This window comes from Parasteatoda tepidariorum, chromosome 10 (genome assembly GCF_982258835.1).
Source record: "Parasteatoda tepidariorum strain Cologne lab strain chromosome 10, Ptep-v5.0, whole genome shotgun sequence".
Taxonomy (NCBI): domain Eukaryota; kingdom Metazoa; phylum Arthropoda; class Arachnida; order Araneae; family Theridiidae; genus Parasteatoda; species Parasteatoda tepidariorum.
Window position 1 is genome coordinate 11649594 of NC_141764.1, and position 144179 is coordinate 11793772.

General features: G+C 30.8%; 1 protein-coding gene across 2 annotated transcripts; it reads left to right on the top strand.

Annotated features, from left to right (window-relative positions):
* The first annotated feature begins 45336 nt into the window (after positions 1-45336).
* Positions 45337-104715, top strand: LOC122270882 (globin C, coelomic-like). 2 transcript variants are annotated; one of them, XM_043050061.3, is made up of 3 exons: positions 45337-45896; positions 89473-89698; positions 98846-104715. In XM_043050061.3, the coding sequence occupies exons 1-3, from the start codon at positions 45697-45699 to the stop codon at positions 99044-99046; spliced, it is 627 nt and encodes a 208-aa protein (XP_042905995.1). In that variant the 5' UTR covers positions 45337-45696; the 3' UTR covers positions 99047-104715. The 2 variants fall into 2 exon arrangements, with proteins under 2 accessions (XP_042905995.1, XP_071040529.1); XM_071184428.2 differs by having other exon boundaries at positions 45345-45896; positions 89473-89702; positions 98853-104715.
* Positions 104716-144179: the final 39464 nt, after the last annotated feature.

The window sequence follows — 144179 nt, forward strand, 5'->3', positions numbered from 1 at the left end:
TTTTAAGGATATTCAAGCTAAAATAATCTCACGGATATCTGCATAAAGGTAATGAATATACCTGAAATATTCCTCTCATTTCCACAATCATCTACTGGGTCAATGGTCAATAGGATTTGGATAGAAACTATCATTCCTGTCCTAACATGTGAAGTCAGTGGTCAAAATCTGTGGACTATCTTTCCTTTCTCTCTTTTTTACATTAAGTCCCTTTATTTTTACTCAAAATCAGAAATGGTATGGATAGTAATAGATATTAGTAAGAAAGGCAAATGCTAAAAAAAGTAAATATTAGTAATCTAAATAAACTTGACATACAATATACAGAATTCAACTAGTTAAAAGACACACTTCTTAGAAATGATTAGTACTTAAAATTTTAATGTAGGAACGTAGAGAGTATAATTTTTTTTTTCGTTTGATGAATTTGTTTTTTTTTAAAAAATAAAAATTTTGAATTACGTTATTCTTTTTGAACTTAAAAATAATGGGCATTTACCCTAATAAAATACCTGACCTAATAATGTGTAATCCTCTTAGAAGAAATTTGGGAAATAATTATTAGAAAATAGGATCAACTTTGTACTAAATATGCTAAATGAAACTTTTTTTTCTCCTCATCGTTTATTATTTTTGCTTCACATAAGTTTTTCATTCGCATCAAAGTGTTAAGATTAAATTTTGAATGCTTAAAAATCTAAAGAAAGATCTTTAAATAGTAAACGAGAATTGCACTTGAAAATTTCGATTTTAGGGGGTGAGACAAGGGAGTGAGGGACTATTTCTGTTGCGTAAGACGAGTATAAAATTGGGAAAAATGCTGATTTGCAAACAGATTAAAAAAAGAGTAACCGAAAATCGTGCTATTAGGAGGGTTTTTAAGAAAATTCTAGTTAGTCAAAAAGTGAATGTTTTTCTGTGTAGCTAAAGTAGCTATTATAGTAAATGGTTTTCTGATGAGTAGCTAGGAATAAATTGATGAGGAGATAGGAAAACTCACATGAGTGTTTTTATAAGTCTAAATTAAATATAAAATTTCGGAAGGTAGGCGAAAAATCAAAGATGAAAGCGATCCTTAAAAAATTAAGATTTTCAAGAATGTGTAGTGATAATGGTAGTATTAGGGCGAGAATTATTCTCGTGAAAATTATTAATAGATTTTTTCTTTGACGAAAAACACTTAAGTTTTAAGAATCAGAAATTAAATAAAAATTAAAAAATAATATTAGATGAAGTTGCAATGGTAATCGAATTAAATAATTAGGTTTAAATTTCATACCCATGAGAATTGAGAAGTGAACTTGTGAGATCAAAATTGTACAGATACAACAACAACTTCTTAAGCTGTTTCAAATAGAATATCCAGATGAAACGGTCTGTTTATTGTCAAGAAGAATATGCTTGCTCGGGGGGGGGGGGGATCGGCAAAGTTCTCTTTCACATGTTTAAAGGTATAACAAACTAATATATCAGATCCGAATAATATGCTAACAAGATTCTATTTAAATGAGAATCACAAAATGTTTCATTACGTTTTATCCATGTTCGATCTTTTTCAAACTTGTTAACAAATATGCTTGAAACGGGGACTTCACTATTGCTTGCAGGGATTTAGAATGTGTTCTAATGATCAGATAGTGTGTCGCAGAGAACTCGTGAAACTTTTTGACGAAAAATTTTTGAATCTTTCACTATTTCAATAAAGCCCACATGTTTAAAGGCATAGTAGTAAAATTAAAGTTTTAGTTCGGGAAAATTTATACCCCAATTTTTTTCCTCGTGAAAAGGAATGCTTTGTTATTATAAATGATAACTCCATAAAAAGATAATAATATGAAACCTACATTTATTTGAGTTTATTTGAGGTGACTTAAGTGGAAGAAATTATTTGCTGAAAGTTTGCCGGAAATTATAATTTTCGTATTCGGATAGCTCGTAGATAGCAAAGTATAAAGTGTTCATAAGTAATGTCAAATTATTGCCAAGTGTATAGCCTCATTCGATTCGATTCAACAGAGGAATAACATATGAAACAAAGTCTCACCCGCTTAGACAGCACTATCAGATACATAAATTGGAGAAAGTACATGATAAAAATTCCAGATCAAAAACAGTTAAGAGCACCAGCACTCAAGGAGCCGGTACATTTTACATTAAAATGTAAAATCCATTTTTACATGAACATGTTACGGAACAAAAAATCATATACACCGTAATTTTTAAAGTAATATTTACCGTGAAATCACGGACTCACTCTATTTAATAAAAAAATATGGTATGATATTTTACGTTGAAATCCAGTTTACGGTAAAATGTATTTTGTATGATGTACCCTGAGTGCCGGTACTTTATACCTCAATTTGATCCAGATTTTTTTTTACTTTAGTACAGAATTATATTCCTTTATATATCACCATTGTAACTTCTAAACTATTAGTCCGTGTTCTTAGGGATTGGTGTCATTATGGTGCATCAGATCTTTCGTTCTATTAAATTTTACAGTATAATGGTAAAAAAATAGTATAGTAAATTTTAGCATAGTATTTCTTACCATTACAGTAATCAAGGTGTCAGTATATTTCATGGTTAAAAAATTCTGGCAACCTAATTGCCGGTTCTTTTTAACGCAATTCGATTCGTGGTTTTCATAGGGTAGAAGTTGTTATCAGTTTGAAATATTTTGTTTTCATTCATGTTTTGAGGGTCCTCAGACTTCCTTGAAAATGTGATTTTCATGAGAATTCACAGGACTAAAAATAGGAGTTAATTTTTAACGTTTTATTCTATTAAAATAGGTGAAATGAGAATAATGAAAAACAAAACATCTTTTAATAAATCTAATGAGGAGATTTTTGGACAATGAAATCCCAAGAGTATAAGCAACGAGTGGTCGAAACGAAAGCTTTTACCCTTTAATATTAACGAGTTTAGGACATTTCACGTAAAGGACATAGGACATTTAGGAGGACATTTTAGGACATATAAAAAGTCGAGTCATAAACTCGACTTTTTACATTCAAATCAAAAGAATTTTCAAAACTCACTTATTCGAAATTCATGCGAGATAATATTTCACGTTTAAGATAATTATTGATATTTGATTTTCTCATTTAATAATTGTCCAATATTTTTTTCCTCTCTAAGGTTTAATTATGACAAAGGCTAAGTAAGTTGTTAGTGAGTTAGTAAAAAAAGGTTAAATTTTTGAATTGAAAAAATTTTTTAATTTATTTTAATATATTTTATTTTAAATGGCAAAATTTAAAAACTGAGAAAATAGTTCCTGAAGTAACCAGAAATTGTCGAATAGTTCCTGAATAAAACTGCGTAAAACATAATTTTAAAATTTTTAATTTTTATAGCTAATTTTGTTCAAACTTTGATTGCATTACTTAGTTTAAAGAGTGTAAATTCTGTAAATCAAAATATTTTATTTATTATAAAATTAAATAATTTCATAAATATAAATGCAATAATTTTTTTTTACATGAAAATATTTGTGAGTAAGCGAATTTCATAATTGAACAATCATTTCATAATTGAAGAGCGGTTTATAGTTGTTACTGTGAAAGACCGAAATCGGTGGTTGTTGACTTTCACCGGTGAATGTTGACAATCACATAGTCGCTTTGGTGAATGTCCGAAATATATACCAGTTAAGTGCCACTGCCTGGTATACCCGACACTAATGTTTTTAAGGTTCATTGACACTGCCCGACATACATTTGCCCGGTATGCCCTACATTAATGTTTTTTTTAAGGTCTAGTGCCCCTGCCCGGTATACATTTGTCCGGTACTCCGAACACTGATGTTTCTCCTAATCTATCTTCAGCAGATATTAAAATATCGAATAAATATAATATAATCAACGAATAAATGAATATCAAATTGGATATAACAGTTGTATTGGACATTCACCAAAGCGACTATGTGATAGTTAACATTCACCGGTGAAAGTCGACATTTTTTAATTTTAGTCCCTAAAAAACTGGATAATATACGTTTTTTATTTATAAAAGTTTAGTAATCCTCAAAATGCAACAGATGGTGATCCAATCGACATTTTAGTGAAAAATGGACCTAAATCGCTTCTTCCCCCTTGAGTGGTAGATACACTACAGTACTCCCCCACCAGAATTATATCTGAGATAGAATTCGATGAACGGATACCACTAGTTGATTTATAGCTGTTTGTGTGAGAAGTCGGGAGAGCTGTATTAAGATCATCGTACTTTTGAGTGCTGATCGTGAGAGATGTACTAAGTTCACGGTCGTGGTCATCCAGTGTTGCCTTTAGAAGTCAAGTGAATACTTTATGTGTGTGCGTGATCGAGACCGAGTAGCGATAGCGCGAGGAGGTGGATAAAGTCTCAGACACAAGTAGCAGGTCAACTATTCAATGTGGACCATATATCAAAGTAGGCGTGTCCAAATCGAAGTGGGAGCTTCCGTCAAGGTCGGCGTGTTCACATCAGGTCCGGGTCACCAATGTGGGGTACCTTTTCATAGATGAAGGTTGACATGGTCGATAACTACTTTCCCCACAACTTTAATAGAATGCAAAATTTTTCAAATCCGTATAAATAGTTTTAGAAATGCGATCAAAGTCAGAAAAGTTCAAGTATGCCAATTTCAGCCAGTTCTCCTAACTCACCAAATTGAATCATATTTGCCGTTTTTTTTTTCTTCTTCTTTTTTCTTTCAAAAGTGGTAAATAACAGTATAAGATATGCCCCTTATTTCATAACAAATTTTTGATGATTATCTTTACTATGGTAATTTTTAAAGGCACTTTTTTTGTCAAATAAGAGCACGCTAAATTTTAACCTTTTCAGTTTCAGTTGAATGAGAAATTCTTTTAACCCAAATTATTAAAATGAAAAGTTTCAGCTAAAAACCTTTGTTAATATCGAATCTTTTTGATTTTAATTTGGATATTTATTTGGATCTAATTTTAATTCGGATATTCTGAAAAAAGAAAAATTTTTCATAGTTTTTAAAATGTCTATTTTCATTTTAAACTGAACTTTAAATATAACTAAACTAAAAATTAAATTGAAAATATTAAAAAAAAAATAATAATTTCCTTTAAACTTATCAAAATTTAACTTCTTACTCTAATAAATAACTTTTCCTAACATCGAAAGACGAAACTACTGAAAAACATTCTGCATATCAATACATCGATGCATTATGTATCGTATTTGAAATTTAATCGATATACTTGAAATTGATAAATTCAAAAGAAGAATCATATCGATCCAATTATGCTGAGTTTCCACAATAGCCTTGCTGAACCACGTGATTCCATATTCAAAGTTTTTTGGAAATTGATAATTCAAAATCCATTCTTCTTTCTTTGAAATTTTGACAAACAGAATGGTGCAGGAATTTGGTGTTTTCAACTTTATAAATTAAACTATTTCTCCGTAACAATTTTATTTTAGAAATTTCAATAAATAATTGTTGCTATATCCTCTTAAAATCCAATATATGGGACAATATTTAGTAAAATTTTATCACTTAAAAATAATGTTTCAAAAATATTTTTTCTCTTTGTGTGTCTTTGCAAACATAAAAATATAATTGCATGCATTTACACTCGTTTGTAGGATGCAATGAAAAATGAAAGATTCAATTCAAGTAACTTTTTAGAAAGTTATATGACGCATAAATTTCTGAACATTTGAGACTGATGGTATTAGTATTAAAATATGAACAAAACATGGCGGCTCTAAAATTTCAAAAAATTTAAATGCATAATTTTTTGTGTAACAGTTTATAAAGTTATTTAAATATCAGAAATGCGATTTTTTTAAAAATTAATCAGATTTTCCTTTATGTAAACTCTAGTTTCCACAGTAGAAATCGCCTATCATTTAAATCATGGATTTCAGAAAGTTAATAAAGAAAATATTTGAATTTAGCTGAGGGTTTGAATTGCGCATCTATTCTGCCCATTCAGGGAAGTATTTCAAAAGCAGAAAAAAGAAACCAAGATTCTTATCTTTTACTTTAAGAATTTTAATATGTTTAAGGTTTTGTTCTCACTCAAATAAAGAAGTTCCTCGTTAGGAAAAAAAACGAATTTTTTCTCCTCTGTACTTTCTATTCTGTACTACTCTGTTCTTTTAAGGGCCTTTCTTTCAGATAATTCAATATATTTATATTTATTATTTCACATTTAAGTAGCCGCTCATTAGGTGTGTGTTTTCACTACCAAACTCGTGCGGGGTTCGCTCATCTGACCTGCTTCATAGCATTTTGCTTGATCGTGTTTTGTTCGCTTATATTCGACTCTAGTGTAATATATTGGTCAATTTTAGAGCTGGAAAGTAATTTAATGAGTTTAATTTAATTTATTTCTGCACAATGACTAAGTCCCCAACTTTACGTGTTTTTTTCAGAAATTTTTAAATCTTTCAAGTCTTAGTAATTTTACAAGTGGCCTTTGGTACATGATTTCCAGTAGATTTTAGTGACGGTTTTGCTGAAATATTTATTTTAGAACTTATGCGCTGCAATTTAATAGGAAACACGTGTATGCAACATAACCATTGAATTGCGCGTGAAAATTTATTATCAGACATTTCCATTAAGCATTTAATTGCTCTATTTTCCCGTTGAATACTGAATCGCAAATAATTTCTACGAATATTTGCTAAGTATATTCTTTCAATAAATGGAAAAATATCCGTTAAGAATTCCGAAAATGTAAATTAAGTTGAATTAATAACATAAATTAAGTTTTAAAATATGAGTAGAACACTTCGTGCGCGTAAGATAGATTGAATCAAAAATGAATTGTATCTTAAAATCTAAGAGAGATATTCCTTTAAATTTCGTGTGTAAATTGCCTTAAATTAATAATGTTAATTCCATCTTGAAATGGGAAAATAGTGCATCTTAAAAATTATGCTCTTAAATTATGTTGAATTTTGAGCAGAAATTGCAACTTAAATTATGAGAACGGCATTTTTTTCAAATTATGCAAGTAAACTAATGTGAGTTAAATTTATAAATTATAGCTGGAGTTATGAAAAAGACGCATTTTTAATTCATACTAATAAATTAAGCGAAATTAATAATATAAATTATATCTTATAATAAAATGAGAGAAAGATGCTTCTTCATATAATACAGATAAATTGCATTGAATTAAGAACGTAATTATGTTTTAAAGTATAAGGGAGACGCAGTTAAGAAAAATGAAAGCAAATTAAGCTTCATTGATAATATAAATTTAAACAGGGGGAGCTATATTTTCTGAAAAATTCATTTATTTTTATTTAAATGAACAAATGTAAACTCGATTGGAAAATACATGTGGTGTATATGTCAATAAAAATATTAAATACCAATTAACTACACTCATGTCCATAAATTAAGGATAATGAAGTTCAGGCACAGAAAGAGACAGAAGCCAAACAAATTTGACTTATTTGTAAAGTCTATGTATTAAACAAAAGGTAAAGAGCAAAAAAGATGCTATATGTTTGACATAATTACTAAAAATTGCGATTTTTACTCCCTGGAGCAAATTTCAAAAAAGAACCTATTTACAAAAAACAGTATAACATGGTTAGTATGATGGTTAATACGGAGTATGTCTCCTGGACGATGCAATACAGGCCGTACAATGCCTAGGCATGCTGAGTATCAAATTATTAATCTGATCTTGGGGAATATTACACCACTCATCAAGCAATGCCCTCCGAAAGTCCGGTAGACAGGTGGGAGGGGGTTGACGGGCTGCAATTAGTCGGCGAAGCATATCTCACACATGCTCTATTGGATTCAAGTCCGGTGAGTATGCTGGCCAATCCATACGGGTGATATCCTCTGATTGAAGGCATTCGTCTATAATGTTTGCACGGTGAGGACGAGCGTTGTCGTCCATAAACAGAAATTCAGCACCCATGGCTCCCCGAAACAAACGTACATGTTGTTCCAGAATGACATCCCTATAGATGTGGCCTGTCATCGTTACACTCTGAACATGCAGGTCAGTTCTGGAACCAAGAATAATTCCTCCCCAAACGAGCCATCCTGCACCACTGTAATGGTGTTGTCTTGGTGGTAACGGGTACCTGGCGCTCTCCATATGAAAGTCCGGTGAGAATCAGACTGCAAACTAAACCTGGACTCATCGGAAAACATCACACAAGACCACTGTTGCGGTGTCCACAATGCATGCTCTCTACTCCAGGCTAATCGCAGGTGACAGTGAGTTGCGGTAAGTGGAACACATCTGACAGGCCTACGAGCATATAGACCAATGTGCCCTAAGCGTCTGTACACGGTCTGCCTTGAAACTGTCGTACTGGTAGCTGAAGAGAGCTGACGAGACAGGTCTGATGTTGTGCTCCGTCTGTTTCTTTTGGCAGTAACTACCAAATACCGGTCTTCATTCGGCGTTGTAACTCGGGGGCGACCTGTGCTGTAACGTCTACTCACATTACTATCATCTTGGAATCGTTGCCAAAGCCTGGAGATGACACTCTGGGTGATTCCAAGTTCCTCGGATACTTCCAGCTGGGTACGTCCACATTCCAGTCGTCCGATGATTCTGCCACGTAAAAAATCATCCAAATGCTTCCTTTGTGCCATAACTATGCGGTTATTGCACTGAAAGGCTTTTAAAGCGCTTGTGAGCAATTTTACTTCTTTGCCACCATTCCTTATATACCCCTCTCTTACACTCTCGTCATTTTGACGTACTACCAGCTTCATCTAGTGGTTTCCTGTAATTTGCATATTCTTCTTCAGGATGTGTGTGATAATTCTACAGGTGAAATTTTAATTTTAGAGTTTGATTTCCATGTGATTCTGAATTATCCTTAATTTATGGACATGAGTGTAGTATATAAGACGCGTCAACTTGATTCCATCCTTTTCCATTCCTTTTGAAAGATAAAAGTTGACGTAGTGGATAGCTATATGCCTTTAGATAAGATAAAAATGACATTGTTGCATGTTCTAAAAATAAATAATTTGAGAAAGTAAAAAGAATAAAAAAAAAAAAGCTGCGATCGCCTTACTACGATCACTGGTTACCCCTAGGTCAAATGCTTTTTCTTTCTAGATTGACTCCGTTAAACGCCTCAACATTTCATATCATGGGTTGCAAAAACTGTCTCCATTGATGTTTGTCGTCGAATTGGTTTTCAAATCCTGCAGCGGTCGCCATAGCAACGCGTGCATTGACGACGCATGCGCACTGTTTACTATTATTCTTGAATACAGTTGAAAAGTGTGATGACGTCCAAATAATGATAGCGTACGCAACGTACGCCATCAAACACAAAACAATACCCTTTTGACCAATGGATAATAAACAAATATTATTTAAATAGTGCATTCATTTATTTAAAATATTTATTTCCCTAGAATTTCAGATGAAAAAGTTTCCAACAAAAAATATTTTTTTTTAATATAGGTTATAAATCAATTTTTTGTAATTAGGCAGTTGATTCAAGTCCATATAGGTTAAATATGGATTATAAGTCCGATACATATTGTGGTATCAGTTTTAGTCCGAATTCTTAGGCCATAGTGGTTAAAGGGATGTCGTTTCTTTGTAGATGACCGTTTCAGTATTACGGCAGTTTCAGATATATCTCAATTGATGTAAGGAAATTTATCCCAGAAAATGAATGTGATGTAAGAATATTTATCCCAGAAAATGAATAAAATCGCTTAAGAAAAATTAATTTCTCATGTAAAACCTAAATTGAACATGGCCACATTCCAAAATTATAAAAATAAAGAAAAGAAATCCCTCAAAGGGATTAATAAAATTATTCTTTACACATCAAGAATATTTTGTAAAGATATCTATTCAACTTTTGGGACTGAGAGGCCCAAAGGCCCCCCAATCCAATAGCAGTAACAGTTAATGAATAGTTGATCGATCTGTTGATCAAGAGCATCGTTCTAGTTCTATATAATTAAGAAGAAAAAAAAATCCGTGAGTTAGCGCTTGGGCTGAGGTCCTAAGCTCCCAGTCCATACGGCCAGAATTAAAAATAAATGAATTGTTCTCAACGGACAGTTAGGAGCATGGGAAGAGATCTATGGTTGGCGATTAATCGAAAGATAACATAGCCAAAAATAAAGCCAACCCCCCACAATCAATATTAAATTCGAAAATAATTTGACGAAAGCGTATGTAAACTAATTGGCATTCGAGGTGAACCAAGCGATTTGTTCCCAACGGACAGTAAGGAGCATAGGTAGCGATCCATAGTTGGTGATTTATTGAAAGATAACATGGCGGGAAAAAAAGTCAATCTTCTGTAATCAATATTATATTTAAAAATAATTCGGAGAAAGGTAATCGCCAAAATGACTGTGAGAATTAGTATAACCATATAACTGAAACATATTTGTGATAAGAAATAAAGAGTTATAAATAGATTTTTGATTTCGATTTAGTCACGACAATAAATTAATCAGTTTTACATATTTATTGAAATAAGAAATTATATTGATTGTCACGAAAAGAATTAAATATTGTATATTCGTTTTTTATGAAATGTAATAAAGATTAAATAATTAGTTCAATTCAATTAAGAAGGGTTAAAAAAATAAGAAATTTTTAAAAGCTAGGAAACTTGTAATGACAAGTGTGGTAACACAGATATCTACTTTAAGTAAACTATCAAAGAGGCATACTTAGACTTCACGATAATATCTTTATTTTTGTCAAAACCATTTACTGGAAAATTCCACGATTAAAAATTTAAAGGAAATAATTTTTTTTCTCGAATTTCCTCAAAAATATTAGGTTTAATGCATCTCGTGAACTAACAAAATTAACGGGGATGCACGACTTATAATAACAATCGTAAGTGCGAATAAGTTTTTAGTCTTCACCGAGATTTAAAACTAGGCGACCTACTTGATATCCGAGTGCCATCTTGACATTCAGTGCAAAGGCAGATAAAAGAAATGTTTGATAAAAAAAAAATCGGTTTTTATAAAATATTTCGTCCAAATTCCACGTTTTGTCCAAATTCACGTGATTTCATGACTGAACTTCTTTTCACAATGACGAATAATTGAATCATCAAAAGTGATAGTCAAAAGTTATGTATTATTGAATAGTTATGTAAGTTATTTTATTTTATAACCGTCGTTGAACTGTAGATCCGATTTCTAGTTTGCGACTACTAATGTTCAACTCTGTAGCCTTGTAATTTTGAATTCAATCCAGATGACAAGGCAACTACTGGATCAAGTATTGCCTTCGCAGTGGACTTTTTGATGATACTAACCCGCATTTGCGTTACATGGAGAGGAAAACCACGAAAACCTCCCAGTCCCCTTCACGGCTAGGGGACTATCCGGTTCACCTCATTGGAAAACGAACTCTCTATCTCCTGAGTCAGCATGATTACTATGACAGATAGTCAATAGTAATATAACTTTACATAAATTTCTAAAAAGACATTGTCATCAAAAAGCTAATCGAAAGGGAAATATGTTTAGCCAAACTATAATTAAAAATAAATGTCACCGTGTAGGCTTTTTGTCTCCTTTTCCAATTAAATTCATTGATGGGAAAAAAATTACTTCCATCAAATTTTTTCACCGCAATTTTTGTTTGATTCCTTCCATAAAAAGCATTATAAGTGTTTTTATTCTCAAAATGTACATTTGTCTTCAGAGAAAAAAAAAACTCACATGAATTATTTATGTGGAAAGTACATGAATTTGAGTGAGAACAAAAAAAAAACACTTATGCCACTAAGTAAATCGCCAGATAAACAGTTCATTTTATCTTGAGGCTAAATAAACAGTTGCTTAAAACAGCTTTTTTTTCTCCTCCGAAGAGAAACCCAACTCTAAACAAAGATAAGCATTTTATAGAAAAGGTTTCTGCTGAAGTAACAAAACAATTTCTACAAAAAGAAAGCGAAAAATATACGTAAAATAGAATTTTTTTTAAACTGTACTAAAGCATTTTCTTGTGTATATTTTTTACTCAAATGCCATCAGTTTTATGGCTGACATAAAAATAAGGATACACTTGAATGTATATATTTATATTTTTGATCTTTTTATGGTCAATCAAACATGATGACAGTTACATTCTTTCTGTCATTGGAACAGTTTTATAAAACGAAATCTTTCCTGAATAGAAAGCATTTTTAGAAGTTTCGTTGTATTTAATTGTATACACTCGGTTTATTTTGATGCAAAAAGTTGATGTTCGTTAAAGATTTAATTCAGGATTTTTTACAAGCGATAATTAATTAAGGATAGTAAATACGTAGCAACTTTTTTTTTTGCTGCAGAACATATAAAAATGAATTAAGCAAATTTCAAATGGTAACTGCAAAATAAGATTTATCAACATATCATGTTCATGTACCGTTTGAAATCTACATAAAGGAATAGTACCATGAACATGTACATTTTGAAAGTGCCGCAGTGGACTGACTGCAGTGATGGGCATCATTCACGAAAATTTTATTCATGACTAAATTTATTCAGAATAAATTTATTCTGAATGATTATTCATATGAAAATTTAGTCATTATTCATCATTCATTATGCAAATGTATAAAAATTTTTGAATAATGATTGATGAATAAACTCATTAGTCATGACTAATTTTTCTGAATAAAATTTTGAATAACCAGCAAAAAATGCAATCGATATGTCTTTGTCTATAGCGAGATGCATAACATCGTTTGCTCTTAAACGTCTTATTTTAAGAATTAAACTATAAAACTAAGACAAGTATGACTATTTATTTTTATGTTATTTTAACTTACTCCAGCGTAACATACTTAGTTGTGCTAAAAAGTAGGTTTATAACAGTTTAGTTACTTAAGTTCATTTTAAAATTTAGTTCTAAAAACGATTAAACGCAACTTTTTATAGTTTTTGAAAGCAAACGATAATATTATTTTAAATTTTTAAATAAAATTTTAACTTAAAAAATTAAACGCTTTTATGCCATGTATGCATTATGTTAGACAAAAGTAAATTTTCTCAAACATTATATAAATATACTTGAAAAGGATTAACGTTTTATTTGTAGTTGTCATAATCGTAGTCAATTAGAGTATTCCGTGCCCATTTTTGTTGACCAGTGAAATTATTCAGTTATTCTTGACTAATGAATAAAGGATACTGAATAACGAATAATGAATCATTTATTCTTTATTCAAAATATTTCTGACTAATGAAGAAATCTTTATTCGTCATTCATTATTCAGATTTTGAATAATTATTCATCATTCTTTATTCATTATTCTGAATGACAAATGCCCATCTCTGACTGACTGTTAAGCGGTTCACCGAAGTCAAGCATCACTGGCTGCGGTCAATGTACGGGTGGAAGACCACTTGGATCAGTCTGCGTGGGGACCGAGGGTGTGCGGTATTGAGCGTCGTTAAACTGTTCTACCGTAAAGTGCTCGACTTCGCGTGCAGGTCGTCGTCCCTCTGATGAAGATCAAAATTGTGACGACATATCTTCGGATCATCCTCAGGGGTGTCTCCCAAACATTCGCCAATAGCCCATTGTGCAGCTCTAGTGTGGCGTAAATGAACCACAACTACAACAGCTACATTTTAAAAACTTTTTAGTGTATGCTTACACCGAAACTACTTATGCACATTTAGACGCACCTAAACTACTTATGCACATTTACACACACCAAAACTACCTATACACGCCAAAACTCGTTTTGCACATTTTAAAAACTTTTTAGTGTATCATCTTACCAAAACTATTTATGCACATTTACGCACACCAAAGCTACTTATATACACAAAAACTCTTTAAGCACATTTAAAAATTTTTTAGTGTATGCTCCCACCAAAACTACTTATGCACATTTACGCACACCAAAACTACTTGTACACACCAAAACTTCTTAGGCACATTTAAAAACTTTTTAGTGTATGCTCACACCAAAACTACTTATGCACTCCAGTACTCCCTATGCACGTTTTAAAAACTTCTAGGGTAAGATCACACCAAAACTACTTCACATCGAAAGTGTAGGGAAATATCACTGATAACATTTGGTGTTTCACCAACACCAAGAACCGAGGGTTAATTCCTTGTGTAGTTGCATCAAGAATGTTCTTCTACACTAACTGGTGTAAAGTAGCTTGACGACATTTTCACACTCGGTAACACGAACATTTCCAGGAACAAGAACACGCAATACGCAAGAGAGTTCATAAAGACATTTTTAAGATACAATTTCAAAAGAGAGTAGTAAGTTTGGAAAACATACATGCATTAATAATTTAAATTTAATTAATTTGTAAACCAAAGAGAATATTAAGAAAAATTATTAGTGGGAACGGAAAAAAATTAAATAATATACAACTATTTGAGACAATTGATTGATATAAATATATTTATTCTTGCTGCACAATTAAAATTACATTTTGTAACGGGAGACTTTTGTGTCTATACTTTTTGTTTTGTAAAGCATATGTCAAAACAACAACAATTCTCTTTAGGCAAACGAATATTTTGTGCAAATAATTTTCTAGGCGCTTAAGTCTCGCTATAGCGAAATACGCATTAGTTATAATAATAATTGCTAGGGATTAAACCCATAGACTGTTTTCCTGCGTAAATTATAGAGAACACTTTTTTTTTCTAATAGTCCCCCATATTTCAATGGCCAAAAATCGGAATCCGTAAAAACTGCGATGATTATTCAGTGAAGGCTTCCGTGGATAGAGCGTTCGCATTTCTATGATGTGAATCGGGTTCAAATCATAGCTATGGCTGGTCGACATGAATTTCGCATCCTGCTTGCACCGACCACAGTGCTGACGTAAAGTATCCTCAGTGGTAAACAGATCATGGGTTCGAGCCCCCTTGCCGTGAAGTTAACCGTGGGAGGTTTTCGCTGTTTTCCTCCCTATATATCGCAAATGCGGGTTATTTCTGTCCAAGAGGCTCCAAAAAGGCAAATTTCTCCCAATACTTGATACAAGAGTTCCCTTGTCTTCTGGATTGGGTTCAAAATTATAAGGCTATGGAACATCAATAGTCATAAACCGAAAGATTGGGTTAGCTGTACAACGACGGTTATTAAAAAAAAGCAAAATGTTTATTCAGAGAAATTGCATTTTTATATGATTTCATAATTTAACCTATCATATTTTCTAGTTCAATTAGCATATTAAAGATTAGGCCATTAAACTGATTGAGTTTTAGGACATAAAAATCCGACCAAAAATTATTCATGGTTTTTACGTTTTTTGCATGCGCTGTACCTCCTAATCAGTTGATTTCATCATCATGCAGTATTAAGCGTAATGCTTTTGATGAAATGCATATCCTCATACAATTAACGATAGTGATTATCTCGATTTCTCAAATGTTTCCTCGGAATCATTTCCCAGAAAATAATCTTACCAAAAATGCAACAACAGCAACAAAAAATCGTAAATTCTGCTTATTCATTTCCTACAGAGTTTAATCTCTGTAACAAATTTTACAAAGTACTCTGTAATAAATTCTACAGAGTTGTACTCTGTAACGAAAAATACCCTGTAATAAATTGTACTCTGTAATAAATTCTACAGAGTTTAATCTCTGTAATAAATTCAACGATCTGGAATATAAGATTTCACTTAATCCGAGTATATTATATTGTGTTGTTTACAGTGATTACTATAATTAGTTGGATGTAAAAGAATTACTCAAATTGTTATTTTCTAAATCCACAAAAAAAAGGTACAATAGTATCACTCGCAAGCTGATATTTATTTTCGGGTTATTGAATAATGTATGTGTTGCCGTGAATGGCAGAAATCAAAAGAATGACGACTTTCACTTTTGAATGTCAACAATCAAATAGACCCTTTGGTGAATGTCCGAAATATTTGCTATATCCAATTTGATGTTCATTTATTCGTTGATATTATTATATTTATTCGATATTTTAATATCTGCTGAGGATAGATTAAGAGAAACATAAGTGTTCGGAGTACCGGTTAAATGCATACCGGACAGTGGCACTGAATCTTAAAAATTCATCAGTGTGGGGTATACCGGGCAATGGCACTGAATCTTAAAAATTCATCAGTGTGGGGTATACCGGGCAGTGACACTGAATTTTAAAAATTCATCAGTGTGGGGTATACCGGGCAGTGGCACTGTATCTTAAAAATTCATCAGTGTGGGGTATACCGGCAATGGCACTGAATCTTAAAAATTCATCAGTGTGGGGTATACCGGGCAGTGACACTGAATCTTAAAAATTCATCAGTGTGGGGTATACCGGGCAGTGGCACTGTATCTTAAAAATTCATCAGTGTGGGGTATACCGGGCAATGGCACTGAATCTTAAAAATTCATCAGTGTGGGGTATACCGGGCAGTGACACTGAATCTTAAAAATTCATCAGTGTGGGGTATACCGGGCAGTGACACTGAATCTTAAAAATTCATCAGTGTGGTGTATACCGGGCAGTGGCACTGAATCTTAAAAATTCATCAGTGTGGGGTATACCGGGCAGTGACACTGAATCTTTTAAATTCATCAGTGTGTGGTATACCGGGCAGTGGCACTGAATCTTAAAAATTCATCAGTGTGGGGTATACCGGGCAGTGGCACTGAATCTTAAAAATTCATCAGTGTGCGGTATACCGTGTGGGGTTGTAAGTTATTGTAAATGTAAGTTGCGGGAAAATAATTTGTAAATAATTGCTCAATTTTCCTCAACTATGCGGTAAACAATTCAGTTAGAGAAAATCCTACTTAAGTTAATAATGAAAAAAAATATTTCAAAAAATTTTCTGTTTATGGTCTAGTTCAGAATCTATTGCTTTTGAATTTATTCCTATAAATATTTTGTTCCAATTTCATAATTTAATATTTCAAGTTTAATTTTGTAATACGTGAATAATACCCAGTATTAAGGAGAAAAATTTTAAATCGAAATTATTATTTATATCCAACAATGCTCATCATTTTCTGAATGAAATAAACTTTTCGACGTACGCAGGGTAAAAATTTTAGTTTTTGCTTATTTAATTTTTCAAGTTTAACCTTTTGAAAAGCAAATATTAAAGTAAGATTAAGAGAAACAGTATAGTAGTCTATAGTAGTCAAAATACCATTTATTTGCTATATTTTCTAAACCATTTATTGCATAGTTAATCCAAGTAATAAATTCAAAGAAAAAAAAATGCTAAATAGTTTTAAATAATTCATAATCTATTGAATACTTCGGAATACCTAAACTGAATTTTATACACGACTGGAAATTACCCTTTGCCTACCTTCCTTGTTAGTTTTACTCTTTTTTTTCAAATTGCTTTTGTTTAATTAATTTAAGGTCTATATTTTAAACAACTTTATTTGTTTCTTTAACATTTCAATCAGCGATTGCATAGAGAAAAAATCAAGAGAATGGAACTTCAAAGATTTAAAAACCCATATAATTGAAAATTGAATCCATATTATTGTATTCGTTGAAATACGAACAAAATAAAAAGAGATACAACTTATCGTAATGGAAGAAAAAATTAAAAAAAAAAAGTTCTTTCTCTGTATTCGCAAATTATTTCACGTTAAGTGTTTATTAAGGAATAGAAAATATTTAAAGCTAAAAACTAGCTAGTCTTAATTAAATTAGGACTGAAAATGCTTTTAAAATAAAAGGCAGTTGTTGATTGAAATAAAAGAATAATTAATGACTCAAATAAAGGCATAATGAACGGGGAAGCTACATTTTTATTCAGTACTCTTTTCTGATTTGAAATACAAATTCAATTATTGAATTTGTAGCAATTGTTCTGTTGCTTGTTAAAACATTTGTATAATGAAGATCTAATTTTCTTAATGAAGATTGTTCAGAATAAATTTTTACAAAACTGGAATGAAGCTAATCAGTCATAACTCAACTTTCTCGTTAATTAATAAGAGCGACGATTTAAATTTATAAGAATAATGCTAAATAAGAATTCAATTGATTTTAAAGATACTTATTTTTGCTATCATTTTATAACCATGTCTTTTCCATAGTAGGTTTTATTAATTTACGCTAAATACAGTTTGTTCTACTGTGGTTTTTCCTCTCAAAATTATAAAATAAATTGTAAAACAAAAAACAGATATCTATATTTAACGCTTACTTTTAAACAACCGGAAACATGACATCTAAATTTCTCTTTTTCCTTTTGTGGAAACTCATCGTGTGTAAAATATTTCTCCGAAAATTAAAGTTTATAGACTTTTTCTATAGGATACTAATGAATTCACATTCAAGTATTACACACTTCATTCGGAGAAATTAAACGTTTATAGAATTTTGCAATAGGATACTAATGAATTCAAGTTCAAGTATTACACACTTACAATCGGAGAAATTAAACGTTCATTGAATTTTGCAATAGGATACTAATGAATTCACGTTCAAGTATTACACACTTGCATTCGGGGAAATTAAACGTTTATAGAATTTTGCAATAGGATACTAATGAATTCACGTTCAAGTATTACACACTTGCATTCGGGGAAATTAAACGTTTATAGAATTTTGCAATAGGATACTAATGAATTCACGTTCAAGTATTACACACTTGCATTCGGGGAAATTAAACGTTTATAGAATTTTGCAATAGGATACTAATGAATTCACGTTCAAGTATTACACACTTGCATTCGGGGAAATTAAACGTTTATAGAATTTTGCAATAGGATACTAATGAATTCACGTTCAAGTATTACACACTTGCATTCGGGGAAATTAAACGTTTATAGAATTTTGCAATAGGATACTAATGAATTCACGTTTAAATTTCAAACGTGTTTTATTTTACTGATGTCTTCTCTATTGTCATAAAATAAGGCTTTTAGCGAATAATAATGGGAGGGACTATTTTTATACCTTTTGTGAGTTTTAAACAGTTATTTTTATCTGTTTAGTTAAAGTTCAGTTTTCAGGTAGCACCCCTATGCTGAATAAAAAAAAAGGAAAAACTATGGAAAAAAGTCAAATTTTTGCTAAAAGGAAAAGCGTTTGTGCTCTAACATTTTTTATTATTTATAACATTTTTTAATTTTTTAATATTTATAAATTTTTTTAATATACTCAAATGCTATATTATCTGATCTCATTAAAAATTTAAGAACTTTATATATCAATTAAAATTTATCATAGATTTTAAGTAATTTTAATCTAGTGAAAAATCTCAATACTGATTTTAAATGGCCCATTCGAATGGCCCATTCCATTATGTGTCCAATCCACAATTTGAATGAAATCAGAACAAAGATTTCTGAGATACAGAGTTGAAATAGCTAGGATTTAAATGTAAAAAAAAACATCGTAAATATTAAAAAAAATAATGTATCAAACTTTTTTTTCTTCATTTTAGTGAAATTTCTCCATTTAAAGAAAATTTCTTAAAATCATTGAATAATTCTCAATTTTTTTCTTATTTCCTCAGCCCAAATATTGCAGTGCAAGCATTACCTTCAAATATTAAAAGAAAATTGATTTCAAACTCTTTTTATTTTCTCAAAAATCAGCTTTTCAATAGAATAACATTTTGCACCATTTTCATAACTAACATTGAAAAGATGGACAAAATGTAAGAAGATGGACAGAAGGCTGACAGAAGGCGGACAAAGTGTAAGAAGATAGACTGAAGGTGGACAAAACGTAACAAGATGGAGAGAAGGTGGACATAACTTAATATAATATTCATGGACGACTGTAATAGACTCACAAAACAGTAGTCAAAAATGTGTTATTTCTTGTGACGACAAAGTCTTAGAGAAAAACAGTTTTAAATGGTTAATGTATTTGTCCCTAATAGTGTCAAGAATTTTTTTTTCAGCAATATAATGTGTAAGTTGAAATATTGCTTTAATTTTTAGGCATCTAGAGTGTGGTTATTTCTTTTCTTGCAAAAAATCTCCATAAAACACTATTAACTCAGAGAGGTGAGAAAAGCAAAAAAGCTGCTGAAGCTTTCTATAAGACCTTAATATAGTATGATAGAAAGTATGAAAAAAGATAAAATATGTATCAATTTTTAGAAACGCGTATTTAGATTTTCTTTCTTCTTTTTTTTTGACATTCTTTCTGGTAGGTATAAATTTAACAAAAGCAAATAAAAATTTCTCTTCCGTGTTAAGCAAGCAAAAAGAAACACCACACCTTATTTCTGCTCTGAAACTATTTAACCGATTTCGTTCAAATTCTAATTTTGATTGTATAGGAATTAATTTTGATATATAATTTAACATCTTTGATATATAAATATAATTTTGAAGATTGTATAAGGCTAGAATGTTGAAAATATCTGCAAACTTAAAAAATAAAGGGTAAAGTCCTCACTGAATCACTGACTGATCAAGAATTCGTCCTCTTTCTATCAGTTTAGGAAGCTAAAATTTGTGTTTCGGTGTTAGATAAACTTAAAAAAACGAAAAGTTATGCTTTGAAATTTAATACTTAATTGTCGTGGCAATTATTTAAATTTGACAGTAGTTTTAAACAACAAGTTCTTAACGAGAAAAAAGTCTAAAATTTGTAGCATGTGTTTCATATTAAATCTTAAAAAAAAATCCAAAAAATTCATTTCAATATTTTATAATTATCAGGATAATTAAGGGATAATTATACCAGTTGAAAGTTTCACTAAATGAAGGTTTGCTATTGATAGAAGTCACAAATTTCTACCACGTGTAAAATACCAGATTAAGAAAAAATCTGAAAAATTTAAATTTTTTGAATTCTTTGTATCATTTATCAATTTATTTATTGTGAGTGAAAATGATATTCCTCACAGTAATTTTGATACTGTTACAGTCTCCAACCTTAAGTATATTTAAAGAAAAATAAACTTGTCACCTAAGGCAACTATAAGTACTTTGAAAAAAATTCAGTCATATTTAATTGCAAATAAAAAATACTACGTTTGGTTCAAAATTATTTTCAAATAAATGATTTTCTCATGAGTCAAAAAACAAGGTTAACCACTACAATTCTTGATTCGCAAAACGTAAAGTGTGTTTATTCTAAAATACGTTTTCGTGTCTGGTTTTATAACTTAAATATCATTTACAATTGTCCTTTAAAAAATTCAGATTGCTTCTTAGCACCATGAAAATCTGATTACGACATCAAAAGTTATTCAGAATATATAGATTTTCCTTCCTTGCTCTCAGTACGTGCGATAAATAAAAACAAAGATGCATAATGCAGTTGTTAAGAGTTATGATGTTTGAATCAATAAAAATAGCTTTTTTTGCATCAATTACTTTGAAACACATTAATAATCTATCGACCATTGTTTTTTTCCCGCTGTGTACGATCAATAAGCACTTACAACTTGTCATTTTTGATGGATTATTTCTGTTTTTCACTTCAGGCTAAGGCTTTGGAAACAATAATGTCAGAATATAAAATTTGCCAGACGCCGCCGGAAATGATGATAATGGAATGTTGGAAAACTATGAAAATGTATATTGTTTTGTCATATTATGAATAAATTTCAGTTCGAAATGACTTTGCATTGAACTGCAACGCAAGAAAGTCTTTCAAATTTTTAGTTCTTTTCTTAATTTAAATAAATAACATTAATCAACCTTTTGACTATAAATATGTTACTTTTTTGTCAACTTCAATTCTTACCTGTTTTCTTTTTCTGCATTGAACTTTGCGAGATAATAAAAAAAAACATAGTGAATCAATTAACTTACGCTTAATTATTCATGTGTAATTAATTCATACTAAATTACTCATGCTTAATTATTCATGCCTAATTAATAATACTTAATACTTAATAAATAATACTCTTTGATACAATAATACAATGATAACTTTGATAAAATAATACAATAATACTAATAATATTGTTTGAAAATGAAAGGAGATTGATGAAAATGATGAGATGAAAGGTGATGAATAAAAGAAAGGAGATGGAAATGATAGTCGACGATACACTCCAAATCAAAATTTTTGATGGTTTTCCATTGATGGACCAGCGTGATCTTAATGGTAACCATCATTAATTCCATCATGAACCATTATATTTTTGATGGTAACCAATATAAATAACCATCACTCCAGTGTAGAAATTTAATTCTTTGAAATAGTTCTGCAACGCAATACTAATAAATAATACTTAATAAATAATACTTAATTAATAATACTTAATAAATAATACTTAATTAATAATACTTAATAAATAATACTTAATACTTAATTAATAATACTTAATTAATAATACTTAAAAAATAATTCTTAATTACTAATTCGAAATGTAAACTTTTGTATGATAAATGAATTTGAATAGATATTTATTATGGAGCGTTTTGCTCTGGTTTCAAATAAGCAACGAAATCTTTCACAATAAACAAAGTTTTTCTCGATATCATTTTAAAAGTATCACACTATTGTATTAATAACACTATTATATTGTTGCACCATCATAAATCAGTCCCAATTCCTACATCGGGATGATGGTTGTTCATGATCGTTCCAACATTTAATTTCTACAATACTATGATGGAAATTTATGATGGTCCATAAAGGTACAATAATTCATTTCCACGATGGTTTAATAATAATTTTTGATGGTTCAGCAGGAATATAGCATAATTTTTTTTAATGTTTGCTTATCATAAATCAGTCCAAATTCCTACATTGGAGTGATGGTTATTTATGTTGGTTACCATCAAAAATATAATGGCTCATGATGGAATTAATGATGGTTACCATTAAGATCATGCTGGTCCATCAATGGAAAACCATCAAAAATTTTGATTTGGAGTGTGTCATCACGTGATCATTTCCATCTCCTTTCTTTTATTAATCTTCTTTCATCTCATCATTTTCATCCATCTCCTTTCATTTTCATCCATCTTCTTTCTATCTCCTTTCATTTTCAAAGAATTATTTTTCATTTTGAATCTTTGCAATTTGAGATTTTAAGACATATGTTGTAGTTTTTTTAAATTTTCCTTCAGGTTTGGTAATTTAAACATATTTATTACCAGATAAAACTTAAATGATTAAAATTAATTTTAAAGTTTATCGACTTTTGCTTCCAATTTTCGAATAGTGTTTTCATTTTTTTTTGTTTTGTTCTTATTTCTTGTAGCTTCCTTTATTTTTTTTCAGGATGTATTTTATAATTCAAACTTTTTCAATACCTAAAAAAACTAAAAACAATACATAAAGGATAAAGATACAAAAAATTGGAATTTTCATTTCTGATTGTTAAACATTCGCATGTAATTTTAATTTTATTTCGATTTTTTTTTTACATTTGTACGCTATTTAATTTTATGACAGATCAAATAAATGACCAAAACTATCTGAAAAAAAGTTGAAAATAATAATAAGGAATAAATGAATAAAAGATAAATTTATGGAAATATTTAAAAATTCCGACTGTGATCAAGTGTTTGTAAGCAAGAAACTTGTCCTTTAATATAAATAAGAGAACATTATTTTTTGACTTATTTTATGAGAAGGTTGAAATATCTTTTGCGCTACGTAATTTTGTTTCGCTGGAATATAAGCATGTTTATATGATATTTTTTTATATGTAAATTAAATGTAACACGAAAACATACATTACAAAGTGTTGTTTTATATGATAAAAGCAACGTGAACATTACAAAAGTATCTATGCTGAAAGCTAAGATAATTGATTCTTTCTAAATTAAGTAAGATAGAACTCAAAGCGAGGAGAACATTATAGCCAGAATAATTATCTATTATTAAGATAAAGGAGATCTCTTGTAGCACTAACATGGTCTCATTCACTCTAGTATCCCAGTTGTATTTATTCTTTCTGTTTCGTTAGTTAACTGTATCTTTCACCGAGCTCGTTTCTTGGTTTTAAATATTTGAGCGCTAAAGGAAGAAGCTTCGATAAGTTTCTTCATAATTTACGGGGGAAAATCGAAGCTCCAGTTTTCATGATCACACGTTGTCAATATTGTAATAATACAATCATTGATTAAATAAAAGATATTTGATTATATTATGTAAATACATGACTGAGTAATTATAAAACTAAGCTTCTGCGCTTCTCTTAAAAATTTTGATTTCTTGGGAATTTCTATTATGATCGACGTTGAACAGCCTACAAAATTTTGGGGTTTACGACTAGCAATGTTCAACTCCGTAGCCTTGTAATTCTGAACCCTATCCAGAAGGCGAGGGAACTCCTCTAATCAAGTATTGGGAGAAATTTGCTTCGTGGAGGACTTTCTGATGGAGCTAACTCACATTTGCGTTACATGGAGAGAAAGACCACGAGAACCTCCCACATTTACCCTGACTGCAAGAGGACTCTAACCCATGAGGTCTACCGCTGAGGATATTTCACGTCAGCACTGTGGTCGGTGCAAGCCGGATGCAGAATTCGTATCGACCAGTCATCGCCGGAATCGAACCCGGTTCACCTCATTGAAATGCGAACGCTCTATCCCCTTAGCCATCGCGGCTCTAGGGGAGTTCTAGAAAAATGATTAGGTTTTTATTTGTGACTGACATGATGTTAAAATCAGTATTTATCATAAAACAGAGGTCTTGTCTTTCAAAAGCACCGATTTAAAAATCAATAGTCGTATCTTAAAAGGCAACCATAATAAGCTCAAATGGCTCATCTTAAAATAAAGCATTACTGTATTAAAAGCGAAGCGCTACCACTCAGCCACCGGGCGTCCAATGCCAACCTTCACCTATCAAAAAATGCCTGAAGATAGAATCAAGTTAGCATATATCACGGAATACCTTTCCATAAAAACCGCAACTCTAAGCACAGAAGTTGTATTTTCAAATACCATCGTACTATGCACAAAAGTGGAGACTTCAAACACCTGTCGGGATAATATTGATACCTTAAACACCATTGCACTCACCAAAATGTCGAATCTTTAAAAATCCTCACGCTATGCTCAGATATTGTGTCTTCAAACATCCACCTTACTAAGCACAGAAGTCAAATCTTAAGCACTGAAAATTATTGTATTTCTTGGGAAAGACTATTGGAAAATGCCAACCTTCATCCTCAAGATTGAATCAAGTTAGCATTTCTTATATACTATTGAATTGATGTTTAATAATCGTAGTCGTAGTTACGCCACAATACTCCCCCAATCAGAATTTTATCAGGGATAAAATTCGATGAACGGATACTACTAGTCCGGGAGAGATGGATTAAAGACACCGGGTTTTGAGCTTTAGCCTCGAGAGCTGTAATAAGATCATGGTTGTGCGTGTGGTCACTCCTATGTTGCTATTAGCAGTCGAGAGTGTGCAGGATCCCGCTGAGTGTGAATGAGACTGAGCAGCAACAGCGGTAGGAGGACGATGACGCAGTTACAGATTGCAAGTCAACTGTTCAATGAGGACCATCCATCGAAGTAGTCTGGATCATATCACGTCCGCAAGTCACCAATTTGGGGAAAGACTATTAGACAATGCCAACCTTCTAAACTAAACTCAGTGGCGCGACAGCCTATAGAGGGCAAAGGCCTACTGTGCCCATCTCAGTTTTCTTAGCCTTGGGCTCTGGGGTGCAGGGTACAGATGTTCCGGGCAGTTCGTCAGCCACCAGTATCTAGTTTCCAAGCATGCTTGATACTCTTTTATCGACCCACTGAAGGGATGAAAGGCTGAGTCAACCTTGCCCGCCCCGAGGATCGAACCCAGGACCTGTGACACGGAAACGCGAAGCGCTACCACTCAGCCACCGGACGTCCAATGCCAACCTTCACCTATCAAAAAATGCCTCAAGATAGAATCAAGTTAGCATATATTATATACTAGTGAATTGATGCTTAATAATCGCAGTGGTAGTTACGTCGCATATTAAGCTCAAAAGACATGTTAACAAATTACGCAATACCGCATAAAAAAGCAGGAAACTCATCTATAAAGAGCACCACACAGAGAAAGATGCTCAATCTCCAAATACCGTGATACTAAGCACACAAGTTGAATCTTCATACACCAGGTATGAAACGGAATCTTCAGTCATCATTGTATCCAGCACAAAACTCATCTTTTAACATCAACGTAGAAAGCTCTGAAGTATTGGGATGCTAACGAAAACGTCATATCCTCAAACATTGTCAATGCATTGTCAAAAGCGATGGCCGCAGAAGGTTTCAAAACGACAAGATAATAATGTCTCTGATCTTAAGAAAAACTCCTAAATATTTAACAATTTTATTGCAGGTACAACTGTTAAGTATTTCTATATCATGAAGCAAGTAACAGAGAATCTTATATTAACAATAATGGAATTTTTTTTCCTCAATATTTAAAATATTTGAAAACCCATTCCACTCGTCCAGTAGACAAGAAAACTGTCCCCCTTAATACGGGCATTGCCATGTCTTTTACTTTCTCTATCAGTACTTGTTTACATTCGCATATCAATGGGTTAAATTACACAATATACAATATAACTTCGTCGATTGGATAAATTAAACGATATATTATATAAGTATAGAATATTTATAATATCAGGTATTATATTAGTATATTAGAATAATTAGACCAAATTATTTAACTCACAGTAGTGTTTTAATAATTGAGTGTTTTATACGAGTTTATAGGTAATACTTTTATATTTAAACATACATGCAATGGGTTATTATTCAGATTTTCTTATATACTTCCTATTTGAATTTATTTTTAACGTATTGCATTACAATGTTAATCAATTGATACACGGAGGTAAACAAGTGCAAATCGGTTTCAGCAAATTAAAAATAATAAAGCTGCATAGCATTGCCTGATAATTTAGATTTTACATAGAATATTATAGTGCGTCTAATAATTTGGTTAGGGACTGTATATCTTAAGAAACTTACCAACAGTGAAAACAGCAAAAATCCCAACTTAGTTAATAACAGCATTTTTCTTCAAATTTTATTAAGAAGATATCAAGACATTGTTTATAAACATTAGAAGAAACAAAATAAAAACCCACATCAAAATCGGCACAAACTATCGAGATTTTCATTTTTAATTTGCTTATGTAAGTCTTACCAGCATTAAGATAGTGTAGAAAGTCAATTATAAATATCATAAATACAAAGGTTTTTTGGATGTATGAAAATTGAAGAAAAGTTGCACACTGTAAATTCCTTATATCTTGCTATAAATTTATCAGAAAAATATTGCTTTTACACCTGATTATCGACCCACTCTGCATAATCAAGAAAAAAGAACCGAGTACTAATTGCTTATTTTTTGAGGTTTTTGCTCAAGTAAGTAATCAGTTTTTAGGCGAGACAGTGGACCATTAAAAATTCTAAAAAAAACCTTATTTATTACTAATATTTTACTTTCTATCTGAGATGACAGATCGATAGAAGCATAATTTTGCGTGAACTAGGCATATTCAAAGTATTTATAACGCAGAGTTTCGTTTGAGAAATTTTACATGAATTTCGTAAAGATATAAATTAATGCAAATACTTAACTGCATGTCATTAAAAGAGTCCTTTGCATAATAATACTTTTTAGAAATATTTTAATTTTTTAATTTTTTGTCTCAAAAAAGATCTATCAGAAATGTTCCATGAAATGAAACCAACAATTGAAAATTCAAACAGCAAGTTGTTTGAGATTGTTATGTATTTTTATTAAAAAAAATTATTCGATGCTTAAATTTTATTTTTTATATATATATAAACATGTATTTTTGAAATAATTTCAAGTGACATTTGTTTTAAACCTTATTTGTTTAAATAAAGATTTAAAGAGCAAGAGACTTTTTTTTTTAAATTGAATGTAGTTAAAAGCAAATTTTGTTTAAAACAATGGAAATAAGCCAATTTTCCTGGATTTTTAAAGTTTTTACCCATTATTCGCCATTTTAATGTTGTAAAAAAATTATTTCCTATATGTAGCACCCACTAAAATATGAAAAAACACATTGAAAAAATAATATAATGCAAAATAATCGGAAGAAAAAATAGAATTTTTTTTGAAAAGTTAATGAAGCTGGGATTCGAACCTACGCCCCCTCGCCCCAGCCGTCAGTTACTACTCCGGTGTCTTGACCACCAGACCACTCGAACACAAGAAGTCTGTAACAATTTCGCTTCAAAAGCCCTCTGAGGGTCAGCTATGCAATAAACCTTTGAGGGGCCCCCTGCACCCTCTAATTCACCTATAAAAATTTCCTGCAGCAGATATGTTTGAACCATAGACCCCTATTTAGGGTACGAGTTTGAAAATTATAACTTAATATTAAAGGGAGTTAAACGGCTTCGAAATTCGAACTCTCCCCGACATTTTATTTTATTTATTATATTTTTATTATTATTCCATTATGCGTTCTTTAACAAAGAAAGATGCACAATTTTACTCATAGAACACCTTACGCATGAGAAACTGTCGAATATATTGTAAAAATAAATTAAAATATGGAAATAAGCCAATTTTAATAGATTTTTATAGTTTTTACACATTATTCGAAATTTTAACAATTTAAAAAAATTATATCCTATATCTAGGATCCTCTGAAATATAGAAAAACGCATTGAAAAAATAATATAATGCAAAATAGGCGAAAGAATAAATAAAGAATTTTTTTTTGAAAGTTGACAAAGCTGGGAATCGAACCTGCGCCCCCTTGACCCAGCCGTCAGTTACTAATCCGGCGCCTTGACCACCATACCACTCGATCACGAGAAGCCTGCCACAATTTCTCTTCAAAAGTCCTCTCACTGTCAGGTATGCAATAGAACTTTGAGGGCTTCCCTGCACCCCCTTATTCAGCTATAAAATTTTCCTGCAGCAGATATGTTTGGACCATAGGCCCCTATTTAGGGTCCGAGTTTGAAAATTATAACTTAATATTAAAGGGAGTTAGACGGCTTCGAAATTCGAACTCCACCCCGACATTTTATTTTATTTATTATATTTTTATTATTATTCCATTAAGCGTTCCTTAACAAAGAAAGATGCACTATTTTACTCATAGAACACCTTACGCATGAGAAACCATCGAATATATTGTAAAAATAATTTAAAATAGGGAAATAAGCCAATTTTCCTAGATTTTTCCAGTTTTTACACATTATTCGAAATTTTAAAAATTTAAAAAAATTATATCCTATATGTATGATCCTCTAAAATATAGAAAAACGCATTGAAAAAATAATGTAATGCAAAATACGCGAAAGAAAAAAAAAGATTAATTTTTGTAACAATGCTGGGAATCGAACCTGCGCCCCCTAGCCCCAGCTGTCAGTTACTAGTCCGGCGTCTTGACCACCATACCACTAAATCACGAAAAACCTGCCACAACTTCTCTTCAAAAATCCTCTCACTCTCAGCTATGCAATAGAACTTTGAGGGCCCCCCTGCACCCCCTAATTCACCTATAAAAATTTCCAGCAGCAGATATGTTTGGACCATAGACCACTATTTAGGGTCCGAGTTTGAAAATTATAGCTTAATATTAAAGGGAGTTAGACGGCTTCGACATTCGAACCCCACCCCGACATTTTATTTTATTTATTATATTTCTATTAATATTCCATTATGCGTTCTTTAACAAAGAAAGATGCACAATTTAACTCATAGAACACCTTACGCATGAGAAACCGTCGAATATATTGTAAAAATAATTTAAAATAGGGAAATAAGCCAATTTTCCTGGATTTTTCCAGTTTTTACACATTATTCCAAATTTTAACAATTTAAAAAAATTATATCCTATTTGTAGGATCTTCTAAAATATAGAAAAACGCATTGAAAAAATAATGTAATGCAAAATAGGCGAAAGAAAAAAAAAGAATTTTTTTTGTAACAAGGCTGGGAATCGAACCTGCGCCCCCAAGCCCTAGCTGTCACTTACTAGTCCGGCATATTGACCACCATACCACTAAATCACGAAAATCCTGCCACAATTTCTCTTCAAAACTCCTCTCACTCTCAGCTTGCAATAGAAATTTGAGGGCCCCCCTGCACCCCCTAATTCACCTATAAAAATTTCCAGCAGCAGATATGTTTGGACCATAGACCACTAATTAGGGACCGAGTTTGAAAATTATAGCTTAATATTAAAGGGAGTTAGACGGCTTCGACATTCGAACCCCACCCCGACATTTTTTATTTATTATATTTCTATTAATATTCCATTATGCGTTCTTTAACAAAGAAAGATGCACAATTTTACTCATAGAACACCTTACGCATGAGAAACCGTCGAATATATTGTAAAAATAATTTAAAATATTGAAATAAGCCAATTTTCCTGGATTTTTCCAGTTTTTACACATTATTCGAAATTTTAACAATTTAAAAAAATTATATCCTATATGTAGGATCCTCTAAAATATAGAATAACACAATAAAAAAGTAATATAATGCAAAATAGGCGAAAGAAAAAAAAAATTTTTTTTGTAACAATGCTGAGAACCGAACCTGCGCCCCCTCGCCCCAGCCGTCAGTTGCTAGTTCGGCGTCTTGACCACCATACCACTATATCACAGGAAGCCTGCCACAATTTCTCTTCAAAACTCCTCTCACTCTCAGTTATGCAATAGAACTTTGAGGACCCCCCTGCACCCCCTAATTCACTTATAAAAATTTCCAGCAGCAGATATGTTTGGACCATAGACCACTATTAAGGGTCCGAGTTTGAAAATTATAGCTTAATATTAAAGGGAGTTAGACGACTTCGGCATTCGAAACCCACCCCGACATTTTATTTTATTTATTATATTTCTATTAATATTCCATTATGCGTTCCTTAACAAAGAAAGATGCACAATTTTACTCATAGAACACCTTACGCATGAGAAACCGTCGAATATATTGTAAAAATAATTTAAAATATTGAAATAAGCCAATTTTCCTGGATTTTTCCAATTTTTACACATTATTCGAAATTTTAACAATTTAAAAAAATTATATCCTATATGTAGGATCCTCTAAAATATAGAATAACACAATAAAAAAGTAATATAATGCAAAATAGGCGAAAGAAAAAAAAAAAAATTTTTTGTAACAATGCTGGGAATCGAACCTGCGCCCCCTCGCCCCAGCCGTCAGTTGCTAGTTCGGCGTCTTGACCACCATACCACTATATCACAGGAAGCCTGCCACAATTTCTCTTCAAAACTCTTCTCACTCTCAGCTATGCAATAGAACTTTGAGGGCCCCCTTGCACCCCCTAATTCACCTATAAAAAATTCCAGCAGCAGATATGTTTGGACCATAGACCACTATTCAGGGGCCGAGTTTGAAAATTATAGCTTAATATTAAAGGGAGTTAGACGACTTCGGCATTCGAAACCCACCCCGACATTTTATTTTATTTATTATATTTCTATTAATATTCCATTATGCGTTCTTTAACTAAGAAAGATGCACAATTTTACTTATAGAACACCTTACGCATGAGAAACTTTCGAATATATTTTAAAAATAATTTAAAATATGGAAATAAGCCAATTTTCCTGGATTTTTCCAGTTTTTACACATTATTCGAAATTTTAACAATTTAAAAAAATTATATCCTATATGTAGGATCCTTTAAAATATAGAAAGACGCATTGAAAAAATAATGTAATGCAAAATAGGCGAAAGAAAAAAAAAAGAATTTTTTTTTTGGAACAATGCTGGGAATCGAACCTGCGCCCCCTCGCCCCAGCTGTCAATTACTAGTCCGGAGTCTTGACCACCATACCACTAAATCACGAAAAGTCTGCCACAATTTCTCTTCAAAACTCCTCTCACTCTCAGTTATGCAATAGAACTTTGAGGACCCCCCTGCACCCCCTAATTCACTTATAAAAATTTCCAGCAGCAGATATGTTTGGACCATAGACCACTATTTAGGGTCCGAGTTTGAAAATTATAGCTTAATATTAAAGGGAGTTAGACGACTTCGGCATTCGAAACCCACCCCGACATTTTATTTTATTTATTATATTTCTATTAATATTCCATTATGCGTTCCTTAACAAAGAAAGATGCACAATTTTACTCATAGAACACCTTACGCATGAGAAACCGTCGAATATATTGTAAAAATAATTTAAAATATTGAAATAAGCCAATTTTCCTGGATTTTTCCAGTTTTTACACATTATTCGAAATTTTAACAATTTAAAAAAATTATATCCTATATGTAGGATCCTCTAAAATATAGAATAACACAATAAAAAAGTAATATAATGCAAAATAGGCGAAAGAAAAAAAAAAAAATTTTTTTGTAACAATGCTGGGAATCGAACCTGCGCCCCCTCGCCCCAGCCGTCAGTTGCTAGTTCGGCGTCTTGACCACCATACCACTATATCACAGGAAGCCTGCCACAATTTCTCTTCAAAACTCCTCTCACTCTCAGCTATGCAATAGAACTTTGAGGGCCCCCTTGCACCCCCTAATTCACCTATAAAAAATTCCAGCAGCAGATATGTTTGGACCATAGACCACTATTTAGGGTCCGAGTTTGAAAATTATAGCTTAATATTAAAGGGAGTTAGACGACTTCGGCATTCGAAACCCACCCCGACATTTTATTTTATTTATTATATTTCTATTAATATTCCATTATGCGTTCTTTAACAAAGAAAGACGCACAATTTTACACATAGAACACCTTACGCATGAGAAACCGTCGAATATATTGTAAAAATAATTTAAAATAGGGAAACACGCCAATTTTCCTGGATTTTTCCAGTTTTTACACATTATTCGAAATTTTAACAATATAAAAAAATTATATCCTATATGTAGGATCTTCTAAAATATAGAAAAACGCATTGAAAAAATAATGTAATGCAAAATAGGCGAAAGAAAAAAAAAGAATTTTTTTTGTAACAATGCTGGGAATCGAACCTGCGCCCCCTAGCCCCAGCTATCAGTTACTAGTCCGGCGTCTTGACCACCATACCACTAAATCACGAAAAGCCTGCCACAATTTCTCTTCAAAACTCCTCTCACTCTCAGTTATGCAATAGAACTTTGAGGACCCCCCTGCACCCCCTAATTCACTTATAAAAATTTCCAGCAGCAGATATGTTTGGACCATAGACCACTATTAAGGGTCCGAGTTTGAAAATTATAGCTTAATATTAAAGGGAGTTAGACGACTTCGGCATTCGAAACCCACCCCGACATTTTATTTTATTTATTATATTTCTATTAATATTCCATTATGCGTTCCTTAACAAAGAAAGATGCACAATTTTACTCATAGAACACCTTACGCATGAGAAACCGTCGAATATATTGTAAAAATAATTTAAAATATTGAAATAAGCCAATTTTCCTGGATTTTTCCAATTTTTACACATTATTCGAAATTTTAACAATTTAAAAAAATTATATCCTATATGTAGGATCCTCTAAAATATAGAATAACACAATAAAAAAGTAATATAATGCAAAATAGGCGAAAGAAAAAAAAAAAAATTTTTTGTAACAATGCTGGGAATCGAACCTGCGCCCCCTCGCCCCAGCCGTCAGTTGCTAGTTCGGCGTCTTGACCACCATACCACTATATCACAGGAAGCCTGCCACAATTTCTCTTCAAAACTCTTCTCACTCTCAGCTATGCAATAGAACTTTGAGGGCCCCCTTGCACCCCCTAATTCACCTATAAAAAATTCCAGCAGCAGATATGTTTGGACCATAGACCACTATTCAGGGGCCGAGTTTGAAAATTATAGCTTAATATTAAAGGGAGTTAGACGACTTCGGCATTCGAAACCCACCCCGACATTTTATTTTATTTATTATATTTCTATTAATATTCCATTATGCGTTCTTTAACTAAGAAAGATGCACAATTTTACTTATAGAACACCTTACGCATGAGAAACTTTCGAATATATTTTAAAAATAATTTAAAATATGGAAATAAGCCAATTTTCCTGGATTTTTCCAGTTTTTACACATTATTCGAAATTTTAACAATTTAAAAAAATTATATCCTATATGTAGGATCCTTTAAAATATAGAAAGACGCATTGAAAAAATAATGTAATGCAAAATAGGCGAAAGAAAAAAAAAAGAATTTTTTTTTTGGAACAATGCTGGGAATCGAACCTGCGCCCCCTCGCCCCAGCTGTCAATTACTAGTCCGGAGTCTTGACCACCATACCACTAAATCACGAAAAGTCTGCCACAATTTCTCTTCAAAACTCCTCTCACTCTCAGTTATGCAATAGAACTTTGAGGACCCCCCTGCACCCCCTAATTCACTTATAAAAATTTCCAGCAGCAGATATGTTTGGACCATAGACCACTATTTAGGGTCCGAGTTTGAAAATTATAGCTTAATATTAAAGGGAGTTAGACGACTTCGGCATTCGAAACCCACCCCGACATTTTATTTTATTTATTATATTTCTATTAATATTCCATTATGCGTTCCTTAACAAAGAAAGATGCACAATTTTACTCATAGAACACCTTACGCATGAGAAACCGTCGAATATATTGTAAAAATAATTTAAAATATTGAAATAAGCCAATTTTCCTGGATTTTTCCAGTTTTTACACATTATTCGAAATTTTAACAATTTAAAAAAATTATATCCTATATGTAGGATCCTCTAAAATATAGAATAACACAATAAAAAAGTAATATAATGCAAAATAGGCGAAAGAAAAAAAAAAAAATTTTTTTGTAACAATGCTGGGAATCGAACCTGCGCCCCCTCGCCCCAGCCGTCAGTTGCTAGTTCGGCGTCTTGACCACCATACCACTATATCACAGGAAGCCTGCCACAATTTCTCTTCAAAACTCCTCTCACTCTCAGCTATGCAATAGAACTTTGAGGGCCCCCTTGCACCCCCTAATTCACCTATAAAAAATTCCAGCAGCAGATATGTTTGGACCATAGACCACTATTTAGGGTCCGAGTTTGAAAATTATAGCTTAATATTAAAGGGAGTTAGACGACTTCGGCATTCGAAACCCACCCCGACATTTTATTTTATTTATTATATTTCTATTAATATTCCATTATGCGTTCTTTAACAAAGAAAGACGCACAATTTTACACATAGAACACCTTACGCATGAGAAACCGTCGAATATATTGTAAAAATAATTTAAAATAGGGAAACACGCCAATTTTCCTGGATTTTTCCAGTTTTTACACATTATTCGAAATTTTAACAATATAAAAAAATTATATCCTATATGTAGGATCTTCTAAAATATAGAAAAACGCATTGAAAAAATAATGTAATGCAAAATAGGCGAAAGAAAAAAAAAGAATTTTTTTTGTAACAATGCTGGGAATCGAACCTGCGCCCCCTAGCCCCAGCTATCAGTTACTAGTCCGGCGTCTTGACCACCATACCACTAAATCACGAAAAGCCTGCCACAATTTCTCTTCAAAACTCCTCTCACTCTCAGCTATGCAATAGAATTTTGAGGGCCCCCCTGCTCCCCATAATTCACCTATAAAAAATTCCAGCAGCAGATATGTTTGGACCATAAACCACTATTTAGGGTCCGAGTTTGAAAATTATAGCTTAATATTAAAGGGAGTTAGACGGCTTCGACATTCGAACCCCACCCCGACATTTTATTTTATTTATTATATTTCTATTAATATTCCATTATGCGTTCTTTAACAAAGAAAGATGCACAAATTTATTCATAGAACACCTTACGCATGAGAAACCGTCGAATATATTGTAAAAATAATTTAAAATAGGGAAATAAGCCAATTTTCCTGGATTTTTCCAGTTTTTACACATTATTCGAAATTTTAACAATTTAAAAAAATTATATCCTATATGTAGGATCCTCTAAAATATAGAAAAACGCATTGAAAAAATAATGTAATGCAAAATAGGCGAAAGAAAAAAAAAGAATTTTTTTTGTAACAAGGCTGGGAATCGAACCTGCGCCCCCTCGCCCCAGCCGTCAGTTGCTAGTTCGGCGTCTTGACCACCATACCACTATATCACAGGAAGCCTGCCACAATTTCTCTTCAAAACTCCTCTCACTCTCAGTTATGCAATAGAACTTTGAGGACCCCCCTGCACCCCCTAATTCACTTATAAAAATTTCCAGCAGCAGATATGTTTGGACCATAGACCACTATTTAGGGTCCGAGTTTGAAAATTATAGCTTAATATTAAAGGGAGTTAGACGACTTCGGCATTCGAAACCCACCCCGACATTTTATTTTATTTATTATATTTCTATTAATATTCCATTATGCGTTCCTTAACAAAGAAAGATGCACAATTTTACTCATAGAACACCTTACGCATGAGAAACCGTCGAATATATTGTAAAAATAATTTAAAATATTGAAATAAGCCAATTTTCCTGGATTTTTCCAGTTTTTACACATTATTCGAAATTTTAACAATTTAAAAAAATTATATCCTATATGTAGGATCCTCTAAAATATAGAATAACACAATAAAAAAGTAATATAATGCAAAATAGGCGAAAGAAAAAAAAAAAAATTTTTGTAACAATGCTGGGAATCGAACCTGCGCCCCCTCGCCCCAGCCGTCAGTTGCTAGTTCGGCGTCTTGACCACCATACCACTATATCACAGGAAGCCTGCCACAATTTCTCTTCAAAACTCCTCTCACTCTCAGCTATGCAATAGAACTTTGAGGGCCCCCTTGCACCCCCTAATTCACCTATAAAAAATTCCAGCAGCAGATATGTTTGGACCATAGACCACTATTTAGGGTCCGAGTTTGAAAATTATAGCTTAATATTAAAGGGAGTTAGACGACTTCGGCATTCGAAACCCACCCCGACATTTTATTTTATTTATTATATTTCTATTAATATTCCATTATGCGTTCTTTAACTAAGAAAGATGCACAATTTTACTTATAGAACACCTTACGCATGAGAAACTTTCGAATATATTTTAAAAATAATTTAAAATATGGAAATAAGCCAATTTTCCTGGATTTTTCCAGTTTTTACACATTATTCGAAATTTTAACAATTTAAAAAAATTATATCCTATATGTAGGATCCTTTAAAATATAGAAAGACGCATTGAAAAAATAATGTAATGCAAAATAGGCGAAAGAAAAAAAAAAGAATTTTTTTTTTGTAACAATGCTGGGAATCGAACCTGCGCCCCCTCGCCCCAGCCGTCAGTTGCTAGTTCGGCGTCTTGACCACCATACCACTATATCACAGGAAGCCTGCCACAATTTCTCTTCAAAACTCCTCTCACTCTCAGTTATGCAATAGAACTTTGAGGACCCCCCTGCACCCCCTAATTCACTTATAAAAATTTCCAGCAGCAGATATGTTTGGACCATAGACCACTATTTAGGGTCCGAGTTTGAAAATTATAGCTTAATATTAAAGGGAGTTAGACGACTTCGGCATTCGAAACCCACCCCGACATTTTATTTTATTTATTATATTTCTATTAATATTCCATTATGCGTTCCTTAACAAAGAAAGATGCACAATTTTACTCATAGAACACCTTACGCATGAGAAACCGTCGAATATATTGTAAAAATAATTTAAAATATTGAAATAAGCCAATTTTCCTGGATTTTTCCAGTTTTTACACATTATTCGAAATTTTAACAATTTAAAAAAATTATATCCTATATGTAGGATCCTCTAAAATATAGAATAACACAATAAAAAAGTAATATAATGCAAAATAGGCGAAAGAAAAAAAAAAAATTTTTGTAACAATGCTGGGAATCGAACCTGCGCCCCCTCGCCCCAGCCGTCAGTTGCTAGTTCGGCGTCTTGACCACCATACCACTATATCACGAAAGGCCTGCCACAATTTCTCTTCAAAACTCCTCTCACTCTCAGCTATGCAATAGATCTTTGAGGGTCCCCCTTCTCCCCCTAATTCACCTATAAAAATTTCCTGCTACAGAAATGTTTGGACCATAGTCCCCTATTTGGGGTCCGAGTTTGAAAATTATAGCTTAATATTAAAGGGAGTTAGACGGCTTCGACATTCGAACCCCACCCCGACATTTTATTTTATTTATTATATTTTTATTAATATTCCGTTATGCGTTCTTTAACAAAGAAAGATGCACAATTTTACTTACAAAACACCTTACGCATGAGAAACTTTCGAATATATTTTAAAAATAATTTAAAATATGGAAATAAGCCAATTTTCCTGGATTTTTCCAGTTATTACACTTTATTCGAAATTTTAACAATTTATAAAAATTATATCCTATATGTAGGATCCTCTAAAATATAGAAACGCATTGAAAAAATAATATAATGCAGAATAGGCGAAAAAAATTTTTTTTTGTTAATTTGCCTGAGCTGGGAATCAAACCTGCACCCCCTCGCCCCAGCCATCAGTTATTAGTCCGGCGTCTTGACCACCATACCACTAGATCACGAAATGCCTGCCACAATTTCTCTTCAAAAGTCCTCTTACATTCAGCTCTGCAATAGAACTTTGAGGACCCCTCTGCACCCCCTAATTCACCTATAAAAATTTCCAGCAGCAGATATGTTTGGACCATAGACCACTATTTAGGGTCTGAGTTTGAAAATAATAGCTTAATATTAAAGGGAGTTAGACGGCTTCGACATTCGAACCCCACAACGACATTTTATTTTTTTTATTATATTTCTATTAATATTCCATTATGCGTTCTTTAACAAAGAAAGATGCACAATTTTACTCATAGAACACCTTACGCATGAGAAACCGTCGAATATATTGTAAAAATAATTTAAAATAGGGAAATAAGCCAATTTTCATGGATTTGTCCAGTTTTTACACATTATTCGAAATTTTAACAATTTAAAAAAATTATATCCTATATGTAGGATCCTCTAAAATATAGAAAGACGCATTGAAAAAATAATGTAATGCAAAATAGGCGAAAGAAAAAAAGAGAATTCTTTTTGTAACAATGCTGGTAATCGAACCTGCGCCCTCTCGCCCCAGCTGTCAGTTACTAGTCCGGCGTCTTGACCACCATACCACTAAATCACGAAAGGCCTGCCACAATTTCTCTTCAAAACTTCTCTCACTCTCAGCTATGCAATAGATCTTTGAGGGTCCCCCTTCTCCCCCTAATTCACCTATAAAAATTTCCTGCTACAGAAATGTTTGGACCATAGTCCCCTATTTGGGGTCCGAGTTTGAAAATTATAGCTTAATATTAAAGGGAGTTAGACGGCTTCGACATTCGAACCCCACCCCGACATTTTATTTTATTTATTATATTTTTATTAATATTCCGTTATGCGTTCTTTAACAAAGAAAGATGCACAATTTTACTTACAAAACACCTTACGCATGAGAAACTTTCGAATATATTTTAAAAATAATTTAAAATATGGAAATAAGCCAATTTTCCTGGATTTTTCCAGTTATTACACTTTATTCGAAATTTTAACAATTTATAAAAATTATATCCTATATGTAGGATCCTCTAAAATATAGAAACGCATTGAAAAAATAATATAATGCAGAATAGGCGAAAAAAATTTTTTTTTGTTAATTTGCCTGAGCTGGGAATCAAACCTGCACCCCCTCGCCCCAGCCATCAGTTATTAGTCCGGCGTCTTGACCACCATACCACTAGATCACGAGATGCCTGCCACAATTTCTCTTCAAAAGTCCTCTCACATTCAGCTATGCAATAGAACTTTGAGGACCCCCCTGCACCCCCTAATTCACCTATAAAAATTTCCAGCAGCAGATATGTTTGGACCATAGACCACTATTTAGGGTCCGAGTTTGAAAATTATACCTTAATATTAAAGGGAGTTAGACGACTTCGACATTCGAACCCCACAACGACATTTTATTTTTTTTATTATATTTCTATTAATATTCCATTATGCGTTCTTTAACAAAGAAAGATGCACAAATTTATTCATAGAACACCTTACGCATGAGAAACCGTCGAATATATTGTAAAAATAATTTAAAATAGGGAAATAAGCCAATTTTCCTGGATTTTTCCAGTTTTTACGCATTATTCGAAATTTTAACAATTTTAAAAAATTATATCCTATATGTAGGATCCTCTAAAATATAGAAAAACGCATTGAAAAAATAATGTAATGCAAAATAGGCGAAAGAAAAATCAAGAATTTTTTTATAACAATGCTGGGAATCGAACCTGCGCCCCCTAGCCCCAGCTGTCAGTTACTAGTCCGGCGACTTGACCACCATACCGCTAAATCACGAAAAGCCTGCCACAATTTCTCTTCAAAACTCCTCTCACTCTCAGCTATGCAATAGAACTTTGAGGACCCCCCTGCTCCCCCTAATTCACCTATAAAAATTTCCAGCAGCAGATATGTTTGGACCCTAGACCACTATTTAGGGACCGAGTTTGAAAATTATAGCTTAATATTAAAGGGAGTTAGACGGCTTCGACATTCGAAACCCACCCCGACATTTTATTTTATTTATTATATTTCTATTAATATTCCATTATGCGTTCTTTAACTAAGAAAGATGCACAATTTTACTCATAGAACACCTTAGGCATGAGAAACTGTCGAATATATTGTAAAAATAATTTAAAATATGGAAATAAGCCAATTTTCCTGGATTTTTCCAGTTTTTACACATTATTCGAAATTTTATCAATTTAAAAAAACTATATCCTATATGTAGGATCCTCTAAAATATAGAAAGACGCATTGAAAAATTAATGTAATGCAAAATAGGCGAAAGAAAAAGAAAAGAAATTTTTTTGAAAAGTTGATAAAGCTGGGTTTCTAACATGCGCACCCTCGCCCCAGCCGTCAGTTAGTAGTCCGGTGTCTTGACCACCAGACCACTCGAACACTAGAAGCCAGTCACGATTTCGCATCAAAAGCCCTCTTACGGTCAGCTATGCCATTGACCTTTGAGGGGCCCCCTGCACCCCCTAATTAACCTATAAAAATTTTCTCCAGCGAACATGTTTGGACCATTGACCCCTACTTAGGGTCACAGTTTGAAAATTATAACTTAATATTAAAGAGAGTTAGACAGCTTCGAAATTCGAACCACCACTCCACCATTTTATTTTATTTTTTTATTTTTTTATTATTATTTCATTATGCCTTCTTTAATATATTCATCATTTTTCCTTTGATCAGTTAGGTATATCAGTTTTACCAGTAATGTATAATCAGTTATTAGAATTTATGTATATCAGTTAGGCTGTATATACAGATCGAACACACTAGACATGTAGTTCTAAGGATCAAAAAAAAAAAAAATTTCAAAGGTCCAATGTCTTCTTTTTCAGTTGTTGCTGACATTGGCCATTACGGCAAAGGATTGCGATTGCTTTTGTTTTCCAATGGCGCCATCTATGGCCAAGAATTCGACTTCTGCCACACCCATACGTGACACCCGTTTATAGGACGGAAACATTCTTACATCTATTCATTCATCCACAGATAGTAATTTTTACCTTAACCAGATAACAGTCAAGTTCCTATTCAATATCCCCAGAGGTATAATTTGTTATGGGAACATGTAGAACTTTGTGACTCGACAGATTTAACGTCACCTTTAACTAAACGAGGAGTATTCGACCGGCAGGTTTCGAAATTACATTCTGACGAACGTGAGTACAGTGTGCTATCAGGGCCATTTTATTCAGTTAAGACCCTAAATTAAAAAAAAATTATATATTAGATTGTTTCTGTAATGAAAATTATAAAGATTATTATTTTTCAATATACAGCTTTTATGCATATATATTTAAGTTGAAGGCATTCATAAACCAGGAATAATTAAAAAACAAACAAACAACAACAATAAAAATGAATATTAGATTAAGTAATTTTTCAAAATTTTGCAAAGAAATTTCACTCGATTTTTTCACTTTTCACTTGATTTTTTTCATTGTGTATATATATTTTTTTTGTGCAAAAATTTTTTCTGAATAAAAACGTGTGTTATAAGATAAAATTTTCCTGAAAAATGATTCTGAGTCAATCCTAATTGCGAATTTCAAACTAATTTTAATCAAAATAATATGCAGTTTCAAAATCCTGCTATTTAGAAGAAGAAAAATTAGCGCGTTTTAACAAATATAGAGCGTTAACTAATTCTGAAAGATTTAAGAATCCGCAAAGTCTTAAACTGCATAATCGCTTTAAAATCTTCAAAAATTCTGAAGTCATATGCTTATGCTATCAATGGGATTGAAGAGCGTGCCTTCGTATAAAAATTGTCTAAGGAGAAATTTAATTATACTAAGCTTCGTTCCATCAGATCGTTCGGAAATACCTCCAGAGCACATTTAAAGATTAATTAATTAATTAATTTTAAAACTAGTTAATTAGTTTTAAAACTAATTCATTATTACATAAGTGAGCCTATTAAATTTATTTAGAACAATCAATTTAACACTTCTATTCTGCCTTATGTAATAAAAGGCAAGGAGTTTTATATTTGAATGTTAAAGTTAAAACTACTAGAAAAATCAGTACCAAATACCAACATTCTTGCTATGAGTAACAATCATTGTTATCTATATAAAAATTCAACTTAAGCTGTTAAATAAACTTGATATAAATTAATAAGATGCATATTTATTTGAATTAGCAAGATCCCCTAGGATTATCTAACCATCAAAGGAACATATATATATATATATATATAAATTATATAAATATATATACAAATATATATATATATATATATATATATATATATATATATATATATAAATTATATAAATATATATACAAATATATGTATATATATATATATATATATAAATTATATAAATATATATACAAATATATATATATATATATATATATATATATATATATATATATATATATATATATATATATATATATATATAAATTATATAAATATATATACAAATATATGTATATATATATATATATAAATTATATAAATATATATACAAATATATATATATATATATATATATATATATATATATATATAAATTATATAAATATATATACAAATATATATATATATATATATATATATATATAAATTATATAAATATATATACAAATATATATATATATATATATATATATATTGCAACCAATGATGAAGAAGTATGATAACTTTTAAGGTATTTATAGGCTACACGAACATTGTGCTGACTGCTTTTTTTTAATTTGTCGCCAACATGAGAACGAGTTTTATTTGACCTAAAAGATTTGAATTTTAGCATCAATGTTTAAAAAAAAAAGATTTAACAATTGGGACATTTTTTCAATTTTACAATATTGCTTTTACATTAGTATTTTGCAAAAGTTATTTACCACAAATGAAATTCCTTAACTCACATATCATATTTAACATATGAATATCATCATCATATTTTTTATATGAACTTGTGAATCCGAAACGGATGTATGATGCAGCTTGCAATCTCCTTCAAACACCATTGTACCCATCCGAAAATGTTAATATTGACCTCGATTGTTTGTTCAATGTCTATTCAGTCATCAAAAGAATTTACGCAGAATGTGTCTGAGCTGCATTCATATATGTCTGCAAAATTATATATCGAGCAGTTCAAGATTAACAGTCAAAGATGTCCAAGATGAAAACACTATAAAGTTTCTTCTCCAAAAAAATTTGACAATGGGTAACCTGTGATCACCTTGCGGCAATCGCAATTTTCTTCATTTTTTTAAGTTTTCTGTAATAACTTATTTGAATGTGTCTTGGGTTTGTCTAATAGTTTTACAACCAATCCAATACACACCAATTGCCTTCATTTACTGGTAGAAACAGCTGTATTGTTTTGTGGAAATTCTACTTAATAGTTTGCATTCGCGCCAGAATTAAATTGTTGCTTAATTAAATTGTTGGAAATGCTATCTCTTAAAAACTCGTGAAAGCTATTTTAAATCCAAATAAAGCACTTGATTATTTAAGTGCTGAATTTAAATCAATTTTCATTTTTTTTTAAATTGAAAGTTGTTTAATGAAATGAATGTAATGAATTAGTTGGTTTAATGAGAAATTTTACTACGCGGATGAAACACCGGTGCCCCTTATATATTTTTTCTGACTCTTAATTAAAAGTATGAGTGAGATTGCTTGCGTTTTTATTAATTTCGATGCTACAATTAGTTTTCAAAAGCTATTTGCGATTCGCAAATTAACTAATTAATATGCGAGTTAACCTATTCGCTCCAGCATTGTTATCCTGGTGATATATAATAATTTTAACGCTTGATGCTATCATAAAATACAAAACTTCTATCGTTTAGAAGGAAATAAATATTTGGCTTAAAAACTAATTCATTTTGACCTTTGAGGTGACATTCTTCCTTAAAACAAGACTGTCGTTTTTCCCGAATTAGACAAGTGAGGACAACCCATTTCTGCTAGAAACTGAAGTAGGGGGTGACGCCAGTTCACTCTGACGTTAAAAAATAAAGATGTGAAGTGGCGTAGACTTTTGACGTAGGGTTGAATGTTGCCGACATCGGTGCTAAGCCAGGGGAGGAATTTCATTTTTTCCTCACTGATGACAAAGTTCATTTTGAGGACATGTCATTCGGTTGTCATTGGTATTTTTGCTTCAGTTATTTTTTTTTCAAAATTTTTTGCTGTTTAATCAGTCAATATGAAAATATTTTGTCTGCCCCGCAACTCGTGTTATTAAGATTCATATCAAGTTAAAGGAGTTGTGTGGGATAAATGTTTTTCGCCTAAGTCTAATGCCTTTTACAAGATTCATATTCTCATACATGTAATGATGAAAATTTCTTCAATATATTTTCAAATGATAATACGGAGTATTTCCCCCGCTAAAATCGAAAGAAAATGTGATTTTTTGAGTATTTATCTTGTAAAATGTATAAATGTAAAGTTGACAAGTTTATTTTTTTCAGAATTTTTAACAATAATGTTAGTTATGAAGCATTTTTTTACTCTTTTCTTCTCATTTTTAATTTATTTGTGTTAATTTTTTACAAATTTTAGAATTCCCACGTATATTTTTCAAACATCTGATTGAATGTTAAGCGATCTAAATTAATCTGCTTACTAAACGATATAAAACTAATCGGAAATAAATTTGAAATTGAAAGAACTTGAACCAAATATTAGAACAATATAAAATAAGGATTTTTAATCATTTTAGAAGTTTATATCTACCTCTAAGAAAGAAAAAAACGAAACACTGAGAGGCGATTGAAAGAAATCACGATAACATATTTAATAGCTTCAGCGTTACGAAAATGTGAAATCTGAGCACACTCGAATAAATTTAGTCTAACGCTTCTTCCGCTTCATGTACCTTGTACTATGCGATCGAAACTTTCCAACTTTTCCATACAATCACCTTGACTCGCACAGCGCCATCTACCTAAAACTCGTTCCATATCTGGAAAGGCTGTTGCATTCCTATCTACGTAAGAAGCTTAGGTGGTTGGTTCTCAAAACTTATCCCTTCTTTGGAAGTGTCATGTGACTAACACACAGAGAGATCATTTTTAGGTAATAGAGCTGGGCAGAATATTTTCGTTCTTATGGCAGAAGCATAAATTCTCGTGGGCACATTAACTTTGCTAAATAAACAATCTATTTCTGAATATCTTCGAAACTTCAACATTTAAATTATGTTCGAAATAATGCGCGGCTACAAATGGACAATTTCATTAAAATGAGAGGAAAATTTCATCTTTTTTCGAGGGTTTTATATAGTTTGATAAAAAATAAAAATTTTTGAGAAAAGTAATATTTTTTCTGCCTGCCATTATGGGTTGCCAGCATTCCAAAAACGCAAATATTTGCACAGAAATGAATGAGAATGGTGAAAAGGACAATATTGCGGAAGTAATCGTATTGGATGAAAGCGATTCGAAAGAACTCACTGCAAGTCAAAAGCAACTCATTCACGAAACTTGGAAACATTTAGTTGACAACATATCGAATGTTGGGGTGATTACATTTATGAAGTAAGTTCGATTTGAGATTATTATGAAAATTTCTTACAACTTTACAAATTAATAAAATCCTATCAATTGGTTAGATTTGAAAAAAAACTATATAAAGGATAGAAAAACCTATCCTTAAAATTTAAATTTCAAAATTTATTGAACGTTTTAGATAATTTAAATGAAGTGCTTATTTTAAAAATGAGAACTTTGAAAGTCACATCATAAGTATTAAATGTTTTAAATATATATTATAAAATACATATCATAAGATATATATAATAAAATACATATAAGATACATATTATAAAATACATGTTATAAGATATATAGTATAAAAAACACATCAATTATAGGTATTTTTATAATACTTGTATGTTATACGATATATATTATGAAATATTTATAATAAATAAATGCTAAAAAATATAAATATTTTACTTAATAAGTATTTACAATCCTTAATTTATATATTTTACAAAATGCGTGAAATCCAATCTTTCAGTTATATTTTGAAAGGTTTTAATCCAATGTAAAACGTAAAATTATTGATTTCAAAATTGCATATATTTTATAGTATTTCTGTCACAAATAAGCTTCGACACTTCTAGTAGTTCTACTATCGGGTAATATTTGTTTAATTTTGAACACTATAACGCAAAGTACTATATTTTTTCAGTGAAATTTTTTCTATCAACAGAAATCTAAATATCCACAACTAAGTAAATCAATATTACAAAAATTAATTTTAAAACTTAAGAATAAAGAAAAAAATATTAAAAATTTTCATTTCTTCAAAAGCTCGTTTGCTAAAATTAAAAGTAAAAAAGTTTTTAAATAACTAGTAACTAAATAACTAATTTGGATGTTCAGTTTATTAAGGCAAATATTAATGTTTTGTCAGAGTTACTTAAATATTCGATAGAATTCCTTTTATCAACATTTATACAGAATGGTTTGTCAAGGCCGTGTTAAATATGCATTTTTATAATCATTTTCAAAAATGAGATAGGAAAAAAAAACATATGGGGGTCGCTGATTAGTATTTAAGCGAAAAGCAATCAAATCCTGATGAATTGCGGAAATGGAAGCCGATTGTAATGTAAATTTCAAAGTAGGTTTAATTGGAGGTTAAAGATTGAATGTATTTCTATTAATTGTTTTTCAACTCCTAGCTGTTTTTACTCTTACAATCATACATCTCTTGTTGCTCATTACATCCGCATCCTGTATTAGTAGGAGGATTCTAAAAATACATGTTAAAGGCGGTTTTTACGTAACACTCTGTATATTAGATTTTTATTTTAACATAATTTGTAAGGACTTTTTTTAAGATACTTTTAAAAAAGAATTTATTTATATTATAGAGTAATTTTTAATAGTAATGTAATAGAAATAGTAATTGTTTAACATTGTTGAAATAGTAATTGTTACAGGTAAAATCGAAACACAGAATTAAATATTTGGAAGATAAAATAAAATCCTTGAAATAATTCCCTAAAAATAGTATGTTAGAATTAGATATAATTAAAACATGAAAAAGGTTATGCATAGTATTCCGTAAAGACCACTCTTGATAGGTATTTTTTAGAATCTTTATCAGAAATCAAATTTAAAAAGTTTGCACGTTATAAGGTTCGGCAAATAATAGTTAACCGATGGGGACAAAACTCTGGAAATCTGACAAATTAAATTACAGTAAGAGAAATTTAATACACGATAACGGGTGGAAAAACATAGGAGTTACAATTCAATTAATTCTATTCTATAAATAATCTATCTATTCTATAAGGAAATAACTTTCCATTAGTAACACCCTCAAGGGTCAATCCCTAATGAAACTAGTTTTGATATTTATTAATTATGAAAAATGATCGAATTCGTACTGTAATTCTCGGTTAAATGTCAATTTGAGACCGCCTATGAGTATAGTTTTTTTTAAACTTAATTTCTGATAAGGATGCAAAAATGTCTATTAAAAAAAGTCCATGCGGAACTTCCTATATTTTTCGCATGAAATTAGAAAATTCAAAATAAGAGAAAGATAGTGAGAGGGTAAGATTTTATAGATTTTGATGCTTAAATTAATTTCTATCTTTACGTTGTTTTTATTTCATTTCTTGTAATATTTGAGGGGAATTTATTTTGCTGGATCTTATAAACGCGTGCTTTTTAGATATTATTTTGGTGTCATAAAATTGTTAGATCATGATTTTTACCTAAATACGGGAGAATATATGAGCCAAATTATATACAACAAAATAAGAAATTCCTAATTTCATTATGCCTCTGAAAACTTAAATTATGCTGATTTCTAACTAAGGTGATCCAAAAATACGTGTTCGGTTATTCTACTTTTTTGTGCTGGAAAAAAATCTACATATATTTCCTTATTTATTATGGAAAAAAAGACGAAAATATACTTGACTTTATTCTGTTCAATAATTAATTTAAACATATCACAATCAAACTCTTAAAGTGCTTTATTCTGATAAATAATACATGTTAAAAATGCACATTAAAAAGGATAAATCTTTTCTTGTTAATTACGAAATATACATATTCAGGCATACTATTTCGACGTAATATTAAAAATAAAAAGTGACTTTACATCAAGCCTTGGTGTAAAGAAAAGGAGAATTATTTTATATTATTCGTATAATGTGTATGCTCAAAAATTTAAATGTATCTTGAAAGTATTAAAATTCGTAAGTTTTGAAATTGAAAAAGTCCTTGAAAATAAACTCATTAAGAAACTAATAGTAAAAATTTCAATCCTACCTAACATAATAGTAATATAAAAGTAAGAATTTAAATCCTATCTAACCTAATATTAACCTAAGAGTAAAAACTTAAATCCTACCGAACCAAATAGTAACCTAATAGTAAAAATTTAAATCCTACCTAACCTAATAGCAAGAAAGTAATAGTAACAATTTAAATCCTACCTAAACTAATAATAAGAATTTAAATCCTATATAACCTAATAGTATATATTTAAATTCTACCAAACTAAATAGTAACCAAATAGTAAGAACCAAATAGTAAAAATTTTAATCCCACCTAACCTAATAGTAATCAGAAGTCAGTAGTAACCTAATAGTAAGAAAATAATAGTCAAAATTTAAATCCTACCTAACCTAGTAGTAACCTAATAATAAAAATTTAAATCCTACCTAACTTACTAGTAACCTAATAGTAGTAAGAATTTAAATCCTACCTTACCTAATAGTAAAAAAAAAATTAAATACATATGTTTGTGTTTGTAATTTGACATTCACGCTTTAATTCATAACGGCGAATTTTAAAAAATATAACTATTAGTTTATTAATTTAAAAGTAATTTTTATGAAGGTATAATTTGAAACCTAAAATATATTAATATATAAATATATTCGTATATTTTCTTCCATTTGCGTTACTGTTTCATGCTGCCTCTTATCGTTTTATTGCTTGAACTTTTGTTGTCTTCAGTTTCATAAAGGAGATTTCTGAGCAATCTTTTCTTAAGATAACCACTATAAGACATCATATTGCATCATTTCAGTCGATGAACATTTCAGATCACATGATGCAAAAAAATGCTCATGGCTACGCTATATTTCGGAAGAATCGAACAATAACTAATCATAAGTTATCAAATTATATTTCTGCGATACTAAAACAATGCTATCGCTCATAAGTTTGGTGACTACTACACGTAGAAAATATGCTTTTTTGTGTTTAGGGGTGTTTGCTGGATTTTCGAGCAAAAATAAATATTATTTAAATCCTAATAATATTTAATTTATATTTCTTTTGCAAGTTTATAACCGTCGTTGAACAATATTTTGGTTTTGTGACTGCTAATGTTCAACTTCGCAGTCTAGTAATTTTAAACCCAATCCAGAAGACAAAGAAACTCCTGGATCAAGTATTGGGGGAAATATGCCTTCGTGGAGGGCTTTTTTATTGAACTAACCCGCATTTGCGTTACAGTTAGAGAACAACCATAAAAACCTCCCACGGTTAGCTTGGAGGCAAGGGGATTTTAACCCATGAATCGTCTACCATTGGGTATATTTTACGTCATTACTGTGGTCGGAGCAAGCCGGATGCGGAATTCGTATCAACCAGCCATCACCGGGAATCGAACCCGGTTTACTTCACTGGAAAGTTAACGCTCTATCCCCTGAACCATTGCGGCTCAATAATATGTATGTCTAAATTTAACATAATTTGAGGATTCTAGTAACATATTATTTTCGATAATTTTACATTATTTAGGTTTTAACTTCGCGTTAACGCAAACGTGAAACATCCAATTGCTTTCTTACTCATTTTGCATTTACATTGATAAATTCTGGTAATGGTGTCCATATTTTGTTCATCCCACTTATGTACGTTAATATACAAAATTCGTAAAATTTGACGAAAAAAAATTACCTGGTTTTCACAAAGTCCTGTTTGTCTTTAAAGGTCAAAGTCGACTTCTGAGTTCAAGATAAAATTAATGACTTCATCTAACGTCAAACGTAAAACAGAGAAATACCAATAACGTTAAACATTAGTAGAAGAAAAAAAATTTGGAAAAATGATTAAAGATTTGCACTAGAGCATTTAGCACTAATGAAACGTCGTCTCAAGCGTTAAAATTCGTTCTTTTTTTTCTGTTCTAATTATAAATTTTTCCTCGTTACATTTCTGCTGTTAATGACGTACAAGTGAATGATCATTTCTACTGTAAGTTTGGGTTTGAAAATGAAGGTAAACTATTTTTCTCTTTCTTTGAAATATTTTATGTTTTAAACATACTAAGCAAAGGAAATAATTTTTGACATTTCAGTTCGTCGTTATAATTCAAATGTATACAGTACATAGCCAAATTATTAGACGCACTATAAGATTCTGTGTAAAATCTTAATTATCAGGTGATACTATACAGCTTTACTGTTTTTTAAATGACTGAAACCGGTTTGCACTTGTTTATGTTTGTGTATCACTTGGCTAAGTAAGACGGTATACAACATAAATTCGACGTCAGGATAAATTAGACGATATATTTTATAAATATAGAATATTTATTATATTAGGTATTATATTAGTATATTATGATAATTAGACCCAATTATTAGACGCACTGTGGTTTTTTAATAATGACATGTTTTGCACGAGTTTATAGGCAATACTTTTATATTTAAACATACATGTGATGGGTTATTATTCAAGAGAATTTTTATATACTTCCTATTTGTATTTATTTTCAGCGTATTGCATTACAATAATAACCAATTGATACACGAATGTAAGAAAGTGCAAAGAACAACAAAGCTGTAAAGTATCACCCTATAATTAAGATATTACATACAATCTTATAGTGCGTCTAATAGTTTGGCTATGTTCTGTATATGCTTTAGAGGCAAAGTGGGAAATGCCAGCACTATGTACAATGCCTGGCTTTCTCAGGCTAAGTGCTATGAATGATAAATATGATATTAAAACGATAATAGAATTTAAAAATTCTGATAACCACAATTTTCATGTTTTTTATTCATATAATAATCCCCCCCCCCCAAAAAAAAAAACTCTAAAGCCTTCATATAAATTTTGACTTATGATAAAATATATTTATTTACCGTAGAAATTCAAAAGTTGTCGAATACTAAACGACTTAAAAATATTTTCGGGTGTTTTTTAAATAGCACTTTAATATAAGATCAAAAAATTTAAATCAAAACTAGCTGTTGTCAACGGCTTTGGCTGCGAGGAAGTACTTTGATTTCAACTTTAACTATGTTACTGTGAATGACCCCAAATTGCAGGTTGTTGACTTCCACCGGAGAATGTTGACAATCACATAGTCACTTTGGTAAATGTTTGAAACACATACTAGGTTTACTTAAGCGTCACTGGTCGGAATACATTTGCCCGGTATGCCCTACATCAATATTTTTTTAAGTTCCACTGCCATGCATGCATTTAACAGGTACTCCGAACACTGATGTTTCTTCTAAACTAACATCAGCAGATATTAAAATATCGGTTAAATATAATAATATCAACGAATAAATTAACATCAAATCGGAATTCTACCCATTATTTTTTGCAGATTTATGTGTAACATCAAATAACCCTTCGTCAAACAACCCGATGACATATTCTCAAAAATGTTAATGAATATTTACTACAAAAAATAATTTATTATTAAACAATAACCTATAAATAAATTTTATCTGTTACTATATGAATGCATTAAAAAGAACCTAAAGAGAAATATAAAGAAAAAATCTGGAAGTTTTCTTTAAAATTAAATTTTGTATAATAATTTATGCTGCAGACTTTCTGATACGTATTTTCCGCTAACGACATGTCCACCTTAAATTGTGTAATAAATTTGTAATTACAAAATTAATTTCAGAAAGCTATCTCACGCACCCTGCAAAAGTGCTTCTCCTTTCTATTACCCACTATGAGGAAAAGTTAAAATTGTTTGTGTAGCTCGCAACATCATTAACCATGTTTAATATCGAAATCACTGTTTGTAAGTTACACTTATAAATACTAGTTTGACTAAGTTGTCGTTTGCATTCTTAACTTTCAAATAAAAATTTCTATTTGCAGTAAGATCATTTTATACGAAAATGATCTTCCATTTTATCTTTTTTCTGCAGATGCGTAAGAAGTTTCAACGAATGATTATTTATAAAATAATCAAGAGTAGTTTTGCATTTTATTTATTTATTTCAAATATTTAATTTCAAGCTGAAATAGGACAGAAATAGAATAGAATGCTATTTCATTCGAACTAAACTGGAATGTTTGCAAGGGGAATACATATTATTTTATTTTGGAAAACGAATTTTAATTGGAATCTTTAGATAAATGTTTCAAACGTTTCATCTATTGAATCCAATTGAATATTCGAAATGCTTTAGAAAGTTTCTTTACAATTAAAACGCATTTTCAGGACATGATCAAAGAATTTCATAATCGGATTTTTTTTTTCTGTTTTCTAATTGGTAATATTTCTATTTTTCCTTTGGTGAAATTGATATCTATGAGTATATGTCCTTACATCTTCTGTTAAGATTGCTATATATGAGTATAACATGGAATTTAAAAACTACACATGAACACAGCTATTGCAATTAAAACTAACTATTGGATATCATTGGAACCTATCTTTTTCCCTCTGATTTCTAATCTTGGACTGATCCCAAATGTTAGGAATTCTATTTTTTTTTCAGAATTCTATAATATTTACTTTATTTCAAAGCTAAAACATTTGTCGAGTTTTCTAAATAACTACAACTTTAGCCGCATCGCATATATATATATATATATATATATATATATATATATATATATATATATATATATATATATATATATATATATATATATATATATATATATATATATATATATATATATATATATATATATATATATATATATATATATATATATATATATATATATATATATATATATATATATATATATATATATATATATATATATATATATATATATATTATATTTCTTAAGCCCTGTGACTGTTTTTGTATCTCCACGTCTCACTATTTCCCCGTCATTTCCTTAAAAAAGTGTTGGAACTTATCTTTCAACCTTCTGTCACAGCAAAGACGCTTAATGACAAAATAATTTGTCTTAATTCTTGCTGGGACTACAATACTCCTTAGCGTATTACAAATTATTTAACAGTTCCTAAATTATTATATAAATTGCTACAAAACAGTTCCTAAATTATTACATAAATTACTACAAAAAAATTTCGGAATAAAGGAAAAGAATTAATAAATAAAAGAGATAATCTTTTCATCAGCTCACACGATTATATCGGCAAAACGGAGTTGTTTTTGTCCTTTTTAATTATATTTATTAATTTTATATATATATATATATATATATATATATATATATATATATATATATATATATATATATATATACATATTACTGGTACTGTAAAATAAAGTTTCCTTTCAATTAAAACTTCTGTACATAGTTCTGATTTAGTAAACTTTTGAAGGCGCAATTATATACTATGCACATAGAAAAAAAAACATGTATTCTATTTAACTATGCTTCCCTTTCATAAATATTAATTTATTCTAAACATACTTTTCTATCATTTAAAGTTTCCGAAAGGAAACAAAAATTTAAATATATATTGCGTTCCAACTTTTTAACTAAATTACTTTCTATTCACGTGATTAGTTTTTGCTTCACTTTGGAAAAGTGCTGGCTATAGAAAGAAAAAAAAGACAACAACTTTTTTGGTTAGAAAATGTTCCATAATTTTCGCGTATTACTCTTATACATTATGAAACTTCGTTTCAAAATAAAAATGGGAAACTAGCTTTTAAGTTAAATCTGCCGAACAATGTTTTGTTGAAATAAATTTATCGCATACATTTTCTTCATACCACCTATTTATATAGTATGTTATTTTCAATATATAATATAAATTAGTTTGAAATTTAATATTTAAAAATATTCCATTTTGAATTATTAAATTTAGAATCCTGGTGAATTTGATGTGAAAACCTAGAATTTTGATCGCTTTAGATAGAGGAATGGTTTAAGAAAATTAATGGACTATTCATGTTTGTTATAGATTTTATATAAAACTTTTAAAAATACGAAATATTCTTTGATTTTTATGAATGCATAAAAGTGCACTAAATATGCCAGTTTTGATGAGATTTTGATTATTTTTTGTTTATCAGTTCTAAAATTTAGATCAACATAAAACAGATAATTTAAAATTATTATAATGCGTTCTCTTAAAAAGCAGTTCATTTAAAGGAAATTATTTATGTGTTTCTTGATTTTGTTTTCGTTCTTCTATTTTTTTTACTCAATTATAATTAGTTGAAAATGTACAAAATCACTAAATTTTATGATGGAGATTTCATATCTATAACAAACGTTTACAGTATTGCTTACGAAATTTGTATACAGAGGAAATTTTTATTAATATAACTTTTTACATAATTTTTATATGCATCATTTTTATTTTTTTAATAACAATAATTTAAAATTCAGTTCATAAAACATTTTTTCCACATTTGGAGCTTACTTTGTTTATTTTTGCTTATTTCATGAAGATTCAATATATTATAAAAAAAATTGTGCAATAACTATTTCCTGAACACTACGTAATTTTTATAACTGCGCATTAATACCTTTGGGAATTGAAACAATAAAAAAATAAGAATCATGACATGCGAGGCTATAATCTTTTGATACAGAGATTTCCTGATTTTTTTTAAAAAATCTAAGTTAGAAATTGTGCATATAAAATATAGTCTCTTTTAATAAAGAAAGAAATAAAACATTGACTTGTGATGAAAAAAATATTGAAGAACAGAATTATTTTATAAATCTTTCCAAAGATGATGAGTTAAAGGAAAATGACTTCGAGGGAAAAATAACAATCAATATAAAAGTTGTAAACTGATGCGCTTGAAGATGTTCCTTCGTTTTTTTTCCTTCCTTAAGAATAGTTAAAATATTTTAGATATTTTCATTTATAATTTTAAAGGCTTTCAAACACTATATTTCTTTAAATTTAAAGGGATATTACTTATTTTTTTCTTCAAAATGAATTTATTAGAGTCTTGTTGGTTTCAAACTTTAAAAGTATTCTGAATATTGTTTGCTTTTGAAATTTTCCATTAATAATATCCTATTTACAATTGTATTAAAATACAAACTCAATAAACAATAAAAAAATACATTCGCTTGTTGCGTAGGATTCACACTTCGAAACAAAAGTTCTAATTAAAGTTACCCAATTTTAATATTATTTAATTATATGCGTTGCTTTTATAAAAGTCCCGAATGCAACTTATTCCATGCGTAATTCCAATTAATGTCTGAAGATTGAGTTGAGCACCTATATTTTTTTAATTGTTATGAAATTAGTGCCGTTGTTTTTCATTCAAGCTTTTTCCATTCAAATAAATTCTGGTAAAATTTTACGTAGCGATAAAATTGAACCTAATTCTTCAAATTCATTAATTTAACGAGATTTTAACCCTTAGAAAAAAAGTTTGAAAACCAAGGAATAATTTGTTCTGTACATTTTTCTGAGACCAAATAATGCCGCAGCTGGATTTAATTTTTCAAATGTCTTATTCACGGAAGCTTTAAAAAATGAATATTAATCACAAAAAAAAGCATTGTTTTATGTAACGGTTAAATGTTTGAACCGAACCTCTCTTATTGCAACGGACATCAAAAATGCATTAAAATATAAATTATTAATTTAAATTATACAATTTTTGATATATATGGAAATAGTCTATTGTATCTAATTTAAATCTCTCATGCAATTTTCGGTTTGTTATCCAATACTGCCTGACAATTTTATAAATATTATATATTTTACGATTACAGTAATGTATACTTCTTATAAAGATATAGGATAAAAAGCATTACACAATTATGACTACAAAAGTAGAAAAAAGCAAATATTTTGAAATGAAATTAAATACAAAACACAAAATTGTCGTTGTGACAAAACCGTTTTCAAATTATTAGACGCACTTTAAGATTCTATGCAAAATCTTAATTATCAGGTGATACTATACAGCTTTATTGTTTTTACGCGGCTGAAACCGGTTTGCACTTGTTTATGTTCGTGTATTAATAGGTTAACATTGTAATGCAATACGCTAAAAATAAATACAAATAGGAAGTATATAAAAATTCTCATGAATAATAACCCATCACATGTATGTTTAAATATAAAAGTATTGCGTATAAACTCGTGCAAAACATGTCATTATTGAAATACTACAGTGCGTCTAATAATTTGGTCTCATTATCATAATATACTAATATAATATTTTTGCATTTGCAGTTTACATTTGTTTACGTTCGTAAATGAATGGGTTAAATTGGGCGACATATATAATATAAATTTAAATGATTGGATAAATTAGACGATATATTATATACATATAGAATATTTATTATATCAGGTATTATATTAGTACATTATAATAATTAGACCAAATTATTAGAAGAACTGTAGTTTTTTTAATAATGGCATGCTTTGCACGAGTTTATACGCAATACTTTTATATTTAAACAGGCATGTAATGGGTTATTATTCATGAGAATTTTTATATGCTTCCTGTTGGACAAAATTAAGAGATGTAAAGCATTTTCGCACATTTCTATGACGCTATATTCTTCTATGACGCACATTTCTATGACGATATTTCTGGATGGTTATTGATATGGAGGGAACCTGGAACTCGATACCATCCCAGCAACATTATCGAAAGTGACCATTATGCTGGTGGGGGACTCTTGGTTTGGGCAGGGATCATGCAAGATGCCCGCACACCGCTCCATGTGCTTGACAATGGTTCCGTGAATGCCCAGAGGTACAGGCAGGAGGTCCTAGAGCCCTATGTGCGTCTGTTCAGGGGCGGATCAGTTGAAGCGTTGCCTTGGAGTACGAAGGTTGAATCGAATAGACATGACGCCCTGGTGAGTTGTCTTAGTCCCCCCCCCTTATTGTGTTACTAAGTGTAATGGAATCAACTGTAATCTATAAAATTTTAATCATTAAAATCTTAAGTTAACTTTAATATGTGTAATAGATTTCAACTCTAATTAACATGATACATACTAAAATCATATCAATAGTTGTATCACTAACATTAAAAAAGAAATTAAGCATCCTTGTCGTTAATGATAGTACACTGGTGGACAAAATTAAGAGATGGAAAGCATTTTCACACATTCATTCGCACATGCAAGATACCCGCACACCACTCCATGTGTTTGACAATGGTTCCGTGAATGCCCAGAGATGCAGGCAGGAGGTCCTAGAGCCCTATGTGCGTCTTTTCAGGGGCGCTGTCGGCCCTGAGTTCATTTTTATGGACGACAATGCGCGACCACATAGGGCTCACATGGTTGATAAGTATCTGGAAAGCGAGGATATTCAACGAATGGATTGGCCAGCCAAATCCCCTGACCTCAATCCTATTGAACATGCTTGGGATGCTCTTGGGAGAGCTATTGCGATGCGCCAATCTCCCCTCAGAACTATTCTGGAGTTAAAAATTGCTCTGGTGGAAGAATGGGAGGGTCTTCCACAAGTCCTCCTTAACTCCCTTATTAACAGCATGCATACTCGTTGTGCATGCTGTCTGTCAGAGGTGACCATACTCCAAACTAGAGGCAACACACACTGTACAAGCCTCGCTTTTAATGTCATCTTTTATCCATAAGTTCAGACTACATTGGATTTATTGGCAATAGGCCTTGCCAGTGAATGGCATTTTCATTTTTGCTTTGCATGCTTTATTATCATGGAATAAGCTATATCCATACCAAATTTCATTTATTTATATTCCGTATTTTTTGAGATATTTGGGAAAATGTCTTCCATCTCTCAATTTTGTCCACCTGTGTAGTATTTATTTTTAGCGTATTGCCTTATAATGTTAACCCATCGATACACTAACATAAAGAAGTGCAAACAGTCACATAATGAACAATAAAGCTGTATAGTATCACCTGACAATTAAGATTTAACATAGAAACTTACAGTGCGTCTAACAATTTGGCTGTATACTTCACACCAATCTACTCCTATGCATTTTTATCTTCCTTGGACAGCTCACAATCAAAAGAGATTTGATATTTTGTATATTTGCGATTCTCAGCCATGATTTCTCAAAATTGAAGAACATGTTTATTTTTCCTGTTTAAATATTAAATTCTGATCTCCCCCTCCCCCCCTCCGGGTGAATAATTTTTCGTCTTTATTTTAGATACGGATTCTGAAAACATATATTAAGTGTGGGGATGGTAAATAGGTATCGACAATGCCAACCTTCTACTATGAAAAGGCACCTCACCATATAATCGATTTAACATGTCTTAGATACTAGTGAATTGGAATTGTATTTTTGTAGTGGTAGACACACTACACAGTACTCCCCTACCAGAATTATATCGGCGATAGAATTCGATGAACGGATGCCACTAGTTGATTCATTTCAGTTTTGTGAGAAGCCGGGAGGGCTGTATTAAGTTCACAGTCACTCCTGTGATGTGATTAGTAGTCGAGTGTATACAGGGTAACGTTGTGTGTGCGTGTTCGAGACTGAGTAGCAAACAGTGCGTGGATAATATCGCTGTCACAAGTAGCAAGTCAACTTTTTAATGTGGACCATCCATCGAAGTGGGCGTGCTCAAATCAAATTCTGTCAAAGTAGGCATGTTCACATCACGTCCGAGGGTCACCAATTCCGCGGCCGGGATAGCCTGGTCGGTATGGCGCTGGGCCCATATCCAAGAGGTCGTGGGTTCGATCCTCGCCGGCCGAAGACTCCCCGTGTAGTAAATGCTGACTGATGCACGTTAAATCTGTCGAGTCTCAAAGTCCTCCATGTTCCCATAACAAATATATACCTCTGGGGGTACTGATCCAGGAGTTTCCTTGTCTTCTGGATTGGTTCAAAATGACAAGGCTACGGAGTTGAACGTTAGTAGTCGTAAACCCATAAAATTGGGTCGGCTGTTCAACGACGGTTATAAAATGAAATAAAATGCCAACCTCCATCTATCAAAAAGTACCTCTAAATTGAATCAAGTTAACATGTGTAGTATACTAGGGAATTGGAATTGTATTTTTGTAGTGGTAAACACGCTACATTAACGCGTTAATTGCCACGCTAATTTTACATGTCTTGCCCGTCTGGCCAAATGGTAAGTAACTACAAACTAAATTTGCAAATGTTTGACTTATTTTGCTAGTTTTTTAAAAGGTTTAGCATGACATATCTGAAAAAAGTGGTGAATTATATAAACCTACGAATTGTATAGAAATAGTGGTGGATAAAAATCAGCTAATTTGAATTTATTAAACCAAGAATCACAATTATTAAACTACCACTCGAAAATATTGATTCGCTGTCCGGAGCAAGTTGGCATCTCTGTGTGTATAAATAAATCTATTTTTGTGTGTTCTATATTGCATTAATTTCATCAAACCATTTTAGTAACTATAATAATTCCAAAAAAAATTAAAAATTCACTCGAATTACGCGCTTCAAATAGTCTAGGCTTCGCCGGTCACCGGTGACCCCTGTGGGGCTACGAACCAACTCACTGCCGGACACCGTTCCCCATGGCATTCAATGTGTTAATAAAGCTTTTTTTTTTCAAATAGCCAGTATATACAGTAATAGTATGACCTATTGATAAAAAAAATCGTTTATTTTAGTCTTTTTCTGTTTTACAGTGTAATGCGAGGTTTTTAAATTAATACAAAATCGAATTCTAATATACACCACTGATCTTCGCAATTTATAGGCAATAAAGGAAAGCTGAAGCTCGGAAGCTGTAGCATCAGTACTTGATTTTATATTTTGAAAAGCATCAGATTTCGGGCAAGATTCAATATTTGCATTACGAAAATTATATCTGCCTGAGCTGAAAGATTAAAATGTGAAGTTAAAAATCATTCTGCTTCACCTGTTGAGCCATAAGAATTCCTCCTGAGTCAAATTTATTTTCTATTCGAAGGTAAGATGCTATTTTTTTCAACGGGCATTTGATTGATTTTTACTCAGTAGTCTTCTTTTGGATATTTAAAAAAATTTCAAGCCACTATCATAATAGTACTTTAATGTTTTTTAAAATTTTTTTTATATCCGTCGTTGATAAGCCGAACGAATTTCGGGTTTACGACTACTAATGTTCAATTCCGTAGCCTTGTGATTTTGAACCAATTTAGAAAGCACGGAAACTCCTGTGTCAATGCCCCCAGAGGTATTGATTTGTTAGGGGAACATGAAGGACTTTGCGACTCGACAGATTTAACACGCATCAGTCACCATTTACAACACGGGAAGTCTTCGGAAGACGGGGATCGAACCCACGACCTCTTGAACATGGGCCCAGTGCCCTACCAACCAGGCTATCCCGGAATTTAATATTTTATTTATGAATGTTTTTTAAGAAGAAAAAAACAATCATTGTAGTTTCAAGACGAAGCGATATATAATTTATTTATACTCAAAACTTGTGAGCGACGTCGCCACTGTTGTTTTCAGTGTCAAACGTAACGTTAAAATATATTTCGCTTCATTCGCTCAAAAATAAATGAAAGGAAAATAACAGTGGACATGTTTCAAGCGCTTCAAAGCAAGGCGCCCATTTTCAAGACTTGCCAGACGTGAGTACGAAGAAACAAAAGTGATTTGAAATATAAAATGTAACGTTTCCAACAGAAAATGTAAAAATAATGATGAAAAACCAAAGCTAGAAAAAGGACAGTTGCTGAGGAAAAAAAAAATCACGGGTTGGGAGAGGTAAATTAGGGTAAAACGCATTTCCCCGAGCTATGGAGAGGTGGTGAGAAACTAACTCGTATTTTAGATTACGGACATATCGATCGTGTTTCTTAAGTCGAAATTTTAAAGTGCGTCAATAAAGCCGAGTTCGCAATAACGCGGAATGTAAAAAATATCCCAGCGATTATCAAAGCTTATAGGATGAAGCGAAAGGTATAACATTCTACCATTCGCTTAATCCTATTAGCTTTGGTAATCGGTAATCTGTTTAGTGTGGTAATATCTTACCGCTGGTAAGATCTACCAGGTAATATCTTAGCCGGTAATATCCTAATCTGGTAATATGTTACTGCTTCAGTTTTTCTGAGGGTTATTTATTTAAATATGTTTCACTCTTAATAAAAAATAATGCTTAGCAATTTTAAATTACGAAAATAGACAGTAAATGTACCACTGAGCCGCGATGGCTCAGGGGATAGAGCGTTCGCCTTCTCATGAGGTGAACGGGGTTCAAATCCCGGCAATGGCTGGTCTGTGCGAATTCCGCATCCGGCTTGCACCGATCACAATGCTGACGTGATATATCCTCAGTGGTAATAGGTTAGAGTCCCTTTTGCCTTCAAGCTAACCGTGAGACTTTCTCGTGGTCTTCCTCTCTATTTAACTCAAATGCAGGTTAGTTCCATCAAAAAGTCCTCCACGAGGGTAAAATACCTCCAATACTTGATCCAGGAGTTCCCTTGTCTTCTGGATTGGGTTAAAATTACAAGGCTACGGAGTTGAACATTAATAGTCGTAAACCCAAAAATTGGGTTGGATGTTCAACGACGGTTACTAAGTAAATGTGCCGAGTATAATATGAAAAAATAAAAGAATAACATTTCAGGATCAATTCGAGGATAATTAATTGAAAATTTTATTGTAAAAATTGTCTTAAAACTGCAGAGTTGAAAAGTGACGGAGAAAAGTACCATTTCTTATTCAAAATTTAACAGGAGTTTTTTTTTAAAACTTGAATTTTTTAGAAAGTTCTTGCAATGTTGAGAGCTTTTGTCGTGATTTTGATTCGTTGAGTAAAAACTATGAACGCTTAAAAATTTCGGAGAACTGCAGAAAAATGTACAAGGACAGTGGGGGAATATAACAAACAAATACTATCTAGTTCGAAAATTATTTGTTTCACATGTTATAATTTTTGATAACTAACACCTGATAATTATAATTTTACATAGAATCTTATAGTTCCTCTAATAATTTAGTCGAAGACTGCATAATGGTTGTGAAGGGATAAAACTTTAATAACGTCACTAAACATATAATTTTAAGAAGGATTAGTCGTGAAAGGATTGAAATTTTGATTCCGCCTCCACAGCCTTTGAAGTTAAGGAAAGAGCAGTAGAATGAAAAATGAAAATAAATGTGTTTCCAAATTTTATTTCGAATTCTTTTTTTTTAAAAATGTTTTTCAGAATTTGAAATTTTGAAATAAAATTCACTGTTTGATTTTAATAATGTATTTACTCGAAAAATTGTTCGCGTTTCCTTTCAATTTAAATATATTATTAATTTTGTCTTTAAAGGTTAATTGGCTATAGTTTGAAAGTTAAGCAAGTTTGTAAAAGCTAGTTTAACACGATTTTTGTCTAAAGCTCTGCAAAGGATATCTCACTAATTCAGAATAATAAATTACAACTTCGGACTCTTTACGAATTTGAAATGTATTCATAAAAATGAAATTGAATTTGAATTTGTCTGAATGAATATTTTATAGTTTCCAAATGTGCTTTTTTATTATCTCAATAGTTTCTCTAAATGGCGCCATAAGTTTATTTTCCTACAATTTATTTTTCTGGGTAATGGATAGTTTTTCCATAAGAATGACTTAATTAAAGTCCAATCTTTCAGTCTTCAATCCAACGATAAACAGCTGGCGTAACAATATATTTCTATCCAGCATATTAAATATTCTGTCAATCAAACACAGAAAATTATCAAGATTTGCTCTAATAGTATTTTTCAATTTAATAATAAATAGATATTTTTTTTATAAAATCTTTTCTTGTGAGATATTGTTTACTCAAATGTTTTTAATAATAGGTCAGATATGTGATAAAGGAAACCATGAAGGAATAAAAAGGAAAAATTCTCTTTGTAGCTCGATGAGAATCCCTAAAAAGTTTTCTTTTAAATTGAAAATCGTTCAAACTAAAATCTTTCAAAAATATCTTTTTTTGCAATCCTTATATTATGTTCAGAAAAACAGAACGTCTTGTTACTTTCGTCTTTCTATGTGGTAAAAATAACGTTCATGCATGGTAAAAACATTCCTGGAAATAAAAACCCTTATTTAAGTTAATAAAACCAAAATATACGGAATTAAAACCACTCATTTGGTACTTTTTCCATTCATATGGAAAAAAATTTGCTGGAAATTATTTTTTTTTCCTATCATGCTCAAAGGTATTAGGTGAAAATCACCTAATTTTACTACATTCAACAAATTTTATCAGATATTATTATACCATATTTTATTGTTAACCCATTAACGCCCAAATTATTTCTGCTTAATAAATCTTATTTATTATGATCCAATAAGAGTTTAAAACTTTAAATTTAAGCACATTTTGTATTCATTTTAATATTACAGCCCGTTCTCGTTTGAGGACACTGGGCATTTTAGTGAAAAAATGATCTCTCTTGGATTAACCTGCAAATATTGTATTTTAGTTCTTATTTTAAATGTCTATTTAATTTTTTGGTATAGAATAGGTATAAATTGCATCATTCCTCAAAAATAAATATAATTTTAGACTTCTGATAATGTTTGTAAACATTATTATTGGTATAATTTTTTTAGTTTTTGAATTACAAACAAGAATTAATATGAAAATAACCAATACAAGTGAATAAATAATACCACGTAATTTCATTCTATGTATACATATTTAGTAAATTTAGTAAAGCGTATTTGAAATACCTAAGAACATAAAACAATTAAAAATTACTTAAAACTTTCAGTACGTGAAAGCATTTAAAATATGCTCTGAACTATATGGTAAATAGTTGCTCAATTTACTATGAAACTTTGGAAAACAAAGTATGCATAAAGTTACGTTGCATTTCTTATTCCTGGTTTTGATGTCCAATTTTCTTTATTGAAATCTGCTTCTTACTCTCTTTTTTGGGAAGCATTTTATACAAAATGTTAGCATTCACTACTGATCCGCTTATAATTCTTGTAAATAAACACGATTTATCATTCTTATAAATAAACACGTCATTTAACCCCACCACCCATGAATGTGTTGTACTCACATATGATTTTTGATTAAGCCACAGGTACTCTTTCCTTTTGTACTTTGCACCACAGGATTTATTATTTAGAAATTTGTTGCAATTGTAACTGATTCATGGTTATTCCAACCGTATCCTGCTCGTCAACCTCCAGAGGAATTGAAATAACTGCCTCAATTTCTTCTAAAAACAAATATTCCTCCATTGCTTCCTTCATTGTAATGCATTTACGGGGTGCAGTATTGTATTGAATTTTTGACAAAAATTACTAAGATTTGAAAAACACGTACAAGGTGAAATAATTTCTGAAAATAAAGGAAATTATATTGTAAAAACGTCTGCTATTTTTATAATTCACTTACTCTCTCAAAATACAAGCACGTATGCATAATTAAATGAATAAAAACAAATTTTAAGAAATTTGTAAAATTTGCCTGAAACGCCCATTGTCCTCAATTGAGGACAGTAAAATGTAATGTTATATAAATAGAAAAGAAACTGCAGAAACCAAATTTATTTAACGTTATATGTTGAACTATACTCTTAAGGGAAAAACTGTAATAAATAATATAATTTGCCTTAATTTTATTTGACATGACTGTATAAAAAAAGAAGAGGCTTGTGTGAGACTGGAAAAGTCACAAAATGGCGATCCCAATCACAAACCAAATACAGCAGAACATTTACTAAAAAAAATTCGGATATGTTGATAGTGCTGTCAACAATCTTCCCAGAAAAGAAAAATTATTTTTTACATAAAAAGGAAAATTTTACATAGGGTTTTATTGACTGTCCTCAATTGAGGACAGTGGGCGTAATGGATTAATTTTACCTAAATAATTTCTAAAAAGCGCTTCGATAAGAATTGCATAGAGTTTTGATATTTCCATAGATCCAGAATTTCACAACAGTCTGGAAATTTTGACGATGCGTTTTTTTCTCAGTGAATGCAAATACTTTTAGAAATAAATACTATTTGCGATATTTATCGTATTTATCATTAATTAATTAGATTACCTTTCGCAACGTCTTTTTTTGACAAGTATTTATGATGCATTTGAAAATTAAATAATACCATGGCGTAAAGACCGTTATTTTTTTTCCTCATCATTTCAAAATTGTGACATCTACTAACGTGAGCAGTAAATATTTTCATTTCAAATGTAAATGAGATATGTAAATATGACAAGAAATTCGTTCTCTAAAAGTTTCACGAATATTCCGTTTCATTTGCTGCTATATGAAATAAATGCAAAAGTGTCAAATTCCTTCGAGGCGTGTTATAAAACATAGAATGATTTGGAAATTAAAATTTGCAAATCACCAATGCGCAAAACGGAATAAAAGAATGAGGAATAATACATAACGATCATTTCATTTTTAATTACAATATTCAAGCTTCCAAGATATTAAATAACACATCGAATAATTGTCTTTAAAATGTTCTTAGAAATAAACAACACCGGGGGTAACAGGATATCTTTTCTCATTATTCTAATACTGTCAAAATTTGCAACGTCAGTAAATGGATCTACCAAATTAATTTTTGAAATGTTTCAGATTTAACAACGAAAACAATAAAGAAACGAAATAAAAAATATGCAATCAAATCTTGAAGAAAAAACACTGAAGTTATTAGATAACATAACATCACGGTTTAGGTGGGTATTTTTTTAAACATTCTTATGCAATAAACTAAATAAAAATAAAGCATGTATTCGCGACCATCAAAAAGCTGAAAAACTTAGATAATTAATCCTTTCCCTTACCAATATTTTTGAAAAAAAAAAATGCAAAAAATCAACATATTTTTTATTTTATTAATAAATACAAGATTTAAGCGAAACCTAATACATAATTTTTAAGTTGAAATTTTATTTTTTTATGTATAAAAAAAAACATTTAATTTACCATCAGTTTACTATCAAGGGAGAAAGGAAACAATTTAAATATTAGTCTTTGTGTGATAGTTTATAAAACAAAGAGCAACACATAGTAATACTTTCCAAAAACCAGTGAAGTGATACGCCATTATTTTACCCTTTTTTCTACGTAAATTCAGCAGGCATCGTATATAAAATAGCACAAAACACGTGTGCAGTTCCACAATACAACAGCAAACAAAACTTGGCAAACTTCAAAGCACAGCAGATTATTATTATTACTTTTTTTTGCTTCCGGCCGAATAAAAACATGATAAAATAAAACAAATTCTGCTACTCCCGAGGTTAATAAATGTTTGCAATATATACATACCCGAATTAAGTCGGAATAATCAGAGAATCGGTTAACTGTTTTTTACTAGTTATTACAGCAATTTGGAAATAAACCTCCGCTTGCTGTAGAAAATGAAAAAAAATATTGAAAAAATATCAATTTTCTATCAAATTCCTAATTTACATCTGAAAAGTAAATTTGTTTTCCAATTTTCAACATAGTTTGTGTTCCGCAGTGAGCTGATCGTAAGAACTCGGTTCCCAGTAGAACACTGAATTCAAGCATCACTGGCTGCGGTCAGTAAACGGGTGGGTGGCCACTTTGATCAGCCTGCGTAGGGCCGGATGGTGCGCTGTATCGGTCCTCGTTAAACTGTTTTACGGTAAAGTGCTCGACTTCGCATGCAGGTCGGCAGTCTACCAAAGCAGACGAGCCCTCCCCTCTGCAAAGGATCAAAATTGCGATGGCATGTCTTCGTATCCTCTTCCCAAACCGTCGCCAATAGCTCATTATGCAGATATAGTGCGACGTAAATGAAGTACCTACCTAGCTACCTCAACATAGTTTGTACACTCACGCACATTTTACAGTGTTTAGTAACTTATAAACAATCTTTTGAATAAAGCTCCTCCACCAGCGATTTAAATCCTTATCGTCTGTGAACACGTGATCCCATACCCATGACTACATACATAGGGTAATCAGCTGTATGGTGGCTGGGAAAACAAAAACATGGTGTACTTGAACTGGTTCAAAAGATCTTGTCAAGCACTGAGGGGGGGGTGGCTAGCGTAATCACGCAGCAACCAAAATGCAAACGTCATCAGGTGACAACGTTTACTTAGGGTGACACTTTTTAGTTTCGTTTCCAGTATTTATACTCATACCTGTCATTTGGTGGTATTTACAATAATAGATACTGTTTTGCGATGTTATAGTTAGTAAGCTAGGGGCAGCGCGATAATCAAACGAAGTCAACTGAACCACAAATGTCTTGATTTAAGAATTACTGAGCCACCATTACTACAAGTCGAGCCTGCAAGTAGAACCGGGTTCGAATCCCATCGATAGCAGGTCGATACGAATTCTGCATCCGGCTTACACTCCCGAACACAGTGTTGACGTAAAATATCCTCAGTGGTAGATGGATCGTGGATTAAATTCCCCTTCCTGTCATACTGACCGTGGGAGGTTTTCGTAGTTTTCCTCCTCCATGCAATGCAAATGCGGATTCATTCCATGAAAAACTCCTCCTCGAGCTCAAATTTCACCTAATGCTTGATGTTCCCTTGTGTTCTGTATTGTGTTCAAAATGACAAGGCTAAGGAGTTGAACATTAGTAATCCCCTAAAAATAGGGTCTTCAAATAAAAGGGTTACTTATACAAGTCCCATGCTTCAACCTTGGCTGCGTAGAATGCCTTTCAAAGGCATAATGTAGTTACAGCAGCTACTGCTACGCACCTAGTCATTCAAAACTCGATCGTTAATTTTTTTGAAAACAATTTTTTTTTTATGTTATTGAAGTAAAAGAGTTTTACATAAATACCAAAAACTCTCCCTAGACAGAGCATACGACAAAAATATGAGTTTGAGATACCAAACATTTACAATTAATGTACATATACGCATAGTGTTAGTACGCGGGGGAAAAAAATATTCTGATAAAATAACCGTATTGTATGGCAAAGATATTATTGGGAGAAAAATAATTCTGGTAACTAAACCAAAATATACAGTATTTAAACTATTTATATGGTAACGGTTTGGTAACGGTTATTCTGGTATTCAAAGTTCTTACTATCACTTATTTATTAAAAATACAAAGCCTGAAATTAAAATTAACCAAATAAATTATTTTAATATCATGCACTAAGCTATAAAATTACGAAATTTCACCAGATTTACCAAGTTTTGTCTCTTGATTTTGAAAAGTAATGACCAACAAGAGTAAATGTAAATCATACGTTTTTTTCTGTTTTTTTCTTTCGTAAAAATCAAGTTAACTATATTCAAAATATCCGACAGTTTTCTCCCCTATTTACCATTAAAATATAACTTATACACTGTTATAAAAATCTAAAGACTATTTGGTACTTAGAATTTTACAAAGTAATGAACGAAAAGAGAAAATGTAAATCATACGTTTTCAATACGTTGTAAATCATACATCCGGAAGAGGCAAACATCATTTTATCCATTTCAGTTGTATAATAAGCGTAGTTCTACCCGGAAATTGTAGAAAACTAATAGAATAATACCCGGGAAAGAATAATAATGTAGAATAATACCTTGATATTGTAGAATCAAATTTACGTATCAGGTCTACCCAGTAATCGAGGCATCCAGGTAAGCAAACGAAAGGAGCTTTTTTAATCTAAGTTATAATTTTTATTCATAATTCGTTCTTATAAATTATTTTTATTCATTAGAATAAATATCATAACAAACAATGCTTCACGAAAGGAGTTTTTTTTTATCTAAGTCATAATTTTTATTCATAATTCTCTATTATGAATTATTTTTATTCGTTAGAATAAATATCGTAACAAACAATGAAGGAACTTTTTTATCTACGATGTATTTTTATTCTTAATTCTCTATTATGAATTATTTTAATTCGTTAGAATATATATTTCATAACAAAACAATACTTCACGAAAGGAGCTAATTTTAATCTAGGTAATAATTTTTATTCATAATTCTCTGTTATGAATTTATTTTTATTCGTTAGAATAAATATCATAACAAACGATTCTTCACCAAAAGAGCTATTTTATCTAAGCTATAGTTTTTATTCATAATTCTATGTTAGGAATCATTTTTATTCGTTAGAATAAATATCGTAACAAACAATGCTTCACGAAAGGAGCTTTTGTATCTACGATGTAATTTTTATTCTTAATTCTCTATTATGAATTATTTTAATTCGTTAGAATAAATATCGTAACAAACAATGCTTCACGAAAGGAGCTTTTGTATCTACGATATAATTTTTATTCTTAATTCTCTATTATGAATTATTTTAATTCGTTAGAATAAATATCATAACAAACAATGCCTCTCGAAAGGAGCTTTTTTCTTATCTACGATACAATTTTTATTCATAATTCTCTATTAGGAATCATTTTTATTCGTTAGAATAAATATCGTAACAAACAATGCTTCACGAAAGGAGCTTTTGTATCTACGATATAATTTTTATTCTTAATTCTCTATTATGAATTATTTTAATTCGTTAGAATAAATATCATAACAAACAATGCCTCACGAAAGGAGCTTTTTTCTTATCTGCGATACAATTTTTATTCATAATTCTCTATTAGGAATCATTTTTATTCGTCAGAATAAATATCGTAACAAACAATGCTTCACGAAAGGAGCTTTTGTATCTACGATATAATTTTTATTCTTAATTCTCTATTATGAATTATTTTAATTCGTTAGAATAAATATCATAACAAACAATGCCTCACGAAAGGAGCTTTTTTCTTTTCTAAGCTATAGTTTTTATTCATAATTCTATGTTAGGAATCATTTTTATTCGTTAGAATAAATATCATAACAAACAATGCCTCACGAAAAAAGCTTTTTTCTTATCTACGATACAATTTTTATTCATAATTCTCTATTAGGAATCATTTTTATTCGTTAGAATAAATATCTTAACAAACAATGCTTCACGAAAGGAGCGTTTGTATCTACGATATAATTTTTATTCTTAATTCTCTATTATGAATTATTTTCATTCGTTAGAATAAATATCATAACAAACAATGCCTCACGAAAGGAGCTTTTTTCTTATCTACGATACAATTTTAATTCATAATTCTCTATTGGGAATCATTTTAATTCGTTAGAATAAATATCATAATGCATAAAAAGCAATCTCTTCTGGAGTTTGATTGACAGACACATTTAATATGCTGTGTAGAAATATATTGTTACGCCGGCTGGTTGTTGATAGATTGAATAAAGAAACTTAACGTTAGGAATTTAATTAAGAGATTCTCACAGAATAACTCCCTATTGTATCGGAAAGAACTAGTTCCGGAAAAAATTAAAATTGAGAAAACTGTTACGAACATTTCGAAACATTTGATGACTATAAACTATTCATTCCGTCATATCTCATTGAATGCTTTTCTAGTTTTTAAGAATTTTTAAATGGTGAGTGACAGCTGGGGAGAATTTTTCTGTAAGAGTTTTTGACAAAAGATATGTTCAACTACATCGCCGTTACTTATCTTTATAAGAAACCACTCCACTCAAGAAATGAATGAGACATTTGTCTTGATATTTTGACTCCTTAATACTCAGATATGTATACTTAACGAGTTTGCTACATTCAATGGCCAAATCATTCGACACAATATTAGATTCTATGTAAAATCTTAATTATCAGGTGATACTTTACAGCTTTATTGTTTTTACGGGATTGAAACCGGGTTGCACTAGTTTACGTTCGTGTATCAATTGGTTAAATTAGAATGAATTAAACGATATATATACCAGATAAATATATGGTTACCAGATAAATATATGGAATATTTATGATATCAGGTATTATATTAGTATATTATAATAATTACACCAAATTATTAGACGCACTGTAGTTTTTTTAATAATTGCATGTTCTGCACGAGTTTATATGCAATACTATTATATTTAAACATACATGTAATGGGTTTTTATTCAGGAGATTTTTTACATACTTCCTATTTGAATTTATTTTTAGCGTATTGCAATGCAATGTTAACCAATTGATACACGAACGTAAACAAGTGCAAACCGGTTTCAGCTGAGTGAAAACTATAAAGCTGTATAGTATCATTTGATAATTTAAATTTTGTGGAATCTTATAGTGCGTCAAATAATGTTTCCAGGGAGTGTAGATAGTAATTTTCATGTTTTAGGTTAGGTTGGCAATTTTTTAAAACGATATGAACTTTTTACTGTATTATATTTGGGAATAATCAATGATAATAATATGTAAATTTTAGCGTCATTAATTGCAGTGATGATTTTATGCGAATTTTTATATGGAATTAGAGTCTCGTCCTGTGCGTACTTAAACTTTCGATGCGTTCACTATTTACCAGCTCTAAAATTAAAAACAATCTTTTTTATAATGACCGTGCAATTTATATATTTTTAACCATTTTAAATTCTTTCACGATCTTGCATTATTTAACAAGTGGAAATTTAATATTTTAATAAAATTTCCTACTGTTTTATAATCTCCTCTGAAAAAAAGAACTATTTTTATGAAACAAACAAAAAATTACTCTGGTTTAAAATATTTAAATTTTTCAATATTTTGTCTTTTAAATTTTTGAAGCTTTTTTATTTGATTAATCATGTTTCATAATTAAGCTCATTCAGCACATTGTACACTTAAAATAGATGCTTTATCTTCTTTAAAAGCTTCCATTTTCATCAACACTTTTTCATATTAATTAAAAAATATTTATCTTCTAATATAACAGAAAATAATAATCTACAGTAACTTTTTTTTAAAAGGCACATCAACACTTTTTTTCTCTTTCGCTAAAAATAATCTTTTGAAACCTCTTGCGATTATTGATTGATACTGTCGCTAGAATTCGTAGATCATCCCAATTAAGTTCCCTACAGCAAACGAAACTAAATCCAAACATAAATAAATCCAAACATAAGAGTTGAAGCAGAAGAAAGTATCGCAATTGTCAAATCTCTCCTCGGCTTCTTTTAAGAGACATTGGAAACCATTTATTTAAGCTTTTGTCAAATTGTTATTTTCGATTGAAAGACGAGGAATTGAAAGAGTTTATTATAACATAAATGTTAAATGATTCTCTTTTTATGAAAGGTTCCACCCCTGTCATTGATTTCTTGCTTCATGAGTTAAAGTACACCATCTGAATAAACTATATTGCATACCAGAGAATAAAAATATTAAAGGTGCCTTTGAGCGATAATTGTTACAAATAAAAGTTTATCAAAGCTATTAAAAACTTAAAAAATGAATATAAAAAAAAAGTTGTGGTCACCTTAATACGTTCACTGGTTCATTGCTCATATGTTTTTTCTTTCTGGAATGACTCCATTAAATGCCACAACATTTCAAATCATGAGTTGCATAAACTGTCTCAATGGATGTTTGTTGTCGGATTTATATTCAAATCCTGTCTACTTACGTGTTTAAAGACGTCTTAAAATACTTTTTCATCTTCAGCATTCATATTTAGATTAAAATCACCGTCAAGCCAGTCATTATACGTTAATATTGAAAAAAAATATAAAAATAATTTAAATCGTTATTATGTTAATGCATTAAGAATGCCTGCTTGTGAAAATAGAACCAGCAGTGGTTGCCATAGCAACGCATGTTCACTGTTTACTATTACTCTTGAACACTGTTGAAAAGTAAGTGGACGCCATCAAATTCAAACCAAGACCCATTTTTCCGCAGTGTAAAATGTTGAAAATTTTTAGTTTACTTGGCAGATTATCTTTACTTGACAGAGAGTATTTAAATTAAGATTGAACATTCAAAACAAACTCTTATGGACAAACTTCATTGGAAGTATAATAATATTTTTACTCAAATAATAAATTGCAATGTGTAATTAATTTTAGTAACAAAATAAAGCTACCAGACTAAAACTATTGTGGAAATCAATTGCAGTGGCACCTCTCTATAAGAAAAACAATGAGATCTTCTTGGAAAATTTAGTCATATGAAGATTAGAGATTTTTCGAGTTACACTCTGAGAATTTTCTGTAACATTAATAGAATTGATCATTAATTGGTGAGCTTATGACATAAAGTTTTCTAACTCAATTCTGTGAACTCTTCCAGATGGTGATTGCAGCAAAAAAGCTTTTGAGATCATAATGTTAAATTACAGGCAGAGGGCTGCATTTTTACTAAGAAAACAGTTACGGACAAACCTTTTATTTGTATGGACATATTAACTTTATGGACTATTTTCGCAGTCAGTGAATTGGAAAACTTTTTACAGATCGCTGACTGTAATCTAGCTACAATATTTTTAGAGTGTATTTTAAATATTATGAAATTTTTAGTGGGTGTAATAAGTTCAAATGTATGCTTTTTATTTCTTAAAAAAAGTAAAGCTAATACATATATTAAGTTAATTTTATTTCAGCATTTAAAATGCTAGAAAATGGAGACAATTTATTAATTTCGTGAAATATAAGCACTACTTAGTACTAACGTTTGTTTTACATGAAATTTTTGTAGATTCCCTACCAATGCCTTCCAGCAAATTTTCGTGTGGAAAATTCATTTTACGTAAATGCTTTTTAAAGATCAAAATATTTCAACAGATGGCGCAGCAAGCAATAAAAGCAACTTAAGATCACGAAGCAAAAAAAAAAAGCAACTGAAAATCTCTTAAGAATATTTCCAAATTGCTCAGTGAATGAAAAATTATATTGCACGTCTTAAAAATGTTCACCGACAGTCGCGAATGGTAATCAGAGAACAAAATTTTTATGCATCAAAACGTGACGAAGAAAGCAATACAAGAGACTTACAGTGCTTCTTATGAAACAATTCTTGAGCTAAAGGCCAGAAATTCAGCAAAAAAGAGAAAAAAAATACTATGTGAACTGTAATTTTTCAACAACTGTTTTTTCAAGCTATAGCTGTTTTTTTTTTCAATATAAATTTTCAGAAAACTGTCTGTCTAATTTGAAACACTATATTAACCATGAACTTCTAACGGCTCAAAGAACTTTTTCAACTGTAACTGTTTTCCTGTAATACTCTTGTTAACTAGGAATACTCTATTTATAATTGGTGAACAATACGTATCACCCTGTATAGATAGTGAAATTGAATAGTACTATACGAAAAAAAGAAAACTATCCAAAAGTTTTAGCAATAGAAAGAAACAGTGACGATCAGCAGTAGAATTAACTTAATATAATCCAGGACAACTCATTGCGAAAAACTGTTAAGGGAGAACGAATTGCCCTTATTCATCGCGTTTATTTAAAGCAATGTTTGACTAAAAGTGTTGCTAAAGTGCAACAAAAGAAGTCATTCATAATTATAGCACAAATCTAATCAATAGGACAGTTCGGTGACATGGTGCCGCCATTAATCGATACAGATTGTTTACTCCCAAAGCTCTTGAAGCCAAAAGATAATTATAGATCGATGGAACTGAAGCTCTCATTTATTTACAAGTCTGATAGAGATGGATAGATTAATTATGCAAAGTATCTAAGAGCAACGACTTTGCAAAAAAGTGAAACTTCCAATAATGACAGAGATATTTTTAAAAAATAAATGTATCCTTATAAAGAAATATTAAATAATAATAAATGTACTTATGTATAATTTTATTAAAAACAGTTTGTGATAATAAGGATAAAATTTCTTAACAAAAAAAACACAATTATACAAATTTGTTTATTAAATTATTATTAGTTTATATTTCTTCTTCTCCTTATTATATATAAATATATATATATATATATATATATATATATATATATATATATATATATATATATATATATATATATATATATATATATATATATATATATATATATATATATATATATATATATATATATATATATATATATATATATATATATATATATATATATATATATATATATATATATATATATATATATATTTATATATATATATATATATATATATATATATATATATATATATATATATATAAAACAAGTCAAGAATACTACAGCCACCGTGCTACATACGAATCTCGAGCCAATCTATAAATAATTCCTTATAAAAATTTATGAGTACTCAATTTACTGTATTTTCCGATGACAACTATTGTGTTGATGAATTATTGAATGTCCAAATCTTTATTTGGCCGATACTTTCTTCGCATTTAAGGTCCGCTACTCAGCGATGTTTGTTCAAGTAGTTGAGCAGATCGAATTTTATGGGATCATGCATGTAAAAAACTGAAAAACACCTTTTTTCATTATTTATAAAAGAAAGAAAATAATACAATATTTTGATTGTTCCAACTGTTTTTAATGTTTTTTTTTTGGATGAAGCCTTGATTAAATTAGTCTGAAGGCAGTAGGTTATTTTGAATTTCTTTTGTCTACGAAATAAATAAAGGTTCTGATCATAATTTAAATATATGAAATTCAATCTTTTATATAACATATCTTAAATTACAGTATGTAAATTATTATATCTATGTAAATTTGATTAGGACAGCAGTGGCCCATTGAATTGAACGCTCTCCTCCAAACGAGGTGATGCAGGTTCGAATCCCAGCATTGGCTGGTCGATACGACTTCTGCTTATGGCTCGCTGTTGTAGTTGTTGCTGTTGAAGCTAATTTACGTCGCACTAGAACTGCCCAATGGGCTATTGGTGACGATCTGGGAAACATCCCTGAGGATGATCCGAAGACACGCCATCACAATTTTGATCCTCTGCAGAGGGGATGGCACCCCCGCTTCTGTAGCCCAACGACCTGCAAGCGAAGTCGAGCACTTTACGGTAGAACAGCTTAACGAGGACCAATACCGCATACCCTCGGTCCCTACGCAGAATAATCCAAGTGGTCACCCACCCGCACACTAACCGCAGCCAGTGATGCTTGACTTCGGTGATCTGCTGGGAACCGTGTCTTAACGATCAGTCCACTGCGGGACGCTTATATCGCTGACATGAAATTTCCTTATGGGTTAGAAACCCGTGGGACTAACTGTGGAAATATTTGCGTTGGTTAATATGATATACCATGTTAAATGATTCATGAGAACGAGAGTTCAAATGTAGCCTGTCTATGGTTTCCCGTGTAGTAAATGACGAATGACGCACGTTAAATCCGTCAAGTCACAAAGTCCTCTTTATTCCCATAGTAAATTATACCCCTGAGGGTACTGAATTGGAGATTGATCGTTCTCTGAATTCAAATCAAAATTACGATCTATGGATGAACGAATGGATGTATGAGTGGATCCGCCCTACAAACGGGTGTGACGTATAGGTGTTTCAAAAATCAATTTTTGGTCATAGATGGTGCCACTGGAAAACATGCTACTATTTAGTCTCAGTTAATTAGGAAATGCGAGATAAAAAATTTCTAAAAGATGCATATGTCAACTACTAAATTCTACATAGGGGAGAGGGGGGCACATGTGAACAAATTTTTTTATTTCTTCACTTTTCGAAAAATATCATCAATTTTTCATAGTAAAAAAGTTCATATGTTTAAATAGTATTTTCTTTGTCTTGTGGAATTTTTTGAGATTTTTCAATAAAATATTTCTTTACTTTATAATATTTTAGAAAAATGACTTCAATTGTTCACATGTGCCCCTATTGGGGGCACATGTCAACAGGCCTGAGGCACATATGAACAAGATTAAAAACACAAAGCAATCATCATATTTCAAAGAAAAAAAATCTTTAATATAACAGATATAGATACGCATTATACTGAGGGGGTTGCAGCTTACTATGTGAATTTAAATTGTACAACAGTACTGTTAATAAGAAAATAATTTTTCAGCTGTACAATAATTTATCCGTAATTGGGTTTTTCGCAACTTCATGTTCCACGGGTGTTGTAATGGGCCTTTTTCTTTCTTCTCTAATACTCTTTCATGCTTTTTTTTCATTTTTTCTATCTTTTCATTTGTAGCTTTAACAATTCTATTTTCTCAGGTGTATCAGTTAATATGCGTGATGCGCGATCAACCATTTAATAAAAAAAAATTTTTTTTAAAGGAAAAATTAATAAATTAATTATGGAAAATTAAATAATGATAATTTTAAATGCATACATATTTTTTAAACTTATAATATCATGAGGATAATAATCTTAATACTATGTAGGGGCACTTGTGAACTGTTCACATCTGCCCCAGATGTTTTGTTCACAAGTGCCCCCATCATCCTTCTTAAACCTAACTTGAAAAATAATGAGCTTTTAATTGAGTAAAAAAAAAGAATAATTGTCATAAACTTACCTGAATGTTCATATAATGATCTGCAATAGTTAATTTTAGTTTATTAGTTGATTTATATTATGCTTTCACTTGGAGAAGCGAGTGATTATAATATATGCAACACCAGCTGATACAAAGAAATTGTCAGAATAGACCAACAAAATGTCTCATTGCTCCGAAAGTTTTTCAGAGAGGTAGGACTAGTACTGCCATCAATTGAAAATTTTTCGAGATTTTTTATTTCAAATCATATTTGTAAAACATACCATGTTCACATGTGCCCCCTGTTCACATGTGCCCCCCTCTCCCCTACCTAGTATTTGTAAAATTAAATAATTATGTAACGCAAATACGATTTTAATCTGTATTCAGTTTATTAGCAAACTCTAGAAAAAAATCCAAATAGAAGCATATCACAACCACCAAAACCAATCTTACTAGTTTTTGTGAAACTGCAGTTTCATGCTACCTAAAAAATTTCAATTTATTTTTCAGATTTTTTTTTCTGAATGTGGGATAAAAACCTTGGTGGAAGAATATCATAACTGGCAAAAACGTTTAGAACCATTTCTTGTAAAAGAACAGCTACATGTTATCCAAGAGATTTCCATTTAGTTTTAGATTATCTTAGCGAAGAATAAATATTAATCAAATGCATGGCGAACAATAACTCCTGTATAATTTTTGTGAAACTACTACTTCAGGCAACCAAACGAGCCCTAGTCATTATTCGTAGAGACTAAGTGAGCGAAATAATGTTTATAAAGACAAAAGGTTGTGTAAATATTTACTGAGGTCCATCACCGTTAGATTTATTCAGAGCAATAACGGATGTCTAAATAATGTATTAAAGAAAAGTGCAACTTAGGACGAGAGAAAGTTTGGATACAATGAATTCAGCAGGGGGAAAAAATTCCAGTAAAATTACCTTACTCTATAGTAATGCTATTTCTAGCAACAACAAAAAAAGAAGAAAGCTTTTTTCTGTTTTATAAAACCAAAATATATGTTCAGTCTTTCTAGTGTTAAATCATATTTAATGCTTGAGAGATTGAAACTTAGTATGTAGTACCTATATTGCCCAAAAGCAGTCAAAATGATTGGATTGTGAAAGAATAACTAATGTGTGAAGAAATTTGGTTAAAATTACTTTTTATTATTTTTCACATTATTTACAGTTTTGTAACAAGTTATTAGTAAATATTAACAATAGAAAAAAGTATATGTTGTACAAAAAGTCACAAAATTCTAAGAAATTGTGTCATTATATATACTTCATTGTTTATCCAATTGAAATTAAAGAGTAGTCAAAATAACCTCCTTGGGCAATCTAGTGTTAAACCTTTCGTTAGGTAATTTTCTCGTTCATATGGTAACAGTTCACTGGATGTTCTGGTTTTTCAAAAATATCACCAACAACTCATTTCGCAAAAATACAAAACTGAAAAATAATTTTACCCGAATAAAATGCTTTTATTCTATGCTCTAAGGTAAAATGATAAATTTGCTAAATTTTACCACATTTAACAAATTTTATCACATATCATAAATATATTTTATTGTCACTTTTTCCAAAATCATTACCAAAGGGTTTAGGTAAAAATTTTCCAGCTTCTTGGTGGTCCCATAAAGCCAGGAACACGGTAAATCTTACCACATTCTGGCAGTTCTAACCATACTTTTTTTCACAGTGAGATTCCTCCTCCCTTAAAGATATTCCTATATGTCACCCCATCCATTTAAAATTTATCCATTTCGAATTTAAAGCAGTGCTGTACGGTTCCTTTGTGCTCCCTATAATAAGATTTTAACGGCATTCCAAATAATATAGTTAGAAACCCTTGAATAGGTATTGAATAAGTTCAATACTTGCTCCTATTGGTTCTTTTATTCAATTGCTAAATCTTCTAAACACGGATTTGAATAAATTGCTTAAGATTTACAAGTAATGATTTTAACGATCAAACATGCATATTTGATATGGAGAAAAGCAAATGAATTGGAGATTTGAATAACACTGGAGACAAAATTTAAATATTTTTATTCAAATTTCTTTTTCCTGATATCAATAGTATAAAAATATAGCTGCAATTATTTTTGATGAAATGTGAAGAACAGATTTCTGAATACTCTTATGATCAAATGCAAATAAGAAAAATAAATAAAGCTGGTTAAAGCAGTAAGTTCAGTCTGGAGGAATATAAGGTTTTCTATGAACTTAACACATTTTAGTTGATCCTACTTTGGCGCATCTTTCTTGGCTTTTTGCAGACCAGTGACAGGCATTTCATTGAATAAATGACTAAGACTATAGAATAAACGGTTTTGTTCGGCATTAACATTCCAAAATAATAAAACATTTTATAAAACAGAAATTTCACAGAACTACGGTCATAAATAGAAGATTTTCCTCATTACCATCCTTTTAAAAATTGTTGATAAAAAGTCAATTTTATAAAACGAAGTCAAAAATATATAAGATATTTATGTATAAAAATATAAATAAAAATATATTACGATTAAATTGACGAATTCTGATGAATTGATACAAATACAAACTCCTTTAAAAGTGGAATTAAAAGCCTTTATAACTACTTTTCTTTAATGTAATTGTAAGAAACTAATAGTCAACTAAATTCTGTTCTAACAATAACCTCCAAATCACGTATGAAGATCAAAATCAATTAACAAAATATGAAGGATCAGTATCGTGATCAGCAAATCTAAAGGGAACATAACATCTGTAATTGTTTATTAGATGACGAAACATAGATGAAATAATAATTACTCTTCATCAGTTTGTATTTTTATTTTACATATTAGTGTAACATGAAAAAAAAAAAGAAAAAGGTTAATACTTAACGAAACAACAAGTGTGAACAAAATATGATGCACCGTTATCGAAGACAGTGACATTAAAAGTAGGTTTAAATGCATGAAAACCTGTATTTTGTGAATGAATACGAAAAGGAAGAAACGAGATTATTATAAATGTTTACCAGTTTTTCCTTAAAAAATAAATTCAGTTTAATGTTCTTAATTCCATCTTCCATTTAAACGATTTCGTTAAAAATACATCGAATTTTGCTTTAGTTTATATTTTTGTTGAAAATAAAAACTAACTGTTGTAGGGGAAGGGAAATTAATAGTGACACATTAATATTTAATCCCTTTCTTCAAAATTAAATCTGAAGGTTTTATCCTCAAAATTACCTATAAAAATAGTTTAAAAAAAGACATTTGTTTTCTGATATCAAAGAAAATATCTCTTCAGAAGCATTGTCTTTAAAAACCAATTTATATGTTTTTTTACAGCTTAAATATCACCCAGTTAAAATTGAAAGCGTATTTTATTATTTACTTTAGAAAAATGCATCGTTTATCTTGTAAATGATTGTAAGATTTAAGGTTGTGCTTGTGGAATAGCGTATAATACTTCAAAATTTCCATTTTCAGGTTTTACGTTACTTTACGGATTACCAAAATGATCAGGATAAAAGATAAAAGTTCTTCCAAGACCAGAAATATTTAAATAAAACATGAGAAAAATAAAAATCACTTTAATCTAAATTACATATTTCCATTTACAGTGCATAATCTTAGTATATATACAGGTTTTATTTTTTAAATTAAACTAAAGAAATTTACTACAAATATTTCATATTTTTTTTAAATAACAAAACAACGTATTTCTTTTGTTTAGAATTAAAACCAAATCTTTTGTGTGTAAGTTGATTCGTAGGAAAAATTTTAATTTAAAAGCAATGATTCGAAATTGAAATAATTGGAAAGCTTATCCTTTATAGTAAACAATTTCTGAAGGAATATTTATTCTTTTCTTGCTATAAATATAAAAAATTAATATTTAAAAAAAAATAGATTTTTTTAACTCTGTTTTATTTTTATATAATTCCATTTCACATTTTGTTGTAAACAAATTTCCCACATATCTTTTTAATTCATTAAAGGCTTGAAGTGTGGGAGCATATTTTTTCCTGAATTAATAGTTCTAAACTGACCATCCAGAACCAGGTATGGCTTTGAGATAGACATTTCCATTTTTAAATTTGACTTACTCATCAGGAGCTCTTCTTATAGCTATAGCATCCTCTCCATGCACAGCACAGAGACCACGAGCAACTTTTGCTGTCTTAGAGCCTTGATTAAGAGCTAAGAGAATGTGGTGTTGAAAATGTACATTTTTTTCGAATTGGCATTCCATTTTAATTATAAAAATTTTTTCCTATCGTCGATGAGCTTTTCATTCAGGACACAACATGATATGCGTGTTTAAGAAAATGGACAAAGTAGAAATAGCGTGTTCATGAAAATGAACCCTGCATGGAATTCGTGTTTAAGAAAACGGACACAATTCAAAAACGTATTTGTGAAAATGGACACTGCTTGAAATGCGTGCTTACGAAAACTGATATAGTTCAAATAGCGTGTTTATGAAAATTAACCCTGCTTGAAATTCGCGTTTAAGAAAACTGACACAGTTTAAATAGCGTGTTTTTGAAAGTGAACCCAGCTTGAAATGCGTGTTTCAGAAAACTGACACAGCTCAAATAGCGTGTTTACGAAAATGAACAATTCCTTTTTTAAAAAAAAACTTTTGAATACAAATGAATTCATTTGATGGCGTCTGTGTACTTAAACCACTGATTATATATGTTTTAAAATTAGCTTTTTTAAAATAATATACAAATCTCAAAAATATAATAGTTCTTCTGACAAGGTTATAACGGATCTTATAAATTTATAATAGAGATATTAAACTGACGTTGTTCGATGTTAGGTATTTTTGAAACCACTCAATCGTTTAGTGTTCTGAAAATTAATATCTTAGAATATCTCTTAAAACTAGAGGTACCTTAAATCTAAAATATACTCAGTCAGCCTGACCGGATTTTTTTATAATTGTCGTTGAACAGCCGATCCAATTTTGAGTTTATTACTACCAATATTCAACTCCGCCTTCTAATTTCCTTGCCGTCAAGTTAACCAGGAGAGGTTTTCGATCCACGTAATGCAAATGCATGTTAGTTCCTTCAAAAAGTCCTCCACGAAGGCAAATTTCCATGACCAATTCTTGATACAAAAGCTGCATAATGATTAAGCTTAGCTTTAAAGTAGTAAAGAAAAGTAAGTTCGGAATTCGTTGCTTAGTTGATAAATTTGGGTTTAACATTGAACAGGTGAAATTTTTACCTTGTTGATTTTCATAAACACGCATTTTGAGTCTTGCTCATTTTTCCAAATACACATTTCGAGCTGTGTCCATTTCCCGAAACATGAATTTCGAGTTGTGACCAGTTTCTAAAACACGCATTACGAGTTTTGTCGATTTTTTCAGGCACGCATTACCAGTTGCATCCAGTTTCTTAAACATGCTTTTAGTTCTGTGTCCAGAATAATAAGCTCTTCGACGAGATGTTAATTCGATTAAGAAATAATGTATCCTGATAAAATAAAATATACTGTTTCAAACGATCTACAACATTATGCCAAAACATGCAATGACATGCGGAATTTTAAAATTGAAAGAAACGATTTGCACCAACCTAATATTTCAAGACAATTGTAAACATAGGGAAAATTATTGAAAATGACAGAAAATTGGGTCGGCTTTTCAACGACGGTTATAAAATAAAAAAATTAAATAAAAGAAAGAGAAAATAAATAAATAAGAAACATTATTTTATCAATTAAATGTTTCTTTTTATTTGTCAGATAAACATGACGGCTTGAAAATTGCTCATGTTAACATTGATGACGTCTTTAGAGATCATCAAACATCATTATAAACATCAGCAACATTATTTAATTTCTTATTTAGGTTATAAAATAAAGGCGCAGATTAAGAACAAATTATATGAACTCAAAATCTAACCTTTTCGGTCTTTCTGTTAACGTGTATATGTAATAAGAATAAAGTTATCAGTTATTTACTTCCGTTATTAAATACAGTCAAATCCCGCTATAGTGAACATGGTTTATAGTGAACTCCCGGATATAGTGAACGAAACGTTCGGTCCCGTGCCTTGCTATACACGTATAATGTTATTTTTTGTGGACCAAAAAAGTGAGGAAGTTGGATATAATGAACTTTTTTCTGTCTTCGACAGATTTTTTTCTTCATTTTTTTGTAATAATTTTGAAATTTTTACTTAAAAATAAATACATATACCGATTTTTAAAACCATCTAGAGAGGGAAATTTAGCGATAAGCTTCTTTCATCTCATTTTCCCATCCCTAAACAAACCGAGCAGATATTTTCAGCCCAGGCAGATAATGCACCTGTAAGGTGTCCATGGGATAAATATGCATCTTCTGTTTGATGGAATGAGTAAATTATTCATTATTGGTCAAAGGGTTGGACACTAATATGTGTTGATAAGGCCCTCATTTCAACTCCTCTTTGCTCTCAATTCAGTTAAAAAAAAGCCTGCAAACAAGTGTCTCAAATTTGACTATGGCGAGCAGTAAAAGTAAAACGCTCTCCATTGATGATAAAATGGGCACAATCAGAAAAATTGAAAATGAATGCAATTAAGCTGATATTTGCAGGGAATATAAACTATACAAATCTGCAGTTTGTAGCATATGGAAAAATAGGAAATTAACGGATATAGTGAACTCCCGGTTATAGTGAACCAAAATTTCGGTCCTTTGAAGGTTCACTATAGCGGGGTTTGACTGTATTAACCGGAAATGACGTTAGAAAGTTGATTAAACTCCTTCTATTTGCGTAATTTATAACTCGAATGTCTTATTCAAACACCCAAACACACCGTGCATCATATTTTCTTTTTCTTTCTCTCCTCCTATATATATATATATATATATATATATATATATATATATATATATATATATATATATATATATATATATATATATATATATATATATATATATATATATATATATATATATATATATATATATATATATATATATATATATATATATATATATATATATATATATATATACATATATACATATATATATATATATATATATATATATATATATATATATATATATATATATATATATATATACATATATACATATATATATATATATATACATATATATATATATATATATATATATATATATATATATATATGTATATATATATATATATATGTATATATATATATATATATATACATATACATATATATATATATATATATATATATATATATATATATATATATATATATATATATATATATATATATATATATATATATATATATATATATATATATATATATATATATATATATATATCCGAAGTTGTAAAAATAAATGCAGTTTTCTGCCACTTGCATTTCTCAAATATCCATACGTGTTACATAATTTATGGTGCTCATATTTTAAGATACATCCTGAATTGCTTATTAAATTTTCGTTCGTAAAAGTAGCTTTGCGTCATAGAGAGTAATGTTAATGTTTACAAGACGCGATCAGACATTGGTATTAGAAAATGTTTACAGATGGGTAAAATGGATAGCAGGTGTTGCGATAGACAATATTTTTAAAGTAAATACAATTTTCCGTCTAGCTTATTTATTGGCGCATTAAAAATATTTAAGAGAACGTCGTTTGTTTCAGAGGTTTGTTACAGAGTACTTCATATAATATTGAACTTAAATATGCGACACTATTTAGATGATAAATCAGTTCGTACGATAATGTTTTTTTTTCTTTTTAATTACCTGGATATTAGAAAAAAAATGTTTCAAATTAGATTATCGATTATTCAGCTCGCAACTTTTGCTGTATTTCAAATTTATGTCGTTTAAAAAACAAATATATTACTCGATGTAAATCATTAAATAGGGGAGAGTGGGGTCAATTGTAACATTTTTTACTTAACTATTTTTAACTAACAAAAAATCCAATATATTATTAGTATTAATTGACAGACGAGTAAAGTAGACTATCCTCTACTAGAAAAAAAAAATACCTGATTTTAAATATTATTATATTAATTATTAACAATTTTTGACAGTCGTGCAGTTGTTACAATTGTCCCCACTTACGGAGTCAATTGTAACAGTTCATAAATTCAACTAAAACATAGTTAATTATACATATTATCGTAGTTGTGATATATTTTTTTATTGATCAAAATAGTAGTGATATTTTAGGAGTAAAAATAATAATGAGCAGAAACCTAAAGGGTTAAACTTTTAACTTTAAGGGGTTAAAAATTTTAATTTATGCTGTGAAAGGTGACAAATAAAATAATGCACATGCAACATAATATAAATGATATAGGAAACTATTGGTGGTTCTTAAAGAGTTAAGTAATGGTTTGTAAACATAAGATTATTTATTTTCAGCTGTTACAATCGTCCCTTTACTTATTGTTACAATTGTCCCCAAGACGCCATTTCAGCTTCATTTGTTAAAAACAATGCTAGTTAATTAACAAAACTAATCTTTTTTTTTTATTGAAATGTTAATTAAAGTGTCCACTTACATATTCGGTTACTAATTTTTATTTGCTTAAACAAAATTACTTTGTTACAATATAATATTCTAATACCAAAAAAAGTACTTGCATGGCGTGAAAATATCTTTTGTGATGTAACTCTTTCAAAAGTACATAAAAATGGTTGCCATCAGGGGTGTACATGTAGATTTATTAAATACACCTTGTGCGCCACCTAGGAACCAAATCTAGAACCCGACACTCGAAATTTTTGCTCTGTTACAATCGTACCCTGTTACAATTGACCCCACTCTGCCCTACTAAAAACAATTCAGCATTAGCATGGCTTTAAATTGTTAATTGTTAATACTAAAGCACAAAATTATTTTATTTTATAACCGTCATTGAACAACCGACCCAACTTTTTGGGCTTGCGACTGCTAATGTTCAACTCTGTAGCCTTGTCATTTTGAACCCGATCCAATAAGAAATATTTCATTGCGTATATGACAAGGGAGCTCCTGGATCAAGTATTGGGAGAAATTTGCCTTCGTGCAGTACTTTTTTGATGGAACTAACCAACACCTCCTAGATAAGAACAGGCCTCAGCACGGGTTACCATAAATATCCTTTAGTAGTCCAAACGTAATGAAATATTTCTTATTTTTCATCTACTGCGCAGTTAACTTCATTTGATGGGACTACTAAATTCATCGTTGCTGAGGCCTTCCTTCTTCTAGGAGGTGTTGAACTAACCCGCATTTGCGTTACACGGAGAGAAAAATCACCAAAACCTCCCACGGGTAGCCTGACGGCAAGGGGACTCTAACCCATGATCCGTCTACCATTGAGCCTATTTCACGTCAGCACTGTGGTCGGTGCAAACCGGATGAGGATTCGTTTCGACCACCCATCGCGGGGGATTCGAGCCCAGTTCACCTAATCGGAGGACGAACACTCTATCCCCTAAACCAGTGTTTCCCAACCTTTTTTGTACCATGCCCCACCTAAGCCTTTCTAAAATTCTTATGCCCCCCTATGTAACATATACATAATTTTTAATATTAAAAAATCTAATTGTTCACATAAGAAACGTAGGAAATTGTTAGCGAAACAAAGTAAGTAAATTTTCAGAACATACAATGAAAAACTGAAATTCAAATTCGAAATAATTTTAATAAAGATTTTTCTGTAATAATTTAATATTTTAATTAAATGAGATTCTTGCCCTTGATGCTGCTGCACGTAGATTTTATCCTAGGTTCCGATTTGGTTTGCTTCAGCCTCAAGTCTCCCCGTTGTGTTAGATCCAGACGATTTCTTTTTTTTTTACCAATAAAATCATTTACAGCACTCAATCCACATTCAGCTAAATATGAAGAAGGAATCGGTAACAATAGTTTTCTTGCACATTTGATTGAATTTGGGTATTTGTTTTCTGTTTCCTCACGAAACCATGCCATCACTCCTTTCATATTAAATAAAGTTTTAACTGACTCATCGTTTTGCATTTCTGCAAGTTCTTCTTGATATATTTGATATATCAGACAAATCCACTAACATGGACTGCGACATCCATGTTGGAAAATAAATTTGTTTTAAATCAGAATATTTTTCTTTAAAATCAGCAGATAGAATTTTCAGATGATAGACAATAACAAGGAAAGCGGTATCATTTACTTCACATTTTTGGAGCCAATGAAACTGTTCAAAGTTTTTGTTGTTTATATATTTCTGACATAACTCAATAAGGGTAATGAATCCAAATATCTTCGCTTTTACATCAACAAGAGTTTTATTTGTTCCTTGAAGTTTCTTACTTAATATATTCAGTTTTTCAAAGATATTGGCTAAATAACTCACAAATGCTTTACCGTCGACTGTAAACAGATACTTCATTTCAGGTTTGTCGCTTAAAAATTCCCTAAGTCACATAATATTTATTGACCGCAATTATTTAAGAATTTGCTTTTTTCTTTCGATTTTGTCACCGAAATCTCGCATTGCATTCAAATGGCCCAGAGCAAAAGATTTAAACTCATGACGAGTCCATTTTTGAATTGCCCCCCTTTACAATCAAATTGCCCCCAGGTGGGGCGTGGGCCCCACGTTGGGAAACACTGCCCTAAACCATCACGGCTCGAGAGCAGAATTATTAGCGATATCAAAAAAAGATGGAAAAAATCTCACTTTTCAAATATATAGTTAGGTTGGTAAGTACTTAATTTACGTCGCTCTTCAGTTGCACTATGGGCTGTTTCCGACGGTCTAGGAAACATCCCTGAGGATGATCCGTAAACATGCCATCGCAATTTTGATCCTCTACAGAAATGGCTGGCTCCTATGTTTTGGTTGCCCAACAACGTATGCGCGAAGTCGAGCACTTTACGGTAGAACAGTTTAACGGGGAAACATTCCCTGCTTCTTCGGTGCCTACGCTGGCTGAACGAAGCGGTCACCCACCCGCTTACAGACATAAGACACAGTCTTCTTTGTTCAACTCAGTTCTTTTAAGCAATTTCATAATCGCGAGCAATTATAAATGTTTTTTTTTCTCTAGTTCACCAGCTGTACTAAAAAAAATTTTAAAAAAAAATTGCGATTTTAAAAAAAAAAGGTTTAAAAAATCCGACCCGGATCTCTTTAACATGATTTTGTAAACTTAACTTTGCTTTAGAGTGGTTTAATTTTTATTTAGGACACATATATTGTTTAACCTTTTTCCAGTGTCACTCGAATCCAGTTGGGGCAACTACCACGTGCAGTATTTGTGATGCCCGAGTTGAGTTCGTTTCTATTTTAGGAAACTTAATTCACTATTTTCCTATTAGATGGCATTAGTGGTCCTAGTTTTTCACCGATTAAGACTTCAGTAAAGGGAGGGAAATGTGGGTGGAGGTTTTGAAATATATCACACTGTAAAAGATTTGTAAAATTTACGTATTGAAAATCATATTGTTGTGTTTTTATATTATATTATACAAGTTTTATTACATTTAGCTTCAAATTTTATTTTAAATTTGCTCTAATTGAATAAGATGAGTGTGTAATCCATTACTTTTTTATGTGTATGTAAAAATTATTTTATACAGTAGTTAAAATTATAAATTTATATCATATTATATATAGTTTAAAAATTTCATTTTTGTAATAAAAAACCATTTTCAATCTTTTATAATAATATAATGAACAAAATGAAAGAGTCAAAAAAAAATTTCAATTTTTGGTCCATTTTTCTGAAATATATGTCACTGTTAATGAACTTGAAAAGTGTTCAGTAATCTCAAACGGTCCATTTTTTTCCCAGCCTTTTTGAGACGCATCCGGATGTTCAAGATGTGTTCATGCCGTTCAAAGGTCTCACTAAAGAAGAGCTGAGGCACAGCACAGAACTCAGAGCACACGGTCTTCGGGTGATGGGATTCGTCCAAAAAGTCGTCGCACGTCTTGATGAGCCTGAAAAATCTGAACAATTACTCAGAGAACTTGGGAAAAATCACGTGATGTATGGTGCCAAGATAGATTACGTGGATGTAAGTTAAACATTCTATTCAACTAGACATTTAATAATTTAAAATTCCCGCTGTACATGCGGTCCCTGGATGAATTATTAGACGCATTATAAAATTCTATGTAAAATCTTAATTATCAGATGATACTATACAGCATTATTGTTTTTAATGTGACTGAAACTGGTTTGCACTTGCGTATGTTCGAGTATAATTTGGTTAACATTGCAATGCAATACCTTTAAAATAAACACAAATAGGAAGTATATTAAAAATCTCTTGAATAAAAAAACATTACATGTATGTTTAAATACAAAAGTATTGCCAATAAACTCTTGCAAAGCATGCATTTATTAAAACACTACTGCGTGTCTAATATTTTGATTTAATTATTATAATACACTAATATAATACCTGATATAATAATTATTCTATATTTATATAATATATGATCTAATTTATAGAATCATCGAATTTATATTATACATTGTCTCATTTAACCAATTGATACACGAACTTAAACAAGCGCAAACCGGTTTCACTGTACTGTCAGAGACTGTACACTTCCTGTTAACTACAATACCCCATCAAAAATTCCCTAAAGTTTGGCATAAATTAAGACGTAAAAAGAGCGTTAAACAATAAGTTTAAAGTGGAGATTTGGAAGCTTTGAAATGTTATGTTACAATGATAATAAGTTATAGGATTGTTTTTTTTTAACTTTGACAAACAAAATATTGTCTTTTATCAAAAGTGACTATAACAACTGCTTGAATACATATTTTGAGTATGGAAGAATGTATTATATAGAAAAAAACGTACTGAAAATAAAATAAACAGATAAACCTTCAAAAATTGATCTTCTGAAAAATATTTGGAAACATTTAGGAATCCCAGAAAAAAAATGTATGGAAAATTCATAGCCTTGTGACACTTTGACAAGCGTTTCAACTATTTTTTCAGAACAGTAAAAAAATTGGAAACATCAAAGAGACGTTTTGAAATTTTGACAACACATTGTTTTGGAAAATAAATGCTTTGATGCTACAGTGTCTTTTAAAATCAATGTTGCTTTTAGATCAAATTGCATTTTCGTTTCCATTTCTTTTCAAGTGGACCAATCCATTGCTAAGCATTTCATGTTCGAACATGATATTACGTTTCACTGACAGAAATTCGTTATAAGAAGTTTAACAGTTCTAGAAACGCATACTTACAGTATTTTAGATTTTTTTCCTTTCAAAAGAATTCATCATTTGAAGGGAGGAGACGGGGAAGGAATTTTTTTTATAGTTTATAACCGTCGTTAAACAGTCGGCCCAATTTTTTAGGTTTACGACTACTAATGATCAACACCGTACCTTTTAGTTTTGAACCCAATCCAGATGACAATTGAAATCCTGTATCAAGAATTAGGAAAAATTTTGCCTTTATGGACAACATTTTGATGCATCTAACCCGCATTTGCGTTACATGGAGAGGAAAACTGTAAAAACCTCCCACTGCTAGCTAGACAGCAAGGGGACTCTAACCCATGATTCGTCAACCATTTACGTCATCACTGTAATTGGTGAGAGGCGGGTATTGAATTCGTATCAACCAGACATTGCTGGGATTCGAACCCAGATTTCCTCATTGGGAGGTGAATGCTCGATTCCCTTAACCACCACGGTTCGAGGAAAGAAAATTTTATTTTATATCATCGCGTTGAACAGCTGACCTAGTTTTGGGGCTTACGACCACCAATGTTCAACTCCATAGCCTTGTAAGTCTGAACCGATTCAGAAGACAAGGAAACTCCGGGATCAATACCCCCAGAGGTATGATTTGCTATGAGAACATGAGGACTTTGTGACTTGACAGATTTAACATGCATCAGTCACCATTTACTACATGGGAAGTGTTCGGCCGACGGGAATCGAACCCACATCCTCTTGGTCAAGGGAACAATGCCCTGCCAACCAGGCAATCCCAGCCGAGGGGATATAATTGGTCTTGTTTTCCAGTGGTGATACCTAAGGCAGAGAATTCGACTACTGCCCAGCCCGTAAATCACCCGTTTTCAGAAAGGGCCCATTCATACATCCCTTCATCCACGGAATGTAATTTAGAGCTGAACTAGAGAGCAATCAATCTCCTATCCAGTACCCGAAACTCTTTTTAGGCTTGTTCCACGTCGAATTTTGAAAAATAGTAAACCATAATTTTTATCAAAGGCGCACCATGTTTTTATTTATTTTTTATGACAGAATATAATAATCCACGGATTGCAATTTAGAAATATTCCAGAGAGCAATCAATCTCCTATCCAGTACCCCAAACTCATTTTAGGCTTGTTCCACGTCGAATTTTGAAAAATAGTAAACCATAATTTTTATCAAAGGCGCACCATGTTTTTATTTATTTTTTATGACAGAATATAATAATCCACGGATTGCAATTTAGAAATATTCCAGAGAGCAATCAATCTCCTATCCAGTACCCCAAACTCTTTTTAGGCTTGTTCCACGTCGAATTTTGAAAAATAGTAAACCATAATTTTTATCAAAGGCGCACCATGTTTTTATTTATTTTTTATGACAGAATATAATAATCCACGGATTGCAATTTAGAAATATTCCAGAGAGCAATCAATCTCCTATCCAGTACCCCAAACTCTTTTTAGGCTTGTTCCACGTCGAATTTTGAAAAATAGTAAACCATAATTTTTATCAAAGGCGCACCATGTTTTTATTTATTTTTTATGACAGAATATAATAATCCACGGATTGCAATTTAGAAATATTCCAGAGAGCAATCAATCTCCTATCCAGTACCCCAAACTCTTTTTAGGCTTGTTCCACGTCGAATTTTGAAAAATAGTAAACCATAATTTTTATCAAAGGCGCAGCATGTTTTTATTTATTTTTTATGACAGAATATAATAATCCACGGATTGCAATTTAGAAATATTCCAGAGAGCAATCAATCTCCTATCCAGTACCCGAAACTCTTTTTAGGCTTGTTCCACGTCGAATTTTGAAAAATAGTAAACCATAATTTTTATCAAAGGCGCACCATGTTTTTATTTATTTTTTATGACAGAATATAATAATCCACGGATTGCAATTTAGAAATATTCCAGAGAGCAATCAATCTCCTATCCAGTACCCCAAACTCTTTTTAGGCTTGTTCCACGTCGAATTTTGAAAAATAGTAAACCATAATTTTTATCAAAGGCGCACCATGTTTTTATTTATTTTTTATGACAGAATATAATAATCCACGGATTGCAATTTAGAAATATTCCAGAGAGCAATCAATCTCCTATCCAGTACCCCAAACTCTTTTTAGGCTTGTTCCACGTCGAATTTTGAAAAATAGTAAACCATAATTTTTATCAAAGGCGCACCATGTTTTTATTTATTTTTTATGACAGGATATAATAATCCACGGATTGCAATTTAGAAATATTCCAGAGAGCAATCAATCTCCTATCCAGTACCCCAAACTCTTTTTAGGCTTGTTCCACGTCGAATTCTGAAAAATAGTAAACCATAATTTTTATCAAAGGCTTACCATGTTTTTATTTCTTTTTTATGACAAGATATAATAATCCACGGATTGTAATTTAGAACTATTCCAGAGAGCAATCAATCTCCTATCCAGTACCCCAAACTCTTTTTAGGCTTGTTCCACGTCGAATTTTGAAAAATAGTAAACCATAATTTTTATCAAAGGCGTACCATGTTTTTATTTGTTTTTTATGACAAGATATAATAATCCACGGATTGTAATTTAGAACTATTCCAGAGAGCAATCAATCTCCTATCCAGTACCCCAAACTCTTTTTAGGCTTGTTCCACGTCGAATTTTGAAAAATAGTAAACCATAATTTTTATCAAAGGCGTACCATGTTTTTATTTCTTTTTTATGACAGGATATAATAATCCACGGATTGTAATTTAGAACTATTCCAGAGAGCAATCAATCTCCTATCCAGTACCCCAAACTCTTTTTAGGCTTGTTCCACGTCGAATTTTGAAAAATAGTAAACCATAATTTTTATCAAAGGCGTACCATGTTTTTATTTGTTTTTTATGACAAGATATAATAATCCACGGATTGTAATTTAGAACTATTCCAGAGAGCAATCAATCTCCTATCCAGTACCCCAAACTCTTTTTAGGCTTGTTCCACGTCGAATTTTGAAAAATAGTAAACCATAATTTTTATCAAAGGCGTACCATGTTTTTATTTCTTTTTTATGACAGGATATAATAATCCACGGATTGTAATTTAGAACTATTCCAGAGAGCAATCAATCTCCTATCCAGTACCCCAAACTCTTTTTAGGCTTGTTCCACGTCGAAGTTTGAAAAATAGTAAACCATAATTTTTATCAAAGGCAAACCGAATTTTTATTTCTTTTTTATGACAAGATATCATAAATTTTCTGTTTATCTATACGAATTATATGGCAACAGAATACGCCAAATGGCTGTATTAAAAGTGAAGAAAATTACAGAATAATAATTTGAAATAATAAAATGACTTTTACTTCCTTTTTATTTATTTTGAACTACAGAATAAGTCTAATCGTGTTTATATTGGGGGTTGGGGATATATGATTTTCGATTGTATCATCGATCCTCAACTCGATATCGATAAGAATATCTGTCTACTCGAGGAACAATAATACTTTTGTTTCTTTTTGTATTAAATGCAGACGATTGGGAATTGCGTTCCAATAAAAGAGGGAATTCGATGAAGTCGAAAAGAGCCGACGAAGAGGTTTTCTGATGAAGAACACAAAATGTATAAATAGTGTTTCTTCGTTACGTTCTATTGTTGTGATTGCTGAAATATACCGAAAATAGAATACATTATTTACCAAGTGAATTGATTTCTATATAAGGCTCCACGGTATAGTTTATGGACACAATAAAAAAATTATCATAGAAAAACAGTTACATTGAAGATGCAACAAATCGGAAAATACATTTCTGACAGAGAAGAATGAAAAAAAAATAATAAAAAAAGAAACGGATTTATTTGATGTCTTGAAAAATCTCATCGAATTTTAACAAATTCGAGTCCAATGTCCAAATTAAATCCTACCTCTCGCTTTATCTTCATGTATCTATGCTATGACTTTTTTTTATTGAGAAAAGAAGGAAAACAGGCATTAAATACTCGAAATACTGTTAATTTGTAGTTAATGCACTTGCTTTTTGCTTTTAAATTTCATCCTTTAATGCGAGAGAGAGAAAATCGGTTTTAGTATCTCCAATTTATATACCCATTTTTATTGATACACATTAATATTGCACGGTCATAGTTTACAGTACCTGGTCAAATTATTAGACGCACTATAAGATTCTATGTTGATTCTTAATTATCAGGTGATACTATACAGGTTTGTAGTTTTTACGTGACTGAAACCGGTTGGCACTTGTTTATGTTCTTGCTTATGTTATGAATCATTCGGATTAACAGGTGGGCTGAAAAGTTCGTAGGCTAACATAGAAAAAAACAATTTTTGATAAAATTTCATTTTATTATTCAATATAGTTTCCTTCACGGGCGATACAACAATTATAGCGGTCATATAATTTTTCGATACCATTTTTGTACAACGATTTGTCTTTAGCCTCAAAATAGGGCTTAGTTTCGGTGACTACTTCTTCCCCGGCGCTAAATTTCTTTCCAACGAGCATTCTCTTGAGGTCTGGGAACAGGAAAAAGTTGCTGGGGACCAGATATGGAGAATACCGTGGATGCGGAAGCAATTCGAAGACCAATTTATATAATTTTGCCATCGTTTTCATTGACTTGTGACATGGTGCATTGTCTTGATGAAACAGCACTCTCTTCTTCTTCAAATGGGGCCGTTTTTCTGCGATTTCGTAGTTCAAACGCTCCAATAACGCTATATAATAGTCGATGTTGATGGTTGTTCCTTTTTCAAGATAGTCAATGAATATTAAACCATGAGCATTCTAAAATACTGACGCCATAACTTTGCCTGCTGACTTTTGCATCTTTCCAAGCTTTGGAGTTGGTTCATCTCGTGCAGTTCACTCGCTGACGGTCGATTGGACTTCGGTGTGAAATTATGGAGCCATGTTTCACCCATTGTCATATATCGCCACATAAATTCAGATTTATTACGATTAAACAGCTTCAAACACAGCTCAGAATAATCAATTCGTTGTTGTTTTTGGTCAATTGTGAGCTCGTGCGGCACCCACTTTGCTTAGAGCTTTCTCATACCCAAATATTCATTCATGATATGTCTAACACTTTCCTTTGATATCTTTAGAGTCTCAGATATTTTGATCAACTTCACTTTACGGTAATCTAAAATTATTTTGCAGACTTTTTTGATATTTTCGTCGCTAACAGCCTCTTTGGGGCGTCCACGGTGCGCATCTTCGTCAGTGTTCATTTCGATTCGTTTAAGCTTAGCAAACCACTTCTCAATGGTTGATTTTCCTGGTACAGAGTTCGAATAATGTTTCTCAAGCCAAGCCTTGGCTTCAAGAGTATTTTTTTTCGCTAGAAAGCAATGCTTTATAAACACGCGAAATTCCTTTTTATCCATTGTTTTTAATCTAACAAAAGTTGCTTTACTAAAAATACCATATCTCACAAACTGTTAGTCCGACAGCTGTCAAATTTATACACGTGCCTTTTGAAGGTTAGAACTAACTAAAAATCATATGTTTTTAATAATAGTAGCCCCATGTATGTGTCAGCCTACGAACTTTTCAGCCCAACTGTTACATTGTTAAGCAATACATTAAATATAAATACAAATAGGAAGTATATAAAAAGTCTCCCGTATAAAAACCCATTACATGTATGTTTAGGCATAAAAGTATTGCATATAAACTCGTGCAAAACGCGTCATTATTAAAACACTACAGTGCGTCTATCTATTTGGTCTATTTATTATAATATATTAATATAATACCTGATATAAAAAATTTCTTAATTTATGTAATATATCGTGTAATATATCCCATTGTCCAATTTATATTTTAATTCGTCTAATTAAAACAATTAATAGACGACCGTAAACAAGTGCAAACCGGCTTCAGTAGCGTGAAAACAATAATACTGCATAGTAACACCTGATAATTAAGATTTTACAATGTCTGAAATCAATGTAAATGAGTCAAACAATTTTCACGTAATTATAAAACTCGTTTAATTAATGAAAACTTCACGCAAAATAAATAAATACAAACTTTTAATACCTATTTCTTTATTTTAAAATGTATCAAAACAAATCTATCGTGAATGTAGTGGTTTAATAGCTTAAACATTCGTAGATAAGCTATTCTCAAATGAAAAAATCTGGAATTTAAATAAACAATTTTCTGAATAATATTTCTAGGAAACTATTCAATGCATAGCTGTTTGATATTAATAGAATGTATCCTTATTGAAATAAATAATAAATAAAAAAAAATTAACGGTTAAAACTTTTCGAATGGTTTTATGTCTTTTTATACTAGTTTCAAAAGTTTAAGTAGACATTTTTTTACTAATTTTATTCTTTCTGGAGATTTAATGAAAATACTATAATTGAACTGAAGGGTTCAAACTTCTTACTTTTTTTCTCTTAGGGCAGTCACTTTTCCATCCAAATTTTGAGACTCAAAAATCTAACTCCGTTAACAAATAATAATAATAATTCGTTTTTGTTAAAAAAAAAATAGAACGTTTTGGTTTCCGTAGAACCAATAGTTGGCACTAACTAATTAGCGTGTGGGGAAAGTAGTTTTTGACAGTGTCAACCTTCATCTATGAAAAGGTACCCCAATATAGAATCGAGTTAACATGACTTATATACAAGTGAATTGGAATTGTACTTATAGCGGTATAGATACACTACAGTACTCCCCCACCAGAATTATATCTGTGATAGAATTCGATGAATGATTACCACTAGTTGATTCATTGCTATTTTATGAAAGGCCGGGAGAGCTGTATTAAGATCACCGTATTTTCGGCTGTTGATCATGAGAGCTGTATTAAGTTCACGGTCATGGTCGCTCCTGTGTTGCCTTTAGCAGTCGAGTGCATACGATGCGTGTGATCGAGACTGAGAGGCAGCAGCTTGTGGAGGACAGTGTCACAGTCACAAGTAGCAACTCAACTGTTCAATGCGAACCATCCATCGAAGTAGGCGTGTTCAAATCGTAGTAGGCGTTTCTGCCAAGGTAGGCGTGTTCACATCACGTCCGAAGGTCACCAGTGTGGGGAGTGTTGTTACAGACAATTTCAACCTTCATCTATGAAAAGGTACCTCAACTTAGAATCAAGTTAACATGTTTTATATACTAGTGAATTGGAATTGTATATTTGTAGTGGTAGATATAGTACGCGCTCTTTAAGCAATTAAGCATAAGCTGGAGCATAAGAACCGTAACTCCTGACAATACAATAACTAAATACAATAACTAAATAAAAAATAATTTGGGATCACATTTTGAGATAGTGTTCAGCGGATGAATTAAAATATCGGAATTAAATTCGAAATTAAAAATATCGGAACCAAGAGTTGTGAGAGAAGTAAAGCAAACGGTGAATCTATTGTGAAAGCTGTAAAATTTCATGCAGAAATTTTGCAATGTTGCGTAAATTGCCAACAGATGGAGCTGTACGTGGCACGTGAAAACTGATGGCACTGTTCGTGAAAAGAATACAAATGCCGTAGAAAACATAATCAAATTGTGATATTCCAGTAACAGAAACATACGCTGTTCAATAGAATTTAAGATTCATACGTCTTAAATCAATACAAAAGACTTCCTTCACGTTGTAACGCTGGAATTGACAGCTCTGGACATTCATATCTGGCAGCGCCATCTGTTAGCAACCTTTGAAAATAAATTCCGAAATTTTTGTTTAAAAATTTTACTACTTTTACAACAAAAATGCCGATTTTTACATTCCGCTATCACCCTTTATTTCGGAAATTTTTAATTTTAAAATCAGCCATCCATCTACAACCTGTATTCTTGCAACCTGTATTCTAGCCATTCATCTACAAACTGTATTTTTAAAATTATTTTTTTTGGCATGCATAATCTTATGACGCATCTATATTTTGTATATTTTTAAAATTATGCTTGTTTTGAAAGATGTAGATCTTTGTATATTTTTCTCTGATTTCAGCTGATAGGACCCCAGTTTGTGTTTGCAGTGAAGCCGTCGATGAAAGACCACTGGTCAGATGATATTGAAGATGCGTGGATTCAGCTTTTCAAATTTATGGCATACAAAATGAAGAAAGCTATGTTGGAATCGATAAATAATCAAAACGATTCAAATCAAGAAACAAACAAAGAGGCCAACACAAAACAAATTGAAATTTAATTGTTTTTAATTTATGTATCACAAAATCTAACTGATTCATTTTGTATACAAATGTACTTTATTTACACTGACCAAAATGAAGTCAGTAGGTGGACTTTTTTAACGTATTTATTTAAGTTATAAAATAATGAAGATGAGTGTGTGTAAACATAGCGCAATGCAAAAATATATTAATTATGTTTCAGAAACATTTTGATCTCCTTAAAATCAAAACATTTTCAGCTTATGCAAAGACTGTTCCAAAAGTTATTTATTTAAGTTATAAAATAATAAATATGTATGTGAACAAGTATAGCGCAATGCTAAAAATATATCAATTACGTTTCAGAAACATTTTGATCTCCTCAAAACGTTAAAACATTTTCAGCTACTATTCCTAAAGTTGTTTATTTAGGTTATAAAATTATGAATATGTATATGTGCAAATGCAGCGCAATGCAAAAATAGATCAATTATGTTTGAGAAACATTTTGATCTCCCTAAAATCAAAACATTTTCAGCTAATGTGAAGACTGTTCCAAAAGTTATTTATTTCAGTTATGAAACAATGAATATGTATCTGTACAAATGTAGCGCAATGTTAAAAATATATCAATTATGTTTCAGAAACATTTTGATCTCCTCAAAACGTTAAAACATTTTCAGCTACTATTCCTAAAGTTGTTTATTTAGGTTATAAAATTATGAATATGTATATGTGCAAATGCAGCGCAATGCAAAAATAGATCAATTATGTTTGAGAAACATTTTGATCTCCCTAAAATCAAAACATTTTCAGCTAATGTGAAGACTGTTCCAAAAGTTATTTATTTCAGTTATGAAACAATGAATATGTATCTGTACAAATGTAGCGCAATGTTAAAAATATATCAATTATGTTTCAGAAACATTTTGATCTCCTCAAAACGTTAAAACATTTTCAGCTACTATTCCTAAAGTTGTTTATTTATTATAAAATTATGAATATGTATATGTGCAAATGCAGCGCAATGCAAAAATAGATCAATTATGTTTGAGAAACATTTTGATCTCCCTAAAATCAAAACATTTTCAGCTTATGCAAAGACTGTTCCAAAAGTTATTTATTTAAGTTATAAAATAATAAATATGTATGTGAACAAGTATAGCGCAATGCTAAAAATATATCAATTACGTTTCAGAAACATTTTGATCTCCTCAAAACGTTAAAACATTTTCAGCTACTATTCCTAAAGTTGTTTATTTAGGTTATAAAATTATGAATATGTATATGTGCAAATGCAGCGCAATGCAAAAATAGATCAATTATGTTTGAGAAACATTTTGATCTCCTTAAAATCAAAACATTTTCAGCTAATGCGAAGACTGTTCCAAAAGTTATTTATTTCAGTTATGAAACAATGAATATGTATCTGTACAAATGTAGCGCAATGTTAAAAATATATCAATTATGTTTCAGAAACATTTTGATCTCCTCAAAACGTTAAAACATTTTCAGCGACTATTCCTAAAGTTGTTTATTTAGGTTATAAAATAATGAATATGTATATGTGCAAATGCAGCGCAATGCAAAAATAGATCAATTATGTTTGAGAAACATTTTGATCTCCCTAAAATCAAAACATTTTCAGCTAATGTGAAGACTGTTCCAAAAGTTATTTATTTCAGTTATGAAACATTGAATATGTATCTGTACAAATGTAGCGCAATGTTAAAAATATATCAATTATGTTTCAGAAACATTTTGATCTCCTCAAAACATTAACGCATTTTCAGCTATTGCGAAACACTGTTGTTCCAAAAGTTGGTACATGTTTTTTTGTTTTAGTATGCTCTCTATAATCCTATTATTTATGTTTATTTACAACAATATTTCGTTACTGAAAAAAGGACGGCACTTACTTTCGAATTGTCCAATGTTATTTATTGCGAAAATAATTTTGAAATTATTCTCAGCTATTATTAATGTGTCGCATTTAGTAAAGAAAGCAAAGTAACAGAGACTCGAGGGTTTAGATCCCGTTGGGAATCGGGCGAAATTAACTGTCACTATAAGGCGATTAAACCTTAAAAAAGATAGCTAAAATTTTATTTGCGACTGTCAACCCAAACGCCAATTTTTTATTTAAAATGCCCCCATGTGGTTCAAAATACGTGCTTTTAATTTCTCATATTACATCTTAGACGGAAACGCCGTAATGATTCCCAGAACTTTCAGAATATTTCATTTTGATTTAAAGTTTCGTTCGAACAAAATTTAATTTCGAAGCTTTCCTTCGAGAATAAGTTAATTTCTTATAACTTTTTAATATGTTTGCTATTTTATATTGCATAATTAGTTTAATAACTCCTGCCCGAATTTTTATCAGTTAAAAACATTATATCCAATGCTTAAATTTTGCATAAACCTACTTGAAGTAATAAAACTGTTTTCTTCATTTTAAAAACCATAGAATATTTATCATATTTTGCAAAATTCCTGAATAAAAATGCTTAATATCAACAATATTAATACATTTTCTTTATTAGTTTTAGATTTAGATTTCCATTTTTTAGATTCCAATTTTTGAAAAAAGTGGTGCTTTTTAATGAGTTCCTTGAATTATAACTTTTTGCAATGAACTCTAATGTCGGATGGGTCAGCATAGGCAAATGCTAGGCACGATTTAAACTATTTTTTTAAAATTTTTGGAAGCAGACTGATAAAAGAAATTCAATGTACTCAACTGTATCTTTAGTAATATTTATAATAGAATGTCTTCATCCTATTAAAATGGCAGATATATCGATGGTTTTTCTGTCGTGTATTAAACAAATAGCTTTTTTTTTTGAAAAAAGTAATTTAAAATTTTATTTTCTTCTCTTTTTGGATTTTTTGTTAAAGTACATTTGCTTAAAAAGAATTCCGTCGCAACTGGTAAATCAGATTTTGTTATGAAACAAAATTAAAGAAAAAAGCAAAACCAGCAGTCAAATACACATTATTAGATTATCTATCCTTGATAACAAACTTCATAGTTTTGTTGTTTAAATATTTAAGGAGAAAATAAATAAATAAAAATATAAAAAACGAAATCAACAAAAAAATTGTGATAGCCTTAGTACGATCACTGGTTACCCATTGGTCTAATGATTTTTCTTTCTGGATTGACTCCGTTTAACATCTCAAATCATGGGTTGCAAAAACTGTCTCAATTGATGTTTGTCGTCGGATTGATTTTCATATCCTGCCTATGTACGTGTTTCAAGACGTCACAAAATACTTTTCCTTCCTCAGCATTCATATTTACATTGAAATCACCGTTAGGACAGTCATTATACGTTAATAATAAAATTATAAAAATACTTTAAATTATTGTTATGTAAATACATTAAAAATGCCTTCTGGTGAAAAGAAAAAGAAAAACAGCAGCGTACGCCATAGCAACGCATGCGCACTGTTTGCTATTACTCCTGAACACAGTTGAAAAGTGTGTGGACGCCATCAAATCCGAACCAAGACCCTTTTTGCCAATGGGTAATAAATAACTGACATTTTCAAAATTATCAAGTTCGATTTTTTCAGCTGTACAGCATATAAAGCTGTATCTCCCAACTCTTTTTCAAAATTATAGTATCGTACTTTCAAATGATATTCATTCATCAAACGTTTGTTATGTACCAAAGATATATCTAAAACATAAATATTAAATTATAAACCTTCAATCCAAGATGCGCAGAAAATAAATTTTGTAAAATGCCCACTTATGAGTAAATATGATAAGCCAGTACAAAATTTAACATTCATTTTGCTATGAATAAGTACTGGAAACATCAAGTAAAATCCGAAATGGAAAACCCGAGCCCTTTAAAGCTGCTGACGTTATTAGTTAAGCTTAATGTGGTAAGCCTTATAGGCGTAATTCAAAATGACTTCGACCGTTTTTAATTGGCAAACAGCATATATATCAGATATATATGAGGAAGGTATATCAGGCAGAAAATAAGTTTTGAAAAATGCCCACTTATAAGTAAATTATGAGATAAACTGCGCATAAGCCAGTGCAAAATTTAACATTCATTTTGCCATGAATAAGTATTGGAATCATCAAGTAAATTCTGAAGTGGAAAATCCTATGTGGAAAGTCCGAGCCCTTTAAAATTGCTGACGTCATTTGTTAAGCTTAATGCAGTGAGCCTTATAGGGGCGATTCAAAAAGACTTCAGTCGATGGCAAAGAGCTACCTTTTTTAATTGGCAAACGCCATATACGAATATATCCACACTTTCCTTAAATTGGAATAGCTTGTTTTTAAAAATTTTATAATTAAGATATGCCAGTACGATTTTTATGCGTCACTGCATTTGAAACTGTAATGTTTCGAGCCCTGTAATTTTTGCATCACGAAACATAAATATTTACGAGATCGTTGACATGAAAGGTTTACATTTTATTCAATTTGAAAACTTTGTGTATTTGAAATGCTTCAGATAACATCGTCTGGGAGTAAATGAAAGAATCTTTTTATTTGTCTTAATGTATTTTAAATATGATTTATGAAAAACATTTTTAATATTTTTTTCTTTTTTTGGATATTACTTAAAAAGTAGGTTATGAAGATTTATAATTAATATAAACTTTTAAACTTCTCAAAAAAATAAAATGGCCAAATTATTAGACGTACTACATGATTTCATACAAAATCTTAATTATCAGATCATACTATACAGCTTTACTGTTTTTGCGTCACTGAAACCGGTTTCCACTTGTTTACGTTAGTGTATTCAATTGGTTAAATTAGACGATATATAATATGAATTCTACAATTGGATAAATTAGACGATATATTATATAAATATAAGATATCTATTATATCAGGTATTATATTAGTATGTTATAATAACTAGACAAAATTATAAGAGAAACGGTAGTGTTTTAATAATGACATGTTTTGCACGAGTTTATAGGCAATACATTTATATTTAAACATACATGTAATGGATTTTCATTCAGGTGATTTTTTACATACTCCCTGTTTGTATTTATTTTTAACGTATTTCATTAAAATGTTAACCCATTGATACACGAGCGTACACAAGTACAAACCGGTTTCAGTCGCATAAAAACAATAAAGCTGTATAGTATCAACTGATAATTACGATTTTACTATTTGATAATTGGAATCTTATATTGCGTCGAATAATTTGGCCAGAGACTGTATGAATTTCAAGAATTGAAATTTCAATGGGGCAAAAAGTTGAAACTATATGCAACTTATGATTGATTATCAATGACAACTCATAGTTGAACATCATATTAACTTTTCAGCTAGTTTAATCAAAAGGGAAAATTTTCATATTTTAGGAAAACTATACCAGTTCATTCAAATTGAGCTTGTGTCTGAATTTGCTATTTAAAAAACATAAATATGTTAAATAATCTCCGACAGCTGACACTAGGTTCCCGAAAAATGTTATAATCAAAAATGCAAATGTCAAAAAAAAAAAATCGGAAAAACTCTACATGAGAACACAACAAGACTATGTTTTATTAAAATTTCACCAAGTTTAAAAGGAGATTAAAAAAAAACTGTGCTATGTAAGTTTTGTAATATCATGTGTTTTTGGATTGCATAAATTGTCTTTCAAATCGAAGCATTCAATATTTAATAACATTATCATGTTTTAAGTAATAAAGAAATGGTGTACAATGCTTGTCTTTTTAATTATTTAAATTTCGAATACATTTTACTGATTTTCATCCCTATTAGCGCTTTTAAAGCGTGCACAAATTAATTTTTGAAAAACAAAATCTCAATTAATAAGTTATATTTCATGATGCAATTTCTTAACAATAATTTGTACTATATATTTTTGTTTTCTACCGAATTCTGTATCGAAGTTTTTAAGGAAGAACTTTGACCACTTACGGTATTTCAAAATTAAAAACATATTTCAATGCAGATGCCATAGATGCTGGTTGAAGGCTAACTTTTTTTTCCGCCATCTATGTGTAAGAGTAATTCATATTTTGATGAAACACAGGCCAATTTTTAACAGTTAGTAATTTATTCCAAAACAATTATGGCTTTGTTCCATTTTGCAATCTACCTATGTATCTTTACGGAATAATGGGTGTGTTACTATACAGTCCTGGGCAAATTATTAGATGCACTGTAAGAGTCTATGCGAAATCTTAGTTATCAGTTGATACTATACAGCTTTATTGTTTTTACGTGACTAAAACCGGTTTGCACTTTTTCACGTTCGTGTATCAATTGGTTAAATTAGACGATATATAATATAAATTCCACGATATATTGTATAAATATAGAATATTTATTATGTCAGGTATTATATTAGTAGGGGAGAATGGGGTCAATTGTAACAGGGTACGATTGTAACAGAGCAAAAATTTCGAGTGTCGGGTTCTAGATTTGGTTCCTAGGTGGCGCACAAGGTGTATTTAATAAATCTACATGTACACCCCTGATGGCAACCATTTTTATGTACTTTTGAAAGAGTTACATCACGAAAGATATTTTCACGCTACGTAAGTACTTTTTTTGGTATTAGAATATTATATTGCATCAAAGTAATTTTGTTTAAACAAATGAAAATTATTAACTGAATATGTAAGTGGACACCTTAATTAACATTTCAAAAAAAAAAAGATTAGTTTTGTTAATTAACTAGCATTGTTTTTAACAAATGAGGCTGAAATGGCGTCTTGGGGACGATTGTAACAATAAGTAAAGGGACGATTGTAACAGCTGAAAATAAATAATCTTATGTTTACAAACTATTACTTAACTCTTTAAGAACCACCAATAGTTTCCTATATCATTTATATTATGTTGCATGTGCATTATTTTATTTGTCATCTTTCACAGCATAAATTAAAATTTTTAACCCAATAAAGTTAAAAGTTTAACCCTTCAGGTCTCTGCTCATTATTATTTTTACTCCTAAAATATCACTACTATTTTGATCCATAAAAAAATATATCACAACTATGATAATATGTATAATTAACTATGTTTTAGTTGAATTAATGAACTGTTACAATTGACCCCGTAAGTGGGGACAATTGTAACAAGTGCAGGACTGTCAAAAATTGTTAATAACTAATATAATAACATTTAAAATAAGGTATTTATTTTTTTTTCTAGTAGAGGATAGTCTACTTTACTTGTCTGTCAATTAATACTAATAATATATTGGATTTTTTGTTAGTTAAAAATAGTTAAGTAAAAAATGTTACAACTGACCCCACTCTCCCCCATATTATAATAATTAGACCAAATTGTTAGCCTCACTATAGTTTTTTTTATAATGACATGCTTTGCACGAGTTTATGTGCTATGCTTTTATATTTTAAACATACATGCAATGGGCTTTTATTCAGGTAATTTTTTATATACTTCCTGTTTGTATCTATTTTTAACATATTGCACTATAGTCAATTAATACACGAACGTAAACAAGTACAAACTGGCTTCAGTCGCTTAAAAACAATACTGCTGTGTAATATCACCTGATAATTACATCGAATCTTACAGTGAGTCTAATAATTTGGCCAGGGACAGTACAGTATATAGTACAGTATACCGAGCAGTGGTACTTACCATTAAAGAAATATCAATAGAGGATATGCCGGCAGTGGAACTTGCCCTTAAAAAAACATCAGTGCAGGGTATGCCAAGTAGTAACACTTATCCTTCATAAAATATCAGTGTAGGGTATACCGGGCAAATATATACCGGGCAAATGACTTTAAAAGGACAAAACTTTAAAAAAAAGCATTAAACAACTAAATACATACAATGTTCATTACGCAGGGAGATTGCTTATTAAGATATTGCCAAAACAATATCAGAATTAATATCGCTACAATGGCTTTTAATACTGTTTTTCCCTTAAATTACACAATTTATTTAATTTTCGAAATGTTCTAATGAATCAAGTAATGTTTCCTGAAGAAATCCCATTAACTAATGTATACGTACATAATGTTACGTCATTTACACTTGCTAGTTTTAAATGAACTAGACTCTTGTATCAAAAAGTTCTTTTCAAAGTTTAAAATAATTATATGATATTTTGTGTTGACATACTTTCAGCTTACAGTTTTAAGTATCGCACTGTAATAAATGCTTACAAAATTGAAAAACCATCTGACAGTTTTGCAATCATTTCAGTCTGCATTTTCCATGATCTGATGAAAATAAAAAATTATTCAAATACTTTTGCATCATAAGTAATATGATTCTAGACTATTCTAAGATGTTTTTCTGAAAATTAAATTGGAACAAAAACATCCATGTCCTTAATTCGAATTGAATTTTTTTTTCCAAATTTCACTTGATGTATACAAAATAATCCAGTCCTCTAGTTTGTAATTTCTGTATAAATGTATGATTTTTTTTATTGTTTTTTACCCGCTTATAGCTTAGTCTGAGATAATTTTCTCCACTATTTTTGAGTTCTGCACATGAAGACTTTTGCCATATCAATTTTGTTAATTGCTATTATGAAATAACAGTTTTACTATAAATCACTTCCTTTTTGTGATTAAGAAGTCGACAAAATCTAACATCAACAGAAATAAATAAATATCAAAATATATCACGAAAAATATAGATCACACTCAGTGCTATGCAAACTAAAAAATAATACATCCCATTCAAACAATGATATTTGAGAAAAAATAAAACTCTAACGTGCAATCATTTTGGAAATAATTATTTTACATCATATCTATTATTTATTTAACGCGCATTTGGCAAATTCACCGACATTCTTTTCAAAATCTTTTGCCAAAACTTACACTTTACGAAATACTTCTGCAACCAATGAATAATAGACAAAATGTCTTACGTGTAGTACAATGATTTGAGGCAAGAAAAAGTATTGGCAACGAAAAACGAAAAGCAAGGGTTAAAAGCAAAGCTAGAAAAACCGTGGTGGCTGAGAATGAAACAAAAATAAAAAATAAATAAAGATGAATGAAAACTAAACTGAAACAACCGCAGTAACCGAGAGAGACAATTCAGGGTAAAATGCATTTCCGCATGCTATGAAGAGTTGGTTAGAAACTCATGGAGTTGACAAGAGAGTCTGCATTCATATGAATATGACAAGATTCCCGGTAGTTGACATAAGAGAGTAGTAAAAAATTTATAAATCATTGAAATTGAATTAAATCCGAGATATCAACAATATGCGACAGTAGATGGTTCATCATATTTTTGATTACGGACATATCTAGCGTGTTTTTTTAGTCAAAATAAAGCTTGTCCGCTTTGTTCAAAGCCAAACGCAATCCGTTTTCAGTTTCAAATCACTTTAACTTTTCTCATTCATTTCTAACGAATCTTGATAATGAATGCCTATTTTTGAATGCTTGAAACATGGCTAATTTTTCTTGAAGCAAAAGAAAATTTTATGTCATCAAGTACATATATCGTTCCACTTGGGAATATTCATCTAAGCTGTTTAAGTCAATGCATTCGTACTCTTAGCGTTTAAATTTGATGTCAAAAGACAGGTTTCATAAAGTTTATCGATTGCTGTTTATTACACTTATATCACTCAGATCTTCAATTATAACTGAACCAAGTTTCCTTTTACATCTGTAATCTTAACATCCCCAACTAGAATAAGCAAGTTATCTTTCTTTTTTATTCATTAGCAAGGATATTTGAACTAGTAATTCAATATCTTTAATATGATTTTCTCAAGAATAGTATTTCAAACTGACAAGAAAACGTGGTGGTTTGTCGATATTCTACTAAGTCTGACATATTTTATTAAAATACTCCGGGCGCAGTCTACAATGCAAAACTGCAGTTAATGTTACACCATTAAAATTCGATTTCTTAGCTTGTCATTACATTTTTGAAAAATTTCATCAAGACGTCTCTTGGATGTCCTGACGATGGCAGAAAACCGATATCTGAAAACTTTCATACGATGTTAGATTATTATTGCATTCTGGGTGAATTTTATTATTTAAGAAAAGAAATGTTATTTTAAAGAACTATTTCAGTGATGTTGCATTTTAGGGATGTAGAGTCGCTTTATTACTAAATATGCATTTAAAAATCACTAGCTATATGCACTTTTGATTTCTGAATAAAAAGAACATCTATAATTGGCGTATAAATGAAACTTGATAAAATAACCCTTTTATAGTTCGGAGATATTTTTAATACCGAAAATGAGAAAAAGAACCTTATTTAATTTTTATGTGATCTCAAAAATGTTGATGTGGTATTATCCGATTTTAGAAGAGCAATTTAATTTTAAAGGCAGGGACTGTTCAGTTCATCTTCCTCTTCTCTTGAATATTTCCTTATTAATAGGTCATGATTTTGCCTCTTTTAATAAATCTTTATTTGAAGTAGTATTAACCCACACATTCTTTTAAAAAAATTATTTAATGCATTAATTTTGAGTCTTTCGATTTCTGTTGACAAAATTTTTAAGAGAGAAGGATTTAATCGTTCGCCCAAATCTCCTTCTTTGTCCGGGCTTTGGACTTGCACCTGCAGGGTCCAAAGATCCGCATAAGGGCGAAGGAAACTTTTAATAACTGTATAAATTAACCGTCAACTATAAATGTTGTAAAAGTTCGTTACTGTTACGGGTACTTGGCTCTTTGGCAGAGATGACAGTTGGTTGAGAAAATTATTTGTCAAGCCTTCTAAATTTTTGTTACAAGTTAAATAGTAAATTTTTGTTTGTTACTTCTAAATATTTGTTACAAATACGAATACTGAACTTTTTACTCAAATAAGGGAGCTGGCTTTAAAAATTATAATTACTATGATTTTTAAGAAAAATTTTTAACGTAAGAATTGTTGTTGTTAGGATGTTTCACTGCATTGATAAACATATTTCTTTCTATTCTTCTCTCGTTCTAATATAAGCATTATCCGTCATAATAATTATATAACATAATTGATGTGCATATTATTTTTATTATTTTTTAAAGAAAATTCTAATTTTCATTTGGTTAATCATTATAACATAGTCATTTCATTGTAATTGTGCTTTTAAAAAAAGAGGAGACAAAAATTAGAACAGATGTAACAATCATTCAAATAAAAAATTTTATGAGCGCCAAATTTTAAAAAAAATCAACCATTTTTTTAAAATTATATTGATTTGTATTAATGATTATTTTTTGAGCCAATTTTGCAGAATTTAAACTATTTTTATCAAGAAATAAATAATATTTATCTTCTTTTCTAAAAAACGTGCATGATTCTAAAAATATTCATTATTAAGATAACGTTTATCATGGAAAATACTTAAATATTATATTCCCCATGCATAATAATTACTTTAACATGCCATTTTTAGCACAAAGAAATATGAAATACTAATGCTATTCTGCTTACCTTGCAAGCATGTAATTTGCTACTTAATAAAGAAGCATGTAATTTTCTATATAAGAAAAATTGCAAGCATGTAATTTGCTACATAAAAAAACAAACATTAATACAAAAAGAAGGCTGAGTTTTCAAACTTATTTCGCGGTTAAAAATAGTGTGCGATTTGCTAATGTTTTCCTGTAAATAAGAAACACATAGTATAAATTATTTTCAATACTTATTTCGAAATTAAAATTTTTTTAAAACCTTTATCATTAGAATAATTTGCATTTTATATAATTTGGCTTTGGCACTGTTAATTTGGTTTTGAAAAAACAATTGAAGTGTAGTAATTTTATAAAAGTTTTCAATTAAAACATTGCATTTAAAAAGTAAGAAAAAAAATTAATTAAAATATTAAATTTAAAAAATAAATAAACAATTCAATTAAATTATTGAATTTAGAAAGTAAAGAAAAAAATTAAACTGAAATAATTAATAGAGTATATGATTTAGATTCGAAAAAAATCTCTTGCTTTTCAAAATCACTAGACTTTCAATAAAATATTTGTTCCCTAGACTTTACACTAGACTTTAGTAATAGGTTAGTGTTTGTAATGTTCAAAAAAGTGAAAAGCTTTCTCCAAAAACAAAAATCCATTGATTATTATATCAAGGATTCTTACAAAAGTTCAATCTTGGTCTTCTAGAAAGCGATAAGGAAAAAAAGTACGTTGAAACTTGAGGCTTGATTCATATTATTGGATATATGATCCTCTTCCTTCCTGTTGATTTTTCATAATTACTCCGAAAGTTTGAGAAAAGAATGTTTTTGTCTCCTTTATTCAAACAAATTTTTGCAAAACTAAAAAAAAAGTCTCAAAAACTGAACTTGTCCTTAGGATATGACACGTTTCTTACACATTCCTTTTTATTCACAAAAATCTTTTTCGGAAATTGTGAGTTTGTTGTTTCGTATACCTAATTACACATAATTTATGTTCTCTGAAAAGAACAGAAGAAAAATTATTTAATTTGAAATTGTCTCCTAAACTTTGGAAAGTGATTATTTCTGTATTCTTCCAGTGGATGTAATATGAAAACTAAAATGAAGGGCTATCAAAACATTATTTAAAATGAGCATCTAGAATCCTAAATTATTAAATTTTATGCCAAAATTTTGGAACACCGATGGTGACTCCAGACGAGGGCAGAGAGAGTGCGATATGTTCTTGTGTGCAATACCGTTTTTTGGTATATACCATACAGTAAAAGATTTGTAAAATTTATGTATTGAAAATCATATTGTTGTGTTTTTATATCATATTATATTTAGCTTCAAAATTTCGTTTGATTAGCTCTAATTGAATAAGATGTTTGTGTAATCCATTACTTTTTTATGTGTATGTAAAAAAATTACGAATACAGTAATTATTGCATTAAAAATTTTATTTTTGAAACAAAAAACCATTTTCTTACTTTTATAATAATAAAAAGAACAAAATTAAAGAGTCAAAAATATTTCCATTTGTGGTTCATTTTTCTGAAATCCGTTAAGGGGTTAAGGCTGTTCCGATTAAGAATAATGCATTGTAAAAATCTTGTATATTGCATTCGATGTATATTTAATTTTATTTTCAATACAAAAAACCTTTACTTTCACTTTAATAATAGAATGACTTGATTAAGGTTCCCAGCCATTTAAAGAAAAACTATTTTGTCCTTTTTCATTTCACGTTGCATCTTGCGAACAAAAGAGAGAACTGACGCAGCATAAAGAAAAAAAAATCAATGATTTCAAGTGGAATGGACAGCTCAATTCCTTGCTCTATAGAACAGAGGAATCCCAAAATTCCTTATGAACTTCTCTGATGATGTTATGTGCGATCAAAACAGAAGATCGATACAAAGACTTTATGTTGTTTTTTTTCCGTTACTAAATCTTTTTCGCAATTTGCTATTTGCTCGTCTAGTTTAAAAAAATTGTGACTGTACTGTGGTTCTAAAACTACATTAATATGTATAGTAATAAAAATTAATACAGCATATAATTAATGTACTTGGCATTAATTTATATTACTATATATTATTAATATAAAAAAATCTAATAATGGTGTCGGAGTTTCCCATCGTTATGACCATGGCTGGAAAATCACATGGTAGAATCCAGTTTTCCCACAGGTAAGTTCAGATAAGTATTACACACCAGTTTTTTTTATAGCGAACAGATTATTCGAAACTACAAAATATAAAGTACTTTCAAAAATTATGAGTGATAATAATAATAAATATCAATTGAATTTGTATGCCGAAAGTTTTGCGGATAGTGAGGAAAAGTTTTTTAAGTAAAACTTTTGTGTTTGCTGCTCTAGCTGATCACTCTAGCTGAGAGCCATATTTGCATATAATGAGCTTAATTATATTGGGCATATAGGCATAATTATATTGGGTCAAGATAATACTTAACAATTTTTTTTTCAATTCCAACTCATAGTTTACACTCTCCCTATATCTTGTACAAATTTTCAATCCTTAATAAAATACTTTTTATCCATCCACTAAAATTCGAATACATTTTTTTTAAACTTGCAGTGTATGCAGTTGATGTTAATACAGTTGTTCTTTCAAGTATTGATTCATTCATTAAATAGGGATGAGCGAAAAACGAAATGGAATTTTCTGATGGGTTAAGCGTTAGTCATTGTTTTAAATTTTACTATAAGTGATTCAGTTTTTCAAATATTTTAAGAACATCAATGATAATTTTTAAATATATACTTCTATTTGAACAAAAAATTAGTTTTATTCCGCATGCATAAATATTTAATTATTTTATATTCGTAGTGTCAGATAACATCAATCAAGAACATTACGTGGTAGAAGCGTGTGGTCCACGTCGCCAAATTTATAGTTTTATAGTTGCCTGATAACTCTCACCTTTTTTTTCCAATTCTTACTATTAGTTCACATTCTCCCCACATATATATACTAGAGGGCTCCGCCCCCTACTGTCGCTACCGCTCGCCAACCCCCGATAATTGCTACGCAATTACATTTTTGTTCGCTTCGCCTACAAAATTAAAGTCGTTTTCTTGGAGCTGGCAATTTGCTGGCAATTTTTCTGCACCAACATCACATAGAGAGAATATGATAGGATTGTAAAATGTCAGAGGTCCTTATTATCAGCATTATAAACTTATATAAAGCAATTTTAATACAAACAATATTATGAACTTATATAAAGCGAGAAAGCAGTATTATTTAACTTAATAGAATAGGGCATTTTATTTTATTTTATAACCGTCGTTGAACAGCCGACCCAATTTCATGGGTTTACGACTACTTACGTTCAACTCCGTAGCCTTGTGATTTTGAACCAATCCAGAAGACAAGGAAACTCCTGGATCAGTACCCCCAGAGGTATTGATTTGTTGTGGGAACATGGAGGACTTTGAGACTCGACAGATTTAACGTGCATCAGTCACCATTTACTACACGGGGAGTCTTCGGCCGGCGAGGATCGTACCCACGACCTCTTGGATATGGGCCCAGCGCCCTACCGACCAGGCTATCCCGGCCTTTTAGTATAGGGCATTGAAATTCTCCAATGTTTTATTGAAATATTATTATATTTTGGCAGCCAATCCTGTTACCACAGTGTTACGCGCAAGCAGGAATGGCGCCAAACATAAGTCGCCAATTTCGCAAAGGGGCACCCTCAGTATATTTTTACCCCTAACTCAAATCATTGTTGATCTCGAAGGATCCCGGTAGCTCCCTATATGGATGGTACCTCATCTGCCCCCCCCCCCAGTAATTTAAATTTTAAACTGAAAACAATTAAGACCTGATGAAAAAAAAATTTACAATATGGTAAACAAATTAAAGCATGTAATTAATGAGTTGATGCTGAGTAATATTTCAAAAGCAAAAATCATTGCAAGTAATTGCCCAACTTACTTCAAAACTGTCGACAGACAAAATATTTTAGTTTAAATCAGACAAAAAGCAAATTATGTAATAAAAACATACGTAGCTGACATTCGACAAATTAAGCAATTTAATTTTTTTGTCATATTGAATACTAATAAAAAAACAAATGCAAAATGAAAAAATTATGTTATCAATGATCAATCGACATTTTTGTCTGAATTGATGAAGGTGAAAACAATAAAATTAAAAATTATTTACAATAGATCTCTGAATATTCCCAAAACCTAGCTATGTACATTTTTCATTGATTTTTCTTTTCACATCATTTTGTGTACCAATGATTTGCACTTTTATGCATTACTTAAGAAATATCTCAAACAAATATAAACTGTTAATTAATATTTCTGGCTGAACGATTTTTTGAAGGTAAGTAAAAAACAATTAAATGTAAGGAAAAACAGTGATAAAATTAAAAATTATTTACAGAACCTCCTTATATACAACATTTTTTATCAATTTATTTTCCATATTATTCGTTTTCATTTGAACGTCTTGAATCTTCAACGTTTCTTCGCCGCGCATTCCGCTGTCGCATATTGATAGCACTACGATTATTTTCTCGGTAATTTTGTGCTGCTAAATTATGTTCAGCCCTATGTCGCTGTTGATATCGCCCAAGATATTCACGGCGATCCATTTTTTATAAAAGATATAAGTATTTTAAAGTAAACTCTGTTCAATATATTTCCCACATTCAATACAAAATAAAAATCGCAACAAGATTTAGCTGGTAAGTTTAGTTGTAACATTTCTGCAGACAGCATTAGAAAAAATTATTGCCTTTTCACACACATGCGTTCTCAATTTTGATTGGCTGTTTTGTGCGTTACTAACCAGAAGTCTTCTGTGATTGGCTATGTGTTATCATTCCATTCTCTTCTTATATATAAAGATATATCTTGTTCAAACTTTCAATCGTTATGAAAATACTTTTATCCACTCAATTTCTAATAAATTTTTTAAACTTGCAGTGGATCACACTTGATGTTAATACAGTTTTTTTCAAATATTATTTCATTAATTAAATTTAATGAATTAATTTTAATTTTATATGGGAGAACTTTTTAATTATTTAATAAAAAATAAATAAATAAATTTTTCGTTATTGACCTAAGTAAAAATTGACTTTAAATATTTCATTTTATATTACTAGTTAAAAAAAATAAATGTTATTCATAATTCATAGAGATTTCATTTCATTTTCATTAAAAAAAAAATTTCGAACCTAAACAAATCTTGTTGCGTGATTAAATTATTTGTTTAATTTATTCGTACCAATTAGTAAATAGTTCATCAACTAACGTGTTTAATTCACTCATTTTCATTAATCATTCAGTTATGCAATGAACGTAGATAGTGTTCATAGTTGGAACAATTTTATGGAACATTTCTGTAAATCTTTCTGAAAATTTTAAATATTTTTTTCCCTTTTATTTAGGAGTCAAAGGGTTGAACTCATATTTGGTTGAAAGAAATGAAGAAAACCAAAAAAAAAAAAAATATGCCAACTAGCTTCGCTTCCTGTAATAATTACACCATAAAAAAATCTCTAAAACCTATTTTTATAATTAGATTACACCCAGTAATTACTTCACATATCTTTTGGCAAAATACTTTACGCTGTTTTAGATTAGATTTTAAATGCGTGAAACACCATTTAGACGTGAAATATTAAAAGGAGATAGCAGAAAAAAAGTTATGTTTTCTCCTTAAAAGCGCTATTCAGTTTATACTTTACCACCACGGAAAATATGCAATTTCGAAGAAAGAATTTTTATCTGGACTTTACGGCTCAACATTTGCATCAAAAGAAATTTACGATAGGAAACACGTTCCGAAAATAGCGCTTCTCACCTTCGGGTTTATGTTCTTTTTCACCAAACCATCAACTGATGGATAAAAAGAATTTCTTATGTTATAAAACGTTCAGGTGATTTTTTTTTCCTTTAAATGCCTCTACCTAAAGATGAAATATTAACTAACATAAAAGATTTAAAAAAGGTTTTTATTAATGTACAAGCGAGGATTTTGTAGCTGAGGTATTATTATTTGTTCTTTGGTATAAATAGTCCGTATGTTAAATTAGTAATTAAAAATATTTTGTTATACGAACTCACTCACGGAATTTTCGTTCTTCATACGGGGTAAGTGAGCAATCACAAATCGGTATCAAACGATATCATGTACAAAAATGAAGGACACGTTAAAAATATAAATTATGTATTATATTAAATTATAAATAATATTAAATTAAAATTATTAAGTTTAAACAAGTAATATTAAAAAAATTAAGTCAGTTCCTACTTCGGTCAAAAAAAGAATTTTTTTTATTTTAGTTACTTTTTATTAAATAATTAAAAAATTTTTCTCCCAAATTAAACTAAAATTATTAAATAAATTTAATTAATGAAATAATATTTGAAAAAATTGTATTCACATCTATCGTCATCTACTACAAGTTTAAAAATATGTATTTGACTGGAAGAATAAAAAGCACTTTATTAACGATTGAAAGGCTGAACAAGATATATAAATATATATAGGGAGAGTATGGACTAATAGAAAAAATTTAAAAAAAAGGCGTATGGTATCAGTATAAAAGTATAAATTTGGTGACGTGGACCACGCGTGCCACCACGTAACCACACGTGCTTTATTGAATTTACCTAATACAGCGAATACAAAATAATTAAATATTTAAATGTGCGCTATAAATTATTTTTTGTTCAAATGCAGCTATAAGTAAGAAATTATCATTGATGTTATTTTTAAAATGTGTGAAAAATTGAATCGCTTATAGTGAAATTTAACTTATCGATTACAATTAAAATATAACTACCTAAACTTATCGAGTCTGAAAAAGCCAAAGCCTAAGAACGTAGGCCGGAATACCTTAAACGTTATACACAAACAGAAAAACGAAAGGATTCCGTTCGCAAACGCAAGCGTGAAGCCCGTCCCTCACAAAAGTACCAAAGTAGTTGAGAGAATTGAACCCTACCGAAAAGCGAATGGTGAGTTTTTCATGCAAATACGAGAACTGGGTGTTGATCACCAGTTAGGGATAAAAGGATCTATTGTCTTTACAATCGAATAGTATTTCCTACTTATCTGCCAGGCGCTACAATGGTAGTTATTTAAATAATATATTTGATCGTTTTATTTGATTTTGACGATTTCAGGAGTTGAATAAAAGTGTTTAAATTCTGCCTTACAACGTTATATAGCAGTTAAAAATGTTAAAATATTTCTTAAATAATAATTTAAGAAACATTCAATAAAATATCAACGATGAAAATATGGCTCCTAATTGCCTGTGTTTAAATCTAGATAATTTTTTTTTCATTCTTCAGATATTATGTTTTCATTAATTATCATAGAAATAATAGTATATATAAGTTGTTTTTATTAGTTGAACATTTTTCAGAAGAAAAATGTTTACAATCCTCCTTGAAAGGGGGTGGGGGCAACGGGGTTGTGATTGTTTACAATGAGAGACTAAACCATTCTATGCCTGGAAGCTAAAAGGGGAGCCGAGTGTTTAAACTGGTTCTTCACTGTCCACATACTCCTTTTGCACAAATGACTCTTTAAAAAGCTTTTTTTTTTAAATCCAAGAATTCCAAAATTTTATCAGAATTGATATTACACACAAAGTGAATAAAATATTTCTTATGCTGCAATCATAATCATTTCTTTTTTTCAATTTTTAATTCTTTGATGATGTATAACTGAGTTATTCGCTAATTTTGTCTATAAGGTTCTGACGTGGGAAGTACATTTATAAAAATTAACAACAAATAATTCATTTCCCCCCTTCATATTTCCTAAAAATTAGGGAATATAACATTCCATTTTTTATTAACTTTCTTAAGTCCCCGTATTTTGCAATAAATGCGGTTTTCTAACATTTAAGCACTAATGGAAAATCAAATATCAAATACAACTGTCCTTCATAAATTTAGTTGAAATTATAAAATATGATAAATCAATAACTTTAGATATTTACTAAAAAATTTAATAGAAATAAAAATAAATTTGTATAAAATTTATAAGAAAATGAACTTTGGAAATTAAAGATGATATTTATATCACACATTAGATGTGCTAAGAGATTTTTATCTAAAAATTAAATTGACTCGTTGTAAGTTCTTCCCAATTAAGATCTAGAAACAATTTTAAATAAGGTTCTGAAATGAAGCCTATTGTCAGATTCAACTGTAGATTAAATATTTAATCAAATTAACAAAATAGCGATATTTTTGTTTCATGAATACATCGTTATGCTTGATGAAGGACAGAAAAATGTGAGAATAATATAATTAAGCGTAATAAATTCAAAAAAAATTATGTAATAATTTGATAGTTCGTATAAGCACTTTACATCACTTTTAAAATTAAAAGACATAAACATACTCAGTTCCCCACCCAACCCAAGGAACTAAAATTATGGTTTGTATAACCTGAAAATGAGACTTTAGGAGACAGGGAAGTTCTAAAATGAATATATACATAAAATCGTCGTTTCGTTAATCGTTGTATAAAAAAGTCGATTTCAAAAAAAATTATTGTCTTCAACATTGCAGTCTCAAAAATTTTTGTGCCGAATGTGTTCTCATTTTCAAAACTTAAAAACTATTGGCTGAAATTTTGTAATATCAAAATTTTATTGATGCGCTCTTTAAATTTTAGCATCATCTCCAAATATAATAACATAGCTTCAAGTTTGGCCAAAAGGAAACACAATATAAAAAATTTGAAAGGCCTTTTGTTCATTCCCGAACGAAGAAAGCACCTGGCACAATCAATCTTTTGGTTAGGGGGGGGGACAAATTTAAATTCTGATTGGTATTTACCTCTGATACATGGTCGACAGATCTATCCAATTGAGTATCCATTTTGAAATAAAATAAAATTAAATCACACAAAATAAAATAAGAAGTTTATATTTAAATGAACAGAATATATCAACCGGAGATCCAACTGAGTGCACAAAAAGTATAGAAATGGTGCAACGAAATTAAATTTTTTGGCAAAGTGAATAAATTAATCCGTTAAAATAAAAAAATAAAAAATGAAAGCTTTTCAAAGAATGAATCCATCCGTTCGAATAATCAGTGCTTTTCTATTTTCAAATTTTCCTCCCATCCGCAGCCCAATCAGAAAATGCTGAGAATCGTGACGTCAAATTTGAATTTACTCTTACTTTTATAAAAATGTTTAACGACTGTCGTTGTTAAACTCGAAGAGAGAAAAAGAGATTTTTTTCTCCGTTTGACGTCACTAGCCAAAAAATATTTCTGCAGTTGAGAGTATTTTTTGTTTTGCTTATTAGTCTCGGCGACGCCGAAGCATTCGGATGACTAGTAGAAGGAAGTGACACGTGATCAACTTCGAATCGAGAGAAATCTTCGAGAAATCGAAAACGATATATTTTATTCAGTTAATTTCGAATTTAGTTTTGTGCAAATTAGCTTTGAATGTTTTAAATAGCAAGGACACCGATATGGGGAAATACATTGGGCTTTTGTATGATTCTTTTTTCAGACATATTTCGCAAAATTTATTAACACGAATTATCTTTCATCAGTATCAAGACTTAAAAAAAATGTGCAGCGAAAAATGGAGTGTATATCTTGTTTACAAAGAAAGCAATTCTTATTTTTATTATCGTTTTCTGACACTAAATGAGTGTTAGGTTTAGAGGAAAACATTTGGTGCTTTTTTTAATTTTGTTTCGGAAGAACAGTTTTCGTAAGAACAGGGCAGATTTAGTATCCTAAAGCGTGGAAAAATTATAAAAAGTATATACATGTAAACTTTTCTTTAATTTAAACTTTACTCATAATTAAAAAAAAAAACAAAGCCAAAGCCTGCGAACGTAGGCGGGAATACCTTAACTGTTACACACAAACAGAAAAATGAAAGGATTCCGTTCGCAAAAGCAAGCATGAAGCCCGTTCCTCACAAAAGTACCAAAGTAGTTGAGAGAACTGAACCCTACCGAAGAGCGAATGGTGAGTCTTTCATGCAAATACGAGAACTGGGTGCTGATCTCCAGTTGGGGATAAAAGGATACATTGTCAACGGACCCAATAACTTGCACAAGACCGTAGATTGCCTTCCACGCAATATAAATGATTCATTCACTATCCATGTAAAATTTTAAAAAAAAGCCTAGCTTTCAAATCATATTTCATGTATGAACTTGTGAATCCGAAACGGGTGTATGATGCAGCTTCCAATCTCCATCAAACACCATTGTACCCATACGAAAATGTTAATATTGTTCTCGATTGGCTTTTCAAAGTCTATTCAGGCATGAAAAGAATTTACACAGAATGTGTCTGAGTTGAAAGCTGAAAACACAATAAAGTTGCTTTTCCAAAAAAAAAATTAGGCAACAACCATTTTGCCAATGGGAAACCTGTGATCACCTTAAGGCAATCACAATTTTTTGTAATAATTTTTTTATATATTTGTATTTTATTTTATTATTTTTAGTTCATTTTTTTTCTTTATTTATTGGACGGGAGAGTTTCATTTACTTAACCGGATTTAGGATCACTGTTTTTTGAACAAATCACTTTTTCATCGTGGACGATCCATTGATGTTAGAGAGTTCATATCACGTCCAGGAGGTCACCAATATGAAACCTTCATCTATTAAAAGTTACCTCAAGATAGAATCGAGTTAGCATGTCTTATACTAGTGAATTGGTATTTAATACTTAGAGTGGTAGTTACGCCACAAAGGCCCCAACATTCCATGACAAGATGCGGAAATCAAAACCAACAAGGAAGCATTTGGGTCGCATACCAGAAAGTTACAGATCTCTTAGCTGACGAACGTTTCCGGGGCACACCACGAGGTTGAAGATCTATACAGTACCTGTAAAAAATAAAATTTTCCCGATTGCTGAATGAAACTTGGGTTCCTTTCTTGTAAGTTCCTAAAGACCTCATCATTATTTTTTCACATTTTTTTAAAAATTAAGAAAGACCTGACTTGCCACTGTTAAAAATCCTCAGTACCAAACTATGGCACGTTAGCCATCATACATAATATGTTACTTAACATAAATAATGCTGAATTCTACAAAAAAACGTTTAAAAAAAAACAAAATCAACAAAAAAGTTTGATCGTCTTATTACGATTACTGGTTAACCATTGGTCAAATATTTTATCTTTCTGGATTGACTCCGTTAAACGCCTCAACATTTAAAATTATAGGTTGCAAAAACTGTCTCCATTGACGTTTGTCGTCGGATTGGTTTTCACATCCCCTTCCCTATGTACGTGTTTCAAGACGTCACGAAATACTTTTCCTTCTTCAGCATTCTTGTTTATATTGAAATCGTCGTCAAGTTAGTCATTATACGTTAATAACAATAAAAGAATATAACAATACTTTAAACTATCATTATGTAAATACATTAAAAATTATTGCTAGTGAAAATAAAAGAGAAACAGCAGAGCTCGCCATAGCAACGCATGCACACTGTTTACTTTTACTCTTGAACACAGTTTAAAAGTGTGTGGACGCCATTCAACCCAAACCAAGGCCCATTTTGCCAATGGGAAATAAAAGAGGAAGAAAAAGGAAAATAGCAATATTTCACTTGATTTTCCTTCTTATATCCGATTATAAAACATTACTTCAACGATAAGATAAAAAAAAAAGAGTTGAGAAAACGTAACATTTTTCAACTTATTCAGCAAAAAAAAATGACCTTCCCTCAAATGTAATTTTTATTCCTTCGGTCGGTGAATATCCCAACCAGAATCCTGTTTATTTCGATCCGAATATCTTTTTTCCAAATTCTTTCTCTTTCCTCCCGTAAAGTATGGCCCTCGCATTCTCGTACCAAAAGTGAATGGCGTGTCTCACTAAAGTGGCGAATAATTCTACTTTCTTTTTTCATATATAGATATAACATTTGCAATAAGTCAGCCAATGGTTCTAGATTGATTCGTATAAAATGTGCATTTGGCGTAAATGCGAGTATTTATGTTACTGATAACGGATTTATTAGAAGGGAGATCACTTTCATTAAAATATCCTTACATTGCTTAGAGAAGAATCCGAAATTGTACAGTTTGCTTTATATTGAACACTGTCTCGGAAAAAAATGGTTAAATAACAATTTATTGAGTGGTTGTTTTACCATATTTTATCAAAACAGTCACATAACCATATATAAAATGGTAAACAAACTGTTAAGTTTGAGAAAAACTGTTTATTAACTGCTTTCACCTAATACGATTAAACAATCAGAATTTTATCGCACCAATTAAAACCACCTAATCGCACCAATTAAAATCCTTTAAAATTTATGTAACGAAAATCTTTCAAATGAAGTAGTTATCGCACATTTGGCATTTTTGAAAACATTCTGACAATCCTAATACATATAAACACAATCTTTAGGAAGTTCGAAACAAATAGTCCAAACTTTGGACCACTCTCCTAACGGCAACCATATTTCTCACATTGCGTCAGAAATCCGAATCCGTCGAATAAAAGATATATTGACACCCAAAAACACGTTTTCATGTCTGATATCGCAATTTAAAATACAGTTTTCTCTAATTAATTAGCATATTCAAGGTTGCTCTCTCAAACCTTTAAGATTGAGTCCTGGAACTTGAAGATCCGATCATTGGATCAAAAGTTATTCAGGGTGATCCGTTTCTTTTTTTTGTCGTTTGGCCCACTGTACATTGAGTTCGTGAAAGAAGAATTCGTCCAAAGATGCATCAAACATTAATTGTTTTATTTAAGGAATGTTTATAACGACCATGGAAAATTTGGATGGAAAAAAAATAGTAGAAAGAATCTCCCTTTATGGGGACGAAGATATTCACTTCTCCAATAATGAATTTTGTAATTATTAACAATCGGACTTAGAGGTTTTTGGGGATTCTAACCCCCCCCCCCTATGTCTTAATACCAAGAATTAAAAATCAAAAGTAATCGATGTGTTAATGTTAATGTAGTTCATTTACGTAACACTAGAGCTGCACAATGGGCTATTGGTGACTGTCTGGGAAACATCCCTGAGGATGATCCGAAGACATGCCATCACAATTTTGATCCACTGCAGAGGGGATGGCACCCCCACTTTGGTAGCCCGACGATCTGCCCGCGAAGTCGAACACTTTACGGTAGAACAGTTTAAAGAGCACACCATCGCACACCGCATACCGCACACCATCGGTCCCTACGCAGACTGATCCAAGTGGTCACCCACCCGCACACTGGCCGCAGCCAGTGAAAAGTAATTGAATTGTTTCCAACGGACAGTTAGGAGCATGGGAAAAAATACATAGTTGGTGATTTAAAATGTAAAATTGCTAATGTAACACCCATCCCGTGCAATTAACATTACATTTGAAATAATTTGGCTATAGCTTAATCACCAATTAGACCATGAGCTCTTAATATAAGCCTGTAACGGAAACATTTTTGTCATTAGAGGAATAAGTTAAAAGATTAAAGTTAAAAATGGATTTTGATATTCGATTTAATAGCGACAGTGAAATATTGAGTTATACTTCTGTATTAAATAAAACAATTAGCCGTTACATTGATAATTAAGAAGAGAATAAAATACTTATATTTGCATTTTATAAAATGCGATAAAAATAAAGTAATAACTTTGATTTAATTATAATCAAATTAAGAATGATTGAAAAAAATAAATTTATGAAAATATAGAATTTTGAAAAGCTGGGAAATATGTAATATCTATAACAGCATCATCACCCTACTCTAATATTTTCTTGTAGCTACCTTACTAAGACTTATAACACATCAGATGTTAATACAATACTTTTTTACTAGTAAAAATATATCTTAATAATTACACACAAAATAGATTTTATTGCCTTTTTTTAAAACTTATTTATTGTTCGGTTATGAGTGTTTTTAAGACAAAACATCAAAAACAACTTAATCTTGCGACTGCTTAACGGCTTTACGTGTTGTTGTAACTAAGTCTGACAACTAGTTGCAGCAACATGTAAGGCTAGGTTTAGAATTGAAATTTTAGGCCGCAAGCAACAATAGCAATCATATTAAATTCAGTTATTGATTCTTTAAATGTGTAGTATTCCCATTTTACTTATTTCGTATTTACTTGTATTCTCTTGCTACCAACACATGGCTACATAATTTGATTTCTCTTTTTATTCTTATTTGAAGCTCAAAATGAACATCTGTATTACGGGAATAGAGAGTATATAAGTAGAGAGAGTAAATAGAGGGAATGGAGAGTACGGGAATATAGAGAGTATGTGATTGAACAGAGAGAAGCAGGCAAAAAAAATTGTTGAAGTATCGCAATTTTCTATGCTTACCTATCTTACCGATCAAAAACAAAACGTTTAAATGTTTTACTCGTCCTCCGAATAAATAGGGTTTAAAAAAAAACATTTTTCTGATCCACAGAAAATAATCTCTGCTTTAATACCTTTTTTTCAATTCGATTTCCGTCCAGCAGTGGACTGATCGTAGCGACACGAGTAGGGACTGAGGGTGTGCGTTATGGGTCCTCGTTAAACTGTTCTACCGTAAAGTGCTCGACTTCTCGCGCAGGTCATCGAGCTACCAAAGTAGTTGAGCCATCTCCTCTGCAGAGGATCAAAATTGCGATAGATCACTCTTCGGGTCATCCTCAGGGATGTTTCTCACACCGTTGCCAATAGCCCACTGTACAGCTCCAGTGAGGCGTAAATAAAGTATCTACCTACCTCAATTCAATTTCCACGTCTTAGACAATATTTAAAAAAAATTCTGAATGCGGTAAGAAAAATTTTTTAAGAAAAATTCTTTTAAAAAAGTACTAAAGGAATATAAAATTTCGAAGCCTGCCAACTGTAACAGTGGTAAAATCAATAACAATTCTTGATAAGATAGAAGTACAAATACATGTTTGTAGAAGATGTGGGAATATCGTTCTTTTTATTATTAATTTAAAAACAACAAGATACTGCAGTTATTTTTTCAGTGAAAGGAAAACATTGCATTAGAAAGAAAAAGAAAGACCACCTAGAAAGATTTACTAATCTTTTTTCGGTAACGTGGAAAATGCGATAACCATAACAAATCATTCTCGTATAAAGCGTGGAAGAAACGCCATTTATTTCTCCTTAAAATGCTTTCAAAGCCATTTTCAAACCTCTGGAAGATGAAGGCTCACTTAAAACGAGGCCCCTATATTTGTGCATTTTATGCTTTTGGAGAAATTGTTTTAAGCTACCAAGGGAAAGCTTTACTGAATGAAAAAAAATCAGTTATTTCAGTTTTACGTTCATCATGAAAACGTAAAAAGGGTTGCTGAATTGTTTATTTTTATTTATCATATTAACGTCGAAACACTTAAGGTAATGAGTTTATTTTTTACTATGACATTAAATTTTAACAGTTTTTTTTTCAAATTAGTATTCTAGAGTGCTATGCATGCATAACCTGAATGCTGAAATGCTTTTAGCATATTTTCGTAAAATTAACAAATATTTTCTCCTTCCCATCAACTGAATGCAGACATGAATCTACAATTTACACAAGATTAAAATTCAACTTACTCGAACTCATCATTTTAAATTCATCCTACACAACACTATAGTTTTCGATATTTGGTTTAAAAAATTGTTTTGGAGAAATTTAGTTTGAAAGCTTTTCTGCTTTAACTACGACTTCAAATTTTATTTCAATAAAGCGTTTTGATAATCATTATTTTAAGTGAAAATATTTTCTGAAATCAACACTTTATGTTAACTAATTATATCCATTAATGATTTTAAAAATCTCACAGATTTGTAGTAAAGTGATATTGTACACTCCTCAAAAGTGAAATTGCAACACCAAGAAATAATGCACGTAGCGTCATGTAAATTTCAGGAGCGATAGTAGTGAGATGGATATGCAAATGATTAAATTTGCGCACGCATCTGATCACGTGGTACGCATATACGGGCTATAAAGGACAGCAACTTTCCCTTCTCATAAACGGCATCTGAGGTTCCGGCGACTTTCGAAAAAGCGTAGAAAATACCTCTGAGACGTCGGCGAGCTCAATACCATCAGTTAACGACCGGGGAACGTGACCGTATTATCGAACTCCATGAACTTGGTTTGTCGCTGCGCGCAATAGCAACTCGTGTTGGGCACAACGTGAGTACCATACAACGTTGTGTCACACGATGGATTCAGGAAGGTCTACGTGCACGCCGAAGAGGAAGTGGTGCGCACAGGTGCACGTCAGAGCGCACAGACCGGCGTATTCGCCAGTTGATTGTTCGAGACCCTTTCTCCACGGCACGCGCCATCCGAAGCCGGTTGCCTTCAGGAGCAGGTGGATCTGTGTCCACTCAAACCATACGCAACAGATTGCATGAAGTACAGTTACGTGCACGTGTACCAGCAACAGGGGTACCGTTGACCGCTTTACACAGGGCTAGACGCCTGGCGTGGTGTCATCGTCATCGTATCTGGACCATCCAATGGCATCGGGTATTGTTCACGGATGAATCTCGTTTCTGTCTGTGGAGAAATGACGGCCGTCGACGGGTATGGCGGCGACCCGGAGAACGCTAAAAACCAGCCCATTACGCCGAGCGTCACAACGGTCCTACACCGGGCATCATGGTTTGGGGTGGCATAATGTTTGATCGCAGAACGCCTCTGGTACACATTCACGGCAGTTTGACAGCGGACCGCTGCGTCACACAAGTTGTTTATCCCGTTGTTCTGCCCTTGCTGCAGGGCGCACCCAACACGGTATTCCAGCAAGACAATGCCAGGCCGCATGTCGCACGGCGAACTCTTAACATCCTGACTGGATTTGACATCCTTCCCTGGCCGGCAGCCTCTCCAGATCTGAATCCCATAGAACACCTATTGGATCTCATTGGAAGTGGCATGAATAGAGGACCAATGGCGCAAACCATCGATGATCTGCGCAAAGCAGTGGATGTGGCTTGGCAAAGGTTACCTCAGGCAACCATCAATGGAGTCATTGATAGCATGCCTCGCCGGATTGAGGTCTGTATAGCTGCCCGAGGTGGCCACATTAGATATTGAATAAATTGCTTTATAATGATTTTATTAGTCTGCTTTTTTAATCATTTGCATATCCATCTCACAACTATCGCTCCTGAAATTTGCATGACGCTACGTGCATTATTTCTTGGTGTTGCAATTTCACTTTTGAGGAGTGTATTAAAAAATTGAAATAGCTATCCTATGAATACAAAGCGTGGACAATGAAAGCTGGAACAAACTAATTTATAAGTAGGTAAAAAAAGAAAGGTATATTGTGGTATGTCTAATTAATAATAATACAGATTCAATAATAGTAATAATGTTCTTATTCATTGTTATTGTTATTTATTGACAATTAATGTTAGTTGTAGCTGTTACGCTTTTTAATTACGATAAAAAAATGTGTTTCATGAGCAGAAGAAAGCGTTGCTGGTAGTTGCGTACATTAAAAGAATGCTTAGGAGACGTGATATCATATATGTCCATTTTAAAAACAATGATTATTGTTTTCATTCTGCAAGTTTTTCAATTGCAATTGAAATATTTCAATTTAATTTTTTTACTTCAACAATCTATTATTGACGAAATATTTTAACTTTTTTAAGTGGAATTAGTCTTAGAGATTTTAATAATTTATTTAGATTCTTACATTTTTGAGATTGGTCACATTTCAAGTAGGTTTAACGTAGTAGCGAGATAAGCTAATATAGTTAGTAAAGCTAGTCATAAGATTGCAAAGCAATATTTGAAGAAGCATCAACGAACAGCGGGAGAATACTCATTTGTTTTAATTTTTAATTAACATTTAATTTTTTAACATTTAATTAAAATTTTAATATTTAATTTTTTAACATTTAATTTTTTAACATTTAATTTTTTAACATTTAATTTTTTAACATTTAATTAAAATTTTAACATTTAATTTTTTAACATTTAATTTTTTAACATTTAATTTTTTAACATTTAATTTTTTAACAATTAATTAACATTTAAACATTTAATTTTTTAACATTTAAACATTTAATTTTTTAACATTTAATTAACATTTTAACATTTAATTTTTTAACATTTAATTAACATTTTAACATTTAATTTTTAAGCACTCACGTATTTATATTTTAGTTTATTTGTTCACTTATAACGAAATGCAATGTGTACAAATTTCTTTTAATTCATGAATGAATACTAAACAATAACAGTACATAACTGTGGGATGCGCATACAGTACATGCATAATTAATAGTACCATGCATGCATTGTACGAGCGCGATTCCCTGCATGTTCAGTTAGTCTCTAGATAGTAATGCAAAATTCTTACATAAGTACATGTAAAAAAAATACTTTCTATATATAAAAACTCTTGAAGCTTTAGAATTATTCATTTTTTCGACTTGTGATTCAGCGTAAGAACAAATACATAGGAACCAATGCCTCACTTGTTTTTATAGCATGAATAGGTACAAATAGGCATGAATAGGTACAAATACAAATCTGTATTTCTGTACATACATACCAAATAACTTCAAAATAATTTTTCCAATCATCTCGTGATTATTTTCACCCTATTCAGCTTAAAAAAATGCAGCAGATACAATGCCTCACATACTTACATGAGATACATACATCCCCCCCCCCCGTTAAAAGACTGAAATATACATGAGAGAAGAGGGGGTGGGGTTCAACCATTGTTTATAAAACCTAACAAAGCTTTATGTGACAAAAATCTTTGTTATTAATTCCACTTTGTATAATTGCTTTGTAATTATTTGTTGCCTTATAATTTTCATTAAAGCATGCTGATTTCAATAACTGAACGGTTTGTTTGAATATTTAGTAGTAACAACACATATTTTTTGTAAAAATAAAAAATACACTAATTTTATTAATTTTTATCCTAAGAGAAAATAAATATTTCAGAAAATGGGCAGGCTGTAATGACGAAAAGAAATATACGATTTTATCTAATTTATTTATATAAGAAAAAGGTGATACATGATGTTTAGTTTAGGAGATTAAGCTCTAGTTCACTTTTATAAATATATTACGCTGCATTATTAATATGATTATTAATAATAATAATGACGATTCTTTTCAAAAATACAATTCTAAGGTATAAATCAAACTAAAAATCTGTTTACAATCATTTTCAAAATTATTAAAATGAAAAGTTTATCTGTACGCCTGAATGTGTTTGTACTGAAAAGCAAAATTCCCGTTAAGGAGAAACGTAATAAATTATTACATTATTTTTGCCTTCAGTGATTTTTAAGTCATTTTGATAATCGGCACTAATTTTATTTCATTTTATAACCCTCGTTGAGCAGCCGACCTGAATTTTTGGGTTTACGACTACTAATGTTCAACTCCGTAGCCTTGTCATTTCGAACCCAATCCAGAAGGCAAGAGAACTCTTGGATCAAAGCATTGGGAGAAATCTGCCTTCATGGGGGGGGGACATTTTGATGGAACTAATTCGCATTTGCGTTAAATAGAGATGAAAACCACTGAAACATCCCACGGTTAGCCTGATGGCAAGGGAACTCTAACCCATGATCCGTGTATCATTCAGGATATTTAACGTCAGCACTATGGTCGGTGCAAGCAAGATGCGGGATCCCAGCCATCCCTGGGATTTGAACCCGTTTTACCACATTTGCGAGGAGAATGCTCTATCCCTGAGCCATTACGGCTCATAGACACTAACTGAAAAAAATATAAATACACTAAAAAGCAAAAGTAGTAAGGAAGGCAATGCTGCGTATTTGTGGGGGAGGAACATGAAACTCACCAAACAATTTATTGATGTTTTATTAATTTTGGAGATACTACTGATATTATGGAAATTGGTAGAGATTTTATAGGTACTAAATATACTAATAAACGAACAAAGTTTGCTAGTTAAATATTTAGTTCCTATTAAAACTGCACTGTATTGAAAGTACCTATTAAACCTATTAAAGTACCTTAGTACCTATTAAACTGGCTGTATATTTAATATATACAGTCCCTGGCCAAATTCTATATAAAATCTTATTTATCATTTGATACTTTGCAGCATTATTGTTCTTACGCGGCTAAGATTGGTTTGCACTTGTTTATGTTAGTGTATCAATTGGTTAAAATTGCAATGCAACACGTTAAAAATAAATACAAATAAGAAGTATACAAAAAATCTCCGGAATAAAAGCCCATTACATACATGTTTAAATATAAAAGTATTGCATAAACACTCGTGTAAAACATGTCATTAATAAAACACTACAGTTCTTCTAATAATTTGATGTAGTTACTATAATATACTAATCTAATGCTTGATGTAGCAAATATTCTATATTTATATAGTATATCGTCTAATTTATCCTATCGTCGAATTTATATTATATATCGTCTAATTTAATCAATTGATACACTAACGAAAACAAATGCAAACCGGTTTCAGTCGTGTAAAAACAAAAAATCTGTATAGTATCACCTGATAATTAAGTTTTTTCATAGAATAAAACTTAAGTATCAGGTCTAATAATTTGGCCAGGAATTGTATATTGATACTGTGGAAATTGTATTTGTAGCGCTCCTCTTAAGGGATAAGCAAAGGAAAAAATTGTTTGATTGAGGTAAATTTTTACATGAGAATCATGAGTTTGCCTCCATAAACATCATCATGTCAAATATTACTCTACATTTAATCTTTATTTTTCAATGGATTACTAAAAACGTGTTTATATAAATTTAATGAAGTTAAGTCAGCGAGAAGGCCAATAAACCGCCATAAATGAATAAAAATATGGAATAATTTTAGTTTTATTAACTTCGTCTGCATATGTCTATCAATCTTGCGCATAATTTTGCAGTGATGTTCAACACTGATTTATAATCTTTTTTTTCTCAATCCGGTAGAGATAACGGGTATTCAGTTAGTAAAATGCATAATGCTTTTGCCAATTTACAGAAAAACAGTGATATACAGTCAAACCCCGCTATAGTGAACTACCGGATATAGTGAACTTCCGGATATAGTGAACGAAATGTTCGCTCCCGTACCTTGCTACGCACATATAGTGTTATTTTTTGTGAATATAGTGTATCAAAAGAAGAGAAGAAATTGGATATTATGAACTTTTTTCTGACTGATCTTTATTTTCTACATTTTCTTGGTTTTCGTGATACTTTTACATAAAATACATATACCGGTTTTTTAAAACCATCTACTGAGTGAAATGTAGCCATAAGCATTTTTTCTTGTTTGCTTCTTCTATCTCAGTTTCCCATCCCTCCCATAAAGGCCATCCCTAAATTTAGTGTACGCAAGACGAAGAGTAATAAAAAATAAAAGTTAGCCCATTTTTTGTTACTACATATTGATTTTTAATCATTTTTGTATTTCTTTTTATTGATCATTTATTTAAATAATGTGTAATAAAAAGGAACAGTTCGGAAAAATGAGTTAAAATTGTTTGCAGTATGGATATAGTGAACCGAAATTTTGGTTCACTATCGCGGGGTATGACTGTACTTACAAGCGACATATTATTCAAACTCCGTTACGTAGCCACGTCAATTTATCAAGGAGGTGCTCATTTTAAGTCTTCTATCAACAACAACAAAAAAAACTCGTTATTTTGGTTTTAGAAGAGGGAATCAATTGCTATTCGACAAAAACGAGTGTCTCCAGAGGATTACGAAAATTGATGAACTCAGAATTCCGAATGAGGCAAACAATTTGTCACCGAGATAGAAACTCCTCACCGCCATCCAAGTATGTTAAAGAAATTAATCAAGCGACTGAAGGGAGCAGGTATTCCCTGCAACAGATATTCTGTATCTGTTATAGAATAACTGTTCCTGAAATAATATTCTGCATTCAATAATCCAAAGCTACCTGTAATTCAAATGTGCTGTAAAAACTAAAATTGGATAATTTTATCTGTCAATTTTTTTAGCCTAGCCAGAAGCATAATTTTTTTTTCATTTTTAAAATAAAATTGTCTCTTGTTTATGTTTGATCAGTTTTAAATAAAAAATAAAAATTGTGTGTGTGGGGGTGAGTAGTTAGCAACCATGTCAACCTTCATCTATCAAAAGGTACCTCAAAATAGAATCGAGTTAACATGTCTTTTATACTAATGAATTGGAATTAAATTTTTGTAGTGGTAGATACACTCCTTTACCAGAATTATATCTGTGATAGAATTCGATGAACGGATACCACTAGTTGATTCATTGCTGTTTTGTGAGAAGCTGGGAGAGCTCTGTTAAGATCACCGTACTTTTTGAGCTTTGATCGTGAGAGCTGTATTAAGTTCACGGCCGTGGTCATTCCTGTGTTGCCTTTAGCAGTCGAGTGCATACTATGTACGTTGCATGCGATCGAGACAGGTGCAACAGCGTGAGGAGGACAATGTCGCAGTCACAAACCAACTGTTCAATGTGGACCATCTACCGAAGTAGGCGTGTTCTCATCATAGTGGGCGTTTCTGCCAAGGTAGGCGTGTTCACTTCATTTCCGAAGGTCACCAATGTGGGGGGTGTAGAATTCGACAACGTACATAATATCATAGATTCGAGTTAACATGTCTTATATACTAGTGAATTGGAATTATATTTTTGTAGTGGTAGATACACTACAAAAAATTATTATTAATGTGTTAATCTCTTCCTACCAGTTAAATCTCTTCCTATCCAATCAGTCTCTTCCTATCAAAAATTTGGTATTTTTCTGCTAGCTGGGCGAATGCGAAAAATCGCCAAATAATGTAGACGCCAAATTACTTACAACCATAAGAGGAATGTTAGTTTAGAGTCACTTGCTCTATTCTCTGAATTCATTCAAAACAAAGCACGTTTTCCTTTCTTTCCTTAATTTTTGCTTTAAAAAATTATGAAAACTAAAGATTTAATAAATAATAAATTTTTGTTTTGTTTACAATTCATTAATATTTGTTTATAATTGATCTTGTTTTGCTTACTATTAATAAATGTTTGCTCATAGTTTAACGTTTTCGACTTTTATTCTGCTGATTGTTTTGTCATTTGCTACGCTTGGCGACTTGGCTCACGTTTGGTTCACAATTGGCGACAGTTTCTTCACCAATGTGCTTTGTGCTGGTTATAATCAATATACTATGTTTGCTTGTGTTAGCAGATAAAAACGATTTACCAATAAAACCGATTGTACAGTTATCCAATGAAATCATATTTGAAGAATCACGTGCTAATAGGTGAATTTCATCCATATTTCTGTTACATACCAGCTGCAATATACATTTTCAAAACTACATAGAAAAAATACTAAAAAACTCTTTTTAAAATACTATTTGTTATGTTTGAAAAAGTTTAAAGTTCATCATGCTTAGAAAGGGAATGGGATAAACCAAAAAATAATTTTTAATGTTAAATTATATGAGATTCTACTCTTGCTAAATTTTTTCCTACATGCACGTAGAATAATTAAAAAAATAAGTTAAAAAAAACTCTTTAACTTCCGACTATGCAAAACTTATAGTGTAGTTCCTTATCAACTCAACATACGGTCCTTTATATTATTTGAAAGAAATGAATATATACTTAAAAAGATTTTATATCAAATTTGAAAATAAATAAAAAATTCTGAGAACGTATGTTAAAATAAATTTTTAAAAAGAAAACGAGGGTATAAATGTGTTAAAAAAACCAACTCTATATTTAGAATAAATCGAAGAAACATCTACAACATATATGTTTGTACATGTTCTTTCGGTTTAAAGTACTTCGGGAATCAAAAGTTAATATCGATTATTTTAAAACATGCGAAATTTCGTATTTTAACAACTGTAACATACATTTAAAAATTTTCTGAGTTCACAAATGTAACTGCTGTAAATGTTTGTGATCACAAGTACTTCTGGGATCCTATGTCAATATCTGTTATTTTGGAACAGATATTTGTAACTTACATGGTTCCATATCTCAAACAGTTCCATCTTGAAAACATCTGAGGCAGTACTTGTAACAACTATCCGTTCCATCACGAGGGTTTCAGTGTTCCAAAGTTAAGATTTTGAAGCTGACTTTTTGCATTATAAATGGTTCTATACCTTATCTGTAATATATATTTCAAAAAAAAATATGTGTCGATTAACGTATCTGTTAGTCCCTTTGATTGAAAGGGTGATCCAACAATTGGCATTACATATTTCCTAGCTTTTAAAATTTCTTTAATTTATCTTTTTTATGTTGCAGTTGCATGGTCATACTAATTCTTACACTCTTTTTGGCAATTTGCTGTCAGCAACATTTTCGTATTTAATATTGAAAAACTTGGGAATGGTTTTATTTTCGGCCTTGTTATCTTTATATAAATCACCAACCATGGATCTCTTCCCATGTTCCTTACTGTCCGTTGGGAACAATTCCCTTCAGTTTTAATTTTGAATTTTCGGCTGTCAAACAGGAGTGCTTTGGCTCCTCTGTCCCAAACGTTGAATTTAAAATCTTTGCAAAAATTTCTGATGTAAAGAGAATGATTATCTTGGTCCCTTTTAGAGACTTTCTTTATTTTATAATTTTTAAATGTGGCCATGTTTATTATAATAAGATTTACATGATAAATAAATTTTTCCTAAGCGATTTTATTTATTTTTCTGGGATAAATATCCCTTCTTCATATCCGAATTGGAATGTAAATTATACTTAAATTCTACACCGAAACTACATCCACTATTGAAAAGAGTTTGGACGAAATGGCCATGAAAGCAAGCACTACGATCTATTTATGTGTTACTTAGAAAAAGGTACTTGTAATACCTATGGTTTTGAATTTCAATAAATGTAGCATGTACTTTAAAAACACTCAAGTCCATAATAGTGTCTGTTGTAGGCATTCCTAAGAGTAAAAGTATCAAAAGTCAAAAACTGTTACTTTTGAACATATTTTTGTAACATATACAGTCCCTGAGCAAATTATTAGACGCACTATAAGATTCTATGTAAAATCTTAATTATCACGTGATACTATACAGCTTTATTGTTTTTACGTGACTGAAACCCGTCTGCACGTGTTTCAGTTCGTGTATCATTTGGTGAAATGAGACGATATATAATATAAATTCGATGATTGGGTAAATAAGACAATATATTATATAAATATAGAATATTTGTTATATCAGGTATTATATTAGTATATTATAATAATTAGACCAAATTATTAGACGCACTGTAGTTTTTTTATAATTACTTGTTTTCCACGAGTTTACGGGCAATACTTTTGTATTTTAACATACATGTAATGGGTCTTTATTCAGGAGATTTTTATATGCTTCCTATTTATAATTATTTTTAACATATTGCATTACAATGATAACCAATTGATATACGAACGTAAACACGAGTTTATGGGCAATACTTTTGTATTTTAACATACATGTAATGGGTCTTTATTCAGGAGATTTTTATATACTTCCTATTTATAATTATTTTTAACATATTGCATTACACTGATAACCAATTGATATACGAACGTAAACACGAGTTTATGGGCAATACTTTTGTATTTTAACATACATGTAATGGGTCTTTATTCAGGAGATTTTTATATACTTCCCATTTGTATTTATTTTTAACATATTGTATTACAATGATAACCAATTGATATACGAACGTAAACAAGGGCAAACCGGTTACATCGGTGTAAAAATAATAAAGCTGTATGGTATCACCTGATAGCTAAGATTTGACATAGAATCATATAGTGCGTCTAGTAATTTAACCAGAGACTGTATAATTCGATATCTCAGTAGCTGTAGCATGTATTTAAAAAAAGATGATGAAATTTTTTTTCTACTATGCCTTTTCTCCAAACTGTCTTTCATAAAAAGCAATTATAAGATTTTGAAAATTGTCAATTATTTATAAAGGTTTCGCTTTTCATTAGCTTTTATGGAGGAAAAATCAAATGCACTTCATCAAATGAGAAATGTTCAACTATTACAATAGAATCAAATATTCTTTTTAATACGAGATATTCCAAAACAGCGAGGGCAGATATTTAATTAACATATATTATTCGAAAGTTAATCATTTTTCTGGTTAGACGGATCGCAGACAATTTAAAAAGGAAAATTGGAAATAATTATTATCATATCTACTTGAAAAATAATAATCTTTCAATTTGTATCTTAATGAAATTGGAAAGCTAAGGAAATATGACATCCTTACAAAAAAAAGTCCTTGAAAATAATAATAATCATGCGATTAATATTATTTTGAGTTTCCTTCTGACACAGAAAAACTCTCAATAAAATTTTTCCCTGTATCTCGAAAGTTAGAGAAATCAAAACGTTTTCCCGGAATCCAATATCCTGTCAGAAACCAATTTTGAATACAAGAGAGGATTAAATTCATTTTACTCCTCATTCGTTCCTTTTCAAAAGAGAGCACATTGGTGGAAAGCATTCTTCAAATTTTTCAGTTTATTGAAATATATATTCATAAATGTGACACAGGATATTAAAGCAAATTTAAAATAATATTACCGAAATGAAATACAATTTCGAAGAATAACTGTTTCTTTTTTTCTGGTACTGTTTCGATTCTATGAAGTTACGAAAATTTGATATTTTCAATAACGATTAACTCTTATTAAATATATCCAAGAGATGTAGTGTTATAAATATAGAGTTAATTTTTGGATACATTTATACCCTCCTTTACTTTTTTAAGAATTTTTTTTAATATGCAGTCCCTGGTCAAATTATTAAACGCACTGTAAGATTCTACTTAAATTCTTAATTATTAGGGGATACTATACAGCTTTATTGTTTTTACTCTGATGAAACCGGTTTGCACTTGTTTACGTCAGTGTATCAATTGGTAAAATGAGACGATGTGTAATATAAATGAGACGATATGTTATATAAATATAGAATATTTATTATATCAGGTATTATATTAGTAGATCATAATAATTAGACAAAATTATTATACGCACTTGTATTGTTTTAATAATTGCATGTTTTGCACGAGTTTATATACAATACTTTTATATTTAAATATGCATGTAATGGGTTTTTATTTAGGAGATTTTTATATACTTCCTTTTTGCATTTATTTTCAACGTATTGCGTTAAAATATTAACCAATTGATGCACGAACATAAAGAAGTGTAAACCGGTTTCAGCTGCTTAAAAATAATTAAGCTGTATAGTATCCCCTGATAATTAAGGTTATATATAGAATCTTATAGTGCGTGTAATAATTTGGACAGGGCCTGTACTTTTAGAATTTTTTTTTTCAAATTTGACATAAAATCTTTTTAAGTATATATTCATTTCTTTTAAATAATATTAATGACGACAAGTTGAATTGATTAAAAACACCACAGTAAGCTTTGCATAGTCAAAAGGTAAAGAGTAATTTTGCTTTTTATTTAATTATTCTACTTGTACCCAGGAAACAATTTAGTAAGAATAGAATCTCACATCATTTAACATTGAAAATTATTTTTTTGATTTTTTTTTCATTCTCTTTCTAAACATGATAAATTTTCAACCTTCTCAAACATAACAAATATTTTTAAAAAAAGTGCTCTAGTATTTTTTCTAGGTATTTTTACGACATTTACCATTAGAGAGTCGAGCTGGTTTTTCTTGCCTCTTATAATTTTCAATTGTTTTTTTCAAAATGCTGATATCAAGCGTAAAGTAAAACTCAAATTTAAATTAAAAATACCAAAAACTCACTCACTGAACACATAAGGTATCAACCATTTTCTAAACTAAAATCGCCTGCTATTCTGTTGAAACGTTATTTGTACTAAGTTTTGTTATTCAATCTGTTTCTGCGATTCAATTTTATTTCACCTGTTACTCTAGATTATTCGACTTCTAATCAACTTATTAAGTTAAAACTTGGCAATTGGATTGAGTACATCATGTTGCCTAAATTCATTCTTGGTGAATACTTTATTTTCTGAGAAAAATTAAATTTTCTTAAATAAAGCAATATTTCTTATTTTATAATTAATTTGAACTAGAATTAATTTAAAAAACAAAAAAAAAAACGTATTTTACTGCTTATTGTAAAAACATTAACATTTAACGTACAACAAAGTGCTATTATAAATTTTTTTCACTCAAAATTTATTTTCGAATGAAAATTAAATTTAAAAAAAGTTCTTCATATTGTTCCACAAACTTTTTAGCTCTTAAATAACGTCCTTGCTTAGGTTCAACTATTGTAAAATTTAAAAATAAATTCTAGGTTAATATTGGATAAGTTTTAGAAAATCGAAAAAAAAATGAAACTCTTCTATGAAAATTACTTTACACACACACATATATATATATATATATATATATATATATATATATATATATATATATATATATATATATATATATATACACTGGTTATCATAAATTAAGGAAAATTCACAAAAATCGCGATAACTCAAGAAATTACACATGGAATTTTATGAAACTTACCCACAATATACAACACATAGTAAGGTATTAAACAACATAAAAAGAAATTATCAGACATTAATAGTAGTATAGAAATTAGCACATGTATAAAATAAACAAATTGGAAGTATCGGTTTGCAATAGAAAAAGTACCTTTAATATGGAATATGATTGCCTCTAGAAGCAATACAGCACAAACAGCGATGTGTGATGCTTTCAATTATGCGGTCTATCAGTTCAATAGGAAGTGAGAGCCATTGCTCTTGTAAAGCAGTTGCAAGCGTGGCAAGGGTCTGAGGGGGCGGATTGATGGCAGATACACGCCTCCCTAGAGCATCCCAAACGTGCTCGATAGGATTCAAGTCCGGGGATCGAGCTGGCCACTCCATGCGAGTAATTGTTTCCTGTTGAAGATAATCATCAACAATGCGAGCTCTGTGTGGTCTTGCATTATCGTCCTGTAACAGGAAGCAATCACCAATTGCCCCGGCATATGGGCGCACATAAGCATCAAGGATGTTGTCTCGATAAACCTGAGCATTCACGGTTCCCCTTGGAAAGACATGGAGGTATGTGCGCCCTCCTAAGGATATGCCTCCCCAAACACAGACACTGCCTCTTCCGTATGCATCTCTTTCACGGATGTTTGATGGATGATAACGGGTCCCAGGTTCTCTCCATATCAAATAACGTCTACTGTCACTTTCTAGACTAAACCTGGACTCATCCGTAAAGAGAACAGGCCTCCATTGATCTGACGTCCAGTGGACATGTTGTCGGGCCCACTGCAAACGGTCTCTCCTATGGCGTGATGTGAGCGGCACGCAAATGGCTGGTCGTCTCGCATACAGACCACCTTCGTGGAGCCTTCTGCGCACAGTTGACGTTGACACCAACCTTCCGGTGGCTGCAGCAAGAGAGGATCTAAGATGTGTCGGAGTAGCGGTTCTATTCCTGCGTGCACTTAATGTCAAATATCGGTCATCGGCACTGGTCGTAACAGTTGGCCGTCCTTGACTGAACCTCCTAGATGCCGAATCTGTGGTTTGAAATTGCCTCCAAAGTCTATGAACCACAGATGGACTCACATTTAGCCATCTGGCCACTTCTGATTGACTCTGCCCTGCCTCTAGTCTCCCGATGGCTCTCCATCGTAGTTCTTCAGGCAAATGATGCCTAGAGGTCATTATTACGAATTGGCTATCTCAGATTTTCAATGTCGCAATCACAGTAAAATTTGTGTGCTTTCTCTCAAACTTGGACTTTTATGCTCCAGGCAGATGACGTAAGCCGAGTGCAGCGCCACTAATTTGCATATTGCAATTTTACTCAGCTACTCTTAGTGGACAACATATGCAAATTTTGCACGGTTTGGCTTACTTTTGAAAGAGTTATCGCTATTTTTGTGATTTTTCCTTAATTTATGATAACCAGTGTATATATATATATAGTTCATGGTCAAAATATTAGAAGCACTATAAGATTCTACGAAAATTCTTAATTATCAGGTGATGCTGTACAGCATTATTGTTTTTATGTGACAGAAACCGGTTTGCACTTACTAACGTAAGTGCATCAATTGGTTAAATTAGACGATATATAATGCAAATTTGACAATTGGATAAATTCGATGATATGATATATAAATATGGAATATTTATTAAATCAGGTGTTAGATTAGTATAATATAATAATTATATCAAACTATTAGACCCACTGCAGTTTTTTAATAATTAGATGATTTGCACCAGTTAGATGATTTGCATATAAATGCAATACTTTTATATTTAAACGTACATGTAATAGGCTTTTATTCAGGAGACTTTTTATTTACCTACATATATATATATATATATATATATATATATATATATATATATATATATATATATATATATATATATATATATATATATATATATATATATATATATATATATATATATATATATATATATATATATATATATATATATATGTTACTTGTTATTGTGAAGTCTTTTGTTATGATAATTTATTCGTTGTGAGAGGAAACATACGTAGAATTCCTGATTTCTCAAATTGGACAAAAGAGCATCTGACTATATAAGGTAAACAATTTTCTTCTGAAATGGCTCAGTTAATTTTCTTCCTTTCACTCGAAAGAAAAGACTACCTTTCTTTTCTTTCCTTTTTATTGAAAAGCATTGCAAGCTTTCATGTTGAATACAAAGATTCATTAAGCTCCTTTTCTTTGGGTAAATGAAAACATTTAGGAAAGAATAAGGAAATGGAAATAGCACAAGGTTTTCTTGATGTGTTCTTGGTTAGTTTGCATTTATCAGTTTCAATTCTAAAATAAATTGAAAAATAAAAACAGTGAAATGAACAGAAGCACACATATTTTTTTTTCGATATTGAAGACAAGTTAATACCTTGTAATATTACAATGGCCACATTACCATAATTAATACCATGTGAAGCAAATCTCAAAGAAGTACTAGAAATTTAACATTGATAGTTATCTAATTTTGACTTCGACGATGATTCGATTGATTCCGATATAAAAATGTGTGAAAAAAGTATTCAACATTAAACTGATAGTTTTTAAAAATTTACGAAGGCAAAATTATTTAGGTTAAAAGAAAACATTTCTTGAAGTGAATTCATGTAACAGGTTTCTATTTTATTTTGTAACCGCCGTTGAACAGCCGACCCAATTTTATGAGTTTACGACTACTAATGTTCAACTCCGTAGCCTTGTCATTTTGAACCCAATTTAGAAGACAAGGGAACTCCTTGATCGAGTGTTGGGAGAAATTTGCCTTCGGGGAGGACTTTTAGATGGAGCTAACCCGCATTTGCGTTACATGGAGTGGAAGACCACGCAAACCTCCCACGGTTAGCACTGTGGTGGGTGCAAGTCGGATGCGGAATTCGTATCGACTGGGATTCGAACCCGGTTCGCCTCAATGGAAGCGAATGCTCTATCTCCTGAGCCATCGCGGCTCTATGTAACAGGTTATTGTTTTTTTCCCTGGACTTCACTAATTTAAATATTCCCCGATAGACCTTTTTCCCGTTCTTGTGCGATGTTACGTACAGTGCGCAAAATAAAAAAAGGGACCACTCCAAGTAACTTTTGCTCAAATGATCGGATCTTCACGTTCTAGAACTCAATCTAAATGGTTCAAGAATGTGACCTTAAATGAGCTAAACAATCAGTGCACATGATAGTTTAAGTTAAGAAATTAGACAGAAAACGTAAATTCTCTGAATAAACATGTCCTTTTTCGAAGGATTCAGATTTCTGCCGCTACCTGTGAAATATGGTCCTAATTGTTTGGTCAGCAGAACGGTCCAAAGTTTGAACTCCTTAATTTTAATTTTTCTTTTTGTATAGTTCACCATGTCTCAAGAAATTTCTAAGATAATTCAAAAACGTTTGCTAACAATTATAAAACTCGTTCATCCAAAGATAATTCCATGCAAGATACAACTTTTAGTAAATATAACTTTCATTTTTTACTATTTTTAATTAATAACAGCCGAAAATAGTTTGAATTGTGAAAAATGAAATTTCTTTACATCGTTTTAAAGATTGCAGTTTTAAATGGCAAAATGCAAAATTTGAGCAAAAGCGGTCAAATAGTTTCTGAGAAATTGAATTTATAAAATATGACTTTTTTAAAAGTCGATTTCTCAGGAACTATTCGACCAATTTTGCACACATTTTACATTTTGTCGTTTAAAAATGCAAACTTTAAAATGGTGTGAAAAAATTTTATGCTATACATATCAAAATGCTTCTGACTGTTATTAAATAAAATAGCAAAAATATTTACTAAAAAGTTATATTTTGTATAGAATTATCTTTGGACAAACGAGTTTCATAATTCTGTGCAAAAAATTTTCAATTCGATTAAAAAGTTTTTGATATATGGTGAAATATGCAAAAAGTCTAATTAACATTAAGGGGTTCAAGCTTTGGACCGCTGTCTTGACCGTACTACTAAGACCATATTACCTAAATTGTAGCTACCCCCTATACTTTGGGGTTAGAAATCTGAATTCATCAAAAAAGGATATGTTTATTCAGAGAAAGTACGTTTTTTCTGTCTGATTTCCTAACTCAAAATATCGTCGGCATTAATTTTTTAGCATATTTGCGGTTACCCCCCTTGAACAATTTAGATTGAGTCCTAGAACGTGAAGATCCGATTAATAGATCAAAAGTTATTTAGGGTTGTCTGTTTTTTGTTTTGCGTACTGTATATATGCTATCTTGCTACCTTAATGTTACAACACGCTGTTGTGAATAATGGTGATCCTTTTGATACTTGTGGTATTTTGATTCTGATCACCGCAATCACCGTCAATCACCGCATATTATCTGTCAAAAAAAAAGTTGAACTAAAAACAGGAACTCTGAGAGAAAAAAAGGCACGGCCTGTTACATGAATTTTGCCGCAAGAACAGTTTTTATCACCATGAAAGTTTACTAATAAAAATTTTTGAATAACCTCAGTTCTTCTTCTAGTAACTTTGATTTTTTTTCTTTGTGTTTTAATTATTTTTTCTTCATTTTTTACTAACTTTTTGGCAAAAGCAAATTAAATTTATATTTTTTTTTACAAATTTTTGCCTATATTTCTTAAGCGAACTTAAATTAGAAATACTAAAAGCTAGATTTTTTATACGTTATGACCTTGGATTTTTTAGCTGTACAAAAAAAAATTTTTTTAAAAAGTTAAAAACACTCTATCCTTGGTATTCTATATGCACTTTGAAGTACTATATACTTAAAAAGGAAATTAATTTAGAGTGCGAAAGAGATGGTAATTGGTTCAACCTGGAATTAAGCTCAGTATCCTTTTGCTAGTAGTAGTCTGATGCTTTAACCTCCATTCAGAACCCTAGAGCGGAGTTCGGAAGTTTTGTGTAAATTACATTAACGGTTGCAGAAATGCAGACAAAATATGTGTGATAATAGTCACGCAAATTATTAAAAAATATAAAATTTTGAAAGATTTAACAAACAAATTCACACGCTCATTTCATAAGCTACTTAAAAAAATGCAAACAAACTAATAACAATTCCCTTTTAATATTGACTTTACGAATAATTAACTTCGAATTGTATTGTTTTCTGCGTGTATTATACTATACATCATTCTTCTAAAGATTTAGAAAAATCCGTTTTTTAATGAAAATGTAAAACATTGAATTTTTCGTGCCTGAAATATGACCTTCAAAATTTGTTTTTTATTTTGCCGAAATTAATAATATCACTCTCAGTTTTAGCAAATAAAAAAAAAAAAATATATATATATAT

Bases quoted from the DNA above. Each gene is read 5' to 3' on its own strand.
- LOC122270882 (XM_043050061.3), top strand. From the start codon at position 45,697: ATGGGTTGCCAGCATTCCAAAAACGCAAATATTTGCACAGAAATGAAT. The intron at 45,897-89,472 runs GTAAGTTCGATT...TTTTTTTCCCAG, and splicing joins GGGGTGATTACATTTATGAA to CCTTTTTGAGACGCATCCGG. The intron at 89,699-98,845 runs GTAAGTTAAACA...CTCTGATTTCAG, and splicing joins CCAAGATAGATTACGTGGAT to CTGATAGGACCCCAGTTTGT.